This window comes from Ipomoea nil, unplaced genomic scaffold, assembly GCF_001879475.1.
Source record: "Ipomoea nil cultivar Tokyo-kokei standard unplaced genomic scaffold, Asagao_1.1 scaffold2036, whole genome shotgun sequence".
Taxonomy (NCBI): Eukaryota; Viridiplantae; Streptophyta; class Magnoliopsida; order Solanales; family Convolvulaceae; genus Ipomoea; species Ipomoea nil.
Genome location: NW_017618464.1, coordinates 5,107,216 through 5,246,842, shown reverse-complemented (window position 1 = coordinate 5,246,842; position 139,627 = coordinate 5,107,216). Strand labels below are relative to the sequence as shown.

General features: G+C 34.1%; 14 protein-coding genes, 1 long non-coding RNA gene, 45 other non-coding genes and 1 pseudogene across 65 annotated transcripts in view; 51 read left to right on the top strand and 10 right to left on the bottom strand.

Annotated features, from left to right (window-relative positions):
• LOC109148088 (ras-related protein RABE1c-like) overlaps positions 1 to 4,702 on the bottom strand; it is a 4,788-nt gene extending 86 nt beyond the window's left edge. The window contains exons 1-10 of one of the 3 annotated variants that reach the window (XM_019295860.1): positions 4,686 to 4,702; positions 3,401 to 3,537; positions 3,084 to 3,243; positions 2,250 to 2,322; positions 1,756 to 1,856; positions 1,371 to 1,436; positions 1,145 to 1,242; positions 795 to 857; positions 620 to 712; positions 1 to 338 (exon numbers count right to left, since the gene is read on the bottom strand). The exon at positions 1 to 338 is cut by the window's left edge and continues 86 nt beyond it. In XM_019295860.1, the coding sequence (XP_019151405.1) occupies positions 258 to 338; positions 620 to 712; positions 795 to 857; positions 1,145 to 1,242; positions 1,371 to 1,436; positions 1,756 to 1,856; positions 2,250 to 2,322; positions 3,084 to 3,156 (648 nt within the window). In that variant the 5' untranslated portion in view covers positions 3,157 to 3,243; positions 3,401 to 3,537; positions 4,686 to 4,702 and the 3' untranslated portion in view covers positions 1 to 257. Of the gene's footprint in view, positions 339 to 619; positions 713 to 794; positions 858 to 1,144; positions 1,243 to 1,370; positions 1,437 to 1,755; positions 1,857 to 2,249; positions 2,323 to 3,083; positions 3,244 to 3,400; positions 3,671 to 4,685 lie in introns of those variants that run through there. The other 2 variants (XM_019295859.1, XM_019295861.1) reach the window with 2 other exon arrangements.
• Positions 4,703 to 5,951: 1,249 nt separating this feature from the next.
• On the bottom strand, positions 5,952 to 11,101 carry LOC109148085. Its single transcript, XM_019295855.1, has 3 exons — positions 11,008 to 11,101; positions 6,732 to 8,375; positions 5,952 to 6,263 (listed from the first exon to the last, which is right to left on the bottom strand). Exon 2 carries the CDS (start codon positions 8,307 to 8,309, stop codon positions 7,158 to 7,160), a length of 1,152 nt encoding a protein of 383 aa, XP_019151400.1. The 5' UTR covers positions 8,310 to 8,375; positions 11,008 to 11,101; the 3' UTR covers positions 5,952 to 6,263; positions 6,732 to 7,157.
• Positions 11,102 to 22,494: 11,393 nt separating this feature from the next.
• Positions 22,495 to 25,066, top strand: LOC109148086 (WAT1-related protein At2g39510-like). The gene is made up of 7 exons (XM_019295857.1): positions 22,495 to 22,794; positions 23,211 to 23,273; positions 23,365 to 23,481; positions 23,714 to 23,954; positions 24,240 to 24,401; positions 24,518 to 24,669; positions 24,784 to 25,066. The coding sequence occupies exons 1-7, from the start codon at positions 22,595 to 22,597 to the stop codon at positions 24,983 to 24,985; spliced, it is 1,137 nt and encodes a 378-aa protein (XP_019151402.1). The 5' UTR covers positions 22,495 to 22,594; the 3' UTR covers positions 24,986 to 25,066.
• An 18,657-nt stretch (positions 25,067 to 43,723) lies between these two features.
• TRNAC-GCA lies at positions 43,724 to 43,795 on the top strand. Its single transcript has one exon. It is a non-coding gene; the product is annotated as a tRNA-Cys (tRNA).
• Positions 43,796 to 43,916: 121 nt separating this feature from the next.
• Positions 43,917 to 43,988, top strand: TRNAC-GCA. The gene has a single exon. It is a non-coding gene; the product is annotated as a tRNA-Cys (tRNA).
• A 121-nt stretch (positions 43,989 to 44,109) lies between these two features.
• On the top strand, positions 44,110 to 44,181 carry TRNAC-GCA. Its single transcript has one exon. It is a non-coding gene; the product is annotated as a tRNA-Cys (tRNA).
• Positions 44,182 to 45,054: 873 nt separating this feature from the next.
• On the top strand, positions 45,055 to 45,126 carry TRNAC-ACA. The gene has a single exon. It is a non-coding gene; the product is annotated as a tRNA-Cys (tRNA).
• Positions 45,127 to 45,372: 246 nt separating this feature from the next.
• TRNAC-GCA lies at positions 45,373 to 45,444 on the top strand. The gene has a single exon. It is a non-coding gene; the product is annotated as a tRNA-Cys (tRNA).
• A 247-nt stretch (positions 45,445 to 45,691) lies between these two features.
• Positions 45,692 to 45,763, top strand: TRNAC-GCA. Its single transcript has one exon. It is a non-coding gene; the product is annotated as a tRNA-Cys (tRNA).
• A 78-nt stretch (positions 45,764 to 45,841) lies between these two features.
• TRNASTOP-UCA lies at positions 45,842 to 45,913 on the top strand. Its single transcript has one exon. It is a non-coding gene; the product is annotated as a tRNA-Sec (tRNA).
• A 564-nt stretch (positions 45,914 to 46,477) lies between these two features.
• TRNAC-GCA lies at positions 46,478 to 46,549 on the top strand. Its single transcript has one exon. It is a non-coding gene; the product is annotated as a tRNA-Cys (tRNA).
• A 246-nt stretch (positions 46,550 to 46,795) lies between these two features.
• On the top strand, positions 46,796 to 46,867 carry TRNAC-GCA. The gene has a single exon. It is a non-coding gene; the product is annotated as a tRNA-Cys (tRNA).
• Positions 46,868 to 47,430: 563 nt separating this feature from the next.
• TRNAC-GCA lies at positions 47,431 to 47,502 on the top strand. Its single transcript has one exon. It is a non-coding gene; the product is annotated as a tRNA-Cys (tRNA).
• Positions 47,503 to 47,748: 246 nt separating this feature from the next.
• TRNAC-GCA lies at positions 47,749 to 47,820 on the top strand. Its single transcript has one exon. It is a non-coding gene; the product is annotated as a tRNA-Cys (tRNA).
• Positions 47,821 to 48,376: 556 nt separating this feature from the next.
• On the top strand, positions 48,377 to 48,448 carry TRNAC-ACA. The gene has a single exon. It is a non-coding gene; the product is annotated as a tRNA-Cys (tRNA).
• Positions 48,449 to 48,694: 246 nt separating this feature from the next.
• TRNAC-GCA lies at positions 48,695 to 48,766 on the top strand. Its single transcript has one exon. It is a non-coding gene; the product is annotated as a tRNA-Cys (tRNA).
• Positions 48,767 to 49,012: 246 nt separating this feature from the next.
• On the top strand, positions 49,013 to 49,084 carry TRNAC-GCA. Its single transcript has one exon. It is a non-coding gene; the product is annotated as a tRNA-Cys (tRNA).
• A 77-nt stretch (positions 49,085 to 49,161) lies between these two features.
• TRNAC-GCA lies at positions 49,162 to 49,233 on the top strand. Its single transcript has one exon. It is a non-coding gene; the product is annotated as a tRNA-Cys (tRNA).
• An 872-nt stretch (positions 49,234 to 50,105) lies between these two features.
• TRNAC-GCA lies at positions 50,106 to 50,177 on the top strand. The gene has a single exon. It is a non-coding gene; the product is annotated as a tRNA-Cys (tRNA).
• A 246-nt stretch (positions 50,178 to 50,423) lies between these two features.
• On the top strand, positions 50,424 to 50,495 carry TRNAC-GCA. The gene has a single exon. It is a non-coding gene; the product is annotated as a tRNA-Cys (tRNA).
• Positions 50,496 to 50,572: 77 nt separating this feature from the next.
• TRNAC-GCA lies at positions 50,573 to 50,644 on the top strand. Its single transcript has one exon. It is a non-coding gene; the product is annotated as a tRNA-Cys (tRNA).
• An 872-nt stretch (positions 50,645 to 51,516) lies between these two features.
• On the top strand, positions 51,517 to 51,588 carry TRNAC-GCA. Its single transcript has one exon. It is a non-coding gene; the product is annotated as a tRNA-Cys (tRNA).
• Positions 51,589 to 51,984: 396 nt separating this feature from the next.
• Positions 51,985 to 52,056, top strand: TRNAC-GCA. The gene has a single exon. It is a non-coding gene; the product is annotated as a tRNA-Cys (tRNA).
• Positions 52,057 to 52,938: 882 nt separating this feature from the next.
• Positions 52,939 to 53,010, top strand: TRNAC-GCA. Its single transcript has one exon. It is a non-coding gene; the product is annotated as a tRNA-Cys (tRNA).
• A 554-nt stretch (positions 53,011 to 53,564) lies between these two features.
• Positions 53,565 to 53,636, top strand: TRNAC-ACA. Its single transcript has one exon. It is a non-coding gene; the product is annotated as a tRNA-Cys (tRNA).
• A 246-nt stretch (positions 53,637 to 53,882) lies between these two features.
• TRNAC-ACA lies at positions 53,883 to 53,954 on the top strand. Its single transcript has one exon. It is a non-coding gene; the product is annotated as a tRNA-Cys (tRNA).
• Positions 53,955 to 54,201: 247 nt separating this feature from the next.
• Positions 54,202 to 54,273, top strand: TRNAC-GCA. The gene has a single exon. It is a non-coding gene; the product is annotated as a tRNA-Cys (tRNA).
• Positions 54,274 to 54,398: 125 nt separating this feature from the next.
• On the top strand, positions 54,399 to 54,470 carry TRNAC-GCA. Its single transcript has one exon. It is a non-coding gene; the product is annotated as a tRNA-Cys (tRNA).
• Positions 54,471 to 55,034: 564 nt separating this feature from the next.
• TRNAC-GCA lies at positions 55,035 to 55,106 on the top strand. Its single transcript has one exon. It is a non-coding gene; the product is annotated as a tRNA-Cys (tRNA).
• Positions 55,107 to 55,385: 279 nt separating this feature from the next.
• On the top strand, positions 55,386 to 55,457 carry TRNAC-GCA. Its single transcript has one exon. It is a non-coding gene; the product is annotated as a tRNA-Cys (tRNA).
• Positions 55,458 to 55,703: 246 nt separating this feature from the next.
• Positions 55,704 to 55,775, top strand: TRNAC-ACA. The gene has a single exon. It is a non-coding gene; the product is annotated as a tRNA-Cys (tRNA).
• A 125-nt stretch (positions 55,776 to 55,900) lies between these two features.
• Positions 55,901 to 55,972, top strand: TRNAC-GCA. The gene has a single exon. It is a non-coding gene; the product is annotated as a tRNA-Cys (tRNA).
• A 246-nt stretch (positions 55,973 to 56,218) lies between these two features.
• On the top strand, positions 56,219 to 56,290 carry TRNAC-GCA. Its single transcript has one exon. It is a non-coding gene; the product is annotated as a tRNA-Cys (tRNA).
• A 125-nt stretch (positions 56,291 to 56,415) lies between these two features.
• Positions 56,416 to 56,487, top strand: TRNAC-GCA. The gene has a single exon. It is a non-coding gene; the product is annotated as a tRNA-Cys (tRNA).
• Positions 56,488 to 56,733: 246 nt separating this feature from the next.
• TRNAC-GCA lies at positions 56,734 to 56,805 on the top strand. The gene has a single exon. It is a non-coding gene; the product is annotated as a tRNA-Cys (tRNA).
• A 246-nt stretch (positions 56,806 to 57,051) lies between these two features.
• On the top strand, positions 57,052 to 57,123 carry TRNAC-GCA. Its single transcript has one exon. It is a non-coding gene; the product is annotated as a tRNA-Cys (tRNA).
• Positions 57,124 to 57,677: 554 nt separating this feature from the next.
• TRNAC-GCA lies at positions 57,678 to 57,749 on the top strand. The gene has a single exon. It is a non-coding gene; the product is annotated as a tRNA-Cys (tRNA).
• A 1,231-nt stretch (positions 57,750 to 58,980) lies between these two features.
• Positions 58,981 to 59,052, top strand: TRNAC-GCA. The gene has a single exon. It is a non-coding gene; the product is annotated as a tRNA-Cys (tRNA).
• A 246-nt stretch (positions 59,053 to 59,298) lies between these two features.
• On the top strand, positions 59,299 to 59,370 carry TRNAC-GCA. Its single transcript has one exon. It is a non-coding gene; the product is annotated as a tRNA-Cys (tRNA).
• Positions 59,371 to 59,495: 125 nt separating this feature from the next.
• On the top strand, positions 59,496 to 59,567 carry TRNAC-GCA. Its single transcript has one exon. It is a non-coding gene; the product is annotated as a tRNA-Cys (tRNA).
• Positions 59,568 to 59,813: 246 nt separating this feature from the next.
• Positions 59,814 to 59,885, top strand: TRNAC-GCA. Its single transcript has one exon. It is a non-coding gene; the product is annotated as a tRNA-Cys (tRNA).
• Positions 59,886 to 60,131: 246 nt separating this feature from the next.
• TRNAC-GCA lies at positions 60,132 to 60,203 on the top strand. Its single transcript has one exon. It is a non-coding gene; the product is annotated as a tRNA-Cys (tRNA).
• A 1,603-nt stretch (positions 60,204 to 61,806) lies between these two features.
• TRNAC-GCA lies at positions 61,807 to 61,878 on the top strand. Its single transcript has one exon. It is a non-coding gene; the product is annotated as a tRNA-Cys (tRNA).
• Positions 61,879 to 62,157: 279 nt separating this feature from the next.
• TRNAC-GCA lies at positions 62,158 to 62,229 on the top strand. The gene has a single exon. It is a non-coding gene; the product is annotated as a tRNA-Cys (tRNA).
• Positions 62,230 to 62,475: 246 nt separating this feature from the next.
• On the top strand, positions 62,476 to 62,547 carry TRNAC-GCA. Its single transcript has one exon. It is a non-coding gene; the product is annotated as a tRNA-Cys (tRNA).
• Positions 62,548 to 63,133: 586 nt separating this feature from the next.
• LOC109147844 (histone H4-like) lies at positions 63,134 to 64,040 on the bottom strand. Its single transcript, XM_019295500.1, has 3 exons — positions 63,851 to 64,040; positions 63,747 to 63,762; positions 63,134 to 63,302 (listed from the first exon to the last, which is right to left on the bottom strand). Exons 1-3 carry the CDS (start codon positions 64,038 to 64,040, stop codon positions 63,134 to 63,136), a joined length of 375 nt encoding a protein of 124 aa, XP_019151045.1.
• A 690-nt stretch (positions 64,041 to 64,730) lies between these two features.
• Positions 64,731 to 66,285, top strand: LOC109148090. Its single transcript, XR_002048760.1, has 3 exons — positions 64,731 to 64,921; positions 65,025 to 65,067; positions 65,964 to 66,285. It is a non-coding gene; the product is annotated as an uncharacterized LOC109148090 (long non-coding RNA).
• Positions 66,286 to 70,187: 3,902 nt separating this feature from the next.
• Positions 70,188 to 70,744, bottom strand: LOC109148089 (histone H4-like). The gene has a single exon (XM_019295862.1). The coding sequence runs from the start codon at positions 70,645 to 70,647 to the stop codon at positions 70,336 to 70,338; it is 312 nt and encodes a 103-aa protein (XP_019151407.1). The 5' UTR covers positions 70,648 to 70,744; the 3' UTR covers positions 70,188 to 70,335.
• A 4,097-nt stretch (positions 70,745 to 74,841) lies between these two features.
• LOC109147659 (UDP-glucuronic acid decarboxylase 6-like) lies at positions 74,842 to 77,772 on the bottom strand. Of its 3 annotated transcripts, none has more exons than XM_019295273.1 (11): positions 77,672 to 77,772; positions 76,977 to 77,050; positions 76,677 to 76,851; positions 76,479 to 76,570; positions 76,237 to 76,301; positions 76,064 to 76,152; positions 75,888 to 75,965; positions 75,702 to 75,795; positions 75,521 to 75,587; positions 75,302 to 75,406; positions 74,842 to 75,192 (listed from the first exon to the last, which is right to left on the bottom strand). In XM_019295273.1, exons 2-11 carry the CDS (start codon positions 77,040 to 77,042, stop codon positions 75,007 to 75,009), a joined length of 1,017 nt encoding a protein of 338 aa, XP_019150818.1. In that variant the 5' UTR covers positions 77,043 to 77,050; positions 77,672 to 77,772; the 3' UTR covers positions 74,842 to 75,006. The 3 variants fall into 3 exon arrangements, with proteins under 3 accessions (XP_019150818.1, XP_019150819.1, XP_019150816.1); XM_019295274.1 differs by having other exon boundaries at positions 76,977 to 77,055; positions 77,670 to 77,739; XM_019295271.1 differs by lacking the exon at positions 77,672 to 77,772 and adding an exon at positions 77,233 to 77,314.
• Positions 77,773 to 86,694: 8,922 nt separating this feature from the next.
• LOC109147687 (CASP-like protein 4C1) lies at positions 86,695 to 87,959 on the bottom strand. The gene is made up of 3 exons (XM_019295316.1): positions 87,493 to 87,959; positions 87,268 to 87,403; positions 86,695 to 87,170 (listed from the first exon to the last, which is right to left on the bottom strand). Exons 1-3 carry the CDS (start codon positions 87,723 to 87,725, stop codon positions 86,949 to 86,951), a joined length of 591 nt encoding a protein of 196 aa, XP_019150861.1. The 5' UTR covers positions 87,726 to 87,959; the 3' UTR covers positions 86,695 to 86,948.
• Positions 87,960 to 94,719: 6,760 nt separating this feature from the next.
• LOC109147843 lies at positions 94,720 to 95,949 on the top strand. Its single transcript, XM_019295499.1, has one exon. The coding sequence runs from the start codon at positions 94,720 to 94,722 to the stop codon at positions 95,947 to 95,949; it is 1,230 nt and encodes a 409-aa protein (XP_019151044.1).
• A 10,144-nt stretch (positions 95,950 to 106,093) lies between these two features.
• On the bottom strand, positions 106,094 to 108,408 carry LOC109148113 (ubiquitin-conjugating enzyme E2 7-like). The gene is made up of 6 exons (XM_019295892.1): positions 107,993 to 108,408; positions 107,788 to 107,890; positions 107,104 to 107,201; positions 106,906 to 107,006; positions 106,695 to 106,772; positions 106,094 to 106,563 (listed from the first exon to the last, which is right to left on the bottom strand). Exons 1-6 carry the CDS (start codon positions 108,039 to 108,041, stop codon positions 106,486 to 106,488), a joined length of 507 nt encoding a protein of 168 aa, XP_019151437.1. The 5' UTR covers positions 108,042 to 108,408; the 3' UTR covers positions 106,094 to 106,485.
• A 1,716-nt stretch (positions 108,409 to 110,124) lies between these two features.
• On the top strand, positions 110,125 to 110,196 carry TRNAP-AGG. Its single transcript has one exon. It is a non-coding gene; the product is annotated as a tRNA-Pro (tRNA).
• Positions 110,197 to 110,289: 93 nt separating this feature from the next.
• On the top strand, positions 110,290 to 110,360 carry TRNAP-AGG. Its single transcript has one exon. It is a non-coding gene; the product is annotated as a tRNA-Pro (tRNA).
• A 100-nt stretch (positions 110,361 to 110,460) lies between these two features.
• TRNAP-AGG lies at positions 110,461 to 110,532 on the top strand. The gene has a single exon. It is a non-coding gene; the product is annotated as a tRNA-Pro (tRNA).
• Positions 110,533 to 110,754: 222 nt separating this feature from the next.
• LOC109148112 lies at positions 110,755 to 113,137 on the bottom strand (annotated as a pseudogene).
• A 3,124-nt stretch (positions 113,138 to 116,261) lies between these two features.
• LOC109147841 (RING-H2 finger protein ATL51-like) lies at positions 116,262 to 117,108 on the top strand. The gene has a single exon (XM_019295498.1). It carries the CDS (start codon positions 116,557 to 116,559, stop codon positions 117,106 to 117,108), a length of 552 nt encoding a protein of 183 aa, XP_019151043.1. The 5' UTR covers positions 116,262 to 116,556.
• A 2,566-nt stretch (positions 117,109 to 119,674) lies between these two features.
• On the top strand, positions 119,675 to 120,223 carry LOC109147840 (RING-H2 finger protein ATL1-like). Its single transcript, XM_019295497.1, has one exon. The coding sequence runs from the start codon at positions 119,675 to 119,677 to the stop codon at positions 120,221 to 120,223; it is 549 nt and encodes a 182-aa protein (XP_019151042.1).
• Positions 120,224 to 123,122: 2,899 nt separating this feature from the next.
• LOC109147839 (zinc finger BED domain-containing protein RICESLEEPER 2-like) lies at positions 123,123 to 129,781 on the bottom strand. Its single transcript, XM_019295496.1, has 7 exons — positions 129,698 to 129,781; positions 125,396 to 126,013; positions 125,148 to 125,316; positions 124,613 to 125,058; positions 123,828 to 124,506; positions 123,688 to 123,740; positions 123,123 to 123,134 (listed from the first exon to the last, which is right to left on the bottom strand). The coding sequence occupies exons 1-7, from the start codon at positions 129,779 to 129,781 to the stop codon at positions 123,123 to 123,125; spliced, it is 2,061 nt and encodes a 686-aa protein (XP_019151041.1).
• A 117-nt stretch (positions 129,782 to 129,898) lies between these two features.
• Positions 129,899 to 130,735, top strand: LOC109147838. Its single transcript, XM_019295495.1, has one exon. The coding sequence runs from the start codon at positions 129,899 to 129,901 to the stop codon at positions 130,733 to 130,735; it is 837 nt and encodes a 278-aa protein (XP_019151040.1).
• A 980-nt stretch (positions 130,736 to 131,715) lies between these two features.
• LOC109148227 (geranylgeranyl transferase type-1 subunit beta) lies at positions 131,716 to 135,104 on the bottom strand. Of its 2 annotated transcripts, XM_019296099.1 has the most exons (11): positions 134,770 to 135,104; positions 134,561 to 134,636; positions 134,393 to 134,451; positions 134,157 to 134,296; positions 133,988 to 134,043; positions 133,836 to 133,912; positions 133,660 to 133,705; positions 132,663 to 132,787; positions 132,333 to 132,400; positions 132,010 to 132,252; positions 131,716 to 131,978 (listed from the first exon to the last, which is right to left on the bottom strand). In XM_019296099.1, exons 1-10 carry the CDS (start codon positions 134,983 to 134,985, stop codon positions 132,015 to 132,017), a joined length of 1,101 nt encoding a protein of 366 aa, XP_019151644.1. In that variant the 5' UTR covers positions 134,986 to 135,104; the 3' UTR covers positions 131,716 to 131,978; positions 132,010 to 132,014. The 2 variants fall into 2 exon arrangements, with proteins under 2 accessions (XP_019151644.1, XP_019151643.1); XM_019296098.1 differs by having other exon boundaries at positions 131,716 to 132,252.
• Positions 135,105 to 139,627: the final 4,523 nt, after the last annotated feature.

The window sequence follows — 139,627 nt, the reverse complement described above, 5'->3', positions numbered from 1 at the left end:
AAAAACAAGGTTTACATGTGATTAAAGGATAAAAATGAAGCAAATAAGGGTGGTGGTGCTCAGGGACGAGCAAAATGGTCAGAAAACAGTCGATAAATACAAGTAAAAGACACCTTTAGACGTGTCAACTTTCATACCCTACCATGGTGAAAATGATAGGGCACTAAAAACATGGATGTTTAGTTTTCCATCCCAATCAATTTATGCAGCCTTGCCATTAGCAGCAGCAGAATAGTCTCCACGTTAATTCATCCCAATCAACCACAGCAAGCTGACTTTTGTGAAGACAGATCAGTGGCAGCTGCCTGATCTGCTTGGTTAATCCTGATGGACTGGTTCTGCAACCACCAACCAATATTCATGTCATTCAGAGATAGTAAGTAATATTGAAAGATATTTTCTGTAACAGAATGCAAATTGTATTTACTAATACTAACTACAGAAATCCTCCATTTTTTTTGAAGAAAGAAAAATACAAAATGTGTTTACTCGTACATTTTTCTAATTAAAAGACAGCAAAATGAAGAGTGAAAAACTAGAGAAATGAACGATTGAAGTAAATGCAAATTTTCCTAGTTTCATTCAATGAAAGGGAATGTCTAAAACAGTAAGAAAGTACCTCGGCCTTGTTATCAGTTTCTGAGAGTCTTTGCTTGATGTCTCTAGCAATTGAAAAGAAAACCTCCTCCACGTTCATGTTTGTTTTTGCACTCTGGCACAATTTATCATTTTTAAGATACAGAGATAACTTGAATCGATTCTTCATTTTGAAAATTTGATGAAATCTGACTTACTGTTTCAAAGAACTTGATGCCATACTCATCAGCGAGAGCTTGACCCTTGGATGTTGGCACAGTCTGATACAACGAATGAGAACATCCATACAAGTGATCAATGCATACTATGTATTTGCTTGTGCATTAAAATGAAAATGTTAATCAAGTGGACAATTTTATTTCATTTTCACACTTTAAGGTGAATTGTGCATCTTCAATTGGAATTTGAGATTTTTTATACCAATATATCATCAATGATGATTCAAACAATCTACCATTGAATTTAACAAGGTTCTAAAAATAATAGAGTAAAAAGAGAAGCTCTCACACATCTTCATGACGCTGATTCTCAAATTGAAATTACATACCCTTTTGCTTTCATCCATGTCAGCCTTGTTCGCAACCAAAATCTTGTTGACATTATCCGATGCGTGTTGCTCTATGTTGCGAATCCAGTTCCTGATGTCTGAAATCTCAATAGAAGATTTACATAAAAGGTAAAGTCTTCCCTTTGCTTGAGGATAGTGAGAGAGAAAAGGTTGAAATATTAATGGAAATGCTCATATGTGTGAAATGCGTAGTTTAAAAAATTACTGTTGAATGAAGATTCATCAGTGACATCATACACCAGCAGAATACCCATAGCTCCTCGATAGTATGCTGCCAAAAACCAAATCAAATATGAGCTTAGAATCATAAACTGGATTCTAATATCGAAATGGAACCATGTAGCATTACTAGTCAAATTAATGTAACAATGTTTGGCATCACCTTCTACAAGCTTCATACTAATATAGCCACATGGCCCACATTCCTTGAGTAGTTGATAAAAATTCCAATTTCAAAGGAGTAATGTTAAGTGAAATCCAATATTTCCTACTTCCCCACAAAAACTTTCCAAAAGAAGTTTAGATAAGAAAACGTTGAATTAAAACTAAATACAGAGTAATAATGATGACAAGAAGCCCAATCTATGTACCTGTAGTGATAGTCCTGAACCGCTCTTGACCAGCTGTATCCCAAATTTGCAACTTGATCCGCTTTCCATCAAGCTCAATTGTTCTTATCTTAAAGTCAATACTGGAGCAGCATAGAGGAGGAAAGAAAGTAGTGTTAAACAAGCGAAAGAAGCTAGTATCTAACAAAAGATTCAGCAAAGAGTAGAATACAAAGTCGAGCTAGACAGGTAGGAGAAATAGGTGTCCAACCAAAGATACTCCAATTCCAAAATTAGGCATACAAATCTGATCACATGTCACATAAAAGACAATAGTACAAAAAATGTATGTAAGCTAGAGTTTCTCAAGAATATAGCCAACATTAATGTATTATTCAGAAGATGCACTGCCAGTCAGCCATTGGTAGGTAACATTTTTGATAACTAAAGATCCGAGGGTCGATGACTATCAAACATTTTGAGTGTTCAAGTACCAACACATTCCAATCCCTCCCAAGAAAAAGCTTAAGACATACCCAATTGTGGTAATGAAACTTGTTGTGAAGGAACCATCTGAGAACCTCAGAAGCAAGCAACTCTTTCCCACACCTTCAAACACAATTGAATAATATGTAAACATTAGTAGTAGATCAAGAGTAGCAGGAAAGCCCTAACAACAATAAGCTTGGTGAAGAGCACCAAGTGAAAATGATTGACAGGAGCATGTTGAATATTTACAGGCCAAAACAGAAAATAAGATCCAATTTCAAAACTTTTACTGATTGAATCATCATGCTAATTTTGTCAACTAGCAAGATAAATGCAATTAAAAACTGAAGAAAATTACTATTGTAGATAATCCTAGCAATTAAAAATTAAAAGGTCCTAAAACCAGAGCAAGTATTTTACACCGAATAAACAGTAGGAACTTGAAACATAACTCAATTGTGCTATTATACCGGAGAAAAAAAAAAGGTGAATAACATAACATAAATCCAGAAACTGGCATAAAAGTTTAGGGATACCATAACTAATTAACTATGCTATAAATAATGATTATAATGGACAAGGAGTACATAAAACACAAGGGAAAAATAAACTTCAATTCACCATTGTTTTTGCTACATGCATTTGATCCACCATACTAAAATACACTACAGAAAGACATTTCCGATCAGAAGCAAAACAGTAAAAGGAATTACACAACACAAACAGTTGAAACATATAGAATCCATAAAAGAACTCATCACCTCTTAGACATGGAATGATCATCAATTAACCATTGCGGCAAAACAAATGTCATACATTAACAAGCAATTCTCTGAATATCTAAAGGGATAACAAAACGCGAATGGAAGAAGGCAACTAACCGCTGTCGCCAATGAGGAGCAGCTTTATAAGATAATCATAGTCCGCTCGAGCCCTAGCCGGTGGAGCTGCCATCCTTTCTCTTCGTTCCTGTACGTATCTATACGAATGTGAATCCAATCAAGGATGTATAACCCTAAAAATTCGCCCCTGCAATCAAAGCTTCAGAAGCGCATGCACATCAGCTATAATGCAATACAATGTGCAGAACCGGAATCACGATCCCTAAGTAAGATAGATTTACGCGAAATTCAACAAATAATACACAAAAACACAGACGTAAATGCTGCAGAGGTAGAGAAGTTGGAAGGCCGTTCACCTGGCGGGGAGAGGTGGTGGCGCGCAGGTTAGCAAGGCGTCGGCGACATGGGAGAGTGAAAATGGAACAAATATCAGATGGTACACATACAAACAATGATCTGCGCAGGCATCTTTGCTCGCTCTCAATCTCTCTCTCTCTCTCTGCTTTTCTCGCCCGTTCCGCGTTCGATACGTGTCTACGTGTAAGAGCTTCGCGACTGTCATTCTACGCTTATGTCGTGTGACAGTAGACCATTTCTTCCCTACATTTCTTTTTCCTTTTTCTGGTCGAAATTTCTTCCATCTTTAATGGATCATTTCATTTATTCATAAACAAATTGCCATTTTTTAAAATAAATTATTCTATACTATACTTGCTTATTAGTTCAAAGCAATAATGTCAATAAACATATTTTAGTTGAGAACTGCGAACTTGTCATCAATACACAAAATCTTCTACATAAATACACATTTCAATATACCAGACACACCATGCACATAATCTACCATGGAGTAATTTGTGTGCATTCATGTGTTCTCACGTTCTTAGGTAAGGATTAATTCTCATTTGATCATATCTTCTACATAAATACACACTTCGATATACTAGACACACCATGCACATAATCTACCATAAAGTAATTTGTGTGCATTCATGTGTTCTCACGTTCTTAGATAAGGGTTAATTCTCATTTGATCATATATATATATATATATATATATATATATATATATATATATATATATATATATATATATATATATATTATGTTTTTCAATTTACACTAAACTAATCTTAAGTTTCCAAGGTGTTAGAGGAGGTAAATCACGAGTCGTCCTGTCATTCTTAGTTTCCACCCCTGCACAAAGGAGTCTTCAACACTTTGAAACTGTGATTATCAAAAAAGTTTCCAAGCTAACCATAAATTATACTCCGTATTATATACCATTTTTTTAATGTATAACTATTCAATTTTAATAATCATAAATCTTTTTAGTGGTCGATTTATAAGCTTTATTGTAAATATATGTTGAATTCTGATTGAACAATATAATGATCAATTAAATCTCTTTAGTAGTTAATTTATATTTTAAAAGTTTTATTGTAAGTATGTTGAACTCTTAGACCATCCTTATCAATGCATTTTGACTATAGTTTTTTAGGAGTTTCATTGTAGGTGCATACGCCCGGCTGGGCGCGAAATTTGCAAGTTATGCAAGCCAAATGGCTGGCTTTCTTTCTTGGTGGAGCCCATAATCCGAAAAAAAAAAAACCTTTCTCCTTCATATAAGAACTCATTTACTCTCTCTCTCTCTCTCTCTCTCTTCTCCGTACAGATTTTGATTCCTCAAAAAAATCACATTATAATCCACTGATAGTGATGCTCTTATTGAACACAAGATAACGAACAATTATTAATCTCAATTTCTGGAATCTATTATGAGTTTTAAATAGCTGAAGTTGTTATCATCAACCATGTAGTGATGATACTTTGGGATTAAGGGAAAATAAGAGCATCTTAAGTAGATTCCTAGTAGTGATGATTTGGTTTATCCTAATGGGTGCAAAAAGGCATTCCATCCTGGAGTATATGCTAAGAAGATTCCCCTCCCACACCCACTATAAAAGCACAAACATCTCTCACCATTTTCCACCACTCTCTGCTCAAGAACTGAATCATCGATCCCAGGTCTCGCCGGAACCAGAGAGCGCCAGCGATGGAGAATCCGGCGCCGGAAGATGCCTGACGACAAGCTCATGTCATGATATCGTCGTGATGGTAATTTATCATCAGGGCAACCAGGAACCTTTGGCATTGTTCATCACCACTCACCAGCCTGTTCATCAAGATATTTTGCGACAGACATTCCGGATAAGATATTTTCCAGTGTTTTTGAGTTAATATCTATTCCCTGTTGAATGCAATTTTCACTGTACTGGCTTTATCAAAAAAATAAATATCAGAAACCTTCCCCATTATCACAACACTAGTTTACTAAATGCATATATACACACGCACACATACAAGGGCCGGCCCCTGAGGGCGGGCAAGATGGGCACCTGCTCTAGATCCAATATTGGAAGGTGCCTCCTAACTTGATTTTTATTCTTTTGAAGTTAAAAAAATTTGAATCTATAACTTTAAAATTATTTATTAATTTTAAATCTACTTAACAATTACAACCCTTTGATATACTTATTATAATTAATAGATATATACTAGCGAACATTAAATTAATTTATAATTACACATATAAGGGTCCAAAGTTTGAATAGGCACTACTCCAAGACTGTTCTAAAATATTTTTTTAATAAAAAATTTATATACTTACAAAAATTAAAAATTATCATTTAATTATTTCAATTAACTCATACAATCTTTTAACTTTATATATAAAAGGGTTTTTGTTTTTATTTTTACCCGAGCCTATAAAATGATAAGACCGGCCCTGAAAGAGCCGTGGACAATTATACTTTACTTACCCTAGGTATTTTATGTGGTTCCTGTCATATTGCTATACACGTTCATGTAGATAGTGCGTGCCTACATCAACACGCTCACACTATATACATGAATCACTTGGTGTATAGCAATATGACAAGAACACAAAATACATAGGGTAAGCAAAATGAAATTGTCCACTGCTCTTTCAAGACCGGTTCTATTATTTTATAGGCCCGGGGCAAAAGGGGCTCAATGGCACTTAGACAAAACCAAAATTCAAAGCAAACATAAAGAGTACACCAAAACTGGAGGTTTTTCCTAATCAACAAAACAATCCTAGTAAAAGAAACCGAGTACTTTTCCTCCGACGTTCTTCCTTCTGGCCTCCTCATGGTCCATGATGCTAGCTGAAGTGGTCAGCATAATGTACCCAAACTGCAAAATCAACAACTTTGTTTTAAAATGATGATAAATTAATACAAGGTGACACATGTGGAAAATTAACACATGGTTTATTATCGCTTAAAGTCAAAAAATAAGTCAGATCAAGACATGGTAATGAACAACTTTTGTCATAACTATCAGTAAAATAGCATGTGAAATACTACAAATAAAGAATCAAGCTACCACCTAAGTAAAGATGTACTTCCAACAGCTAGTTGACAAGATAAAAGATTACCACTCCCCACATAAAAGATTGGACCAAGGATTTAGACTCTCTAGGCAGAGAACTTAACAACATGCATTACCAATCTTATAATTCCAAATGGAAATATCAGGTCATATAGATATTTCAATGATTTGCAATACTTTGAAAAGCATTTCATTTTAGAACCGTGCATCAGTAATTGTTTTGAGTCAAAAAGGTTAGACATGAAATCAAGATGCTTCAAAATACTACACCTGTCTTGAAGGGAGCAATCTAGCAGTCCACCCTTCAGTATCATTAACACCAAAATCAAAACACGGACTTATCACCCCACATTTATTCAGTCTTCCATTCAGCTTAACAACAATTTTTCAAGCTCTGTGATCATCAACAAACTCAAACTCTCCAATTTTTCTAGCAGAACATAACTTTTTCAATCAATGATTAGCAAGCTTGAGTTGCTTCCTGCCTTAGGATTAGGAGTAATTCGTATCAGCAAAGATCCCAGTTCTTATTTGGATGCTTATGTAATTGAAAAGTGTTTCTTCCAAGCTGTTGCAGAAGGAGTCCAATCATCGCATTGTCATCAGAATTCGGTTTCTTCGAGTATAATGTATGTTTCACATGTTAAGTACCGTTGGGCTATCACTTTATAGCTTAAAAATATAACTGACTACTTATTAAAGTGATTGTGAAGATCTGTTCATGTTTGCAGTATCAGAGTCTAGCTCCCACCATGCTCCGCTATCTTCCTTCTGTAGAGAATTATCATCATTTCCCCCGGAAAGAAAATGTTCAATGTCAGAACCCGAACCCTCACTCTCAATGTCAGAAAGATAGTATTTTTTGTCTCTCCCAGGATCATAAGTCCATTCCAATGTTTTCAACACATCATGGTCTTTCCACCGGCCCACGACTGAAACTGCTTCTTTCTTAGCTTTCTCCATCGTTATTTCCTGCCATGAGAAAGAAGCATCTGCAGTCCTCTTGAGAGCACCATCATTGCTATCACCAATAACCACTGTCCTCAAACACCTCAACTTCGCCTCCTTCAAAACATCCACAAAATCTGAATCATCAGATATAAGAAGCACGCAGTCAACCCTCCTTTTATCCATCATATCCACCAAATGATCCCTTAAAGCAATATCTGCAGCTTCGGGCTTATTTGAAACAGTCCTAACCCAAAATCCTGCCCGTTTCAACTCATCTGCCAAACCATACCCCACTTTTGGTGTCAAAATATCTCTAGCAGCATTCTTATACTTCTGCATCTTCATTGCATACTTTGCAACCAACTTCACCCTCCTACTCCCCTTCGCACTCTCTATCTGATTTAACCGTTTCACCTGTTCACGCTCGTGAATTTGCTTAAAATGATTAATAAACCTTTCATTGGTGTAAAACCTCCTCCCACACACCCTGCAGATATATGGCTCGTCTGGCTTAACCACTCCCTTATTTTCCAATTCATTCAACACTTTCCTTTCTTTCCTCTGCTGCCTAACAACAGGTGGTACATAATTAAACGAATGGTGATTAGCATAAGCTATCATGTACTTCACAAACCCAAATTGCTCTGCCGCCTTCCTTAACTTAGAGGCTGCCTCAAAAGGAGGCAATGTCTTGGGGGGTTTATTATCCAAATCCCAGAAAATTCCAACAATGCTTTGGGCCTTCTTTTGTGCCAAATCCAACGATGAACCTAACCCATCAGAACCCAACTGAAAATGACAATATCTAAAAAATCCAAGCTGTGGGTATACAATTCTTAGTTTCTTAAATGAGCAACTTTCATTCAAAATAGAGCTTGATTTCACAAGATTCCACATCCAGATGTTATTTTTCAGTAATCTCCAAACCCAACCAAAATCATAAACTACCGCAGAAGTTTGAGACTGCAAAAAGAAGACAAAATGGAGAAATATATTAAGATCTAAAATAGAACACAAACTCAAAGCTTAATGCAATTTAAATATTAACACAATACTTTGAAGACTGAGTTTGATTAGTGCAAAGGCTTTTATATAATTTTCGAGAACAAGAGAAAAAGTTATGAATGCTATAGATTGCTCTGAATATAAGTGTCATAAAATATTTTTCATTTCTAATTTTCTGTTTTCTACCATTTTCTAAGTTCTTCATTTTAAACATGACGATCCAGAGATTGGTTTGATAAGGATTTTATATAGTGTTTGAGAACAAGTGAAAAGTATTTGATTGCTATAGATTACTTGGAATATAACCCCCCAAAAATGACCTGCCATCCTACTTCGTACTTCTAGGCACACAACTCCAAGCATATACTTCCAAACATGGAACCATGCTCAGAACATATTAATTTCAAATATGCAGTAATGCAGTATCACCAACCCCAAACACGGTGCCAGGTGGCGGACCCAGGATTTTTCTTTAGTGGGGGGCAAAGAAGCAAAGGGAAAATAAATTCAAAAATGTTCAAATACAAGGTTCAAATACACATAAAATAATTAAAATACAAAATACATTATAAATTACAATACAAGGTTTATGATGAACTACGGGATAATATTCTTCTACGCTATTTCATATTTTGAAATCGTTGTAGAACTGCTTCATTTGAAACTTGATCAAAAATGTCTTTTTCAACATACGGCACTAAGAAATCATTTAATAAATCATCGTGATTGAAGAGAGCAATCATTTTCTTTTAAAGAATTTTTCCATAACTGAACCAAATTTCCAACAAACGAATAACATATTAACATATAATTCATTATTCATTGGTTCATGACAAATTGACAACCAACATAAGCATTAATTTATCAAAGTGCTCAAAGAGAGGAATGTAAGGTTAAGACAATGTGTTAAGTCTTTGAAGTGTAATAGGAAAGTAAAATAACAGAAAGTAGTTATACAAATAACTTTAAAATTTGAATAGGGAGACAATAACAAATATCACTAATTTAACAAATTAGGAATTTAGGATGCCACTGCACTAAGCAACAAATTAGGAATTTAGGATGAAAGCTCCAGTTTTACACTAACAAATATCAAATTGAAAGCTCCAGTTTTACACTCACCATTTGCCAACTGCAATAAACTTAATGAAAGCTCCAGTTTTACACTAACAAATATCAAATTGAAAGCCCACTGCAATAACAAATATCACTAATCTTAATGAAAGCTCCAGTTTTACACTCACCATTTGCCAACAAACTCAGATAAAAATTGAATCTTTACACCATTCAAATTCAAACAACCATTCAGATTAACCTCAACTTCGAGAACCAGCAATCAGTCAAAAGAAATTGAGAACAAATTAGGATGCCAATTAGGATTTAGCAATTCAAAAACTAATTCAATAATTAGAGCAAATTAGGATTTAGGGCAAAATTAGGTGAACATGGACAGTGACTCAGTGAGCAGAGGAGAATTAAACAAACAATATTCAACATTTGAACAAAGGGTATTGAACATTTGAAATTTGGAATTGAACCTGTGAGTTGCGAGGCAGTCAGTCGTGGGCGGTGGCCGGTGGCGCTGGTGGTGGCATCAGACTGGCGGAGAGCAGGCTGAGCAGCGGTGGGCGGTGGCGTGATCGGCCGAGAGCAGCGGTGGCCGGTGGCGTGACTGGCGGAACTCAGACTTCAGCTCTCGCCTCTCTGTCTCGTCGACTTCAGCTCTCGGTGACTCGGTCTCTACAGATTTCATCTAACCAAATGAAATAAATAAATAAATAAATAAATAAATAAATAAATAAAATATATATATATATATATATATATATATATATATATATATATATATATCAGCGACAAAACGACGTCGTTTTGGGCTGAGTAATTTTGGGCAGGTTCGCCACTGACGGTGCCCATTATTTACTATTTAGTAGGGAAAATTGTAATTTATGCCCCTCCATAATAGGTCAATTATCAATGTCATTCTTGAATTATTATTGGTGTAAATGTTGCCCTTCAATTTTCAAAACAGTACATATATTGCCCCTCACGTAGTGTAAATGTTTTCGCTCAAATTTCATCTCGTACGGTACGGAAGGGGCAATATATGTACCATTCTGAAAATTGAGGGACAACATTTACACCACTAATAATTCAAGAATGACATTGATAATTGACATATTATGGAGGGACGTAAATTACAATTTTCCCTATTTTGTATAAAGTGTAAAGGATTATAGGATTATTTCAAATTGTTTGTAGGAACATGCTGAATGTGTAAAGTGTAAAATGTAAAGTGTAAACTTCTCCAAATCCTTTATATCAGTGCAAATCTCTCAGAAGTCCGAACATGCTATGAAATTAATTGTTTTGTTATGAATTGGAACCATGCTCATAGGCAGTGCATATACTTTCAAGTTTCAACTATATACATAAACAAAAGGGGAAACCACTAAAATCTAGGGCACATGAATTTAAATATATACTGATAGGATTATTACTAATCTGCAAAACACTTAAATAATAGGACTATAGGATTATTAATATGTTGTAAAATCAGTAGGATTAATCGATTGAGTGTAAAGTGTACCTCGGTGTCTTGGTGATGAATGAGGATAGCAGTGCAGTTGTGCCGCTGTGAAGACTGAGGAATGCCAGGGATTTGGAGAAGGCTTCTCCAGTCTCCGCGTCAGGTGACTTTCTGTGGCTCTGTGCCTTCATGCGTGACTACCTATCTGCCTGAGTGGGGCTGCGGGCTGGCACTCGGCGACTCAGTGAAGCAGCAGAGAGTGGAGAATAAGGGATTGCTCGCGGCGGGAAGAAAAGAGACAAAACTTGACCACATGAGATGATGAGAGCCTAAAATGGTAAATTTATATGTAAAAGTACAATTTTCTAAGAGCATCAATTTATTAAGGTTATTAAGGGGTTATAGGAAAGAGAATGGGGGGGGGGGGGAGAATAAATAAAATAAATAAAACAAAATTTATTTTAAAATTTTTAAAAAATAAAAAAGTAAACGGTCGCCTGACGTGTCAACGGGTGCGTGCAGTGCACGCACCCGTGTGGCTTCAGCTGTGCGCGAAATGCGCACAGCTCTTCAGGCTTCCTCTGACCAGCAGTGTTCCAAGCACCCGGTCCTTGCAAAAGCATTTCTCTTTTTTTTTTTTTTTTTTTTTTTTTTTCTCCCACCTGATTCTCTCTCCTCCACCAAGGATGCTCCACCTTAATATGCGTGAAAGCTCTCCTCATTATCTGCTGATATGCATGTTCTCGAACTAACAACATATAGAGCTATCAAAGTGGGTCGGTAGGATGGGGACTATCAAAGCCCGCTCTATACAAGGCAGGCTAAAAAACTCGTCAATAAAATGGGTCTAAGGAAAACTAGCCCGCCTTAGGCCCATGGGTTTAGGCGAAGCCCGCCAAAATCATAACATTGTAAATTTATTGATAAATGTAAAAAAAAAAATGTGTAAATACTAAAATTATTTTAGATAATCAAAACTCTAAAATTTAAATAAAGATAGCCTAAAGTTTAAATAAACAATTAAACATGAATAGTTGCATACATTCATGATTTTTTTGAGTACAATTAAATAGGAATAGTTACAAAGTTTAAATGTTAAATCGTTGAATCTAGATGGGCAGATAAGATTTAGCCAAATGTTTTTTTTTATTTTTATAAAGGACCTTGTTCTAATTTGATTATTCTTTTATAAACAAAAATTAAATAAAAATAAATAACAAATTGCATGTATCTCCTTTTAATTTCTTTATACAAACTACAAATAATGATAATAGAGGAGGGGAATGAAGTAAAACAACAACACAACCTGGTGAAGTGGAGACATATCCTCAAGCACCCATAGGAACGTGTAATAAGAAAAAATAATAATTGTACTTTTAGCAAATAAAACCCGTATTAAATGTTTTGGTCCTATCAAAAGAAAAAAAAAATTGTGATTATTTTTTTTATCACGTTAACAAAAAAAAAAAAAAATGAAGCAAAAATTGAAAGTAAGCATGGAATTACTTTATTCAATCAGAATATATCACATTAACCAAAAAAAAAAAAAAAGTGAAAGTAAGTATAGTACATTTTTTTTTTTGATGTAAGTATAGTACATAGTATTACTTGCTTTAAAGCTTAAAATTTAATTCATTCTCAAATCATTTTCGCGAACCAAATTAACATAACTCTTGGTGTACCTTCTCTATCCTATGACAAATTAAAACTCCTCGGACAATCTCCCATGAATCTCTAAATACCCATAAAATTTAAATATAACTTTATTTTCAATTATTTTTTACGAACAAAACCGGACACAACATCTAACGATCAATTTTTCATTTCCATCTTTTCCAAAACAATTATTTTAAAAGGTATAGATGCAATAATTCATTTAACCAGGTTACGTGTTGCATTGGCAATTTGCATCTTCTTTCTCTTCCCAAATCCAGGACGCATAGCTATATATATATATATATATATATATATATATATATATATATATATATATATATATATATATATATATATAGGGACGGAGCCAGAAAATTAATTGAGTGGGGGCGAAGTTTAAATGACGATAGAATTGTAAATTATAAAATATCAAACCGGCATAATAATGTTAAAATACAAAATACTTTATAAATTACAATAGAATATTTTTTATAGATTACACAATAGTTAGAGTCAGAGCTAAAAATATACTTGTGTGGGGTGAAAATGTGAAAATAGTTATGACAAAATATGAAACATAATCCATTAGATAAAAAATTTTGAATAACACTATATTCGATCATAAATACTTTTAAATTTAATTTTTTTTTTTTAGTTAGATCAACTTTAAGTTTTTCTAAATTAATTTGAATACAATGAAGTAGACTAATGAAGTAGATCAACTAGTAAATTAATTCGAATAAATTTATATGAAGTATAAATGTATAATATAAACTTGTGTACTACATTAATTAAATGATTCATAAAAGTAGACTAAAAAAATATTTAATTTAACTTGGAAAGGAATAATGAAAGAGATAAAATATGTTGTTAATGAGTTTTGAACCCATGACCATATACTTTTTATTAAAATTACATTTAGAGTTCAACTAACTAAACTACTCAAACAATTAATACTTTAAACATAAATATTAATTTTATATAACATTTAATGCTATATATGTATATATATACATACATATATATAAAGGGGGTGGGGGGAGTGGGGCAGCTGCCCCCACTGCCCCCAGGCTAGTTCCGTCCATGTATGTATATATATATATATATATATATATATATATATATATATATAGAGAGAGAGAGAGAGAGAGAGAGAGTCCTAGGAAAACTGGAAAAGGTTTTCAATTGCCATGGTACTCTGTTTCTATCACAATCAAAGTGGCTTACACTTCATTGCCAATAAAACCTCAATCATCACATTTTTATGTTTTACTTTACACTTCAACCTGCAATTCATGAGACATTATATTGGTGCATGCCATCAAAATTAGGTGCATATCATTTTATATTTGTTGTGTGCTAGTGAAAACAACTTTACCAGCATGTTACCACCTTAACCATGAAGTTCCTCTATTTTAGTAATAGCCCAAAAGAAAATACAAAGAGGGAAAAGAAATTGAATATGATAGGCCACTCTAATTGGTAGTCGAACTTGTAACTTTATTACCAAAATCAACAGTGTTATCAACTTGGTTAGAGTTGCTCATCTCACTTTACCTATGTTAGTACTTGGTGAACATGTCCAACTTGTGTCGCTAAGTGGCTAGTGAGACATACTGACTATGCGAACATTGTCACTCGTGTTTTAGACATTTATTCTGAGGGCATTTGGTCCTGCCTAATGATAGTTGCGTTACAATTTTTGTAACATTGTTTTTTAGTGTTACAAAAAACTTTTAAAAAGATGAATAAGAAAGATTCTTCTTTTATAAATCACTATATTTATAAAAGTTCAAAATAAGAATTACTCTTTACAAAGGTCATCTCGATTTATACTTTATCATTTAGCTAGCCTTATATAAAGTGAAAGAATAATACTATACTACAAAAGTATAATTAAAAACGGTCGTAATTTTAGATACAAGGAAAAGAAAACATACACTATAAGAAAAAAAAAAAAAAGTTAATACCATTCGAGGTCCTTCGAGTATAGTGATTTTGTCACATTTAGTCTTAAACTTTCAAATTGACCATCTGTAATCCTTCGACTTTCAAATTTAACAATTCGTGGTCCAAGTGAACCATCCATGGTCCTTCAACTATTAAATTTTAACCACCTATGGTCCTTTCAAGAGGAACACGACTGGTTAAATTTTGAAACTTGAAGGACCATGGGTGGTTAACTTGGATCAGAAATGGTTAAATTTGAAAGTCGAAGGGCCACATATGGTCAATTTAAAAATTTAGGACTAAACGTGGCAAAGCCACTATACTCGGAGGATCTCGAATGGTATTAACTCATTTTTATAAGAATATAGATCGGAACACCGTACTCCTACAACATCAATTACAATTTACAAACAAGGGGCAGACACCATTAGGCGATTCATCTCACATGCAACTCGAACTAAAGATGACAACACTTGGAATTGAAGATGCCATCGAATCTATACATCTATTAGCTTCTTGATGAACATCTCTTATCAAATATCAACCTAATTAAAAATTGTGTATAATATAAGTGCGTTAAAAATGCATTAATCTATCTATGATTTATTAAGGTCCTGTTTGGTAAAAAATTGGCCTATAAGTCAATTTTGACTTATTTGACCACTATTAATTGTTTGGTTTAGTTAAAATATCAATATAAATGTTTGGTTAATTAACTTTTTGCAATTCCAAAAGGCTAAAATTCAAAAAGCTGCTCCAAGCCACTTTTTCAATTAGCTTTTTGAGAAAAGAAATTATACCAAACAGCTATCAACTAACAGCTAATTTACCAAACACATTTCTACAATCAGCTAAAGTTATCAACTATTTATACCCTCTAATTAATTAACACAATCAGCTAACAGCTAACAACTATCAACTAATAGCCATTTTACCAAACAGGGCCTAAGTCAAATGCATATGGTTTTCATAGTCTATAATCTTAATTAAATGTGCGTTAAAAATACATTATATATTCAATCTATGATTTATTTTGGATCATATGGAAGGGGTATACCCCAAGGAGGCTAATACAATCTATGATTTATTAATTCAAATGCATATGGATTTAAAAAAAAAAAAAACATTTACCAAACAAATGCATTATCCACCTAGCCTAAGCCTTTTGAAAACTCACAATCACAACCACGAGTAGTATATACTAGATAAACTCTGCTTAACTGTAAATCAATATAGATTGTCAATTGTTCTAGCGTCAAACTCGTAATTTTATGATTAACAAGTCAATAACTCGTAACTTTATAATTATTAAGTCAATAATAATATAACCAATTAATTTAAATGGGTTTTACAGTTGGTTGACATTATTATTATTGGTAGCCGTCATGTTAATATAATGATGGAGTTAATTTTTGTATGGTTGTACTCCGTATTAATTAAGCACTTCTAGGTTTATCTCAGTCCACAAACGTGCTTAAATTTTTTTTTTTTTTTGATCAGACAGAATAACAAAAGGCTTAGGCCACTATAAAATAACAACGTATAGTTTAATTAACTTTGATTTTTATTATAAAGATATAATACCTTTATTTGTCTTCATTTTTTTTGAAAATTTCTACAACTATACCAAATTATGAAGATTTCTTTTAAGGACCAGATATATGAGAAATATTACACCAAAATCGACTATACCAAGTATAACCCAGAAAGTTTGAGTGTTGTACACTTGTACTGGCTACCGATATGATTATTACACCCAGTACAAATCTCAAAACATTTTGCATTCATTCTAGTTCTATCTAGTGTAATAAGCACCATAGGATTTGCCATACATATATAGGGACATGCATGATCCAATGAGAATAGTTATTCCGATAAAAAATGCAAATGTTCACTCTACTGAGCAAATAGTGCATATAATAATATGTGAAATTAGTACTTAAAAATTGTGATTCTGAAAATACATCACATAAAACTATAAAGTGCTCCTTATTATATGACGGTTGCACATTTATATATTATATGGTGCACTTAATTTTAACGTTTTACATCACATAAAATTATAAAGTGCTCCTTATTATATGACGGGAGCACATTTACATATCATATGGTGTATTTAATTTTAAAGTTTAAAAGTTTGTACTATTTATATCAAATTAGCATCCTATGTTGTTTTTCCCCTTGCTTTAAAGTGGTAATTATTGTAAGATTTTTCCTAATAATATATATTATATATTATATATTAGGGTCTTAATTAAGTGGTGCAAGTTGACTAGGCTTACTAAGTAGTTTGGTTGGACTGAATAACTAGAAGTTGTTATTCAACCAGACTATGTGGTGCCTAATATAAACCTGGATTGATGAGATTGATACATGATATTCATTATATAGCAAATTCAGTTACTCATATGCTTAGTAGACACATATACACCATCTGTGGTTCTGAGTCAAGTATGAGACAAATATGGCTAACGGTCTACCGTACCGTTCAATAGGCAACACAACAAGAACATCAATTGTGGTGGGAGATCAATGCTACTTCTGCTTCCGTTTATACGAGGCCAAGTTTCTCGTATACTGTTATTTAGTGTCGTTAGATTATTTAGATATAACATTTAGTATCAGATATCAGAGCCTTTATAATCTCTGCCTGATTGATTGTATTGCCTTAAAAATACAATATTAATTTTCATATACATTAAGTTTTTGGTATATGCTTTGGTTTCAATTAGTTGATTATAATTCTTCGAAATATGCATATAGCTATTTGGTTTTGATATAATAATTTGTGTATGTTTTGAAAGGATTATATTTTGGATTATCAAAAAAAAATTATTGTAAAATAAACTATCATGTTCAACAATGATTGAGGTTTTATAGTAAAATAATATGGGATCACTTTTATAATTATTGTAAACTTTCATATTTACAATAATTATAAAATTGACCCCCTCTATTTGTCATTATTTTTCAACAACTCTCAATTGTTGATTTATCAAATGGACGAATCAAATTAGTCATTACTTTTACTAAGAAGCATGTCTACACACACAGAGACACACAAAGAGTTGAGTTCGATCACATGAAGACAGTAATATATAGAGGACTGTGATGATAAATAATGGGCACACGACAAATTAGTATCATGCACACAATTTAATAAACAATGACACAGTAGGCATACATTTAAACATCAGGTTTCGAACCCAAGCGCTATTAATTAATAAACCTATGCACACGACATATAAACTATGACACACGACTACATTAGACCATGCACATGACATACAGACTCATGCAGGGACGGAGCCAAAGGGGGGGCAGGGGGGTCAGCTGCCCCCCTCACCCCACCCCACCCCATATATAATTTTTGTATGTATATATGTATATATAGTATATGTGTTAGTATTAGTAAAATAAAACTATTAAATGTTAATAAGAGTTGATTTAGATGAGTTGGTTGAGCACATGTTAAGTTATAATAAAGTGATATGGTTCAAATCTTAGCATTGACATATTTTTTTTATAGTTGGCTTCAACAGTTTTTTTTTTACCCATTCCCTATGGTTTCAACACAGTCACGTTTTTAATAGCTGTTTAATATTTAATACACACACATATATATAACATTCTTTTATATTAATAATGAGATGTGTTTATTTCAACAGTTTTTTTACCCATTCCCTATGGTTTCAACACAGTCACGTTTTTAATAGCTGTTTGATATTTAATACACACACATATATATAACATTCTTTTATATTAATAATGAGATGTGTTTATTTTTTTTTTAAATTATCTCTTTTGTTTTAATGTTTCGTCTTTACTGAAAAAAAATTCTGAATCCTTCCCTACTTCTTCGGCCCCGCTCAACCGAATTTCTGGCTCCGTCCCTGGACTCATGACACACGATTACATTTGTTCTCACAGTCCTCTGTAATATAGTTGTCCTCATTTGAACTCAACTATATATATATATATATATATATATATATATATATATATATATATATATATATATATATTATTTTTGAGTAATGCTACACATACCTCCTAAAATCTCTCCTTATTTACCATCCTAACGTGACATTATCTAATTGGTTACTTTAGTGTTTAATTAAAATTAAAGTATATGACGTTGTCAACTACTATGTAGTGTGATGCCACCTCTGTTACCATTCCAAATAGGTGATCACACGAACAAACTCCGGTAGTGATGACATTGATTATTTAGATTGAAAAAGATCGAGAAAGTATAGAATATAACAAATATAGGTGAAGTTATTTAATTTATGATATTTTAATATAATGATCCTAAGTGACATCATAAAAGAAAATATTGGAGGAAAAATTTTAAAGAAAAACAACATTTTCCTTTATTTATTCATCGTACTAGATGTGCAATCGACAGACAAATTAAACTGGGCTTTAGTGAGATGGTGGTTGGTGAGTATTCCATTATGAGAATTAGAATTATGCTACCTTATTATAATATGGAATTAAGGAATTGTCCCAAAAGAATATTCTACACGAGAAATATAATGCTTCCCCATCCCAATTCTCCGTCTTATTATATGATTATTATTATTATATTATTATGAATACTTAATCGGATGCAGTACGTTGAAATACCTCACTAACACGAAAAATTCTCCATAATTTTTATAGAGAAAAAAATGAAATAAAGAATATATATTTACTTATACATTGATTCAAGAGTAAATACCCAAAATGGTCCCTCGACTATAGCTAAATTCACAAATTGGTCATCGACTTTCAATTTCAACCAATTAAGTCCTTAACTTTGCAATTTTAACACAATTTGGTCCTCCGTCTATTTGACAGTTTGTTGACCGTGATCTTTGAGGATATATATGTAATTTCACGATTCTGCATCATCGCCGCGATTCTGCATCATCGACGGCGGTTGCGTCGTCATCGACGATTTCCAGAAGAACCTGCAGCTCTCGTCGGAGCACATGGAGGCCTCCAAGATGACGTTGGACCGTTTCAGAAAGACGTCGTCTTCTTCGCTCTGGTACGAACTCAACTAGAGTGCGGTCTAAAAATGCAACCGGAATCTTAAAAAACCAACGATGGACCATGAAATTACATATATATCCTCAAAAATCACAGTCAACAAACGGTCAAATAGACGGGGATCAAATCGTGTTAAAATTGTAAAGTTAATGACTTAATTGGTTGAAATTGAAAATCGAGGACCAATTTGTGAATTTAGCTATAGTCGAGGGACCATTTGGGTATTTACTCTTGATTCAATTCGTAGACAAAGAGGTGTTTTGTTGGATGGAAAATGTTTTCATTGAATTTGAGGGAAACATTTTTCTTTGTTTGGTTGGATGAAAAACATTTTTAATTGGAAAACGTTTTCCTTGGCCTCCCCTTAGTATTTTAATTTGTTTTCCATGGAAAACGAGAACAATTATGCTTTCACCAACTTTTTTTTAATTACCATTATTATTAATTTTGTTATTATTGTGTAGGGGTATAATTGTCTTTATTATACTCATTATTCCTTACAATTCCAAATCCAACAAAACAATGAAATTTATATTCTCAATAATTTCTTTCCCACCAACCAAACAATGTAATCAATTTTTCTGAAATTTATTTTTCATGGAATTTCAATTCCATTTCCCTTCAAATATTTTCCAACGAACCAAACAGGCTAATACATGAAAAACTATTAAAAAAAAAAAAACTCGATTTTCAAATGCTTTTTAAAAAGCCTATATATAAAGAAAGGACTAGTGCATAAATCTGGCAAGAAAAGCTGTTCAAATTAAACTCATGACCTCAGACTTTAACTCCAAATAGATTCATGCTACTTGCACAAGCTAGGTAGATCTTGTGTTAAAATATAAACCCCATAATTTCTTCCTTACAACATACAAAACCATTTTATTTATATATCACGAAACCCGTTTTCACTTTACTCGTTACATACCAAGTTCATTCACGTAACAAGAAATCATCAAAACCATGATCCAACATTGTACATTGGCGTACGGCGTTACATATGGTGGAGGACTGCGACGTGGAACGGCGTGTACGTGAATAGTGGGTGGGAGGGAAGGAAGGTCTCCAAGCCAAAACAGATTGCCTTTAACGTAAACATGAATAATGTTACAAAGGCAAACACAACTAAAAATCCTTAAAACTCGATCACATAATTCATGCGTCGATCGGATGATGTTTGATATGCAATTTTCTTACGTTTCGGCATAAAAGTGCACGAATTTGGGAAAAGAAAAGAGAAGATGAAATCTATGGACGATTTGGCATTTGGAGAAGCTTGATTGGGGAAAGGAAAAGCTCTAACGCCATGATCTATCTTTGTTTAAAGCTAGGTAGCTAGCTAGCTAGGAAAGTGGGTTACACTTCATTACTTTTTTGGCTAAGGAAGAAGAGTGTAGGAGGCAACTATGTATACATTAATTATATATTTAATTTGTGCCAAAATTAAATTACTTTAATCCCTTGGAACTTGGAGGCAACTTAGTTTGGATTATGAGTAGACATATTAATATGATTAATTAATTAAGGTGATCCACTTAGCAATTGTTTTTAATGAATGTCCACTTGGTGGACATGATACAATGCTAGTTTGGTGCAATAACAACATGTACATAATTGATTCCACGTTTTTTTTTTTTTTTTTTTTTTAAGTGTTAATCCTATGTGGCTATATATATATATATATATATATATATATATATATATATATATATATATATATATATATATATGGTGTGAAGGAGGTCCCGGTAAAACATGCGGTGAGATCTGAGCCGTTGATCAAATCTAGATCAACGACTCAAATCAATGAAACAAAAACATTATAAATAATACATATTGCTCGTATATTACACTAACATATAAATTAAATATGAAATCGAGTATTTAAATATCACCTTGATTATTTAGAAAGATAAATTTATTTTTCTGACTAGTAAATTGACATTTAACTTTGAAAATAAATGTTAATTTTTAGCTACACTCCAATGAAAAAAAAAAGTGTCGGTCAAACTCAATGATTAATTAATTATTTAATACAAAATGATGTAAATAAAAAATGAATAAGGTACCAAAGACCTTGTGTTCAAGCGGCATGAGGTGACTCTCTCAATGGAAGGTCAATAGTACTAAAAAAAAATGAATAAGGTGTCCTTCAATAATGTAAAAATTTAAAATGCATTATTCATATTAACATTGAAAATTTAAAATGCATTATTAATATTAACATAATTTGTTAGTGGTTGATTAAATTAAAATTGCCACTTTGTACATAATTAAAGGAAAAAATTTGTGTACAGTAATTAATAATTCATGAATCGAGTCTATAATATATGCGTAATTAATGGACATAAACTTTCATTATATTTTCCCTTTTCAATTCTAAACTACAATCATCAATTTCATTAAAAATAAGAGGAAGAATTCTCCGGTCGTCTTGGACGGACAATTGGTTTGGTAATAAGAAGGTTTCAAGTTTGATTCCTTTGAGTGACCGATTAGCTATAAGCAAACTAATTAAACTGGTTTACCTCTTTACAATCGGTGTCCAGACTCTTTACCATGTCGCACACATGTAAGAGGATTCAGTTAAGATTGCTCATTCTTTAACATGGGTAATCTTATAGTTGTATTTACATGGGCTACCCGTATTTTAAATATTAAAAAAAAAAAGAAAAAAAAAAACACAAACAAGGGGCTACCAACTAGTTGTATTATTAACTAATAATAACAATGGATATACCAACTGTTTCACGCGGTTAAAAATAATAATAATGATAATTATTGAAGATTAAATTGAAACGTAATTGTGTAACAATCTATGGCCATCACTCATGCATGTCAATCAGGCTTTGCCTATATAAACAAGAGCCAAGAGAGAGAGAGAGAGAGAGAGAGATAATGGAAGTAGTCATCTATCGTTGCTAATTCACAAGCACATTCGTAGTGCAGGGGATTAGCAACATAGAAAACATATACATACAAAAGACCAGACACTACAATAATGGGAAATGAGAGCTTTGTGAGGTGGCTAAAGCATGCAAAACCATATTTTGGTGTTCTGTTCTTGCAACTAAGCTATGCAGCCTCCTCCCTCATCTCTAAATCAGCACTCAACCAAGGAATGAACCATTACATATTTGTTGTCTACCGCAACATCATCGCCGCTGTCTTCTTCGCTCCTTTTGCTATGCTCTTCGAAAGGTACCTTAACTTTCATCTTCGATCAACTCCCTCTTTATAAACACCCCCCCCCCCCCCCCCCCCCCCTACTTGCCCACATCATAATTTGTTTTGTCTTACCTAACATGACCCGACAATAGTGAAGGGTCAACCCACTACTGGAAATTATGACATTTCTGATTACCTGAAAGTGATGTTAAATCAAGTCGAAAGCCTTGTTCCGATCACTTTTGGTATCCGGAAAAACCTTTGTTGACCATTTTTTGCTTTCGACTTGATTTAAGATTATTTTCAGGTGGGTAATTAGGTGGTTGGAAATTCCATAATTTTCAGTAGTGACCTATCCGGCCTCCACTTGTCATGTTAGATAAAATATAGTGCAAATTACAACACGGTTAGTGTATTGAAACTCTTCTATTTGTGGTGGTTTGGAATAGGAAAATAAGGCCAAGAATGACCATCACCATCTTCTTGAAGATAATGTTACTGGCCTTGTTGGAGTAAGTACATTTTTACTAATTAATTTTTTTAAAATCTAATTGGTTACTCCATAAACATATAGTAATTATTAAATTGTTGTAATAAGTGCAGGCCAGTTATCGACCAAAATTTATACTACGCAGGGATGAAATACACAACAGCAACTTTTGCCACAGCAATGTGCAATGTTCTCCCTGCCATCACGTTTTTGCTAGCTTGGATTCTCAGGTACATCTCATATATTCATTACATTAATTTACCTATTTTTAGTCAGTTACAAATCTATTATTTATGATCATAAGTCAAAAGTTTTTTTTTTTTTTTTTTAGTACTACTGACTATATTACAATGTAATAACTGTCAATACATACTTTCTCAACTTACTAAGTACAAAGAGTTAATACCTCCATGTTCGAACCTGTGATTTCCCATTTATGTTTCTTGTTTAATTACATGGTAGGCTTGAAAAGGTAAATATTAGGAGTTTGCACAGTCAAGGGAAGATTGTGGGGACAACATTAACCATCGGAGGTGCGATGATAATGACACTTGTTAGAGGACACATAATTGGATTGCCATGGACGTCCAAACACGTGCCGCAAACCCAGTCCATTGGTCCTGCGACTGAGCACGACCACGTCAAGGGCGCAGTCATGATCGCCGCAGGCTGTTTTTGTTGGTCCTGCTTTTACATTCTTCAGGTAAGTATTATATTAGTTAGAAAAGACTTTAGCCAGCAAAGGACTAGTAAACCAGTTTAGATTGTTAATAATTGATATGCTTAAATCAAGAATGTCAATAGACTATTTCTATAGTAATCAAACTTAGTATTTGTGGTTATATGGTCAACTGTTTGACGAACTTGAAGCGTTATAATTTTCCTCCTAAAATGTAACTGTGCTTGAGAAGAAAACCTAGTTAAACAAGATTAAATCGGCAAACCTTAATGTTAACTAACGTTGTATTTTGTGTGTTTTTGTGGACAGGCAATTACGTTAAAGTCTTATCCGGCGGGTCTGTCGCTCACATGCCTAATATGTATGGCTGGGGCGTTACAGAGCACGGTGTTAACTCTAGTGGTTGAGCGTGGCAATTACGGGATATGGGCCCTACACTGGGACACTACATTCTTGGCCTATGTTTACAATGTAATGTACATTTCTTTTTCTTCTTTAAATTTTAGCAAATTACAACGTTAGAAGTTCTTAAATTGGTTCTTAAGTGTTTCTGATGAATCCGAATCTGATTGGATAATATAATGCAGGGAATAATTCGTTCTGGAGTTGTGTACTATATTTCAGGAGTAATCATGAATGAAAAGGGGCCTTTTTTCGTCACTGCATTTAATCCACTTAGTATGATTATGGTCGCAATTGTTGGTTCATTCATGTTAGCTGAACAATTAGATTTTGGAAAGTACGTAAATCTCTCTTCCTTTCTCTCTTCTTACTTTCTTTCTTTGCTTTAAAAAAAATTGAAATATTCAAACGAGGTTATGATTGATGAGTTTTATTTACCTGATTTATGTAGGATTTTTGGAGCGGTAGTTATTATTGTTGGGTTATACCTAGTGATATGGGGCAAAAGTAAAGATATTTCTTCTTCAAAATCAAGCGAAGATGATGATAACAACGCATTATCTAACAATAAGGAATCAATATTGACAAAGCAATCGGCTGAGCAGAAGATAGATGATACTATTAAAATTAGAACAGTTGACGATACAGTGTAATTTTTAATGCATATTAAATATGTTGTAAAAACAATTTGTTGAAGTGTATTTCCAATTATATATATTTTTATTTTCTCCTAACCAAACGAGCTCTCAAACTCAAAGCCAAAAATTACATATAACTTTGTTCATATTGATGTCATTTTCCATTCAGATTAGGTAAATCAAAACATTAGTTTTCTTTTTTTGTGGTGCATACCGCATTCGGATTCAACCCGGATTCACAGTTCTATTAGCAGTTTACTTATCAATTGTCTAAACTGTTATGTGTTTTTATATTTAATTTAATTTCAATTTTTAAAGGGATTAAATATAGTAAAGTTTAAAATTGTGACAAGATGTAAAAGAAGATTGACTAAATTGTATCAATTCAAAGTAGTGAGAGAAATGACATGGTATCAATTTTGAATTGTTAGTTGAACTTGTGATGCAAAATACAAATTTACCTTTTGTTTAACCACTACAATAAAGCATAGTGCTTCTTAGTTGTCAGGCAGACCATTATTTAATTCTCTGAATATTATATAACAATTGCCATAAATAGTTACATACATATGTAACGTTTTACCAAATGTGGAAAATGTGAAAAGGAAAAAACACAAACGTCTTTCTTCAAAAAAAAAAAAAAAAAAACACAAACGTCTGCATTGGGATGACTTGCCGCATGGCTTTTGGTATTGTGAATTCATGAGATGGATATCCACTTATTTATTTTACTAGTAATTCACCCGCGCGATGCACGGGAAAAAATTATGCTATTATAAATATAAATAAAAAATAGAAAACCAAAAATATTTTAAATTATTTAACATAATAATATTTTTGAGCTTCCATTGGTCAAGTATTTATTATTTTTATAGAATACAAAATTATAATTATAATTATAATTATAATTATAATTTTGTATGGTTAATATAATCTCTAATTATGTGCATATTCAAATAAACTTATAGAGATAATTTACATAATTACATTAATTTATTCTTAATTGTATTTCATCTATATTATAATTTTCACAATACAAATAATAACTAAGATAATTACATTTGGAAAACAAATTTCAAATTTTGTATGTGTAAATTTAAACTCTAATTGAACACATTTTTTATATGATTATATAATATATAGCTATTTTATTTTTCAAAAGTATATTTTTTATATGATTATATAATATATAGATATTTTATTTTTTAAATGATGTGCTTTTTTTTTTTTTTATAATAAAATATGTTGTGGCATTAATTATAACATTAATTATTTCTCAAACCATATAGCTTTATTATATAAAGGATTTTATTTTTTAAGATATCTATTTTCTAAAATTATTATCTCAGAGAAATAATTACATGTATCACAATGACTTCATGAGTAAAAATTAAAAAATAGTTGGGAGCATTATCTACGGGTCCTATATCCAGCTCGACATTAATTAGGAGCTTGTCTAGGCCATTAATAAGGCAATGTCTAAGTCTATAAGGCAAGAGAATATAATAATTTCTAAAGTTGTAGTTTGAGTTTGTTATGTTTAATGAATTATGTGTTGGTGGGCATCAGAAGGGATTGCGCCAGGCATGAGTACGTACAAACCACCCGTGTAATAAACTTATTTGTAATCATTTATACATTATAACTCTAGAATAGCTAAAACAAATATTATTTTTGTAATTGGACAAGGCGATAACTTTAATACACTCTACTTGACTTTGATAGCTCAAACTCCTCAAATCTACTGAAACTCTTCTTCATTGTTATTGTTTTATTATTTTTCTTCTATTACAAACTTGAACGTAACATATAGTAGTTACATGTTACAACCATAGCATTCATATTTACACTAACAAGAACCAAACCTTAAACTATATGACTACTGACTACAAGTAAAAATATTAATTTGTTTTCAATAAATTGATTAATCAATTGAGCTTTATATGCATTACTAGTTCTTTTACGCGCTTTGCGCGAATGGAATAATGCCTAATGATTATTTTAAATAAGTATTTCAAAGTATATCAATGCAATATTATATCAGATATGTTCATGCATAGGTAAATAAATATTAAATTTATTTATTTTAATCGGTAATTTAAAGTATATAAATGTAGGATAATATATGAGAGATTGATTATATTGTCACTAAAATAAATGTTTGCAACTTTGTAATAACGCTAGTCTAAATACTTAGTCTAAAAACAATAGTCTAAATAAATACTACTTTTGGTTTAAATTTCTCTAATTCGTCTTAATTCTCTTTTGGGTAGCATTGTCATTGTCTTCATCTTCAGTACATGTCTTTTTTTTTTTTTTTTTTTAAATTAGTAGTGTGTCATGTGCAATTAGGTTACTGGTGTTTGGTGGTAGCATAGATGGATTCATCGTGCAATGAGATTATGGTGTAAGAGGTTTTAGATTTGTCTTGTTGTGTATATGATCTTAGTTGTACTATTAACTCTTTATCTTACAAGCACCTATTGATATTTGGTAGTGGTAGTTTTCCCCCTACATGTTTCATGCGTTGTGAGATGTATGTCGTAGGTTATCATGTGAAAGTATTGAACAAAATATTAATATTTATTATATTTGTATAAAATACTTGGTAAATAAATATATATAACATATTTTGTATTATAACTTTGATATTTAATTACAAGATAATGTAAAAAGAAGACAATGAACAATGTAGTGAATATAATAAATTAATAAATTTGAAGGTAATGAATCTTTGAATAGTAGAAAATAAAGATAATATAACTAATGTAATTATATCTCTTTTTAAATTTTTTATAATGAATAATTTTTTTTTTTTTTAAAATAAAGACATTATAGACATCTAATTCTAAATTAATTAAATGTATATGTATTATTTTTGGTTGTAGCTATTAATTTATTTAATTCAATAAGAGTAATAAACTGGCGTACATACTTTTCATCAACAATAATGAAATCATTGATTTTTTAAATTTACATTCGTTCTCGAGACAAATTGTTTTGATAGTTTATCAATGAAAATTGTTACAATTCCTGTTAATAGAAGATGATATAAATAATTCAAAATATATAGTTACAATAGATATTGTTATAATAATATAGTGAAAATTAACTTACAAATTTCTTTAGAAGTTTTCATGCATTGATTAAATTCTGATGTGTAAACTTGTTCAATTGGAGCCAGTGGGATGTCAATATTATTGTCAATCTTTGAAAAATGGTCCTACCGTTTTAGAGTCCAGGTGTAACTGTATTTATGATCAACAACTTTGTAGTTAGTTCGTGTAGATCTGACAATGATGTAAGAACAATTTTGTCCGATAAAAATAATAATAGTATAATATTTTTAAAGTAATGTACAATTGTATCATTATAAAAATACATACAAAAAATAATAATACCATAACGACCTAAATCATACCAATAATGAAAAAGTATAATTGAAATATTAAGTTTTGTTTTGATCTAAATAATCAAAAGAAGATTAATTAAACGGAAAAAAAAAAAACTTAACCTAAATTTGTTTTTTTTAATGCATAAAAATCAAATGATTTTTAATGTTCTTGATTTATAATTTTTTATGCTTAACTTTGAATGTTATGTATTTAGTCGAACTAATTATTTGACCAAAGTTTATGTTAAATTTTATATTAGATATATTTTTAATACATTTTAACATATTTGTCGTATATGTTTAACAATTATACCAACTCTAATTGGGATGGGGATCGAACCTAAGACCTTTATTATAGAAATTAATGAGTAAGTTAAAAATAATAAATAGTTAACGAAATTTTTCGTTACTAAATTTTATACTAACGGAATTTAGGTTATTTAAGAAAGAAAATAATATAATAGAGAGTAAATAAGGAAAATCATTAAAAAAATACTAAAATCAAAATAATATGAACCATTCCTTTTATGAAACAATACTACCGACATTTTTTTTGCTCCAATGAAGGGCCTAACATTATTGGCTCGCTCTTATTAAAATTGTAGATGTAGATAGATATCACTCATTTGCAAACTATTTTTAAGGGTGGCGAAGCCATCAAAGAGTACATACACATGAATGATTTTATATATTGTTGAATCTTATAACATGGGGGTTTATAACGTAGTGGTAAAGCACTTGATCTTAAATTAAGAAGTCACTAGTTCAAACTTGGTTAAGTCCTAATTTTAACGTTTTTCCATTTTTAAATATTTTTCGTGTAAACACAATCTATTGTTTTCATTTTTAGGTTCTTTTCAGTTTCTAGTGTAAACGCAATCTATTGTATCAATTTTTCATGGTCTAACCTAATTAAAGACATGCCAACTTCATTTTGATGATTCTATTGAATTGATGTCTCAAAGAAACGTTATTTTCATGATTCTACGGAATTAATGTATAAAAGAAAATAAAAATTGGTAAAAATGGGGGTCCATAGCTCAGTGGTAGAGCATTTGATTGCAGATCAAGAGATCACCAGTGATCAATCGTTATGCCATGGAACCGTGTTCACCATGGATGGTGAACACGGTTCCATACGACACCGTTTTGTGTGAGTGGGACTAACGGTGCCCGTAAGTGGCACCGTTAACTCCCACCACTCACAATTTTTTTTTTTAAATTAAACGCGCCATATAGCGTTTCAATTCCCACTACACCACTTTCACTTCCTCTCCACGCAACCTCCATCCCTCTGCTCCCTGAACTCTACTCTCGAACTCTCTGCTCTCACTTCGTCTTCCCCAAGCTCCATTTCCTTTGATCGTTCTCAAGCTCTCTGTTCCACAGCCGTTCCTTCGATCGTTCTCGTGTTCCATTTTCCCGTTCTCGCATTTCTCGAACAAAACTTCGCGTCCTCCCGTAGCTATCAAAGGAGACAGCCTCTCCATCGCTCATTCTCAACGTTGCTTCACTTGTCTTACAGGTATTTTGTACATGATGTGTTTATAATTTAGGGTTTTTGTATTCTGTGTACATATTTTGTAATTTTAAAATGGGGTTTTGAATGTAATGTTATAAACTTATGAATGTATATCTGTAACATTATACATGTGTAGATTAACCATTATGAATTGATTCGTATATTGTTTTTACTGCTGTTTATTCACTATCTATGCAAGCTTTGAATGTCCATAATGTTTATTCACTTATGTATTTTATGTCATGCAAATATGTATTTTCTGTGTGAGATTATGAATTTTCTCATATGAGATTATGAATTTTCTATTGTGACTATGAAATTACGGTTTTGATGTTATGAACTTTCTGATATGAGGTTATGTATTTTCTGTGAGAGATTATGAATTTTCTCATATGAGATTATGAATTCTGCATTGTGAGTTGTGAATTTTCTGTTATGTAGTTATGAATTTTCTGTTCTGCAGTTATGAATTTTATGTTCTGATGTTATGAATTTTCTGTTCTGAGGTTATGAATTTTCTTTGTGATATTATGAATTTTATGTTACTATATTATGAATTATGTGTGACTGTTATTGATGGACAATATATTCTTTTCGGTAGAGCATGACTGGAATTATTCGGCACTCCCCGTCCCCCCTCTACTGAAATAAAGAATATATTTCCATCAAGCTATATTATATGTTGTATATGAGTTACTTGCTTTCTAACGTTTTTAATAAAAGCAATGGACACTGCTCAACAAAAGAGAACACGCTCACAAACAAAGGCAGTCTTAAGCTCTCAAGCTGCACAACCATCACAACCCTCTCAAACTACAGATGAACAAAACAATGCAGTCAAAACTAAGACAAAAAACAAAAGACAACGAACAACAAAGGCTGTACTTGACTCACAAGCTGCTCAACCATCCCAGCAGCAGTCTGATGACCTGCTCGAGCAAGAAGTGATTAGAGAAAAGAGATCAAAACAGATAAATGATAGACATAGGGGCAAAGCAGCCATTGTGCAAAATACTGAAACAGATGGAGGTGATCGTGTAGAAGGGAGTTCTACTTCCTACTTCAGCACACGAATGGGGCCGAAGACCATGTTCAGGCTTGTACAACAGCTAACGCCAGAACAAAAACAATCTGTCCGTGATATTGGTTTCGGAGCCCTGTTGGACCTTCAATTGTGTGCAAATGAGTCACAATTAGTACAGTATTTGCTAAACAACTTTGAGCTTTTCCAAACACATTTCAAACTGGAAAACGACAAGCTCACTGTTGAAGAAGAAGACATTGAGTACACTCTTGGCATTCCAAGAGGAGAAAAGAATGTTGTTGAGGCCCCAAAATATGATGAACAGGGGACACCGGAGTACAGGGCTCTCTTGCAAAGCTGGAGGCAAAGGTGGAATATTAAACTTGGTTCCAAACAATCACTACCAAGATGGGGGATGTCATAGTTCAAAGGGGAGATTATTGAGATGAATTTAAGAGGGACTTCATGGTCATATCTGTTTCATGCATGATGCGGGGATTTCAGACACACTACTGTAACAATAGAATCCTCAACTCCTTGATTAATGTTGATGAGATAAAGGAATACAACTGGTGTAGCTACACCTACAACTCTCTGATCAAATCCATTGAGAAGTACAAGAAGAAAAGTAGTAGCTTCTTTACTGGACCAATGACATTCATATTGGTAAGTTCTAGTTCCACTTATGAATCTTATGATATTCAGATTGTGAATTAGAGAAAATTACACTTTTGGTCCTATGACTATAGAGGAGGTGGTAATTTCAGTTCGTGACTTTTAAAACTAACAGATTTAGTCCTTTTAGTACGCTTTTTTTTACACATTAAGTCCTTCCGGCCAAATCACCGGTGGATTTTGGCCGGAAAAAACACAATTCCTTAATTTATTAAATATTTGGGGGGTAAAATGGTCAATTCAGATTCTACTTTCTTCTTCCTTCTTCTTCCTTCTTCTTCCTACTTCTTCGTTCTTCTTCTTCCTTCTTGTAGAGAGTTGCAGCGGCAACAATAATATAATCCCCAGTCTGGTTTGGCTTCCCCGTCCCCCCCCCTCTCGTTTTATCTACAATGCCATGGATGGATCCTCAATGACATGGCATCCATAATCCTCTTGTTCTGTTGAAGAACATCTACGGAAAAAACAGCATGACAGCTCCCCTGGGAGGGCTTGCAGACCTGGAACCCCCATTGATTCTAAGAATCTGAAAACGTGGACCCCTTTAGCTCTATTTGCACCATAACAACCCCTTGATCTAACTACCCTACTTACACTAGTCCACATAACAGAACCAACAAACAGATTTCTTCCCTCAAAACATTCTACAAAAAAGAATGAAGTAAAGAGCAACTATGCAAAGAAGTCAGCTTTTCACCAAAAACAAATAAACCAAAACTATTCAATTTAATAGATGATTATCAATTTAATAGATGATTAGATGGAGTAAAATTGAGCATTAAATAAACATAAAGACCAAAATTTTGAACATTTTACATTGAAAGGGATGCAAGTGAGGACAGTAGCAATCGGTGGACGAAGAACGAAGAAGTAGGAAGGAGAAGGAAGAAGAAGGAAGAAGAAAGTAGAATCTGAATTGACCATTTTACCCCCCAAATATTTAATAAATTAAGGAATTGTGTTTTTCCGGCCAAAATCTACCGGTGATTTGGCCGGAAGGACTTAATGTGTAAAAAAAAGCGTACTAAAAGGACTAAATCTGTTAGTTTTAAAAGTCACGAACTGAAATTACCACCTCCCCTATAGTCATAGGACCAAAAGTGTAATTTTCTCTTGTGAATTATATGTGTCAGATTATGAATTTTCCTCTATGTGATTATGAATTTTCCTCTATGTGATTAAGAATTTTCCTCTATATGATTATGAATTTTCCTTTATGTGATTATGAATTTTCCTCTATGTGATTATGAATTTAAAGTATGTACTTATGAATTTTATGCTATTTAGATTTTATGAGAATTATGTGTCAGATTATGAATTTTCCTTTATCAGTATATGAATTTTCCTTTATGTGATTATGAATTTTCCTCTATGTGATTATGAATTTACAGTATGTACTTATAAATTTTATGCTATTTAGATTTTATGAGAATTATATGTGTCAGATTATGAATTTTCCTTTATTTGATTATGAATGTTCCTTTATGTGATTATGAATTTTCCTTGTTGTCATTATGAATGTTCTTTTAATGTTATGTAATAATGAATCTCATAATAGAAAGTTCATAATTGCATAACATAAAATCCATAATATGGTAGTTGAATATAGGGTTCATATTATGAATATAGTGTTCATATGGATTATGAACTTTCTATTATGGTATTATGAATTTTCTGTAATCTAATTATGAATTTTGTGTTAGGATATTATGAATTTATAGTTATAGAATTATGATTATAACTTTTTTGTTTTACCTTTTTCTTGAACATTGTAGCTATTCTACTTTGATCGGGTCCAATTCAAAGGGATGAGGGTTTAAAGAACATATCCAAGCATTACTGCATGGACAAAAAAACTTGCAAGACAGAGAGTTTCTGCTGAAAAAAGGTCAGGCGGATATGGTAAAGGGAAAGTTATCCCACGTATTGCAAAGCCTGCTGCTGACTGTGCCACTCATGGTATTGCTTCTACTTCAGACCAACCTGCTGCTCCTGATGCTCATCATACGGTCCCAACCATCTCTGTGCCGCCATCCAGTGTTGACAGGGTCACACAAGTTCTACAGCACCTTGCTGCTGATGTCTTGGAATTTGGTGAGGCAATGGCTGAAGTTGGCAAACAAAATGCCCCTGTGGATTTTATGAAGGCCGCATTTTCTGGAATTTCTACCATGATTGGCGTGGCAAGTACAATAGACAGACCACCAACTCCAACCTCCTCTCAACTTGATGACATCTTCTTCGGCCAGGAGTCTTTCACAAAGGTTGTTGATGCCTTGGTTGAAGCCTTCCAAAAGACCACTAGGCAAATGGAGTTTGACCCTCCCTCATTTGATTTAGGAATTGCTTATACCCCAGTGCCATTGGTTGAAGAACCACAGGAGCAGGGCGCATTGGATGAAGATCAATTGGATGCCCTTGTTCAAAACATTGTGAAAGATGCTCCTGGTGCTGCTGATGCTGCTACTCCTGCCGCTACCCCTGCTGCAACCCCTGCTGCTACACATGTTGCTACGCGTGTTGCTTCCCCTGCTGCCACACATGATTCTACTACTGCTGCTACCACTGCTCCTTCATCTTCTGAAACACGAGAATTAACTCCATTGATTACGGTGCCATTCGCCAAAGATGTCCCTGGTGCTGTTGATACTACTACACCTGCTGCTACACTTGCTGCTACCCTCGATGATATTGATAGGTAAACTAATGAGGTTATGAAATTGTGAATTATATTATGTCATTATGAACTTTCTGATATTATATTATGACTTTTCTTCTGAAAGATTATGAATTTTCACATATGAGATTATGAATCTTCTATTGTGAGTATGAAATTACAGTTTTGATATTATGAATTTTCTGATATGCAATTATGTATTTTCAGTTATGCCATTATGACTTTACAGTTATCCAAATATGAATTTTCTGAAATGAGATTGTGCAATTATGATAATATTAACTAGCTTCATGTGTTTACAGTGTGTTAGGAATATATTGTATAAGTTTTGATGAGCCAAATGTATTTTGTAGACCCCAATTCTATTTTATTTGAGTCAGTTCTGGTTCACAAAGTATAGTGCACCACTGCCATGAAGCCTACATGAAGTCTACGTGAAAGCAGTTTGAAGGAAGAATAAATGAAAGCGGGATCATAGCTTAACAAATTTATGAAGCATCAAGTCATTAAAGGTTGAGATGGACGAGATGGTAGAAGATTTGTTGAAGCATGCCTAATGCAAGATAATCTACAGTTTGATTTTTATTGGAAGCAATTTTGGTGTAAAGATGAATTGCTATCGTGAAGTAGCAATATCAGGAGATGATGTCACAAAGAGAACAATTTTATATCATGATAGTTAAAATTATCGGATGATGATGTCACTACTATCGGGTGATGACATCACAATGTGGTATGGCCAGTGGAGAACACGTGGAAGAGACAAGACAAAAGAATTTAAGTCTTGGATTATATCAATTGGTTATTTGGCTGAGATGGAAGAAGCCTTGCCAAGCAAAGCAAATGGTCTATAGTTTGATTCCCACTTGAAGTAATTTTATGAAAACATGATATTGGTCCATAATATACAATGGAACGTGATATCTGGTCCATGATACAAGGTGGAACATGATAGCTAGCTCATGATATGAAATGGAACATGATATATATAGTCCATGATACAAGGTGGAACATGATACACTATTGGGACATGACATCATCAAAAGGAGCTATGACATCATGATAGAATTAGACAGAAACATTCTTTTGAAGCACTGTTTCTGCAGAAGAAGTCGAAGGAGAAAAAGTCGAAGGAGAAGATGAAGCTGATATACGAAGGAAATCTTTTTAATACTCAAGCAAGAATCAGCATATAAATTAGTTGATCAACTTGGCACATCAGATCAATAATTCAACAAAAGTCATGCCAGAGAAATTCAAATTTGGAGGCTACCCATTCCAAAGAAAAGCTTTGTCAGATTAAAGGAGAGCAACGGCGAGATTTCTCAAAATCTTCTGACAGACGGCGAAATGATTTTTGCAGACCAAGTTGGCAAAATTATTTGATCAACTACAATTCAAATTGGACGATCAAGATCGAAAGTTGATCAACGGGCAAATAGCTTTCATCTGCTATAAAATGCCCAAGCAGACTTGAAGACAACAATGACTTGAATACGGCTGAAAAACAAAGAGAAAAACAAGCAATATTCAAATCAGCCAAGAAGCAATATATTGAGCTATACACGATTAAATTCAAGTCTGAGTGAGAGAAAAATTTTATCTCTATTGTAAATCTTCTACTAAGTGTAGAAAAGGGGTAGAGTAACTAGGGAGAGTGAAAAACCCAGTTGGAGTGTAGCTTTGTGCGTAGCACTCGGTTGTAACGGGCAGAGTAACAAGGGGAGCTTGTGAAAACCCGGTGAGAGCGTAGCTTTGTGCGTAGTTCTCGTGGTGTAGGAGTACAGCTTGGTGCGAAGTACTCGGGAAGGCGGAGTAACAAGAGGAGCTTGCGAAAAACCTTGGTGGAGTGTAGCTTTGTGCGAAGCACTCGGAGAAGTGTCGTTGGGCACTTATTCACTATTGTATCTGGGTGATCGAAGAATTGTGAATTTCCTCCTTGAAGTGAAAGGAGAAGAGTGGACTAGGAGGATTACACCACCTCTGAACCACTATAAATCTCTCTCTCTATTTACTTACTGCTCATTTAATTTCGTGCATGCTTATATTATCTGTGAACTAACCCGTTACGGTTTATTACGTATCTTTATCTGTCTGGGTTTGATAGTTCCCTCGTTTGCATGCAAGTGAAATTTTATATACATCATCCTACATCTATATCAAGTGTTTCTAACGTAATGCATGTATAAAATCTCTCTTGAGCACGACACAATTTAAAGCATAACACTTTGCCGTTACAATTCCGCTGTGCACACTCTAAGTTGTTATACTTGTTTATGCTTGTTACTTAGAGTTGAAGTTACCAAAGTGTTGTTTGCAGAAGAAGTTGAAAAGGTTAGAGAAGTCTATTCACCCCCCCCCCTCTAGACTTCTCGCCACCCCTTCGGGACCAACACAGTGCATTTTTGGATAGTGAATCTGATGTCGAGGATGTCACCGTCCGAAAGAGACCAATCCGAAAATACAAAAACATCCCGCTAAATTTGAGGCCACCTTTCTGGACAAAGAATGCACCGATTGTACATAATGCTAGTGTCACCGAGAGGGCCGTATCAAACTACGCCTTCATGGATGCTTCTACAAATCATCCAATAGAGTATGTTTGAATCTGACTATTTAATAAACTTTTTATTTTCATAAATATTTCACATTTATAACCATGTATTAATTTATTTACTTATTTATCAAACTTTTTTGTTGATGTAGTGAGACTCTGTTTAGCTTTGATGATTTCTCAATGACAAGGGCAGATTTCCACACCCTAAGCAGCGGTGAAATTTTTAGCACCTTCATCGATGTATGGGCATTGAGGCTTACGCTCCTCAACACAAAACGGGCGTTGGGGAAGCCAAAATGCATCTATTTTAGCACGTTGGTACATGTAAGTTCAGACCAAAAATTTTTACTCTGTTCATTTATGAATTTTCTGTTAAACAATTATGTATTTTATGTCATGTAAATATGTATTTTCTGTGTGAGATTATGAATTTTCTCATATGAGATTATGAATTTTCTATTGTGAGTTTATGAAATTACAGTTTTGATATTATGAACTTTCTGATGTGATATTATGTATTTTCTGTGTGAGATTATGAATTTTCTCATATGAGATTATGAATTTTCTATTGTGAGTTATGAAATTACAATTTTGATATTATGAATTTTCTGTTCTGCAGTTATGTATTTTCTTTGTGATATTATGGATTTTATGTTATGATATTATGAATTATGTATGACTGCCATTACATATTGACCCGACTTTTTCCCCTTAGCTTCAACTTGACTCGACTGAACAGTGGATGAAGGATCTTCCGCTTCAAAAGCGGAAGGAGAATTTCAAAGAACGGTTACAGTATGAAATTTCCAAATTTGGAAATCTTGATGTCAATGATGCTGATCTGGTAATTTATAATTACCCACGTTCAACTTTTATTCATTAATGACATATTTCTTCTCTATTCTAACTTCTTCTCTTGACGTTAGATATTTTTCCCTGTGCTTCGACACGAACACTTCTTTATTGTCTGCATCAACACCATCTCAAAAAGTGTTGAAATCATAGACAACAAGAAGCTGCCTATAGATGTTACCGAAGCTGACAAATATGAAGATTGCCCCAGTCTACTGGTAACTTAACCTTAAACTTGAGCTTCCAATCATTTATTATACATTTCCTATGAATCATTATCACACTAGTTTCATTTTTTGTCCAGATGACTGCTTTGAAAGAGTACTTGACCGCAGAAAAATCACCCCTACTCCGTAAGATACAAAAGCTTCCTGTATCATACTTGGACATTCACTGGAAGGAGCTTGACAATGTCATTGACTGTGACATATATTTCATGCGACACATGGAGTCATACAAGGGGAATGTTCAAGATTGGGAAAGTGGATTCAAGAGAAACACCCGTGTAAATGTAAGAGTATAACATATATTAATTTCAACTTATATTTAGATATATAAAATTTTAACATCCCATTAAATGTTTTTTTTTCCTTTCTTTTTTTTGAAGGCTGACTTCATTTGTGAACTTAGAGCTCAATATGCGTCAAACATTATCACATGGGATAGGAACACTGAAAGATCGCGAGTTATGAAGGCAGCAAAGGATCTCTCAAAGAAGAAATGAAACTATACCGTTTTTGGTGTTTGAAAATGTTGTGAACATGAAGCATTAATTTTGTCAATACTTCATTTTGAAATCCTGACTGTTGGTACCCTAGATTGAGAATCTCTCATTTTGTAATGTGTACAGATATTTTGCACCTGTGAATATACAATCTACTACTCTTAATTCAGATTACATATGGATCTGTTGATTTATGAATTTTCAACTACCATATTATGAATTTTCTATTATGCAATTATGAACTTTTTATTATGAGATTATGAATGTATACTTGTCAATTATAACTATAAATTCATAACATTAAAAGAACATTCATAATGACAACAAAGAAAATTCATAATCACATAAAGGAAAATTCATAAACTGATAAAGGAAAATTCATAATCTGACACATAATTCTCATAAAATCTAAAAAGCATAAAATTCATAAGTACATGCTGTTAATTCATAATCACATATAGGAAAATTCATAATCACATAAAGGAAAATTCATAAACTGATAAAAGAAAATTCATAAAATCTAAATAGCATAAAATTCATAAGTACATACTATAAGTTCATAATGACATAAAGGAAAATTCATAATGACATAAAGGAAAATGCATAATCACATAAATGAAAATTCATAATCTGACACATATAGTGCAAAACTGCAGATGTACACATCAAACATATTGCAACTATATTGTTCAAATCTAAATATTTTGCATAGTATTCATCACATCACTGCTAAACATATGAAGTTCTATTAACACAATCTCAATCTATAGCTACATTGTGGTCTACATTCTTATTAAAATGAATAAATTGTGAACCCCCAGTGCTTGGATGTACAAGATATCCATCACGAGCAATCTCTGAAATATTTTCCAATACCAATGATTGGACAGAGCCCTTTGTAATTGAAGCAAGCTTGTTTGCAGCACTCTTTCTCCCCCTTGCTGCATTGTACTTCTTCTCAATAACACTACTACTCCTTTTATTTCTCACACCTTTACTCCTCCGGCTTGAAGGATCTTGGACAATACCACTTGACGAAGACACAGCACCCTCCTCAGTATTCACATCCCCAATCTCAGCTTCAATGTTTTTCCTTGCATTCTCAACAGCTTCATCACAGAATTGTCTAGCAACACTGTTATCTTGGCTAGAAACAATAAGCCTTTGAAATTTCCTACTAATCTCAACAGCCCAAATTGAAGAAGGGACACCACCATTATAAAACACGGATGCAATGTCCAAATTTTTACCCTCAACAACCTTTTTAGTCCATCTTTTTAGAATGTATTTATCAGGAATACTGGAAACACAGTGCACATGAAGTATACGTAAGCAATGGCAGCAAAGTATTCCCAATTCTGAAAACAGCTTGCAACTACAGCATATATCCAAATTGATTGGCTTAAAAGTTACTTCATGCCTTATGATATCTATGTCTGGTCGCCACACGTGATACTTGCACTTACAACCATCGTTCAACACCATTCTTGATAATAAGAGCTACCTTTCATCAACTGTTCCTCGAACAAAAAAATATATCTCAATCGTATAAACCTCTCTAGCATGTGAAAGGAGTTTCACATGATCCATCATCATGGCGGGTACTCCTTGAGAACACCGGAAATCCTCACCGTTTTCCTTACTTCTCCGTTCAGAAATAACACTCGCAAAGGATGAATAAAAATCACATAAACCAGCAGTCTTGGACAACCTCCTGGAAATTGAATGATTTGTGGTTTCACTCCTTTGCGAAAATAAAATACCCCGGAGAAATAATCCTTGTTGAACGCTGGACACCACTTCTCCCTACAGTCATAAAGCTTCTCTAGCCATGTATTCTTATGATAATTATATTTTGTAACCATCCTGAAAAAGTTAAAACGCATGTTTACTAATCATATTCTGAAAATTCATAATCTCATATTACAAAGTTCATAATCATATAACAGAAAATACATAATGACATAACAGAAAATCCATAATTGTATAACTGTGAATTCATAATCTCATATTAGAAAGTTCATAATCATATAACAGAAAATACATAATGACATAACAGAAAATACATAATTATGTAATGTAAATTCATAATTTTTTTGCCCTGTTGAATACACAGAGTAAATGACTAAACATACCAAAATATGATACTGTACCCAATGAACAAGGTAAATAATAACATACCTTGTCCAATAAACTTCAAACTCCGCTTCAGTCTCGGTGTATTTCAACACACAATTGAACATATCCAGAAAATCCTTATGATTCCTTAATGCCTTGATATGCTTCTTCGAGTTCTCACCAATATGCCATATGCAAAGACGGTGGCGTGATGTAGAAAACACCATGGAAATGCCAGCAGCCATAGCTGAACATTGATCCGTCATGATAGTCTGTGGACACTTGCCATCCATGGATCTTAAAAACGCTTTAAACAACCACGCAAATGACTCTATCCTCTCATTCATCAAAAACCCACATCTAAACATTACATAATGCAATGATGGTTCATCCCTACAAAAGGACCACAAATCATATCATATTTGTTAGTGCGATATGTTGTATCGTGCACTAACAGATCACCAAACACCTCATAATCCCTTCTCATTTGACCATCCCTCCAAAAAAAACTACACAATCTTCCATCCAAATCAACTTCGAAATCAAAAAAGAAATCAGCCTCATTAGATTGCCTCCTCCTGAATATTTCAATCAAAGAATTGGAATCAGTTCCATCCAAACACTTCAAACTCACAGAAGCCATCGAATTGTAAGCATCGCGGTTGGTAAAGCCAATCAATGGAGAACCCCCTGACTGATGTTTCAAAAACCTCATACCATCCGCCAATGCAACACCACTATTCTTCATGTCTTTTAAATATTCAAGATGATTGTTTCCCACTCTTCTATGCGACCGGAGCAGATGACTCTTGCCAAATGAACATAACTCATGATTGTGCTCTTCCACATGTTTTGTAACTGTCCACATCCCATCACCCCCCACATCAAACTGAAAAAGTGCACCACAGCCAGTCCTCATATCTATCTTTGAATAAAGCTTAACACCACTATTTGGTTTCTCCTTATACCCAGCCTTAGCACAGAAGAACCTCTTCATCTGAATTGACTTAGTAGATGCCTTATAACGTTGTTAGCCTTTCCTCACACTAAAACCAACTCTGTATGCATATCCATTATATAACTCAAAAGCTTCGTCACCATTGCTTACTACAACACCAACCAAGTCTTCATCAACTGCAATTGCAACAAAAATATAACCACACCTATACCAACTACCAAAATATGAATGTGCAGTTCACCTATAATGAATGTAATATGCTACAATAGAAAATTCATAATCTCATGTGAGAACATTCATAATCATAAAGAAGAAAATTCATAATATCATATCAGAAAGTTCATAACAGAGACAAAGTATCAATAACATTTGTGATATTATGGACATTCAAAGCTGCATAGATAGTGAATAATATCATAACAAAAATAAGTTTGATGGAAATGCCGAGGGGGGGCGGGGAATGCCGAATAAATCCAGCCATGCTCTACATAAGAAGAACATATTTTCCATCAATAACAGATACACATAAATCATATACTCATGACATAAAATTCATAATCTCATAACATAAAATTCATAATCTCATATAGAAAATTCATAATAACACAACAGAAAATTCATAACATCAAAACTGTAAATTCATAACATGAACAGAGTATTAATATCAATCACAACATAACTAACATTCAAATTGCATATAATCACCATTAATCATTACCTACAACTACCAGAAACCACATTCATGATACACAAACTAATAAAAAGAACCTGGACTTGAAGACGAGCTAGCAGTGTCAATGTTTAACTCTGCTTGATCAGTGCTTATTGAATCACCAACAAATTCTTCATTCACTGAGTATATGCAAACAGGGTAACATACCAGCAATGTCAATGTTTATAGTACTGTTACATTATGAACATTCATACCACATGCATGAACAGAGTATCAAAATTCATAATTGCGTAACAGAAAATACATAATCTTATATTGTAAAATTCATAACAGAAACATGGTACTAATACACAATTACGACATTATGAACATTCAAACTGCATACATACTGAACAAATACCAATAAAAATAAACTAAATCTTCAACATGCTAAATCTCATAAATCAAAAGAAATCAAATACATAGAATCGAACGAACCTGGAATCGCAGAAATCGGATCGGTGGAATCTTCTCCTCGAACCGTCGTCTCCTCCATCGCGAATAGGAAATAGTCACAAATGTCGGATCGAATCAATCGCAAAGAATTGGCTATCGCAAATCAGAACTGCCTTCAAAATCGGGTGCTAACGCCGTTAATAGAACAGTGTTCACCAAGCATGGTGAACACGTTTCCACGGCATAATTTGCCAACAGTTCAAACCTGGTTAGGCCCTAATCTCAACATTTTCCCATTTTTAAACGTTTTTTTCCCTTTTTAAATGTTTTTCGTTGAAACGCAATCTATTGTTTCCATTTTTAGGTTCTTTTCAGTTTCTAGTGTAAACGCAATCTATTGTTTCAATTTTTTACGGTCTATTCTAATTAAATACATGCCAACTTCATTTTGATTATTCTATTGAATTGATTTCTCAAGGAAATTTTATTTTAATGTATCAAAGAAACTAAAAATTGGTAAAAAAGGGGGTCCATAGCTCAGTGGTAAAGCAATTGACTGCCGATCAAGAAGTCACCAATTCGAACCTAGTTGGGCCCTAATGTTAACATTTCCCCCTTTTAAACGTTTTTTTCCCTTTTAAAGGTTTTTCCGTGTAAACGCAATCTATTGTTTCCATTTTTTGGTTCTTTTCAGTTTCTAGTGTAAACGCAATCTATTGTTTCCATTTTTCACGGTCTATTCTAATTAAAGACATGCCAAATTAATTTTGATGATTCTATTGAATTGATGTCTTAAGGAAACTTTATTTTCATGATTAAACTGAATTAATGTATCAAAGAAAATAAAAATTAGAGCATTTGACTGCAGATCAAGAGGTCACCAGTTCGAACCTGGTTGGGCCCTAATCTCAATATTTTACTATTTTTAAACGTTTTTTCGTGTAAATGCAATGTATTGTTTCCATTTTTCACGGTCTATTCTAATTAAAGACATGCCAAATTAATTTTGATGATTCTATTGAATTGATGTCTTAAGGAAACTTTATTTTCATGATTGAACTGAATTAATGTATCAAAGAAAATAAAAATTGGTATAAATAGGGGTAATTAATGTATCAAAGAAAATAAAAATTGGTATAAATAGGGGTCTATTGCTCAGTGGTAGAGCATTTGACTGCAGATCAAGAGGTCACCAGTTCAAACCTGGTTGGGCCCTAATCCCAACAATTTCCTATTTTTAAACGTTTTTGAACTTAATTAATGTATCAAAGAAAATAAAAATTGGTATAAATAGGGGTAATTAATGTATCAAAGAAAATAAAAATTGGTATAAATAGGGGTCTATTGCTCAGTGGTAGAGCATTTGACTGCAGATCAAGAGGTCACCAGTTCAAACCTGGTTGGGCCCTAATCCCAACAATTTCCTATTTTTAAACGTTTTTGAACTTAATTAATGTATCAAAGAAAATAAAAATTGGTATAAATAGGGGTAATTAATGTATCAAAGAAAATAAAAATTGGTATAAATAGGGGTCTATTGCTCAGTGGTAGAGCATTTGACTGCAGATCAAGAGGTCACCAGTTCGAACCTGGTTGGGCCCCTAATATCAACATTTTCCTATTTTTAAACGTTTTTTCGTGTAAATGCAATATATTGTTTCCATTTTTTTGGTTATTTTCTGTTTCTAGTGTAAACGCAATCTATTGTTTCCATTTTTCACGGTCTATTCTAATTAAAGACATGCCAACTTCATTTTGATGATTCTATTGAATTGATGTCTTAAGGAAACTTTATTTTCATGATAGAACTGAATTAATGTATCAAAGAAAATAAAAATTGGTAAAAATAGGGGTCAATAGCTCAGTGGTAGAGCATTTTTCTGTAGATCAAGAGGTCACCAGTTCGAACTTGGTTGGGCCCTAATCTCAGCATTTTCCTATATTTAAACGTTTTTTCGTGTAAATGTAATCTATTGTTTCCATTTTTGGTTATTTTCAGTTTCTAGTGTAAACGCAATCTATTGTTTCCATTTTTCACGGTCTATTCTAATTAACGACATGCCAACTTCATTTTGATGATTCTATTGAATTGATGTCTTAAGGAAACTTTATTTTCATGATTGAACTGAATAAATGTATCAAAGAAAATAAAAATTGGTAAAAATGGGGGTCCATAGAAGCATTTGACTACAAATCAAGAGATCACCAGTTCGAACCTGGTTGGGCCCTAATCTCAACATTTTCCTATTTCTAAACGTTTTTTCGTGTGAATGTAATCTATTGTTTCCATTTTTTGGTTATTTTCAGTTTCTAGTGTAAACGCAATCTATTGTTTCCATTTTTCACGGTCTATTCTAATTAAAGACATGCCAACTTCATTTTGTTGATTCTATTGAATTGATGTCTTAAGGAAACTTTATTTTCATGATTGAACTGAATTAATGTATCAAAGAAAATAAAAATTGGTAAAATTGGGGGTCCATAGCTCAGTGGTAGAGCATTTGATTACAGATCAAGAGGTCACCAGTTCGAACTAGGATGGGCTCTAATCTCAACATTTTCCTATTTTTAAACCTTTTTTCGTGTAAATTCAATCTATTGTCTCCATTTTTTGGTTCTTTTTGGTTTTTAATGTAAACGCAATCTATTGTTTCCATTTTTCACGTTCTATTCTAATTAAAGGCTTGCCAACTTAATTTTGATGATTCTATTGAATTGATGTCTTAAGGAAACTTTATTTTCATGATTGAACTGAATTAATGTATCAAAGAAAATAAAAATTGGTAAAAATGGGGGTCCATAGCTCAGTGGTAGAGCATTTGACTGCAGATTAAGAGGTCACCAGTTCGAACCTGGTTGGGCCCTAATCTCAACATTTTCCTATTTTTAAACATTTTTTCGTGTAAATATAAACTATTGTTTCCATTTTTTGGTTATTTTCAGTTTCTATGGTAAACGCAATCTATTTTTTCCATTTTCCACGTTCTATTCTAATTTAAGACATGCCAACTTCATTTTGATGATTTTATTGAATTGATGTCTTAAGGAAACATTATTTTCACAATTGAACTAAATTAATGTATCAAAGAAAATAAAATTTGGTAAAAATGGGGGGTCCATAGCTCAGTGGTAGAGCATTTGACTGCAGATCAAGAGGTCACCAGTTTGAACCTGGTTGGGCCCTAATCTCAACAATTTCCTATTTTTAAACGTTTTTGAACTTAATTAATGTATCAAAGAAAATAAAAATTGGTAAAAATAGGGGTCCATTGCTCAGTGGTAGAGCATTTGACTTCAGATCAAGAGGTCACCAGTTCGAACCTGGTTGGGCCCTAATATCAACATTTTCCTATTTTTAAACGTTTTTTCGTGTAAATGCAATATATTGTTTCCATTTTTTTGGTTATTTTCTGTTTCTAGTGTAAACGCAATCTATTGTTTCCATTTTTCACGGTCTATTCTAATTAAAGACATGCCAACTTCATTTTGATGATTCTATTGAATTGATGTCTTAAGGAAACTTTATTTTCATGATTGAACTGAATTAATGTATCAAAGAAAATAAAAATTGGTAAAAATAGGGGTCAATAGCTCAGTGGTAGAGCATTTTTCTGTAGATCAAGAGGTCACCAGTTCGAACTTGGTTGGGCCCTAATCTCAGCATTTTCCTATATTTAAACGTTTTTTCGTGTAAATGTAACCTATTGTTTCCATTTTTGGTTATTTTCAGTTTCTAGTGTAAACGCAATCTATTGTTTCCATTTTTCACGGTCTATTCTAATTAAAGGCATGCCAAGTTCATTTTGATGATTCTATTGAATTGATGTCTTAAGGAAACTTTATTTTCATGATTGAACTGAATAAATGTATCAAAGAAAATAAAACTTGGTAAAATTGGGGGTCCATAGCTCAGTGGTAGAGCATTTGATTGCAGATCAAGAGGTCACCAGTTCGAACCAGGTTGGGCGCTAATCTCAACATTTTCCAATTTTTAAACCTTTTCTCGTGTAAATTCAATCTATTGTCTCCATTTCTTGATTCTTTTTGGTTTTTAATGTAAACGCAATCTATTGTTTCCATTTTTCACGTTCTATTCTAATTAAAGACTTGCCAATTTAATTTTGATGATTCTATTGAATTGATGTCTTAAGGAAACTTTATTTTCATGATTGAACTGAATTAATGTATCAAAGAAAATAAAAATTGGTAAAAATGGGGGTCCATAGCTCAGTGGTAGAGCATTTGACTGCAGATCAAGAGGTCACCAGTTCGAACCTGGTTGGGCCCTAATCTTAACATTTTCCTATTTTTAAACATTTTTTCGTGTAAATATAAAGTATTGTTTCCATTTTTTGGTTATTTTCAGTTTCTATGGTAAACGCAATCTATTGTTTCCATTTTTCACGGTCTATTCTAATTAAAGACATGCCAACTTCATTTTGATGATTCTATTGAATTGATGTCTTAAGGAAACTTTATTTTCATGATTGAACTGAATTAATGTATCAAAGAAAATAAAAATTGGTAAAATTGGGGTCCGTAGCTCAGTGGTAGAGCATTTGATTACAGATCAAGAGGTTACCAGTTCGAATTAGGATGGGCTCTAATCTCAACATTTTCCTATTTTTAAACCTTTTTTCGTGTAAATTCAATCTATTGTCTCCATTTTTTGGTTCTTTTTGGTTTTTAATGTAAACGCAATCTATTGTTTCCATTTTTCACGTTCTATTCTAATTAAAGACTTGCCAACTTAATTTTGATGATTCTATTGAATTGATGTCTTAAGGAAACTTTATTTTCATGATTGAACTGAATTAATGTATCAAAGAAAATAAAAATTGGTAAAAATGGGGGTCCATAGCTCAGTGGTAGAGCATTTGACTGCAGATCAAGAGGTCACCAGTTCGAACCTGGTTGGGCCCTAATCTCAACATTTTCCTATTTTTAAACATTTTTTCGTGTAAATATAAACTATTGTTTCCATTTTTGGGTTATTTTCAGTTTCTATGGTAAACGCAATCTATTGTTTCCATTTTTCACGTTCTATTCTAATTTAAGACATGCCAACTTCATTTTGATGATTCTATTGAATTGATGTCTTAAGGAAACATTATTTTCACAATTGAACTAAATTAATGTATCAAAGAAAATAAAAATTGGTAAAAATGGGGGTCCATAGCTCAGTGGTAGAGCATTTGACTGCAGATCAAGAGGTCACCAGTTCGAACCTGGTTGGGCCCCTAATATCAACATTTTCCTATTTTTAAACGTTTTTTCGTGTAAATGCAATATATTGTTTCCATTTTTTTGGTTATTTTCTGTTTCTAGTGTAAACGCAATCTATTGTTTCCATTTTTCACGGTCTATTCTAATTAAAGACATGCCAACTTCATTTTGATGATTCTATTGAATTGATGTCTTAAGGAAACATTATTTTCATAATTGAACTGAATTAATGTATCAAAGAAAATAAAAATTGGTAAAAATGGGGGTCCATAGAAGCATTTGACTGCAAATCAAGAGGTCACCAGTTCGAACCTGGTTGGGCCCTAATCTCAACATTTTCCTATTTTTAAACGTTTTTTCGTGTAAATGTAATCTATTGTTTCCATTTTTTGGTTATTTTCAGTTTCTAGTGTAAACGCAATCTATTGTTTCCATTTTTCACGGTCTATTCTAATTAAAGACATGCCAACTTCATTTTGATGATTCTATTGAATTGATGTCTTAAGGAAACTTTATTTTCATGATTGAACTGAATTAATGTATAAAAGAAAATAAAAATTGGTAAAATTGGGGGTCCATAGCTCAGTGGTAGAGCATTTGATTACAGATCAAGAGGTCACCAGTTCGAACTAGGATGGGCTCTAATCTCAACATTTTCCTATTTTTAAACCTTTTTTCGTGTAAATTCAATCTATTGTCTCCATTTTTTGGTTCTTTTTGGTTTTTAATGTAAACGCAATCTATTGTTTCCATTTTTCACGTTCTATTCTAATTAAAGACTTGCCAACTTAATTTTGATGATTCTATTGAATTGATGTCTTAAGGAAACTTTATTTTCGTGATTGAACTGAATTAATGTATCAAAGAAAATAAAAATTGGTAAAAATGGGGGTCCATAGCTCAGTGGTAGAGCATTTGACTGCAGATCAAGAGGTCACTAGTTCGAACCTGGTTGGGCCCTAATCTCAACATTTTCCTATTATTAAACATTTTTTCGTGTAAATATAAACTATTGTTTCCATTTTTGGGTTATTTTCAGTTTCTATGGTAAACGCAATCTATTGTTTCCATTTTTCACGTTCTATTCTAATTTAAGACATACCAACTTCATTTTGATGATTCTATTGAATTGATGTCTTAAGGAAACATTATTTTCACAATTGAACTAAATTAATGTATCAAAGAAAATAAAATTTGGTAAAAATGGGGGTCCATAGCTCAGTGGTAGAGCATTTGACTGCAGATCAAGAGGTCACCAGTTCGAACCTGGTTGGGCCCTCATCTCAACAGTTTCCTATTTTTAAACATTTTTGAACTGAATTAATGTATCAAAGAAAATAAAATTTGTAAAAATGGGGGTCCATAGCTCAGTGGTAGAGCATTTGACTGCAGATCAAGAGGTCACTAGTTCGAACCTGGTTGGGCCCTAATCTCAACATTTTCCTATTTTTAAACATTTTTTCGTGTAAATGTAATCTACTGTTTCCGTTTTTTGGTTATTTTCAGTTTCTATGGTAAACGCAATCTATTGTTTCCATTTTTCACGTTCTATTCTAATTTAAGAAATGCCAACTTCATTTTGATGATTCTATTGAATTGATGTCTTAAGGAAACATTATTTTCATAATTGAACTGAATTAATGTATCAAAGAAAATAAAAATTTGTAAAAATGGGGGTCCATAGAAGCATTTGACTGCAAATCAAGAGGTCACCAGTTCGAACCTGGTTGGGCCCTAATCTCAACATTTTCCTATTTTTAAACGTTTTTTCGTGTAAATGTAATCTATTGTTTCCATTTTTTGGTTATTTTCAGTTTCTAGTGTAAACGCAATCTATTGTTTCCATTTTTCACGGTCTATTCTAATTAAAGACATGCCAACTTCATTTTGATGATTCTATTGAATTGATGTCTTAAGGAAACTTTATTTTCATGATTGAACTGAATTAATGTATCAAAGAAAATAAAAATTGGTAAAATTGGGGGTCCATAGCTCAGTGGTAGAGCATTTGATTACAGATCAAGAGGTCACCAGTTTGAACTAGGATGGGCTCTAATCTCAACATTTTCCTATTTTTAAACCTTTTTTCGTGTAAATTCAATCTATTGTCTCCATTTTTTGGTTCTTTTTGGTTTTTAAAGTAAACGCAATCTATTGTTTCCATTTTTTACGTTCTATTCTAATTAAAGACTTGCCAACTTAATTTTGATGATTCTATTGAATTGATGTCTTAAGGAAACTTTATTTTCATGATTGAACTGAATTAATGTATCAAAGCAAATAAAAATTGGTAAAAATGGGGGTCCATAGCTTAGTGGTAGAGCATTTGACTGCAGATTAAGAGGTTACCAGTTCGAACCTGGTTGGGCCCTAATCTCGCCATTTTCCTATTTTTAAACGTTTTTTCATGAAAATGTAATCTATTGTTTCCATTTTTTGGTTATTTTCAGTTTCTATGGTAAACGCAATCTATTGTTTCCATTTTTCACGTTCTATTCTAATTTAAGACAAGCCAACTTCATTTTGATGGTTCTATTGAATTGATGTCTTAAGGAAACATTATTTTCATAATTGAACCGAATTAATGTATCAAAGAAAATAAAAATTGGTAAAAATGGGGGTCCATAGCTCAGTGGTAGAGCATTTGACTGCAGATCAAGAGGTCACCAGTTCGAACCTGGTTGGGCCCTCATCTCAACAGTTTCCTATTTTTAAACATTTTTGAACTGAATTAATGTATCAAAGAAAATAAAATTTGTAAAAATGGGGGTCCATAGCTCAGTGGTAGAGCATTTGACTGCAGATCAAGAGGTCACTAGTTCGAACCTGGTTGGGCCCTAATCTCAACATTTTCCTATTTTTAAACATTTTTTCGTGTAAATGTAATCTACTGTTTCCGTTTTTTGGTTATTTTCAGTTTCTATGGTAAACGCAATCTATTGTTTCCATTTTTCACGTTCTATTCTAATTTAAGAAATGCCAACTTCATTTTGATGATTCTATTGAATTGATGTCTTAAGGAAACATTATTTTCATAATTGAACTGAATTAATGTATCAAAGAAAATAAAAATTTGTAAAAATGGGGGTCCATAGAAGCATTTGACTGCAAATCAAGAGGTCACCAGTTCGAACCTGGTTGGGCCCTAATCTCAACATTTTCCTATTTTTAAACGTTTTTTCGTGTAAATGTAATCTATTGTTTCCATTTTTTGGTTATTTTCAGTTTCTAGTGTAAACGCAATCTATTGTTTCCATTTTTCACGGTCTATTCTAATTAAAGACATGCCAACTTCATTTTGATGATTCTATTGAATTGATGTCTTAAGGAAACTTTATTTTCATGATTGAACTGAATTAATGTATCAAAGAAAATAAAAATTGGTACAATTGGGGGTCCATAGCTCAATGGTAGAGCATTTGATTACAGATCAAGAGGTAACCAGTTCGAACTAGGATGGGCTCTAATCTCAACATTTTCCTATTTTTAAACCTTTTTTCGTGTAAATTCAATCTATTGTCTCCATTTTTTGGTTCTTTTTGGTTTTTAATGTAAACGCAATCTATTGTTTCCATTTTTCACGTTCTATTCTAATTAAAGACTTGCCAACTTAATTTTGATGATTCTATTGAATTGATGTCTTAAGGAAACTTTATTTTCATGATTGAACTGAATTAATGTATCAAAGAAAATAAAAATTGGTAAAAAATGGGGTCCATAGCTCAGTGGTAGAGCATTTGACTGCAAATCAAGAGGTCACCAGTTCGAACCTGGTTGGGCCCTAATCTCAACATTTTCCTATTTTTAAACATTTTTTCGTGTAAATATAAACTATTGTTTCCATTTTTGGGTTATTTTCAGTTTCTATGGTAAACGCAATCTATTGTTTCCATTTTTCACGTTCTATTATAATTTAAGACATGCCAACTTCATTTTGATGATTCTATTGAATTGATGTCTTAAGGAAACATTATTTTCAAAATTGAACTAAATTAATGTATCAAAGAAAATAAAATTTGGTAAAAATGGGGGTCCATAGCTCAGTGGTAGAGCATTTGACTGTAGATCAAGAGGTCACCAGTTTGAACCTGGTTGTGCCCTAATCTCAATAATTTCCTATTTTTAAACGTTTTTGAACTTAATTAATGTATCAAAGAAAATAAAAATTGGTAAAAATAGGGGTCCATTGCTCAGTGGTAGAGCATTTGACTGCAGATCAAGAGGTCACCAGTTCAAACCTGGTTGGGCCCTAATCTCAACATTTTCCTATTTTTAAACGTTTTTTCGTGTAAATGCAATATATTGTTTCCATTTTTTTGTTTATTTTCTGTTTCTAGTGTAAACGCAATCCATTGTTTCCATTTTTCACGGTCTATTCTAATTAAAGACATGCCAACTTCATTTTGATGATTCTATTGATTTGATATCTTAAGGAAACTTTATTTTCATGATTAAACTGAATTAATGTATCAAAGAAAATAAAAATTGGAAAAAATAGGGGTCAATAGCTCAGTGGTAGAGCATTTTTCTGTAGATCAAGAGGTCACCAGTTCGAACTTGGTTGGGCCCTAATCTCAGCATTTTCCTATATTTAAACGTTTTTTCGTGTAAATGTAATCTATTGTTTCCATTTTTGGTTATTTTCAGTTTCTGGTGTAAACGCAATCTATTGTTTCCATTTTTCACGGTCTATTCTAATTAAAGACATGCCAACTTCATTTTAATGATTCTATTGAATTGATGTCTTAAGGAATCTATATTTTCATGATTGAACTGAATAAATATATCAAAGAAAATAAAACTTGGTAAAATTGGGGGTCCATAGCTCAGTGGTAGAGCATTTGATTGCAGATCAAGAGGTCACCAGTTCGAATCAGGTTATGCACTAATCTCAACTTTTTCCAATTTTTAAACCTTTTCTCGTGTAAATTCAATCTATTGTCTCCATTTCTTGGTTCTTTTTGGTTTTTAATGTAAACGCAATCTATTGTTTCCATTTTTCACGTTCTATTCTAATTAAAGACTTGCCAATTTAATTTTGATGATTCTATTGAATTGATGTCTTAAGGAAACTTTATTTTCATGATTGAACTGAATTAATGTATCAAAGAAAATAAAAATTGGTAAAAATGGGGGTCCATAGCTCAGTGGTAGAGCATTTGACTGCAGATCAAGAGGTCACCAGTTCGAACCTGGTTGGGCTCTAATATCAACATTTTCCTATTTTTAAACATTTTTTCGTGTAAATATAAACTATTGTTTCCATTTTTTGGTTATTTTCAGTTTCTATGTTAAACGCAATCTATTGTTTCCATTTTTCACGTTCTATTCTAATTTAAGACATGCCAACTTCATTTTGATGATTCTATTGAATTGATGTCTTAAGGAAACATTATTTTCATAATTGAACTGAATTAATGTATCAAAGAAAATAAAAATTGGTAAAAATGGGGGTCCATAGAAGCATTTGACTGCAAATCAAGAGGTCACCAGTTCGAACCTGGTTGGGCCCTAATCTTAACATTTTCCTATTTTTAAACGTTTTTTCGTGTAAATGTAATCTATTGTTTCCATTTTTTGGTTATTTTCAGTTTCTAGTGTAAACGCAATCTATTGTTTCCATCTTTCACGGTCTATTCTAATTAAAGACATGCCAACTTCATTTTGATGATTCTATTGAATTGATGTCTTAAGGAAACTTTATTTTCATGATTGAACTGAATTAATGTATCAAAGAAAATAAAAATTGGTAAAATTGGGGGTCCATAGCTCAGTGGTAGAGCATTTGATTACAGATCAAGAGGTCACCAGTTCGAACCTGGTTGGGCCCTAACATCAACATTTTCCTATTTTTAAACGTTTTTTCGTGTAAATTCAATCTATTGTCTCCATTTTTTGGTTCTTTTTAGTTGTTAGTGTAAACTCAATCTATTGTTTTCATTTTTCACGTTCTATTCTAATTAAAGACATGCCAACTTAATTTTGATGATTCTATTGAATTGATGTCTTAAGGAAACTTTATTTTCATGATTGAACTGAATTAATGTATCAAAGAAAATAAAAATTTATAAAAATGGGGGTCCATAGCTCACTGGTAGAGCATTTGACTACAGATCAAGAGGTCACCTGTTCGAACTTGGTTGGGCCCTGATCTCAACATTTTCCTATTTTTAAACGTTTTTTTGGTGTAAATGCAATATATTGTTTCCATTTTTTGGTTATTTTCAGTTTCTAGCGTAAACGCAATCTATTGTGTCCATTTTTCACGGTCTATTCTAATTAAAGACATGCCAACTTCATTTTGATGATTCTATTGAATTGATGTCTTAAGGAAACTTTATTTTCGTGATTGAACTGAATAAATGTATCAAAGAAAATAAAAATTGGTGAAAATGGGGGTCCATAGCTCAGTGGTAGAGCATTTGACTGCAGATCAAGAGGTCACCTGTTCGAACTTGGTTGGGCCCTGATCTCAACATTTTCCTATTTTTAAACGTTTTTTGGTGTAAATGCAATATATTGTTTCCATTTTTTGGTTATTTTCAGTTTCTAGTGTAAACGCAATCTAAGAAAATAAAAATTGGTAAAAATGGGGGTCCATAGCTCAGTGGTAGAGCATTTGACTGCAGATCAAGAGGTCACCAGTTTGAACCTGGTTGAGCCCTAAACTCAACATTTTCATATTTTTAAACATTTTTTCGTGTAAATGCAATCAATTGTCTCCATTTTTTGGTTCTTTTTAGTTTCTAGTGTAAACGCAATCTATTGTTTCCATTTTTCTCGTTCTATTCTAATTAAAGACATGCCAACTTAATTTTGATGATTCTATTGAATTGATGTCTTAAGGAAACTTTATTTTCATGATTGAACTAAATTAATGTATCAAAGAATATAAAAATTGGTAAAAATGGGGGTCCATAGCTCAGTGGTAGAGCATTTGACCGCAGATCAAGAGGTCACCAGTTTGAACTTGGTTAGGCCCTAATCTCAACATTTTCCTATTTTTAAACATTTTTTCGTGTAAATGGAATCTATTGTTTCCATTTTTTGGTTATTTTCAGTTTCTAGTGTAAACGCAATCTATTGTTTCAATTTTTCACGGTCTATTCTAATTAAAGACATGCCAACTTCATTTTGATGATTCTATTGAATTGATGACTTTGGGAAACTTTATTTTCATGATTGAATTGAATTAATGTATCAAAGAAAATAAAAATTGGTCAAAATGGGGGTCCATAGCTCAGTGGTAGAGCATTTGACTGCAGATCAAGAGGTCACCAGTTTGAACCTGGTTGAGCCCTAAACTCAACATTTTCATATTTTTAAACGTTTTTCCGTGTAAATGCAATCTATTGTCTCCATTTTTTGGTTATTTTCAGTTTCTTGTGTAAACGCAATCTATTGTTTCCATTTTTCACGGTCTATTCTAATTAAAGACATGCCAACTTTTTTTTTTTTTGCATGCAAAGACATGCCAACTTAATTTTGATGATTCTATTGAATTGATGTCTTAAGGAAACTTTATTTTCATGATTGAACTGAATTAATGTATCAAAGAAAATAAAAATTGGTAAAAATGGGGGTCCATAGCTCAATGGTAGAGCGTTTGACTGCAAATCAAGAGGTCACCAGTTCGAACCTGGTTGTGCCCTAATCTCAACATTTTCCTATTTTTAAACGGTTTTTCGTGTAAATATAATCTATTGTTTCCATTTTTTGGTTATTTTCAGTTTCTAGTGTAAACGCAATCTATTGTTTTCATTTTTCACGGTCTATTCTAATTAAAGATATGCCAACTTCATTTTGATGATTCTATTGAATTGCTGTCTTAAGGAAACTTTATTTTCGTGATTGAACTAAATTAATGTATCAAAGAAAATAAAAATTTGTAAAAATGGGGGTCCATAGCTCACTGGTAGAGCATTTGACTACAGATCAAGAGGTCACCTGTTCGAACTTGGTTGGGCCCTGATCTCAACATTTTCCTATTTTTAAACGTTTTTTGGTGTAAATGCAATATATTGTTTCCATTTTTTGGTTATTTTCAGTTTCTAGTGTAAACGCAATCTAAGAAAATAAAAATTGGTAAAAATGGGGGTCCATAGCTCAGTGGTAGAGCATTTGACTGCAGATCAAGAGGTCACCAGTTTGAACCTGGTTGAGCCCTAAACTCAACATTTTCATATTTTTAAACATTTTTTCGTGTAAATGCAATCTATTGTCTCCATTTTTTGGTTATTTTCAGTTTCTAGTGTAAACGCAATCAATTGTTTCCATTTTTCACGGTCTATTCTAATTAAAGACATGCCAACTTAATTTTGATGATTCTATTGAATTGATGTCTTAAGGAAACTTTATTTTCATGATTGAACTGAATTAATGTATGAAAGAAAATAAAAATTGGTAAAAATGGGGGTCCATAGCTCAGTGGTAGAGCATTTGACTGCAGATCAAGAGGTCACTAGTTCGAACTTGGTTGGGCCCTAATCTCAACATTTTCCTATGTTTAAACATTTTTTCGTGTAAATGGAATCTATTGTTTCCATTTTTTGGTTATTTTCAGTTTCTAGTGTAAACGCAATCTAAGAAAATAAAAATTGGTAAAAATGGGGGTCCATAGCTCAGTGGTAGAGCATTTGACTGCAGATCAAGAGGTCACCAGTTTGAACCTGGTTGAGCCCTAAACTCAACATTTTCATATTTTTAAACATTTTTTCGTGTAAATGCAATCTATTGTCTCCATTTTTTGGTTATTTTCAGTTTCTAGTGTAAACGCAATCTATTGTTTCCATTTTTCACGGTCTATTCTAATTAAAGACATGCCAACTTAATTTTGATGATTCTATTGAATTGATGTCTTAAGGAAACTTTATTTTCATGATTGAACTGAATTAATGTATAAAAGAAAATAAAAATTGGTAAAAATGGGGGTCCATAGCTCAGTGGTAGAGCATTTGACTGCAGATCAAGAGGTCACCAGTTTGAACCTGGTTGTGCCCTAATCTCAACATTTTCCTATTTTTAAACGGTTTTTCGTGTAAATATAATCTATTGTTTCCATTTTTTGGTTATTTTCAGTTTCTAGTGTAAACGCAATCTATTGTTTTCATTTTTCACGGTCTATTCTAATTAAAGACAAGCCAACTTCATTTTGATGATTCTATTGAATTGATGTCTTAAGGAAACTTTATTTTCATGATTGAACCTAATTAATGTATCAAAGAAAATAAAAATTGTTTAAAATGGGGGTCCATAGCTCAGTGGTAGAGCATTTGACTGCAGATCAAGAGGTCACCAGTTCGAACCTGGTTGGGCCTTAATCTCAACATTTTCCTTTTTTGAAACGTTTTTTTTGTGTAAATGCAATCTATTGTGTCCATTTTTGGTTCTTTTCAGTTTCTAGTGTAAACGCAATCTATTGTTTCCATTTTTCACGGTTTATTCTAATTAGAGACATTCCAACTTAATTTTGATTATTCTATTGAATTGATGTCTTAAGGAAACATTATTTTCGTGATTTAACTGAATAAATGTATAAAAGAAAATAAAAATTGGTAGAAATGGGGGTCCATAGCTCAATGGTAGAGCATTTGATTGCAGATCAAGAGGTCACCAGGTTGGGCCCTAATCTCAACATTTTCCGTTTTTTAAACGTTTTTTCGTGTAAATTCAATCTATTTTCTCCATTTTTTGGTTCTTTTTAGTTTTTAGTGTAAATGCAATCTATTGTTTCCATTTTTCACGTTCTATTCTAATTAAAGACATGCACACTTAATTTTGATGATTCTATTGAATTGATGTCTTAAAGAAACTTTATTTTCAAGATTGAACTGAATTAATGTATCAAAGAAAATAAAAATTTGTAAAAATGGGGGTCCATAGCTCAGTGGTAGAGAATTCGACTGCAGATCAAGAGGTCACCAGTTCGAACCTGGTTGGGCCCTAATCTCAACATTTTCCTATTTTTAAACGTTTTTTCGTGTAAATGCAATATATTGTTTCCATTTTTTGGTTATTTTCAGTTTCTAGTGTAAACGCAATCTATTGTTTCCAATTTTCACGGTCTATTCTAATTAAAGACATGCCAACTTCATTTTGATGATTCTATTGAATTGATGTCTTAAGGAAACTTTATTTTCATGATTGAACTGAATTAATTTATCAAAGAAAATAAAGATTTGTAAAAATGGGGGTCCAAAGCTCAGTGCTAGAGCATTTGACTGCATATCAAGAGGTCACCAGTTCGAACCTGGTTGGGCCCTAATCTCAACATTTTCTTTTTTTGAAACGTTTTTTCGTGTAAATGCAATATATTGTCTCCATTTTTTGGTTCTTTTTAGTTTCTAGTGTAAACGCAATCTATTGTTTCCATTTTTCTCGTTCTATTCTAATTAAAGACATGCCAACTTAATTTTGATGATTCTATTGAATTGATGTCTTAAGGAAACTTTATTTTCATGATTGAACTAAATTAATGTATCAAAGAATATAAAAATTGGTAAAAATGGGGGTCCATAGCTCAGTGGTAGAGCATTTGACCGCAGATCAAGAGGTCACCAGTTTGAACTTGGTTGGGCCCTAATCTCAACATTTTCCTATTTTTAAACATTTTTTCGTGTATATGGAATCTATTGTTTCCATTTTTTGGTTATTTTCAGTTTCTAGTGTAAACGCAATCTATTGTTTCCAATTTTCACGGTCTATTCTAATTAAAGACATGACAACTTCATTTTGATGATTCTATTGAATTGATGTCTTAAGGAAACTTTATTTTCATGATTGAACTGAATTAATTTATCAAAGAAAATAAAAATTTGTAAAAATGGTGGTCCAAAGCTCAGTGCTAGAGCATTTGACTGCAGATCAAGAGGTCACCAGTTTGAACCTGGTTGAGCCCTAAACTCAACATTTTCATATTTTTAAACGTTTTTCCGTGTAAATGCAATCTATTGTCTCCATTTTTTGGTTATTTTCAGTTTCTTGTGTAAACGCAATCTATTGTTTCCATTTTTCACGGTCTATTCTAATTAAAGACATGCCAACTTTTTTTTTTTGCATGCAAACACATGCCAACTTAATTTTTATGATTCTATTGAATTGATGTCTTAAGGAAACTTTATTTTCATGATTGAACTGAATTAATGTATCAAAGAAAATAAAAATTGGTAAAAATGGGGGTCCATAGCTCAATGGTAGAGCGTTTGACTGCAGATCAAGAGGTCACCAGTTTGAACCTGGTTGTGCCCTAATCTCAACATTTTCCTATTTTTAAACGGTTTTTCGTGTAAATATAATCTATTGTTTCCATTTTTTGGTTATTTTCAGTTTCTTGTGTAAATGCAATCTATTGTTTTCATTTTTCACGGTCTATTCTAATTAAAGACATGCCAACTTCATTTTGATGATTCTATTGAATTGCTGTCTTAAGGAAACTTTATTTTCATGATTGAACTGAATTAATGTATCAAAGAAAATAAAAATTGGTAAAAATGGGGGTCCATAGCTCAGTGGTAGAGCATTTGACTGCAGATCAAGAGGTCACCAGTTTGAACTTGGTTGGGCCTTAATCTCAACATTCTCCTATTTTTAAACATTTTTTCGTGTAAATGGAATCTATTGTTTCCATTTTTTGGTTATTTTCAGTTTCTAGTGTAAACGCAATCTAAGAAAATAAAAATTGGTAAAAATGGGGGTCCATAGCTCAGTGGTAGAGCATTTGATTGCAGATCAAGAGGTCACCAGTTTGAACCTGGTTGAGCCCTAAACTCAACATTTTCATATTTTTAAACGTTTTTTCGTGTAAATGCAATCTATTGTCTCCATTTTTTGGTTATTTTCAGTTTCTAGTGTAAACGCAATCTATTGTTTCCATTTTTCACGGTCTATTCTAATTAAAGACATGCCAACTTAATTTTGATGATTCTATTGAATTGATGTCTTAAGGAAACTTTATTTTCATGATTGAACTGAATTAATGTATCAAAGAAAAAAAAAATTGGTAAAAATGGGGATCCATAGCTCAGTGGTAGAGCATTTGACTGCAGATCAAGAGGTCACCAGTTCGAACCTGGTTGTGCCCTAATCTCAACATTTTCCTATTTTTAAACGGTTTTTCGTGTAAATATAATCTATTGTTTCCATTTTTTGGTTATTTTCAGTTTCTAGTGTAAACGCAATCTATTGTTTTCATTTTTCACGGTCTATTCTAATTAAAGACAAGCCAACTTCATTTTGATGATTCTATTGAATTGATGTCTTAAGGAAACTTTATTTTCATGATTGAACCTAATTAATGTATCAAAGAAAATAAAAATTGTTTAAAATGGGGGTCCATAGCTCAGTGGTAAAGCATTTGATTGCAAATCAAGAGGTCACCAGTTCGAACCTGGTTGGGCCTTAATCTCAACATTTTCCTTTTTTGAAACGTTTTTTTGTGTAAATGCAATCTATTGTGTCCATTTTTGGTTCTTTTCAGTTTCTAGTGTAAACGCAATCTATTGTTTCCATTTTTCACGGTTTATTCTAATTAGAGACATTCCAACTTAATTTTGATTATTCTATTGAATTGATGTCTTAAGGAAACATTATTTTCGTGATTTAACTGAATAAATGTATAAAAGAAAATGAAAATTGGAAGAAATGGGGGTCCATAGCTCAATGGTAGAGCATTTGATTGCAGATCAAGAGGTCACCAGGTTGGGCCCTAATCTCAACATTTTCCGTTTTTTAAACGTTTTTTCGTGTAAATTCAATCTATTTTCTCCATTTTTTGGTTCTTTTTAGTTTTTAGTGTAAACGCAATCTATTGTTTCCATTTTTCACGTTCTATTCTAATTAAAGACATGCACACTTAATTTTGATGATTCTATTGAATTGATGTCTTAAAGAAACTTTATTTTCATGATTGAACTGAATTAATGTATCAAAGAAAATAAAAATTTGTAAAAATGGGGGTCCATAGCTCAGTGGTAGAGAATTCGATTGCAGATCAAGAGGTCACCAGTTCGAACCTGGTTGGGCACTAATCTCAACATTTTCCTATTTTTAAACGTTTTTTCGTGTAAATGCAATATATTGTTTCCATTTTTTGGTTATTTTCAGTTTCTAGTGTAAACGCAATCTATTGTTTCCAATTTTCACGGTCTATTCTAATTAAAGACATGCCATATATTGTTTCCATTTTTTGGTTATTTTCAGTTTCTAGTGTAAACGCAATCTATTGTTTCCAATTTTCACGGTCTATTCTAATTAAAGACATGACAACTTCATTTTGATGATTCTATTGAATTGATGTCTTAAGGAAACTTTATTTTCATGATTGAACTGAATTAATTTATCAAAGAAAATAAAAATTTGTAAAAATGGGGGTCCAAAGCTCAGTGCTAGAGCATTTGACTGCATATCAAGAGGTCACCAGTTCGAACCTGGTTGGGCCCTAATCTCAACATTTTCTTTTTTTGAAACGTTTTTTCGTGTAAATGCAATCAATTGTCTCCATTTTTTGGTTCTTTTTAGTTTCTAGTGTAAACGCAATCTATTGTTTCCATTTTTCTCGTTCTATTCTAATTAAAGACATGCCAACTTAATTTTGATGATTCTATTGAATTGATGTCTTAAGGAAACTTTATTTTCATGATTGAACTAAATTAATGTATCAAAGAATATAAAAATTGGTAAAAATGGGGGTCCATAGCTCAGTGGTAGAGCATTTGACCGCAGATCAAGAGGTCACCAGTTTGAACTTGGTTAGGCCCTAATCTCAACATTTTCCTATTTTTAAACATTTTTTCGTGTAAATGGAATCTATTGTTTCCATTTTTTGGTTATTTTCAGTTTCTAGTGTAAACGCAATCTATTGTTTCAATTTTTCACGGTCTATTCTAATTAAAGACATGCCAACTTCATTTTGATGATTCTATTGAATTGATGACTTTGGGAAACTTTATTTTCATGATTGAATTGAATTAATGTATCAAAGAAAATAAAAATTGGTCAAAATGGGGGTCCATAGCTCAGTGGTAGAGCATTTGACTGCAGATCAAGAGGTCACCAGTTTGAACCTGGTTGAGCCCTAAACTCAACATTTTCATATTTTTAAACGTTTTTCCGTGTAAATGCAATCTATTGTCTCCATTTTTTGGTTATTTTCAGTTTCTTGTGTAAACGCAATCTATTGTTTCCATTTTTCACGGTCTATTCTAATTAAAGACATGCCAACTTTTTTTTTTTTTGCATGCAAAGACATGCCAACTTAATTTTGATGATTCTATTGAATTGATGTCTTAAGGAAACTTTATTTTCATGATTGAACTGAATTAATGTATCAAAGAAAATAAAAATTGGTAAAAATGGGGGTCCATAGCTCAATGGTAGAGCGTTTGACTGCAGATCAAGAGGTCACCAGTTCGAACCTGGTTGTGCCCTAATCTCAACATTTTCCTATTTTTAAACGGTTTTTCGTGTAAATATAATCTATTGTTTCCATTTTTTGGTTATTTTCAGTTTCTAGTGTAAACGCAATCTATTGTTTTCATTTTTCACGGTCTATTCTAATTAAAGATATGCCAACTTCATTTTGATGATTCTATTGAATTGCTGTCTTAAGGAAACTTTATTTTCATGATTGAACTGAATTAATGTATCAAAGAAAATAAAAATTGGTAAAAATGGGGGTCCATAGCTCAGTGGTAGAGCATTTGACTGCAGATCAAGAGGTCACCAGTTTGAACTTGGTTGGGCCCTAATCTCAACATTTTCCTATTTTTAAACATTTTTTCGTGTAAATGAAATCTATTGTTTCCATTTTTTGGTTATTTTCAGTTTCTAGTGTAAACGCAATCTATTGTTTCCATTTTTCACGGTATATTCTAATTAAACACATGCCAACTTCATTTTGATGATTCTATTGAATTGATGACTTTAGGAAACTTTATTTTCATGATTGAATTGAATTAATGTATCAAAGAAAATAAAAATTTGTAAAAATGGGGGTCCAAAGCTCAGTGGTAGAGCATTTGACTTGCAGATCAAGAGAGAAGATGAATTGAGAGAAGATGAAGAAAGCTTCATTGTTATTCACGTCAGAATGAAGAAAGGAGTTAAAAAAAAAAAAAAAAAGGTTACACTGGGAAAGGGAAACTGCCACTTTAATATCATAGTGACAGTTGTAACAAACAGAATAATGAAAATACAAATCTACCCTTCTATACTTTCCTTTCTTCCTCCAATATATATACAGTATGGACCGCATTAATATTCTATTGTTGAAGTCCAAATAGTTATAATAAGATGGCTAAATCCAAACCGTAAACCCAAATTCATACACAAATCAACCACCAAAATTGTAGAGAGTCCTACCTTTCCTTTTCATAGCATAAACCACATTCATGGCGCTAACCGTCTTCCTTCGTGCATGCTCGATGTAAGTCACGGCATCACAAATCACATTTTTCAGGAATATCTTGAGCACTACACGGGTTTCCTCGTAGATGAGGCCACTAATCATGGTATAACAAGTGGCAAATAATCACTAGTTAATCATTAACATCGATCTCGGTTGGGCCCTAATCTTAACATTTTTCCTTTTCAAACGTTTTTTGGCATTAGGTTCTTTCCAGTTTCCAATGTAAACACAATCTAAGGTTATTTCAATTTTCCACGGTCAACCTAATTAAAGACGTGCTAACTTCATTTTGATGATTCTGATGTTGAACTAGTGTCTCAAAGAAAATAAAAATTTATAAAAATAGGAGGCAACAAATATGACAATTGGATACCAGCCTAATTAAAGACATGCCAGCTTCATTTCAATGATACAGATGTTGAATAATGTCTCAAAGAAAATAAAATTTGGTAAAAATGGGAGGCAACAAATATGACAATGGGAGATAAATGCATTAAGAATTCAGAAAGTAAAACATATATGGTATGAACCGCATTACTATTCTATTGTTGAAGCTGAAATAGATATAACAAGACGGCTAAATTTAAACCCTAAACCCAGATTCATACACAAATCAACCACTAAAATCGTAGAGAGTCCTACCTTGCCTCTTCATAGCATAAATCACATCCATGGTGGTAACCGTCTTCCTCTGTGCATGTTCTGTGTATGTCACGGCATCACGAATCACATTTTCTATAAATATCTTGAGCAATCCACAGGTTTCCTCGTAGATGAGGCCGCTAATCCTCTTCACGCTGCCTCTTCCCGCTAGCCTCCAAATCACCGGCATGGTGATGCCTTGAATGTTGTCCTGAAGCACCTTCTAGTGACGCTTAACGCCGCCTATTCCCAAACCCTTGCCCCCTTTCCACAATCATACATGATTGAACACAGGAGAATTTAGTGAATTAAATTCCTTGATTTGGAGCTTTATCCCTAGCTTGAATGGAAGAAACAGGCAAGGATTTGCTGATTATATATTGGTTTGAATTGGTGGGCGGGTTGAAAATTGGCGGTCGAATTTGAACTTTGATAAAACTTTGGGAATTGCGTTTTCGGGAGATTCTTTTAATGAAATTTAGTGTCGGCATTGACCGTTGATAAGGTTCAGATTGACGGCTTAAATGTGACTATCACGCGGATTGATGACATGGCATGGACATAGTAAATAGATTATGGGCTTCATCCCAAAATTAAGATCTCTATTTTGGGTTATATAGAAATTAGAACAATGTACGAACATCCCAATAGGATGGAATGACCCGGTTGCTAGAAAATGGAAAATTATAGTATAAGCCATATACACACACATTAATTTTGCACACGTATTGCACGATTGATTTAATGCTCAATATTTATATTTAAATACATAATATGTTAATTATAACTTATATATAATTTATTAATTGAATGTATATAATATATTAAGTACATTTAATCTGAATGTGGTTTTAAATCATGGTATAACAAATGGTAAATAGTCACCGGTTAATCATTCAACAGTTATTTCGACAAATCTTAGACTCAGGCCACCTAAGAAATTACGAAAAATTAGGAAATTCGACGCCTGGCCGGTGTTTCTCCGTCGGGAGTGGAGCCGTAACTGGCCGTTCCTTGTCGGTTTCGCCATCACTGGCACCGTCATCACCAAAATGTCACTCGGCCTCACTGGTCCGTACCATTTCCTTTACGCAGACTTTTATCTATCTATACAACATTGCTTGATCTTTTTCTTTTTTTTTTTCTGATTGTTTTTCTGCTTGATGGTTCTCAGAGGAGGACGCAAAGAACTCTAAATTCGCTCAGAGGCACAAACAGTGAGTATTTTTACAGATTTTTCTGTATTTGTTTTTGTGTGCTAAACCGAATACCCTACCTTAATGAAATTGAAATCTGGAACTCTAGATCTCCCTGTTATGTTTTCTGCAATTGATTCGATTTGTCTTTCCATAGTGATTGGTTTTCTAATGTGATAATGATTTCTCTTGCTGGCCGTTTTAACCTCGTATGCCTGTCACTCTGTTCTAGGTACTGTCCTAGGGCACTCTAGTTCATGAAAAAGGTTGTAGCTTTGCTATCAATTTTCTCAGCTAAACAAAATAGTACTCCGTAGTTTACAATGTAAATGTTATAACAGATAGTAAGTTCTGTTTTGTATGTCTCATATGTACTGGAAGATGATAGATGTTGCATATAAATAGAACAGCTTCATTACTGTGGATGTGGGCACATTGTCAAACCACGTAAAATCTTGTATTCTTTACTTTCTGCCATTGTTTTCGATTTCTGTTCTTGTTTATCTCAACAAGTTCTAATATGGAGTAGTTTGAGTGCTGCTTGCTTAGAATTTCCAGAATTTGATGCACCCTTTAGCTTATAAGATGATTGAAGACTTGTCATTGATAATGTAATCACAGTTGTAACACCTGTATCGCCAATTCTTCATCCTCTACAGAAGTAACACACTTTGCTTGGAAAACTTTTTAACTGTTTTTGTTTCAAAGCTGATGAATCTTACCAAATTAGTCCTTTAATTTAAGAATGATTTCTGAAAATCTTATCATGGTTGGACCTGCTTGTGATTTTCATCTTATGCTTGAGGTTGAAACTTGGGATGGTGTCATAAATTTTCGTCTTTTTAGTGATTGACCATAATCCAACTTCTTTATCAGGTCCCGCAAATTTTGGCTCAATATCCTTTCTTTTCTTGCAGTTGAGTTGAGGCTATGCACAAGTGCTGGATGAAGGCTTCTGTTCCAATAGCACTTCCATTTCCTACTGTTCCGGTTTTCTTTTGTTTCTACAAGTCTCAGATAGCTTATAGATTGCATAAAGTGGCCATTTAATCTTTTTGGTGGCCAAACTTATAATTTCTCTGCTGATTTGACTGTGAGAGGTTTGAAAACTCTCAACTATTTTGATTGAAATGGAGTAAGATTGTTTAGCACATATAATGAGCCTCGGTTGTTCAAATATCTCTTCAGATGACAACGGTTTTATTGTCCACACATTATACATATGTTTCAACTTCCCTCAAAGGAATGCTGCAGAAATGCAGTTGGTTTGTTGGAAATGTTCTTATGTTCAAAGCATGTCCTTCAAAGGTAATAAGGTATAATGTTGTTCTCCATTTTAATTTAGGGCACAGAGCCAACTGTTTTGACAAGTTTTTAGAACACAAAATGAAATAATGGAAGAGAAGTTGTGTAATTCAGTCTGATTGTGTTGAAATCATTTTCTCCTTTTTAGTGCTTCAATTGGGGTGTGGTGAAGACATCATTTTGAAATGTAATTCTCAACCATGTTGGTATAATAACCCGCAAACAATAAAAGAGAAGTTTTGACTCTGTGGCAGGATCAATTGAGAGGATATTGACAAGATTTAAACTCGGCCACCTATTTTACGATAGCTTATAACATATTTCTTAAACATGCCATCACTATCCAATGGTGTATAATAGTTTGCAAATTACACAGAACAAAGTGTATAAATCTCACTTATGCATAATATCCTGCAAATCACAAAGAAAATGTTTGATCTTATGTAACTGGCTCAACTGAGAATCAAACTTGTAACCTAATATAAGAATCATGTTCCACACACTAGGCCACCCATTTTGGGAACTGGAGGCTTTGACCTCAATGTCTTGATGATTTTGAACTAAAACTGCAGACATCATGGGACTGTTTAGTTGATGAGTTGGGACAAGATAATTCAATTCAAACTGAAACCTGTTACAGAGATACAATAAGAATAGGTTCCTAAACTATAGGTTATAGAATAATACAACACATAATAAATATAAAATACAAGAGAGAGAGGATGACTCTGGCTAAACTAATACCAGATGAGTTGGGAAAAGATAATTCAATTCAAACTCAAACCTATTACAGAGATATAAAATATAAAATACAAGCTTATACTAATATAGTTAACACATGCAGGAACATCATTATGAATGGAAAATATTTGTGTATATATTAATATGAGTTAATACCCAATATAGTCATTGATTATAGTGGTTTTAATCAATTTAGTTCTAAATTAAATGATTTTTTGTGCTTAATTTAGTCATCGACTTTGATGGTGTTACACAATTTAATCTTATGTTAAAATTTTTATTAGTTGGCTGTTAGAAATAGGGTCCTAATAGTAATTTAACATCCTTATTCTATTTGGGATGATTAATTATTCTTCCCCTTACTAAGCTCCCCACGGAATGGAGATCTTCATCCCCAAATCAACTTCAACTCTAAATATATAAATATCTGCCTACCATTGCTCGGTCACTCTATCGTCGTCTACTCCTTGCGTCACTTCCGGCCAACAAGTTACTTCAAACTTTCAATGACTTCCATAATTCAATAATTTTATATCTATGAATATATTTGTACGAACCTTAATTAAGGAAGGGCTTAAGGAAGGAAGGCTAGGCAAATATTTATTTACTTCGTATTTATTTATTTAGGGTTGAAGTTAATTTGGGTATGAAGATTTGTATTTTTGTGTGGATCTTAATAAGGGGAAGAAGAATGAATCATCTCAAATGGGATAAAGGATGAGAAATTATCATTATGACTTTATTTCTAACCGTCAATTAATAGATTTTTAACGAAGTACTAAATTGTGTAAAATCATCAAAGTCAATGATTAAATTAAGCACAAAAAGTCATTTAAGACTAAATTGAGTAAAATCACTATAATTGAGTACTATGATTATGGTCGCAATTGTTGATTCATTTATGATAGCTAAGCAATTAGATTTTGGAAAGTACGTAAATCTCCCGCAACTCCCTTTCTCTCTTCTTTCTTTCTAGCTTTCTTTGCTTTAAAAATTTTGAAATATTCAAACGAGGTTATGATATGATTGATGAGTTGTACTTACTTGATTTATGTAGGATTTTTGGAGCAGTGGTTATTATTGTTGGGTTATACCTAATGATATGGGGCAAAAATAAAGACATGTCTTCTTCAAAATCAAGCAAGGATAATAACATCGCGTTATCTAACAAGAAGAAATTAATATTGACAAAATCTTCAACTGGGGAGAAGATAGATGATACTATTAAAATTAGAACAGTTAACGATAAAGTCTAATATTTAATCCATATTAAATGTGTTAAAAACAATTTGTCTAGTGTATTTCCAATTATATATATTCTTATTTTCTCCTAACCAAACAAGCTCTCAAACTCAAGCCAAAAATTATATATAACTTTGTTCAAGTTGATGTTGTTTTCCATTCAAATTAGGTGTGAATCAAAAGATTAGTTTTTTTTTTTTTTTTTTGGGTGCATACCGCATTCGGATTCAACCAACATCGCGCTCATTATGATTGAATCACAGTTGTATTAACAGTCTACTTACCAATTGTCCAAATTGTTATGTGTTTTTTTTAGAGTTAATTGGTAAGTAGACTTTTAAAAAAAAATAAAAATTTGTGGTGCATACCGCATTCGGATTCAACCAATATCGCGCTCATTAAGATTGATTCACAATTGTATTAATAGTCTACTTATCAATTGTCCAAATTGTTATGTGTTTTTTTATTTAATTTATTTAAAATTTTAAAGGGATTAAATATAGTAGTGTTTAAAATTGTGACAAGATGTAAAAGAAGATTGAATAATTTGTATCAATTGAAAGTAGTGAGAGAAATGACATGGTACCAATTTTGAATTGTTAGTTGAACTTGATGCAAAATACAAATTTACCTTTTCTTTAACCATCCACTACAATAAAGCTCAGTGCTTCTTAGTTGTCAGGTTGATAAATACATAGAACTACCCAGGCCATTATTTAATTCTCTGAATATTATTATATAACAATTGCCATAAATAGTTACATATATATGTAACGTTTTACCAAATGTGGAAAGTATGAAAAGAAAAAAACACAAACGTCTACATTGGGATGACTTGCCGCATGGCTTTTGGTATTGTGAATTCATGAGATGGATATCCATAATCCACTTATTTATTTTATTTTATTTTTTAAGATACTTATTTTCTAAAATTATTATTTTTGAAAAATAATTACATGCATCACAATGACTTTGTTGGTAAAATTGTTGAGAGCATTACCCGGGTCCTACACCCATCTCGGCACAATTTAAGAGTTCGGCTAAGCCATTAGTAAAGCGATGTTCAAGTCTGATCTCTAAGGCAAGAGAAGATAATAAGCTAAGGTTGTAACTCGAGTTAGTTATCTTCAATGGATTATGTACGTGTTGGTGGCTGGTGGGCATGAATAGGGATTGCGACAGGCATGAGTACAAACCACCCGTGTAATAAACTTATTTGTAATCATTTATACATTGTTATTGTTTTATTATTTTTCTACCATTACAAACTTGAACCTAACATATAGTTACATGTTACAACCATAACGTTCATATTTACAATAACAAGAATCAAACCTTAAACTATGACTACAAGTAAAAGTATTAATTTGTTTTTAAATTGATTAAACAATTGAGCTTTATATGCATTATTATGGCAGTCATTTAAAAATTATTACTAAGGGTGATGCCATTAAAGAGTACATACACATGAATCATTTTAAACATTGTTGAATCTCATGGGAACATGGGTCCATAGCTCAGTGGTAGAGTATTTGACTGCAGATCAAGAGGTTATTGGTCAAACTTTATTGGGCCCTAGTCTCATCATTTTTTCCTTTTCAAACATTTTCTGGAATTTTAGGTTCTTTTTATAGTAAACGCAATCTATTGTTTTCATTTGCCAAGGTCCAACCTAATTAAATACATTTTTTCCTTTTCAAACATTTTTTGGCATTTTAGGTTCTTTCCACTTTCCAGCGTAAACACAATCTATTGTTTCCATTTTACACAAAAGACATGCCAGCTTCATTTTGATTATTCGGATGTTGAATTAATGTCTCAAAGAAAATAAAAATTGATAAAAATGGGAGGCAACAAATATGACAATTGGAAGTAATTGTATTAAGAATTTAGAAAGTGAAACATACACGGTATGAACCGCATTAATATTCTATTGTTGAAGCCCAAACAGTTATAACAAGACGGCTAAATACAAATCTTAAACCAAGATTCATACACAAATCAACCACCAAAATCGTAGAGAGTCCTACCTTGCCTCTTCAGAGCATAAACCACATCCATGGTGGTAACCGTCTTCCTCCGTGCATGTTCCGTGTAAGTCACGGCATCACGAATCACATTTTCCAGGAATATCACGAGCACTCCACGGGTTTCCTCGTAGATTCGGCCGCTAATCCTCTTCACGCCGCCTCTTCTCGCCAACCTCCGAATCGCCGGCTTGGTGATGCCTTGAATGTTGTCCTGAAACACCTTCTGGTGACGTTTGGCGCCACCCAATCCCAAACCCATGCCCCCCTTTCCACGACCAGACATGATTGATCAAAGAAGAATTGAGTGAATTAAATTCCTTGATTTGGAGCTTTATCCCTAGCTTGAATGGAAGAAACGGGCAGGGATTTGCTGGTTATATATTGGTTTGAATCGGTGGGCGGGTTTAAAAATTGGCGGTCGATTTTGAATTTTGATGAAATTTTGGAAATTGCGTTTTTGGGAAATGTTGTGTCAGCATAAATCGCTGATAAGGTTCAAATTGACGGCTTAAATGTGACTATCACGCAGATTGATGACGTGGCATGGATCTAGTAAATAGAATATGGGCTTCAGCCCAAAATTAAGATATCTATTTTAGGTCATATATATAAATTAGACCAACGTACGGACATCCTAATAGGATGGCATGGCGGCTGCTAGAAAATGGCAAATTATAGTATGAGCCACAATCCACCTTGTGAGCATATAGTCATTAACGTGCACTCCAACTAACAGCTTAGGCTTTTAGTTGAGATGGAGTATATGCTTCAATTTGGTATTAGAGCCAGATTAAAGGTCATGGGTTTGAATCTCACCGTCACTCATAAGCGACTACGATTTATTGGTCCACGTGTTGCTTGGAACCCTCACCTTACATTATGGTTCAAAACGATATTTAGATTATCTTCCTATAGTTAATATATATATATATATATATATCAAAATAATAATATGTTAATTATGGTCCAAAATGATATTTAGATTATATACCTATAGTTAATATATTATATATCTTCAGTTAAATTATGTACATATATAAATAAATTAAAAGTAAATAATCTGTTAATTAACTATACGTACATACGTTAACATATATATTGAACGTACATAATATATACTGTCATTCATATATATATACACACACACCCAAATAGCCAATTGAGTTTTTAGCAAAACACCTTTAGCGATTTCGATCCCGATACACAACTTGACGAGTAGTTATGCTGTGAATCCGTATGTACCATGCATGGTACATACGGATGCAAAAACGACGTCGTTTTATTAAAAACGCGCGTCTCCCGTTAAAAAAAAAAAAAATCAGGTTCAATTTTCAGCAATAGCATTATGTTGTTCATTCATTATGGAATTTTAGTTCATAGATTATGGAATTTTAGTTCATAGATTATGGAATTATAGTTCATCGATTCTGGAATTGTAGTTCATCGATTCTGAAATTTTAGTTCATAGATTCTGAAATTTTTAGTTCATAGATTAAATTCTGAAATTTTAGTTCATAGATTCTGAAATTTTTAGTTCATAGATTAGATTCTGAAATTTTAGTTCATAGATTCTGGAATTATAGTTCATCGATTCTGGAATTATAGTTTATCGATTTTGGAATTTTAGTTCATATGTTGTTGCTGTGAATCGAACCTGAATTTTTTTTTTTTTAAGGGGAGACGCACATTTTTAATAAAACGACGTCGTTTTTGCATCCGTATGCACCATGCATGGTGCATACGGATGCACAGCATAATTTGCCACAACTTGACATACTAGTTCGAAAAATATGCCTTCCTGCAATCATGGGCTTCGTGCAAATGTGGTGACCATCGACATCTTTGGGGGATTAGAGCTAAACAATATCATTGATATTGATTTCTATAATACTTCTAATTACTCCTATGAAAATTACCGCAATTAAAAAACAAAACAAAAACCATAAAACTATACCCACTCTCATCTTCTAAATGGAGAGTTAATTTGTCTATAATTTTTATGTGGGAGGGTGTTTTTATATGAACATGAATGTGTGTGTGTAAAATCTAACTAAATAAGAAGTTAATTCGATTAATAGTCAGTTACTTTTGCTATGTGGACAATTAATTGACTTTTTTTTTTAATATTAAATTATGTGTCTTTTTTATCTAATCTAAAAACATAATAAGTCTCAATGTTGGTTATATCCCTTGTTTATGTCTATTTTTCTGTTAAGTTTTTTATTATAAATTATGCTATAAGATTTGTACTCTACAACTTTTTTGACAAAATTATGTCCACCGTTATAATTTTAGTTTTCTTTTTCCATTATTATTACCATGCACATGCATAGACAATATCATTTCTTATATTCTTTAATGGTGATAATGTTTTGATTTTTTTTCTCCCTCTCTCTATTCTCTGTGGCAAAAAAAAAATGTCAAATTTCAATAATTGTTGTGCTTGCTTTTATCCAGGTCAGCACAAATTTAAAAAAATAATAATAACATTTTCAATTTTAGATGTCATGCTAACAATTTTACATAAACAATCGGCTATTTGATTGGATTGCATGATTTTAGATTGTTTATGAAGTCAAATGTTTTTTAAAATTTAATTTGAATAGTCCAATTGTATTTTTATGTATAACTCATTGGTGCCCGCATGGACAGTTCAGTTGGTCATAGGGGTGAAGTTTAGGAAGAATGACCAGTGATTGAGTCTCACCAGCGGCAATGTGAGAGCAACCTTTGTGGTTCAACTCAGCTGAATTACCTTGATTTACATCCTCCCAGATACTTTGTCGGGCCTTGGGGGTTGGGGATTCATCCTTTTGAGAAGAATGTATAACTCATTGGCTTATTTTTATCTTTTTCCTTATTTTTAGAAAAATGTTAATCTTGATTTTGGAAGAAGAAGAAAAAGAAAAAAATCATGCACTAAATATGACAAAAACAATAAATGAGGAACAAATGTACATTATTATGGAACTAAAAACAAATATCTTTTTACTTTTTTTAGTAGTATATTGAGTATTTGAATTTCACTTAGCAGGTTACTTTGCTTGTGTGGGTAAATTATGTTGTCCAATGGTGCACACGGTTGCAAAACGTTTTACTATGATGGAGTAACGGTGTCATTAGTGGCACCGTTTAACTCCACCAATCAAATAATTTTTTTTATTTTTTATTTACAAAAACTCCAATCGACGTGTAATTATGAATATATAGTTATGCAAGTCTGAATATATAGTTATGAAGTTATGGATATATATTTATGAAGTTATGGATATATAGTTTTGAAATTATGAATGTGTAGTTATGCAATTATGGATATAGTTCTCTGTGAACAAGCACTTTAAGAATTCTGAATATGGAATTATGTAATTATGAATGTCTAGTTGTAAAATTATGAATATATGGATATGAAATTATGAATGTGTAGTTATTATTTCTGAATATACTATTGTCAAATTATAAATATATAGTTATGTAATTCTGGATATATAGTTATGAAATTCTGGATATATCCGGTCTACTGTTTGAATATGAAAAGAAACCGCCTAACGCCGTTAACGACAATCCGAACGGAATTTTTTTTTTAAAAAAAAAATGAAACAACGTCGTTTTGCATGGTGCACACGGGTTGCACAGCATAACGATTGCGTATGGACATCCCAATAGGATGGCATGGCCCGGTTGCAAGAAAATGGCAAATTATACTATGAGCTTCAATCCACCTTACATTATGATCCAAAATGATGTTTAGATTATATACCTATAGTTAATATATTATATATCTTCAGTTAAATTATGTATATATAAATAAATTGAAAGTAAATAATATGTTAATTAACAACACGCACATAATACGTTAAATATAAATACATAATATGTTAATTATATATAATTTATTAACTGAATTTATTAAGTGTATTTAATCTAAATGTGGTTTTAAATCATGGTATAACAAATGGTAAAAAATCACCAGTTAATCATTCAACAGTTATTTCGACAAATCTTAGACAAATGGTATAATAATGTTGTTCTCCATTTTAGCCTTTTAGGGCACAAAGCCAACTGTTTTGAGAAATTTTTACAACACAAAAAGAAATGGAAGAGAAGTTGTGTAATTCAGTCTGGTATGTATGTTGAAATCTTTTTCTCCTTTTTAGTGCTTCAATTGGGGTGTAGTGAAGACATAATTTTGAAATGTAATTCTCAACCCTCAACTAATTTGACTCTGGTATAATAAACCACAAACAATAAAAGAGAAGTTTGACTCTGTGACAAGATCAACCGAGAAAATATTGACAAGAATTAAACTCAACCACCCATTTTACTATAGCTTATAACATATTTCTTAATCATGCTATTAATCTCACATCTGTGAGTTCGACTGAGATAGTGTTGACAAGAATTAAACTCGTAACCTAGTATGAACTAAAACTGCAGACAACCTGGGAATGTCTAGTTAACACATGCAGGAACATCATTATGAATGGAAAATATTTCGTGTATATATTAATATAAAGTGGCAAAATCCCCAATCACACAACTTATTCCCCATAAAGGGTAAATTAAAAAGAAGAAAAAAAGAAAAAATTTGAAGTAAAAAACACAGGAGGGTCTCTCATCTCAAATCCAATCACTGCGGCTTAGCTTAACTCTTTCTTCCAATCCCAAGCCTGGTGCGGAAATCGTCCTCCATAAGAGGAATCCCATCGCGCAACTTCACCTTCGGTTCCCAGCCAAGCAACTCCTTCGCCTTCGTGATGTCTGGCTTTCTCTGTCGAGGATCATCCGGCGTGTTCTCCACCGTCACAATTTTCACGTCCGAATTAATCATCTACGCCCAGAAAAAGGGTAAAAAACGTTGCAGGGTAAGTAATCTAGCAAAATGGCGTTCGTTTTGAAGAGAGGAAAGCGTGTGGGGTCAAACAAGTTCGGATCGTTACCTCTTTCACAGTATCAGCCAGTTCGAGCATTGTGAATTCACCGGGATTCCCAATGTTAATAGGTCCCGTGTTGTCTCCCTCCATGAGCCGAATAAGACCATCAACCTTCACCAACGAGACAAGTCCAAAAATTAAAAATAAAATAAAAAAAAAAAAAATGAATGTTTTGATCTATATAACTTGTTTAAGCGAGTAAAGAATTGTGATTTACAGCATTACCATGTCAGAAACATAGCAAAAGCTACGGGTTTGTGTTCCGGGCAGTTGGACAGTTAAGGGCTCATCACTAACCAGAGTTCAAAAGTAAACCAGTGTTAGAGCGAGTCGAAAGAAAAATAATAATTATAATTATAATAATAAGTTTCAATAAGAGCCAATATATGGACTCTGCAAATATTACCGAATTGCCTGAGCAATGAAATTGCTGACAACACGGCCATCATCAATGTTCATCCGAGGTCCATAAGTATTGAAGATTCTAGCAATTCGGATTTCTGGCAATGCGAAAAGAAAAAAAAAAATCGGTTGAAAAAATAAACAATAAATCCAAGTGATTCTCGGTGGAATAAAATGACAAAAGTGTTACCAATTCCGTGCTGCCTATGATAATCAAACATCAATGTTTCCGCGACTCGTTTTCCCTCATCGTAACAGCTCCTTACTCCTGAAACGCAAACATAGGATGTTTTGCCTCATGAAAATTCACAAGCCAAGAGTTGTGATTAAATAATTCCGGAACCCAAACGGGAACTAGTTTATTACCAATCGGGTTAACATTGCCCCAATAGCTCTCGTCCTGAGGGTGCACGAGAGGATCTCCATAAACCTCAGAAGTCGAAGTGAGCAGAATCCTATTGCATAGTATAAAATGTTTTAGAAAAAAAATAAATAAATCATATAATAGGAAAAATATATTTAGTGATAAAAATTTTAACCTTGCACCGACTCTCTTGGCAAGTCCCAACATGTTCAATGTCCCAATAACATTTGTCTTAATTGTCTGCAAGTGATACATCAAACAATCCAAATAAGCAAGTCACGTTAACATGTCACAAATATTTCCAAAGAGGCATAAAACTAAATTCCCCTTTCATCGATCCTCCAATATGCAAGAGCAATATGCAAGAGCAACTCACGGGATTTTATTCGTAGAAACAAAAACATAAAGATTTCTAACCTTCACGGGATTGTACTTGTAAAAAATTGGGGAAGCAGGACAAGCAAGATGATAAATTTGGTCGACTTCAATCAACAATGGCTCCGTGACATCTGAACGAGAATAGAGAACATAACATAGGACAAGATTTCTAACACTCCAAAAGTGCAAACCATATTTAGACGATCAAACAGAGAGGTAAAGAGCGTGATACCATACCATGACGTATGAGCTCAAATCTCGGGTGTCCAATCCACTGCTTGAGGTTATCCTTCGACCCCGTAAAATAGTTATCCACAACAATCACCTCATTCTTCTCGTTTTCCATGAGCTTGTCTACAAGGTGAGAACCGATGAAACCAGCACCACCAGTAACCAAAATTCTCATGTTTGCCTGTCAATTCAAATCCCGAGAAATAAAGTTATTCATTCAGAGCAAACGAAACCAGAAACCAAAACAAATATCTCCCACTAGAGTACACTTTAAACTCATCGCCATAGCTTAAAGCACTATTATACCTGGAAAAATTTCGCCTTTCTCAAAGGTGATGGTTCTGGAGGTGGCTTTACTCCATTTGAGGCCATTCTATTACCTAACCAACACAACCACAATACCATAAATCCCAAAAAAAACCTTTGCAAATCTAGTAAAACAACATAGGAATAAGCAAAAAAATCATCAGAAATTAACCCACATTGCAGACAAAAAACAAGAAAAGTGAGAGCTAATCACAATGTCTAATCAATTCAATGAAAATCTAGAAAATTCAAGAACCTGAAATTTATAGATATTCTAATGCTAATTCGAATGGAATGAGGGCTTAGACAGACTTAATTGCAGAAGAATGGAGACCAATGCAGGTATATATATATGCGATCAGAAACATCAAAATCAACTAAACTAAAGAAACATGTAAAGAATTAAAACATGATTGCTGTCACACCAACCGTTAACACCCACCAACGACAAGGACAAGGAAACAGATATTTTTCATTAAAAAAAAAATCAAATCTTCAAAACTACGTAAAGGGGGAAAAGGTGGACGACAGCGATTGAAAGTGAAGTGCGATCAAAGCTTCTGAACAACCGAACAGGGAAACAGACCCACCCACATCAAGCACTTGCAGATCTGAATCTAATTCGCCCCAAAAGATTAAACATTTATCATCATCGTAACAAACAAAGACTAATCAACAATTAAGCAAGTCATTACCGAGCGAAGCGAATAGATTTTTTCCCGCAACTGACGAACAAGAGCTCTACTGCTCCGTCTCTTTTGCAGTTTGCTCCTAAAAGACAGAATTCCGATGTATATATACACACGTGTATAGGGTATACGAGGTTGTGTTATTGATGGAATAAGGGATTGTAACCGTAGATTTGTTGATTTTTAGTAAAATATTAACTCTATATTTGGATTTTTTATAATAATAGTAACAATAATTTGGACCATATTAGGATGATGTAATGTTGATTTTGGAATCTTGGATTATCCCAGATGATAGGATTACTTCTAGAAAGGTAATGTTATATTTTGGAATAATATTATCTTATGTGTTTGGTTTGGATTGTCGAATATAATATTACCTTGTTTGGTTAGAGTCCGTTTGGAAAGTATGAAAATGACTTCTCGAAAATATTTTATGGAAAATAATCAAAAAATATTTTACTTTTCGGTGTTTAGCTGCACAACACTAAACTGTCTTTGTATGTTTGGTTCATTTTCCAGAAAGTGAGCAAAATTGTATACTTCACTATTTTGATTGTTATAATGCTAAGAGAGATTAAGCTTGTTTAGGACGGTATAATCTCTAAATCTTTAACATACAATAGATATGACTTCATATATAAATCTCAAACAATAAATTTATCATAAAAAATAATAAAATAACATTGGACTGATTTTCCAAACCGAAACACCAGACGAGAGCATCGATTTGGTTTACGGCAAGGAAACCAATCGCTGGAAACCAATCTGGTTTCCGGCTTGGAAAACCAGATTCTAGTTATCTGGTTTTCCAAGTCGAAAACCAATACGTTTTCAGCTGTAGATTTTCGTACCCACGGCCAAAAACCATTTCCAGTGGTCGAGAAATTGGCGTTGGTGAATGTCACGAAGAAGCGAAGAAGAAGGTCTTAGTGGTCTATGTGCGAAGAAGAAGCGACGTTGGTGAATGTCACGAAGAAGAAGGTCTATGTGGTCTCTGTGCGAAGAAGAAACGACGTTGGTGAATGTCGCGAACAAGTGAAGAAGGTCTCTGTATACATACAAAATAACTTCTAAACCAACTAGGTTTATATTACATACATCAATTTTAACCAAACACGGGAATTTAACATAAGATTTAATTAGAAGTTGAATTTGATTAGGATGTTATGCTTGATTTTAGAAATGTATTTATGGTAGAATTGGATTCTTCATGGTAGAATATTCTATTTATTATGCTTGTATTATTTATTTATTTTTCGGAACTTTTTTATACGTTATTTCAACAATTGACTTTGATTTGTTCCATATGTCATTGCGTCAACAGTAGTTTGGTGTGTGCACTTTTATGCAATATCGTGTGATTTTGGTATGCTTTGATGATAGTGTGGTGTGTGCATTTTTATGCTTTATCGTGTGCACATTGGTTTGCTTCGGACTAATGCACCCTATTACCCGTGTGTGTACTTGTGTTGTGCATATATAAGTTGTTTGCAATTGTGTGAATCACGTGGCCATTTAGTGCATTCTACATTGGATGATGTGCATGTATTCGTACATTTTACAATCTTTTGAACATATGCTTCGTTTTTGTTATGTTGTTTCATTTATGTGCAATTGTGTGTTGTGTTGTCGCATCCACTTAAAAAACGCCCAAATTATTGTAATATATTAATCCAATAACTCACAGTGGTCTAAAGTGACATACAACAGTACAAAGTCAATACACACACATGACACTCAAGATCACACGACAACCAAACGAGTGCACACACTTAGCACTCAAGATCACATGGCAACCAGACGAGTGCACACACACCACCAAATCAGTACACACACATGGCGCTCAAGATCACACTACAACCAGACCAGTGCACACACACCACCAAATCAGTACACACACCTGACACTCTAGACCACATGGCACCCAGACAAGTGCACACAACTCAACAAAGACATGCACATGGCCCCGCCCCCACACAAACACACAACTGCCCCAGATTCGCCACCCCTCGGGTTCTCCTCAGAGAATGCTCAATATGGGAGCCACACTACTGGAAAACACCTTGCGAAGCATACCGCTAAGTTACAAGAAGGATCTGGAACTTGAAAATATGAATATTGTAGAAAAGAATAAGAAAAAAAAAAAAGGCTCTGATGATCCTCATTTTATCCTGTTGCTATGTGGTTCCCGATTTTGGGAACCCTTAACCATCAAATTTTGGGCGGAGGAATACGGTTCGATACAGAGCTGCCATCAATCATCGGATGCGGTCGTTGTTGCCATGTAGAGCTACGGTGGCGACAGTTGGTGCTACGCCATCGTCGACGATAAAAGGTCGTTGGCCGGTTACGGATGAGGAGGAATAGTGTAACCGTTGCGATGACCGGACACCATGTTTCTACTCCGGTGCGACATCGCTACTGTTGTTGTGTGGAAGGAGATTTCCATCATCGCTATTGCGGTGGGCTTGCTCCAACGTGATATTGATCATAGGGATGGGCACTTCAGTTCGGCTTATCCGATCCGAACCGAACCGATCCAAATCGAACCGAACTAGTAATAGAAAACCGAACGGTTCAAGATTTTGTAACCCGAACGGTTTAGTACCGAACCGAACCAAAACCGAACGGTCTGGCAAAAACCGAACTGAATCAAATGATATATAATTTTTAATAAATAATAATAATAATAATAATAATAATAATAATAATAATAATAATAATAATAAAAATAATAAATTAATAGTAATAATAATAATAATAATAATAATAATAATAATAATAATAATAATAAAGAAGTAAATTCAAGTTCCTTGATATCTGCTCTGCCGTTCAGTTCTCATTCTTACTAGTACCAAATCTTAAATTTTTTATTTGATTTCTTTATAGCTTGTTTTCTACATTGCACTTTTGTTGTTTGTCGCAATTGTTCTTTACCTCACAATTATATCTAATTAGAGTTACATTTACAATATTCAGTATTTTCCTTAGTTTCATGTTTTTCTATAAATTTAATGTGCTTTACAGTCATTCTAATTTTGATTTCCAGTACACTATAATTATTTTCTAGTACTGGAATATATTTCGAGTGCACTAGCAATGACAGATTGTGTCTAAAAATTAACTATATACTAATTGACACTAGTTCTTTTAATATCAACTATACAGATAGATGGTTATTCATCTTATCAATAAAAATATTCCAACCGAACCAACTGAAGGGTTGGTTGTGTTTGAACTTTGGATTGCTATTTTGTTATATAATGTTTAGAGTTTGAATTTGGTTTATGTGAATATGTATTGTTTGGTAGTATGTTCGAAAAATTAGGAAATGTTGAAATTTGGGGATCTTAAACCGAACCGAACACCGAACCAAATTAAATCTGAACCGAAACCAAACTATTTCAAACCGAACCGAAACCGAACCAAACCCTAATAATAAACCGAATGGTTTAACTTTTTTAAAAACCGAAACCGAAACCAAAACCGAAAAACCGAACCGAAACCCAAAACGCCCACCCCTAATTGATCTAATGACAAATAAGAAAAGAATTCAAAGCTACTTTAAATTAATCCCTAAAATACGCATAACTTAAAGAAAATATAATATTTACAATTAAAAATTCATATAGATTCCCGAAATACCTTTATTAAATAAAAGAGAGAATAAGAAAATTAAAAAAAAAAAAGTCATTGGATCTAAGAAAATAAATGATCTAGATTAGTTATCACGTCTTTATAGGAAATAGTGTCCTTATTTAAAAACACACACACACACACACACACACACACACACACACACACACACACACACACACACACACACACACACACACACACACACACACACACACACACACACACACACACACACACATATATATATATATATATATATATATAGTGAAAGGTTCTCGTGCGGTTGAATGCTTCCTGTGCGGTTGTGCGATTATTAATGTGCGTGAGATTTGTACTCAATGTGCGTGAGTGTTGTGTCTAATGTGCCTGAGATTTGTACTTAATGTGCGAAATGCAGCAGAAAATATGGATATCAGCTTCTTCCCCATCCCCAATACCTGCACTCTGTGAGTTGCTTCAGAATAACTTCGATTATTGGGTTGCTCATAATGTGGTATGGAATATGCTGGCCTGTGCTTATTCGACATCTGAGATGGTTGCTGATGCTCTTTTTGTTCTATCCAAGATGAAAGATTTGAATCTTCAAGTTTCAATAACGACATATAATAGTGTGTTGCTCTGCTTTACTGATGTTTACAATGAAATAAAAGCTTCCCAAAGTGAATACACAAATTCTATCCTTATCAATGGTCTATGCAGACCGATCTTGGTGCGAGAATCTGGAACTTCTGTTGTTTGCTTCAATTCCAGATTGTTGAAAATTCTCTTATTACTCACGCACATTAAGCACAAATCTCACGCATATTAAGCACAATACTCTGGCACATTGAGTACAAAACTCACGCATATTAACATGACGCACATTAAGTACAAATCTCAAGCATATTGAGCATAACACTCACGCACATTAAGTATAAACCTCACACATTAATCCACCGCACAACCGCACGGGAAGCAACAAATGCACCTGATCCCTTCCCTATATATATATATATATATATATATATATATATATATATATATATATATATATATATATATTCTTGCAATTAAATATGTAATGATAGATATTTATAATGTTTTATGGATTTGTATTATGGAGTACAATTTAATCATTTCATTTCCTAGTTAATAAGAAATAGAAATTCATTTTTCAAAAAAAAAAAAAAAAACAGGAATTCAGAGTTGGCTGAACTTACCCTTGCAAGTGTACGTATTTGCAATCTTATTTGGCATGCCACATGGAATTATTTTTTATTTTTATTTTTTTTGTTACATGATGTGTAATGCAAACTTGCATCTGTTGCAAGTTTGCAAAGTACAAAGAAAGCTGCCGAATGGCAGCCTTCTTTGTACTTTAGTATTGCAAGGCAGCATGGCTGCCTACAAATCTGTACTTTTCTTTAGTTTTTATTTTATTTTATTTTTATATATATAATATAAAATAAAAGTGAAACCCATTTTTTAGAGTGAGAGAGATTTGTAGGGATGTAATGTGAATAGGAGATAATTTGCAAATAAGATGATGTGAAAGTGGGACGCATTTTCGAGAGTGTGAGATGTTTGGATAAGGACAGCCTAAAACTTTGTCGAAAAAATCTGCCACGTCAACAGCACGTAGATTTGGCGTATAGGTTGGTTAATCGTAAGTATATACTCCGTATGTTTATATGTTACAATGAGGGGTAATTTTGTAATAACGCCCCTTCTAAACTGAGCTGGTGTTCGTCGAGATTTGACAAGTACACTGTACTTGTTCTGGATCTACGACTTTGTCTTTAAACAAAAGGTAGGCAGCAATTAATTATTTTTTATAATCTCGACTTCATAATCTAATTTAATACCAGTAACTTATAATAAATATAATAGTCTTTAATATTTGTCACATTCTATATTATATTATTTAAAATAAGAGAAAAGTTACAACGCTGATCAACAGTTCGACATCAATATTTTTTTTTATACCATTATGTAGAGTCAAGTTCAGGTGTGGTGATCCTTTCCCGTGTGACCGTGCGACAGTTTTCGGAATACACCAATAGTTAAACAAGATATACATCATCAGCGTTATGAAATGTTAGACAAATTAGGTACGCATCACCAACACACCATTGGGTATGACTAAAAACACCACACAGTGTTCAGAAATACACCATTAGTGGAATGGATCTATATGGTGTAATTTTTTAGGCGAGTTGTGTATTTTTTGGTGTATTTTTACATCTCATTGTGGTGTGTTTCCCTTACACTGTTTGTGTATATTGTTAACATTGTTGGTATATTCTGAAAACCGTCGCACCGCCACATGGGAGGGCCTTGCTTACTTGTTTCAAGCTTGAGGTTTTGTATTCACTATAAATGAGGAAAACAAAAATTGGACCAGTGACCATTTCTCTCTATCCAAAGAAATTGCCCGCGGCTCCAAATATCTACAAAAATCAAGACTATTAGCTTCAGAAACTACAAAACATTAAAATATAATGAGTCAGATCCTATTTTGTACCTAATAGAAAGAGTTAACTTGTCCAAAGATTCCAAATAGATAATTAATGTGTGGAAATTATGTCTTTTGTTAATAAACCAATCCTCTAAGTATTAAACTATACATTTATTATGTGTTTTATTATGTAATTTGTTATGTACAGTTTGTAGCCTAGTTAATGATCTAGTCTTAAACCTATTAGATAGCTCTCTCTCCTCAGAGTATAAATATAACATGAATTCAGTTATTAAATGAATCGATCACTTCCACTCTCATCTGGTATCAGTTAGCCAATAGGAATCCTGCAATTCAATTTTTTTTTCTCCCTCTTTCGACAATGTCACAGAGCTCCGAACGTATCCTTACCACCACCACAGTCTCCTCCCCAAACACCAACCCCTATTCCCTTCCCAGTGCACACCATTTTGTGTCACTAAAACTTACCCACTGAAATTACCTGTACTGGCGTACCCAAATTATACCATTCCTCCGTGGTCAACGACTGCTCGGCTTCATCGATGGATCGCGCCCATGCCCATCGCCGGTGCTGGAACTCCCCGCCAACGAGACTTCTGATGAGGCTGCTTCCACGACGATCAATTGGGCACACGAAGCATGGATAAAACAGGATGCCTCCATTCTTTCGTTACTGATCTCCTCGATCTCTGAGGAGGTCATGTATCTCACGCTTGGTCAGACCACGTCTCATGGTGTGTGGATCGCGGCGGAGACAGGGCTTGGTTCATCGTCGCAAGTTCGATGCCTCAATTTGATGGGGTAGTTCCAATCCTTGAGGCAAGGAGACAGCTCCACGCAAGAGTATCTAGGCCGTGTGCAGCATTTGGTTGAGGACCTTGCCCTCGCCGGCGGGACCATGACGCTGTCGGAGCAAAACTTGTACGTTTTTCGTGGGTTGCGGACGGAGTTTCGGTCTATGGCAGCCTCCCTGGCGGTCGCTAATACGCCGGTGACGATCTCGCAGCTGGCCGACTACCTGCAGGCCCAGCAGTTCATCCATGAGGATGATTTTTCGGTGCATCACCGGTGACGGCGGGTGGCGTCCCCTCGGCGTTGTACGCTGGCCGTGGCAGAAGGCAGTCTGGTGATGGCAATCAGTGCGGAGGTTAGTCTCGCGGTGGAGGAGGAGGTGGTGGAAACCAGCGCGGCGGCCGCGACAGGCGTGGACGAGGTGGTGTTCGCTGTCAGATCTGCCGATCTCAGGGGCATTCCGCCGCTTACTGTTACAGGCGGTATTCCGAACCTCCACCATCCCAGGCGCATGTGGCGGTCACAGGTGACGGAGGAGCATCACCGGCGGTGACGTCGTGGCTGCCGGACACGGGTGCCTCTACGCACGCCGGGGCTTGTACTCGTTGTCAATTCCGAGATCTCATTATGCGTTCATCTCGGCTCGTGCCTCTTCCGTGGTCTGGCACCAGCGTCTCGGTCACCCACATAGTCAAGCCCTGCAGCGTGTCTTGCGGGATTGCCCGGTTGAGTTAAATAAAAGTGTAATGCCAAAATTATGTACCTTGGAAAATCGTCACGTTTTCCTTTAGATAGGGTCCTTAAGTCAAGTAATAATGTACTAGATCTCATTTACACTGATATTTGGGGCCCTGCGCCAGTTCTTTCGGCGGATGGCTCCCGTTACTTTGTACTCTTCGTAGACGATAATATCCACTTTTGTTGGTTTTATCCTCTGCGACTCAAAACCGATATCTATAAAATATTCGATCTTTTTCGGGCGATGGTAGAACGTACTTTTTCACGTTCTATCAAGTCCATTCAGTCTGATTTGGGGGGGAATACCAAAAATTACACAAACTGTTCACATATTTAGGGATCGTTCACAGGCAATCGTGTGCCTATACACACGAACAAAACGGCCGTGTTGAGCGTCGGCATTGGCATATTGTCGAGACCGGCTTAGCTTTGATGGCTCAAGCGTCTATCCCGCAGCCAAAGATCAGCTTGCAGATATCTTCATCAAACCTCTTCCAACAGCTCGGTTTGGGGCTCTTCGACACAAGCTCAATGTGGTTTCGCATCCACCTCGTGCTTGAGGGGGAGTATTAGACTATACATTTATTATGTGTTTTATTATGTAAGTTGTTATGTACAGTTTGTAGCTTAGTTAATGATCTAGTCTTAAGCCTATTGGATAGCTCTCTCTCTTCAGAGTATAATTGTAACCTGAATTTAGTTATTAAATGAATCGATCACTTTCACTCTCATCCCAAGAGCAGCAAGAGCCTTTCTCAGTTTGTAAGGTTTCATACGTCTAAGAGTCTAAGATTTAGGAAAATTAGAAAAATTAGGGCAAAAAATAATTAGCCAAATTACAAACATGAGTTTGTGAGATTCAGAGAGTGTGAGAACGAGATTAGGAACCAACGAGGACTTCTGCTAACCGATTGTCGGTGCTCCGTGTTTGGTGGCGACTGGCGAGGTGTGATGGTGCCGTCCATGCAAGGACAGAGGCACAGAGGTTACAGGGCGAGTCCCGAGAGGAGACGAAAGAAGCATTAGCATGCGTTTGCTGAACGATGAGAGAGGCAGAGAGCCCGCAGAGCAACGAAAGAGGCGGAGAGCGATGAGAGAGGCTGAGAGCGGAGTAGTCATGATGAAATAAGAAAAAAAAATTATATACATAATACAACCCTAGAACGACATCGTTTTGAATGTATAATTTTTTATAATGGGAGCACCCCCAAACCAGCTTCGTCCCTGTGGGGGTGTATCTCAACCTAGAGAGAAAAAAATAATAAACAAACACTCAAACTCTACATCATTAAAATAATCTCGCAATTTATCTCCTCTCATAATTCTCAAGGCAAGAGAGTGAGAGACCCTCAGGTTTAGAGTATAAACCTATAATAGTGCATTGGTGCTCGATGTAAAAGACATCAATTTTGATCCACAAATTATAATTTTCCCATTTAAACTTCCAGTTTTGACCCTGAAAAATATAATTTTACAAAAGCTTCTATCCACTATATAGTTTGAATTCAATGCAAAATTACACTCTATAATCAATTTCAAGGTCCAGATATGTTCAGGCCCAGTCTCGTTGATAGCATCAAACATGGGTCGAGCCCAAATTAACCCATAATCTAACCAACACCCTATAACAAAAATCAGGCCCAAAACGGCATCTCAAAGATGAAAACGAGACCCGTGAATTACGAAACAGACGACCCGATAACCCGAAACCAATGAAGACAGGCCCAGGAACACGAATCCGGCGAATCCAAGTGCGATCGAGATATAGGATTGGACGCAGAACGCATTGTCATCCGTACACGTGTCCATACCGTGCAACGTCCGGGCGAACGCCGTCCCGACTGCTGCCGCCGACAGTGACATGTACGCAAACACCTACACAGCAAGCAGAAGACGACGGCGCACTTTGTTCACACTGCTTCAAACTGGAAACGAAAAAACAGCGTGTGAAATAGAGTCAAAGAAGGAGAACCTGATCGTGGCCGAAATCGAACCAGACCTGTATGACTTCAGGGAACACGGTTGCGCCTCTGGAAATCTCCCAAACCGAAGCTCCGACTTCGAAGAACGAATACACAGCGACAATCGCATTCGCAACCGCTACGAACCTGACAAAATTCCTTCTCAATTAAACCGATCGGAACTAAAACCTACACTCTCTCTACTGAATCCACGGTCGCGGAGGCGCGAATTGTACCTGAACGCGTCGAATTGGTGCCAATTGGGAGAATCCGCGTCGTGCGAATTGGAGAGCATGAAAACGGCGGCGGCGAGGGAGAAGCAGAACGCGGCGAAGCGGAATATGAGGATAAGAATGTTGACGCGCCGGAGCTTGTGCACGGAGACGGTGGAGTGAAACGGAGGCTGGATTCTGTGCCCCGGCGAGGGGGTGTGAACGCCGCCGTTCCGGAGCTGCTGAGGTGATGCCATTATCTGTGTCTACGGAGAGCTGATCGGGAGACAGAGATGGGGAGAGAAAGTGAGAGAGCACATGATAGAGAAAGGTTTTTATGAGTGAGTAGAGGTGGAGGTGAGTTAACTCGGTGGGCTGGCTAGGGTCACGAGAGAAGGCATGAATCCCATGGAAGGTGGGAAAGGAAGAAACAGGAAAGCATACTGCGATTCGTACTGGTAGGGGCTTCAGTTGTAAAGCAAACTAAAAAGTGATGCCCGCACACGACACATCATTTACGCTTATCTTTCCTAAGCGAAAGGCTTAATTGAGATTACTGCAATCCTCTCTTTTTCTTTTTCTTTTTATTTTTAAATATACAACCAACAGTATGTTTGACAAATCTAGCTGAAAGTTAAAAAGAGAATCAAAGAAATCACTAAATTATACACAAAAATGCAAGCGGGTTACTCAATTTGTTGCAATTAACGTTCCAAACAAGTCAAATTCGTGAAGTCCAACCAAATAATACGTTAACTCCGTTAACAGTCGGTTATTTTGGCTATATAGACAATTATGCGATTATATATATATATATATATATATATATATATATATATATATATATATAGAGAGAGAGAGAGAGAGAGGGGGGGGGGGGTTGCATTCAAATACAAACCCCCTTAAAATACAAATCTCCTTAAAATATAAATTTGAGACCGTGCACACATTAACATACTTATATGCACATAGCGCGTAGGAGGAAAAATCACAATCATCCATCAAAACTCGTGCACACATTAACATACTTACATGTACACAGCGCATAAGAGAAAAAAATCACAATCATCCATCAAAGCTCGTGCACACATTAACATACTTATATGCACACAGTTTATATTTTAAGGGGGATTTGTATTTGAAAATATATATATATATATATATATATATATATATATATATATATATATATATATATATATATATATATATATATATAAAAGTAAAATCCTCCTTCCTAAATTCCCCCCCCCCCCCCCAACTTAGGGGCATTTCTATAATATCCTAATTGAATTCATTATATAAATTAGATATTATTCCGTGTGTAAGAAAATTCTTTGTAACATCACAATTATGGTAATTAATTAACATCACAATTTGCTCAGTAAATTCAATATACAAGATTAAGTAAATTCCATGTGCATATACAAAATTAAGTAAATTCAATAGAGTAATAACATCACAATTTGCTATTTAAATTAATTATATAAATTAGATATTATTCCGTGTGCAAGAAAATTTAATGTAACATCACAATTATGGTAATTAATTAACATCACAATTTGCTCAGTAAATTCAATATACAAGATTAAGTAAATTCCGTGTGCATATACAAAATTAAGTAAATTCAATATGGTAATAACATCACAATTTGCTATTTAAACTCATCATTCTGCTAAACCCAAAGTTGTCAGCTTCTAACGTATTTCTGCCTTTCTAAAATCTAAATATTTTGTATTTCTAACGTATGGATCAACTAAAATTTTAGAAATACTCTCCTCTTGAAATCGATTCTCAATGGCGCCTGAACTTTACGGCAAGATTGTTGGTAATCAACTTCGTATAAGACTGTGGTGGAATTCCATCAGGTTTAGAGTGTTTCGTGTCGTTCATCTTCCATAAGCAATAGGTTCTCAAACAATAAACTCTATAGAGTGTGTAGTACATGATGTAGATGTATTTTTTTAACTGTAATCTTAATCTAAATATTTTGCATTTCTAAAATTTTAGTTGATCCATACGTTTTTTTTTTAATAATTTCAAGGAACTTTTATACATATGCATATGTCATTTCTTTTTGCAATGTTCTGATTCTATTTTTTTCCCACAGATTTGATTGGTCGTGTAATTTCAATTTATGAGCCTAAAGTTATTCAGGTTCATCAAAAACCTCAAAGGTTGATTGATTTCGTCATTGAGGATTGTAGGTATGTATCCAACCAGGGGATTGAACCACTGCAAGCTATATCATTGACTAATCCAGAAGTGATCTCCCTTGATGAAAGCACTTCTGACCAACAATCTTTGAAGAGAACAAATATGGATTGTTCATCATCTTCAAAGACTTTTAAAAAGCCTAAGAATGAACCAAATCCATGATACTCTATGAACATTTGCTTCTGCTTAATCATAAACAATATCAATTTTAGTTGGTGATTTGTTTTTTTTTTTTAATATACTAAATGCTAAACACATGGTTTATTCTGTTAGCTTTTAATTGGTGATGTTGGTTTTTAAAGACAATTGTGCCTGTATGGCAAATTAGTTTTTATTTCAAATTGCATTATGATTCTTAATTTTTACACTTTGTACTTCTAATACTATTCGTGAAAATATTATTCAACGCTATATTACCATGGAACAAAGATAATAGATCTATTATCTTTGTTCCATGGTAATATAGAAGAAGAATTGTAAAAGAAAAAAAAAATTATATGCTCTATTTACAGTGATTCAAAAACAACTTACCTTCTAATTATGAGTTGTGTTTCATGATCCAGATTGCAAGTTCATATCCATTACAGGGTGGTTCATTGAATGATTATGGACTTTCATCAACCATATCTGCATAAACATTTCAATGAAAGGGTACACCATTCATGAGTTGGGACTATTGATAAAAGGTATTTATTAGTGCACTATTAAAGTAATGCTCTTAGTTAGCAAACAAATCTGCATATGAGAAACACAATTAAAGGAAAATATGCATGTCAGATCAAGATAGTTTGAGTATATGTTGGGAAATTTTTATAAATATTTAGTTTATGATAACTAAAGAAGCACTTATTACCAATGAGAGCTTGCCTTGATGGTAGCATATATAAGCAAGGGAACAAAATTTTCAGCTTCATGCAGTCTATCATGTGTTGCTGACACATTAAGGAGCAGGTTGTCGATTACTTTGCAACACTTTAAAACGCAAAGAAGTTTCTCTCGGGGAGCTTTGTAATCATCAATTTTTTTTTTCAATTCATTTACTGCAAGCTGTAAGTAGCAATTAAGTATCAACAACATAACTAAGATCCAGATAATAATAATAATAATTTTCACTACTTCAAAAGTAAGATTATAAAGATTGATTTAGGCAACTTTGCCACCCCCAAACACATTATATCAAGTCTACAAGATGTTCATCTTTTATCAAGGCATATGATCTAGATACAAAGTTCAATATGGTGGAAAAGTCCAGGAATGTGGATACATCTAAATGAATTTGATTGCGTATTTAAAATTCCATTTACATTTAAAATTCTTAAACATACCATGCATAAACCGTCATCACGTACAACAGCAGGAATGTCCATATGCTTGGGCTGCATCAAATGTTTCAACATGCATTTTTTCTCTATTATTTCCTCCTCAAATTTGCTTCTGAGAATGTCCTAGCCTTTGCTTCTGAGAGTTTCCCCTTCCAAACTTTATTAATCCCTTTGTATTCAGACCTTCTGTCTCGAAAGCTTTTGACAAAAATCAAGAATTTGCATGAGAACATTTGCAAATTCTAAGTAACAGAAATGTGTGTCCTTAACTATCAAAGCCTTTATTCTAGAAGCAAAATCAGGTTTGTAGATCACATAAAAGGATCTTACTTGCGCACTGTATCAACATAGAAGAGTTTTCACGCATGACATAATATTTCTGCGGAGACATCACCAGAAATCATTGATTGCCCAAGACCTGTTCTTGCTCTAAGCTTCAATAAAACAAAAAGTTAGACTAAAAGAGACTAATGATAATCTACATGCATAATGTATCCTAAAAAGTTTCACTAAATATCTATTCTTTTTTATGCATGTCAGACACTATTTTATAAGTCTCGATGCTTTATTGACTAAAATAAAACAAAGAAAATGGAATAACTTCAAATTTGCAATCCAAATTATTGAAAGCAATCTATATTTTTGAAGACTATATTTTTCAATACCAACCAAAAGAGCATCATTTGTTTATTTCATGTTGAGATGTTGTCATGACTGTGATCATTATAAATAAAATGATTGTAAATATTGATCAAGGCATACCATGATCTTAAAGGTCCAGGAAAAGGAAAAATGGCACTTTAAAACAAGTTGAAGCCCAAACGATCATGCTCCATTGGGACTGCTGTGCTAGCCATTCGATTAAGCATATATAAACATAATATTTTCACCCGTGAGCCATCAGCATAAGTCAATGATTGCCCAACAGATGTTCTTGCTCTAAGCTGCAATAAGACAAAAAAGTTAAGTAAAAAAAGACACTAATGATATTCTACATGTAGTTTAGTTTCAGTCTATTTGTAACTCACCTTTGCATCCAAGCGGGGATCATTGACCATGTTCTTCAGTTGGGAAAGAACTCCTAAATTTTGTAGTTTCACAACCCGATGAAATGCTACAGGACTGCTTGGAAAAGTTAGATTTACTAAAGCCCAAACAACAGCAGTGTGTCCTATAAAATGAATAAATAAATATTACCTAACTAACTACTTAAAAAATTAATTTATATATCTATATCTATATTTATGTCAAAGCAAATGAATATTAAGCTGCCATATTTGTTTTTTTAGTAGTACTACATATACAGATGTATAAAAGGAAAAATGTACTAAATGGAATACATTACAAAATAGACTATTCAAAATAATTTAATCAAGGAAATAAATCAAAGCTACAATAATGTTCAAAATTCCCTATTATAAGTAATTGATTTGTAAAATTTTCTAGATACTTTATTACTGTTTCCATATGAAATATTATAAATATGCCCTCTAAATTTAACTATTCTTCTGTTTACAATTTTTATATCTCCAGTCAGTTTATTACAACTCACATAACCCGCAATATGAAGAAACTAACAGGATAGACAATACTAAGAGGCAGGAAGAAGCAAAAAATCACAGACAAATGTCAGATTTAATTTAAATTTTTTATTCAATCTCGAATATGTATTGTTTGTCTATTTCAATAAGTGTTTTTACTTATTATTCTCAATATATGTATGTATGTATATATAATATATATATATATATATATATATATATATATATATATAAGGGTTCAGGTGCGGGTATAGCTTCCCGTGCGGTTAGATCTGAGCTGTTGATCAAATTTAGATCAACGATTCAAATCAATAAAAATTAAAAAAAAAAAAAAACGCATGTCGGGAAGAAGATAGCGCCTACATAGCGTCTACACAAATGATAGCGTTTACACAAATGTTAGCGTCTACACAAATGAGTAGCGTCTACACAAATGATAGCGTCTGCACAACCTCACGCACATTAAATACAAACCCCATACACATTAAGCACAGCCTCACCCACATTAACCACAAACCCCACGCACTTTAAATATTAACTCACAGATTTAAAGTTTCAACAACTATTGACATTAAGCACAACCTCACGCACATTAAGTACAAACCCCACACACATTAAGCACAACCTCACGCACATTAAGCACAAACCCCACGCACTTTAATATATTAACTCACAGATTTTAAGTTTCAACAACTATTGACATTAAGCACAACTTCACGCACATTAAGTACAAACCCCACACACATTAAGCACAACCTCACGCACATTAAGCACAAACCCCACGCACATTAATCACAGATCCGCTCACCTTAATTTTGACCTACATGCAAAAATTACAAAATTGCCACCGCGTTTTTTTTTTAAATTTTGACAATTCTGGACGTTGATTTAAGCGAGATGAATGGTCCAGATTAAACCGCACAACCGCACCTGGGCACTCTAACCACACCAAAACCTAATTATATATATATATATATATATATATATATATATATATATATAATTGGAATTGTTATATTTGTCAAATCAGATTAGGGTTTCAATTAGAGAAAAAAAAATAACTACAAAAAAAATCATAGTAAGGTTTAAAATTTCAGGTTTAAACATGTTTAAAAAATAACGACGATATTTCTTACTAAAATCTCCAGATCTACTTCCAAATCAAACATGCATGAATTAGAAAACTCAGCTCTAATAAATAATTACAGATATTAGATAAAATACAGATATATATATATATATATATATATATATATATATATATATATGCTTTAGGAAAACCCGTAAAAAAAAACAATGAATAAAAGTCTTAACCTGGATCCCAAATAATGGTTTCTTGGGAGAAATCCAGATCTCAAAATCTCATCTGGATAGATCTCAACAGAAAGAGAGATGATTGAATCCCATCTGTGTGAGATGTCGTCGACGGAGCTTCCATACCCGTTGCACCGCTTCAAGGAAGAGAAGGTACACTTGAGTGTGAAGGCGATCGGTAGAAAGATCACCGGAACCGGCCGTCTGGTATCTCCGATACGTTCTCCACTGTTTCAACAACAACTGCAGATTTCTAATTAAAAAAATATCATGGGAAATGTTAAGTTTTGGGGCTATCGAAGAACGACCTAGGGTTTGTGATATTCTTATAATTGCGATCCAAAAAACCAAGAAGGCTGAGATTGATGATGTTGTTAGATTGAAGATAGTGAGAGAAGTAAGACTGAACTTTATAGATTGAAAATACAGAGAGGAGAGTGCATCTGGAAAGAACCGATAAGAAAGGGAAGAAGGGGAGTGCATCTGGAAAGTGAAAACAGCCGACAAGAAAGAGAAGAAGTGGGGTGCATCCGTATATATTAAAATTAAATTATTAAAATGTTATAAACATAAATAAAGATATAGATTGATAAATAAAAAATGAATTAATAAATTCTAATTTATATATATTATAATTAAAATGTTATAAATATAGATATAGATTACTAAATACAAAAATTAATTAAGTTGGGGGTACTAGGTTTCGCTTCTACGAGAAAATTCTGGTTTATGTTGATTTTGTAGGCCCTGGGGGTTGTTCATTGCTCATTGTTCCCTGCTTCTCCTCCTCTACATTCTTTAGCACCGTTTGCTGTATTCTTTGGGAGCCTTTGTCCTTTTCCCGTCGCCTTAGTCTGATGGCGTCCACCAGCAAAGGAAAAGAACCGCTCGAAGCTCAGTACGCTGGCCTCCATATCAACGAAGGCGATGATGTGGAAATCCAAGTGGGAGAAGAGGTGGTCAATCCCGTAACTACTGGCGATGTCTTCTCTTTAGTCGGCACTCTTCTTACAGAAAGATCCATTAAGTTCAACTATATGAAGGAGACGCTATCTACAATCTGGAGACCTGTTAGAGGTATGGTGGCCAAGGAGATCTCTACAAACCTGTTTGTCTTCTACTTTTTCCATGCCAAGGATATGCAACGTGTTCTGGACGACGGACCCTGGTCATATGATCAGAATCTTCTTATCCTTCACAAACTTGGCAACAATGAATCTCCTTACGCTGTCAATCTGGACAGAGCTGGCTTTTGGGTTCAAATCCACAAGATCCCTCAGCCCCTCACCAACGCTAGAATGGCGGAAGTGATCGGTTCAAGCCTGGGTACATTTATTAAGGCCGATATATCCAACTTTGATGGGACGCACAATGCGTTCATTCGTATCAGAGTGAGCATTGACGTGAACAAACCGCTAAGAAGGATAGTGCGAATCAAGCAGGCTAATGGTGAAAGTCTAATCCTTGAATGCAAGTATGAAAGGTTGCCTACATTCTGCTTTACGTGTGGTAAGATAGGGCATGCCGAGAAATATTGTCCCCAACAGCTTGATATCAACGATGAAGGTTTCATCAGACCCTTTGGTCCTGAGCTCAGAGCGTCTGGTCGGCGCTCTAATCCCCTGAACAGTCGCTGGCTGCTTCCTGAGTTCCCAACCTTCCCATTCAGGCCACCGGCGACTTTAGCCGGCAACGACGATGACCAAGCGATACTGGAAACCAGAGTGGAGAGTACGAGGTACGAGGAGGGGCTCAGACAAACAACATTTCAGCCCTCGCTTGATCCAGCAGTTAATACTCAGAATGTTGAAGAAGGTCAGACTTTCAACCAATCATCATTTAATGCGAGTTCAGATGGCATTAATGTCCATGCAGACGCTCCTATGGCCTTTCCAGCTCATACTTCGGTTTTGGATATCTTGATGGGAGAACAAAATCGCAAAAGACAAGCCCATGAAATTGGTGGGCCTGTTACTGATGCTTTGGCCCATGCTGACATTATGTGTGTTGATCAAAGTTTCTCTATTTTTTGTCCAAAAAACATGCCAGAGGCGGGTCCTGGAGCCCAGGCCCGCCTAGATCAATGAACATCTTAGTTTGGAACTGTCGTGGGCTAGGCAATCCCGCTACAGTTCAAGTATTGGTGGATCTTATCCACACTAAGAAGCCAAGCATTGTCTTTTTGATTGAGACTCTTGTTGCAAGTAATAAATTGGAGCCCATAAGGTGTAAAGTGGGCTTTGAAGGACTCTTTGTGGTCAGCAATAGAGGACACAGTGGAGGTTTAGCCTGTTTATGGAAGTTGGGCCCTATGGTGACTATTTCAAGTTATTCTGATCGGCATATTGATATGATAATATCAGAGAGCAATGGTGGTGAAGACTGGCGATTTACTGGATTCTACGGGGAACCCGACCGTAGTAATCGTCGAATTGGTTGGAATTTACTGAAGACGCTATCGGATCGGAGCAATCTACCTTGGGTCGTGGCTGGTGACTTCAATGATATACTCTATCAGAACGAAAAAAGAAGAGGTAATGCTCAGCCGAACTGGTTAATCGAGGGTTTTCGCGATGCGGTTTCGAGCAGTGGCCTTTCCGATTTTCCTTTAAGTGGCTATCAATTCACTTGGGAGAAGTCGCGTGGTACGCCGGATTGGATTGAGGCCAAGTTGGATAGAGTTCTGGTGTCTGACCTGTGGAAAGATAAGTTTAGAGATGCGGAAGCTTCCACTATTATTTCCTCTAAAAGTGATCACCTCCCGATTCTCCTTAAGGTGGCTGCGCGTACAACACACTGGTACCCCAGGAGGTTCAGATTTGAAAACTTATGGCTCCAAGAAGCTCACTGCCGAGAGGTTGTCATTGGTAGCTGGGAAGCTACGCATGGGATGGATATCTTGAATCGGGTTCTGCATTGCAATGATGCAGTTTGGAAATGGGGAAAGGTTTTTACAAGGAATTTCAGGAAAAGAATTGATTATTGGAGCAAACGTATGCAGAGCTTGAAGAAAAGGAAGGATCAGCGTGGTTGTCTTCTCTTCAAGGAGGCTCAATTCTTCCACTTAAAAGCTCTAGAACAGCAAAATGTTTATTGGAGACAACGGGCTAAAGAGTTCTGGCTCAAAGGTGGGGACCAAAACACATCTTTTTTCCATAATGCGGTTCGCAGAAGGAGGCAGAACAATCAAATTGACAGGCTCAAGGATGACAGAGGGGAATGGTGTGAGAAAGGTACTGCTCTCAATACTCTGATGCTCAATTATTTTCATGGCCTTTTCCAGGGTAACCAACAGGTTCAGACTTCGATCCTTGATTCTCTTGAGCCTGTTATTTCTCAGTCCCAGAATATTCACTTAACCAGCAGGTTCACACCTGAAGAGATAAAGGCTGCATTATTTGATATGAAACCGGATAAGTCTCCAGGCCCGGATGGTCTCCCCCCGGGGTTTTTTCAGCACTACTGGGATATTGTAGGCAAAGATGTCGTTGACTTCTGTGAGAACTTCAGATTATCTAAATCCCTCCCTCCTGGAATTAATAACACCCACATCTGCCTTATTCCTAAGGTTGCAAAACCAGAATCTATGGTTGATTTAAGACCCATAGCTTTGTGTAATGTCCTGTATAAGATCCTATCCAAAGCTTTAGCAAATAGAATCAAATCCCTGCTGAATGGTATTATTTCGGAAGCACAGTGTGCCTTTGTCCCGGGTAGATTAATTTCTGATAATTTACTCCTAGCTTATGAGTCTCACCATTACTTGAAGAGGAAAAGGCAGGGTAATTATGGTATGATGGCGCTGAAATTGGACATGAGTAAGGCGTATGACAGGGTCAATTGGAGCTTGGTTGAAGGGGTGCTAATCAAATTGGGTTTCTCTGCTGATTTTGTTGAAATGATATCTGTTTGTATTAGGTCTGTCCAGTACTCTTTATTGCAGGAGGGTCATGTGCTTGGCTCTTTCATTCCCCAGAGAGGTCTCAGGCAAGGGGACCCACTTTCCCCTTACATGTTCATCCTGATGATGGAGTGTCTCAGCAAACTTATTTCCAAAGAGGTCCAACAAGGATCTTTGCATGGGATTTCTATTTCTAGAGGGGCTCCGGTCATTTCACACTTGATTTTTGCAGACGATTGCCTACTTTTTTGTCGTGCAAATTCTCTTGAGGCAAGTATTATGAAAGATATCCTCAATGAGTACTCAACAGCCTCGGGTCAGTCCATTAACTTGAGCAAATCTTCCCTTCTTTTTAGCAAAAATGTTGACAATCTTTCTAGAGAGGTGGTGGCTGAAATTCTGGGCATTTCTGAAGGAAGTGTCCAAGGGAAATATCTTGGTCTTCCCTCCTTGGTGGGGAGAAGGAAAACAGAGATTCTTGGATTTATCAAAGATAAGGTTCTCGGTAGGATTAAGAGCTGGAACAATAGATTTCTCTCTCGGGCAGGGAGGGAGATTATGATTAAGAATGTCCTCCAAGCCATTCCGACATATGCTATGAGCATCTTCTTACTTCCGCAAGATATCTGTCACAAGATTGAGTTGGCTCTTAATAAATTTTGGTGGATTGGTCAAGCTGAAAATGCAAAGGGTATTAGATGGAGAAGGTGGGACGAGCTGTACAAACCAAAGGCAGTGGGAGGCATGGGGTTTCGAAAATTAAGGGCCTTTAACCTTGCTTTACTTGGTAAGCAGGCTTGGAGGTTCATCCACTATCCTGAGTCTTTGGTTTCTAGAGTTTTCAAAGCCAAGTACTTCAAAAATACTTCATTCATGGAGGCTAAATTGGGCAGTAACCCATCCTTTGTTTGGAGGAGTATCTTTGAGTCACAATCTCTTATCAAGGACAATTGTAGTTGGAGGGTCGGGGATGGGAGAACTATCAGTGTTTGGAAGGACCCTTGGCTACCTAACCGTTCCTCTCCTTTTATTACAACACCAATGCCGGAGTACTTGGCTGAAGCAAGGGTCCAGTCTCTGCTAGATACTAACGGTAGAAACTGGGATATCGAGCTGCTTGAGGACATCTTTGAACCTGCTGATAGAGCCCAAATTATGAGTATTCCTGTTCCTCTTGGGTGTCACACTGACAAAATTATCTGGAGGCAAGAGGATAAGGGATTGTATTCGGTCAAGAGTGCATACAGAGTATTACGTGGTGAATTCCCTTACCCACAATCTGTCAGTTGGCCTGATATTTGGAGACTGCCTATTCTACCGAAAATCAAGTCCTTTGTGTGGCAACTTTGTCATAATATTCTTCCCACTGCTGATAACCTTATCATGAAGAAAGTTGCTGCTAATCCCCTGTGTGTGTTGTGTTCCAGCCATGTCGAGACAGCTACTCATTTATTCATGCATTGTATTTTTGCCAAAGCTTGCTGGAGTGAGCTCAAAGTGGTTCCGTTTCCGGACAATCTTCTCCCACGGGATTGGCTTCAACAGACTGTGCAGAATCTTGAACCTTGCCTTTCCAGTATCATTCAGACGGTAGCGTGGCAGATATGGACTGAACGGAATAATAGGATTTGGAATGGTCTCAAAGCTTCTCATTTCACTGTTATTGTAGAGGCCAGGTCCTTCTTACTGGCGTGGCAGCAGGTCCACTATACGTCCCCATCTGTTACTAGATCTAATCTCACTCAGAAATGGGAGAAGCCTGCACATGGTTGGTTGAAGATAAATTCTGACGCAGCAGTGGACTCCAACTCTATGACTACTGGTTTTGGTTTCGTTGTAAGAGACTCGCAAGGTGCGTTCGTGGCAGCAGCAAGCTCATCATGGTCAGGAATTCTCGAACCCAGAATTGCAGAATCTATTGCCATCAGAGAAGCGCTAAGCTGGTCAAAACAGAAAGGCTTGGACACTTTTTGCGTTGAATCTGATGCTCAGCTGGTCATTCAAGGAATTAAATCTCATGGCTGCAACTCTTATTTTGATCTTGTTCTTAATGACATTTGTGATTTAGCTAGTGTTTTTTCTAACATTAGCTTTTCGTTTGTTAAGCGATCCGCGAATTCGGTTGCCCACTTGTTAGCTCGGGATGCCGTTTCTAATGCTGGTCGCAAGGAGTGGAATGTTTATCCCCCTTCCTTTGTATCTGTTGTTCTTTCGGCTGAAGCCGTTTAATGAATGATCTCTCGTTTCCTCAAAAAAAAATACAAAAATTAATTAATAAATTCTAAGATATATATATATTAAAATGTTATAAACACAAATATAGATATAGATTAATAATTAAAGAAATGAATTCAAACAATCCAAAAAATATATATATGTATGTATGACGAAAATGTTGTAATTTTGTTGTTGTATAATTTTTTACAATGATATTTATGGATGTGTAAATTTTAGTTGTAGTTTGGTTAAGCGCTAGAACCAAAACATCTAGGTAAAATGTTATTAAATCAAAAAACTTTAATTTCATTAATTGTTAAAGTTTTTTTTCAAATTTACGATGAACGATTTTTGCAGTTAGAAAATATATGTTAATCGAATTAACTAAACAATTAACTCAAATTGACGTAATATATTATAAGCAATTCAATTTCCTGCATCGATGTTTGAACTTTATAATTTATACTTTTATATTTCTAATTATATTTCTAATGGGGGAGCGTTATGTTGTGGAAAACATAATCAGATGGTGATAATCTCTCACAAGTACATACTCCTGAATTTTTAAATAGCTTGAGATTGTCTGGACTTCCTAATCATTCATTGACAATAAAGGTTGGTGCACCTGTTATGTTACTGCGGAACATACACTACTGGAAATTATAGAATTTCCGACCACCTGAAAGTGATCTTAAATCAATTCTAAAGCAAAAAGTGGTCGGAAATAGCAACAAAGGTTTTTCCGGAAACCAAAAGTGATCGGAACAAGACTTTCGACTTGATTTAAGATCACTTTCAGGTGGTCGGAAATTCCATAATTTCCAGCCGTGATAGACCATTCTCTTGGTCTTTACAACGGTACACGCCTCATTGTTACAAGATTGGCAGATCATATTGTCGAAGCAATAATAGTTAATGGAACGCAGCAAGGAACCAAAGTACTTATACCACGAATGTCTCTCACCCCTTCTGATACGAGATTGTCGTTCAAGTTCCAGCGTAAACAATTCCTGTTGATGCTAGCATATGCAATGACTATCAACAAAAGACAAGGTCAAACACTAACTCACGTTGGATTATTGTTGAAAAAAAACAGTCTTTAATCACGGCCAATTGTACGTGGCTTTTTCCCGAGTGACTCATCGTGATGACCTTAAGGTTTTAACTCTAGACGATGATAGACAAACTTCTGTTATTACTACTAATGTCGTCTACAAAGAGGTTTTCAACAATGTGTAATTCAAAACAGTTATATTATGTATTCTTCTTGCACCAATATAACAAAATTGTTACATATGTACATATTACATATATATTCCGTTACACAAATTTCTATAGCTAAATTACTACACATAAAGATAATGAGAGCAATTAATTCAATTCTGAAACATTCATACAAACATTAATTCAACGTTCAAATTTACACTATCGAATATGAAGCAAATTATAATTCACATATTATAACGAATACATTCCGTACATCGCACAGGTGCAAATACTAGTTAGTGTAATAATCTAACGTGTATTTTTGAAATAAAATTTATTTTAGTCTTTATTTCCTTTTTGTCAAATGTATTAAAATAATTTTCACTGCGTAATGACCAATCAATTATATTCTACCGATTTCAAATGCATCTTTCATCAACAAAATGTAACACCATTGGTAAATAGAAATGTGAACGATGTGTTGTAATTGCAGTCTTTTTTCTTTCGTCAACAAAATATAACTATCAGCCAAATATTGCCTCTCCTAAACTAGCAAGGGTGGATAAGAAGGAACACCAAAACCTATACGTACGATGCTATGTTAGTGTCTAATTGCATTGTATCCTTTGACTAAGCTATATCAAGAGTCAAGTTAAGTTGGTTCAATATGATGTTGACTTCTCGTAAATTTACTAAAGTTTAATTTGAATTAAATTCAATTAAGTAATACTTATGGATGTGATTAAGATGGCACATGTTTTTTCCACTTTAATTAAGAAATTTTTGGTTCGGGCAAGAAAAATTCAGCTATCTCTGATTAATAGGAAAATTCGCAGTCGCAATAAGAAGATGCACATCACTATGTGAAACTCATCTTATAGACGTAATCAGTAAATGATCATAAAAAGATAAATTAGTATTAATTTTCTTTATGGAAGAAAAAAAAAGGTATAAATTTCTCATAACTGAATAATAATTGAATGATTCAGATCAAGAAAATATTTTTATTTGCAAACGTTTTTGTTTGGGAGATGGATGTTTCCTTCAAGCGCCATGTCGTCTCGTGGTTTTCAGTTCAATCGTGTGCGTTCTCACCTGCCATCGACGATTCGACGTCGGCGCACGCTCCGGCAATGTGAATGAGATTCGGGTTTCTTTGGACGTTTTGGTTGTTTATTTTTAATTATTTGGTTCCTTCTTGCTATTATTACTCCTTCAAGATTAGAATTTATTTTCCATTTGATGCTCATTGCATCCCCACAACAAAAGTCAAAACACGAATCCCATTTATTTTAGGAAAATGATACATTAAATTCCCAAAGAGTTAAAGTATCATCATATATTATAATTTTATTAATAAAAGAGAAAGAGTGTAATACAAACTATGACTCATCATTTGTTCGGAATGAATAAAAATGTCATGTAAGTAGAAAGTAAAAAGTGAATTATAAATTATAAATAAATAAATAAATAAATATATATATATATATATATATATATATATATATATATATAAATAAGAGCCTAAGAGAGTTAGGTCTATAATGGGTAGAAAAAATGGCGGTTAAATTTTTTAATCAAATGAATAGCTCAGATTGATCAGATTTTAATTTTTTCTTAAGATTTCCTAATTTATCATTAATGAATGTGATTTTCCATTAACTTTTTCGTTAAATATTATATTTTTCGTTAATTTCTGTTAGTTCACCGTTAACTTACTCATTGATTTTAATAAGAATTTAAAGGTCTTAGGTTCGAACTTCATCCCAATCAAAGTTGGCATAATTAATATTTTATTTTACTCTTATTAAATTAATTAAAAATTATAATTTAGTAGCTACAACAAAAAATAATACATATCATTTTTAATTTAGAATTATGTGTCTAAAATGCCTTTATTCAAAAAAAAAAAAAATATATTCATTATCAATAAATTAAATAAGAGAAATAATTTCATTAGTTATATTGTATTTATTTTTCTCCAATATAAAAATTCTTTATATTCAAATTCATCAATTGATTATATTTGCTACATTGTCCCACCAATGTCTTTATTAAAAAAATAATTCATTATTAATAAATTAATTAAGAGAAATAATTTTATTAGTTACATTGTCTTTATATTTCTCCAATGTAAAAATTCTTTACATTCAAATTCATCAATTGATTATATTCACACATTGTCTATTACCTTTTTTTGTGCACTATTTTTTTTAATTAAATATCAAAGTTATAATACAAAATAATGCTATATATTTATTTACCAAGTATTTTATTAATACCATGAAAAAAATAAAAAAAAATATAATTAATAAAGCTAATCATATTAATTACTTGAAGGATTTGTTGACAAAGAGACTATTCAAATCACACAACAAATTGAAGTGAGAACAAGATATTTGACCAGCGAATTATATCAATGGTTGGTAAAAAGATATTTGAAAAAATTAGTTGTTTAGATTAACATGTAAAATGACCTAAGGGTATGATATAATAATAATAATAATAATAATAATAATAATAATAATAATTGTTTTAAAAAAATAAAAAAATAAAAAATATAATTAAGTCAATCATATTAACTACTTGGGAGATTTATTGACAAAAAGAGTATTCAAATCACACAACAAATTGAAGTGGGAAACTATCTCGCAATGTCCTTGTTTGGCAATCGATCAGTAGTTAGCTCTTCAATATTAGTATATACGGAGTATTTAATAATTTATGCCCTAATTTTTATTTTCTCTCCCTTATGTCCTGTATTTGGTTTCAACCATACCTATACAATTATTTTATTGACAACTATAATCAATTTTGACTATATTATCTTGCATTTGTAAACTTAAAATTGCCTATTTAAATACACAAATTTAACATTCAATTATCTATGCATTAACAATTCCAATATAATCTTGTATTGATATACTTTAAAATACTTATTTAAAAAAATATTGGGCATTATCTCAATCGCGCAATGCGCGTAAAAAACTAGTATATATATAAAAGTTCAAATGCGATTGGTGCGCTCAGGTGCAATTGTGTGGTTAAATTTGAGTCATTGATCTTGTTTAAATCAATGTTCAGGATTACTAAAATTATAAAAAAATAAAAAATAATAATAAAAAAAATACGGTGACAATTTAGTAATTTTTGCATCTAGGTCAAATTTAATGTGTGTGAGTTTTGTGCTTAAGGTGTGTGGATTTTGTGCTTAAGGTGCATGGGGTTTATGCTTAAAGGTGTCTGAGTTTTGTGCTTAAGGTGCGTGAGTTTTGTGCTTAATGTGAATAGTTGTTGAAACTTAAGGTGCGTGATTTTCCTTCTTAAGGTGCGCGGTTTTCCTTCTTAAGGTGCGCTGTTTGTATGATTAAGGCGCGTCAGTTGTGTGAAACTTAAGGTGAGTCATTGTAAAATCTTAGGTGCGTGGTTTGTGTTCTTAAGGTGCTTTGTTGTGTGTTTAAGATGCGTGGTTTGTGTACTTAAAGGTGAGTGGTTCTTAAGGTGTTTTGTTTGTGTGCTTAAGGTATGTGGTTTGTGTACTTAAGATGCGCCATATTAATGCTTAAAGTGCGTCAACCGCACGAGAAGCCATTATCGCACCACTTCCATATATATATATATATATATATATATATATATATATATATATATATCAACAGACTACCAGAGTTGCTTGCTGATGTAGATTGATAGTGAAGAGATGAGAGGCAGAGCGGTCCAATCAGGCGTGTCAAAATCTGTAAACACAAAAAATATCAAAATTGTATATACTCACAAAATATGTTTACAATGTGTAGTTCAAGATGCGGTTACAAAATCTCTATGTAGTCTTACCTTCAAGCCAATCAACTCTGCAAAGCTTCAAAGTACCTACCATGGCTTCAAAATTTTCAAAGCTGCTTCAAATCTTTAAATGCCTTCAAGGAGCTCTCAATTTTTCAAGTCTTCAAGTTGTTTTCAATGTTTTTAAGGTGTGATTTAAAGATTGAAATTGAGACTCTATTTATAGTGAAGCTTGTAACTAAAATCCCTCAACAAACTCCACTAATATTTATTAAATTAAATTAATTAATTATCTACTAAAATGAACCTGGCGAAAATCAAGTATAGGTTCATTATTCTATCATCTAATTCAAATTCAAATTAAATTATAATTATCTAATTCAAATATAATAAAATCATATTATATTTAAATTATAATTACAATTATAATTATAATTCAATTATGAAACGGGATTGGACCAATTAATTAATTAATTCAATAGTCCAAATCAAATTTACTTGGACTAATTAAATTAATTTAATTATCATAGCCCAATTAATTAAATTGGACTAATAATCAACCCCAAAATTGAGTTCAATAATGATTTAATTGGTCCATTTGTCGGCTTCAAATTTTTCGTGTCTACACTAACAGAAACAATAAAATAGATAAGAGAGCTTTGAGAAAACATACTTGATTGAGGTTGACCTACTGATTGACGTTTTGTGTTGAGATAAAAGAAGAAGATGCGCTATGATCGAAATTGAGAAGTCAGACATCAATTTTTGGTTAAATAAAAAAAAAGGGTAATTTTGTCTCAATGTTTGTTTTTTCTTCCTAAAATTCATGGAATTGAAATAGGGAGAGGGGACATAGGATTCTACTTTCATGAAAACGAGGGAATTGCAATTCCGCGAAATTGTAATTTTCTCCAACCAAACAAAAGAATTTTGTTGCATTCAAAATTATATAAGAAATGCTTAAGTTGAGTGCACATTTACATATAATCAATACACTTTGTCCTATTGCTCATTATATGTTCCTAGTTCTCACATAAAGCATAATTCGCATAAGAATCACTCCATATATATGTACAGTAATTTTTACGGCGCCTAGGCTATATATTTGGTGCATTAATACTATGTTGAAAAACAAACATAAATTCCGGTGGCATTGTTTAATGAACAGTTCCTTGAACAATATAACAAAAGTACAAAATCCAGCAACCAACAATGTTGCATACACACTACCAAACCTAGACTTTTGAGAAGTACATACAGAGAAGGTAACCAACCAATCAACACCTGAAGTGAATGAAACTAACCAAGTTTCCAGACAAAAATCCTGTCGGAATTTCACCTTAAAAACTACCTTTCAGAAGCAGTTAATAGAATGCATGATCTTGATGCAACGAAACACGGGGTACCGATTTGCAGCCAATAGAAAGAACCCGGTTACTAGCTAGCTAGGGCATCGTTCCTCGCCATATCAACGCGTTCGGATTGGAGCATGAACTTGCATTCACGGGCTGCACGTTTACAGCATTTCTTGTGACCGCCTTACACAGCGGCTCACCTTTTTCTTGAATCCCTCCCTGTTCTCCCGCCATTCCTTCTGCAAATAGCGACCATCAAAACATAGGAGAAGCTAGGTATTATGTATGGCAAAGGTTAAATTATGCATCCTAGACAGATGCTAAACAACATGATAGATTACGAAGGATGTAAGCTTTCAAGAATACTTACAGCAGCTTCAACATTTGCCGGGGACTCATCATTAGGGCTTGAAAGCATTGATATGATGCTCAAAACTATACTTTCAACCTGCAAGTTAGAGTCGTAACATGAGATGAAAAACCAAACATAAAAGACAGATTTATTCTGAAATTAATGAATATGAGAAAAACCAAACATAAAAGACCACTTTTTATGTACAGCTAAACGGATGAGGTCATACCGTATGGACAGGTGACCAGCGCTCACTAGCAAGTTCATATCCATTTGGATCGTCACCGGGAGGATGAAGAATTGAGATGCAAACCTTGCCATCGGTGTATACTGAACACAATACCAATATTTCAAACATTACCAAGAACATCGTGATTATAATGACAATAAAAAACGATAATCACATCTTCAAAACTAGCTTACAGACCATTAGGATGCCAGATCTCTGTGGTAAATCTCACCGAGGGGGGACTATTCGGGTAATTTTGAGGAAAACTCATAATCGCATTAAAAAAACCTCCTTCACTGCATTCACAATTCATATATGTTCAACCGTTAACATTCCCCATAACCAAGCAGAATTATATAGTAAACCGAAAGAGAATGATCACCAAAGCATTCATGTTGGTAACCAGCAAAAAGAACAATGATACACCTTGAACAAACATCATAGAATAGGATCTCAAAATCCTAAACAAGATGATCCTAGTCCTTGAGCATTGCAAAACCACAAAATTCCTAAAACAAGTGGTTTAGCCAATCTAAAAAACACAGATCAAAACCTACCACAAGCGAAATCATACACCACACATAAAGCTTACATAATAATAACTAAAATAAAGCCTAAATGCCCAATTCATTGAATAAGAAATATTTGAATCCAGCCTGCACGGGTAGCTCAGTTAGTTCCTGAATGGCACATTTCGGGCAAGAAATATCTGAATCCCACAAATCTTAAGAAATTAAAGCTAACCCAATCAGCAGGAAAGAAAGGATGCAACACCCAAAAGTTAGATAATTGAACTACAAACAGCCCATCAAGGGAAAATAAACTGATAATCTGGTAAAGGTTGAATCTTTGACTAAATTTGAAAAAGAAGAAGAAACTCACTATAATGTATCAGGAGGTCCAATAACTGTAACGCTCCATTCGAAAAGATTGCTCTCATCAACCAAACCAGCTGAAAATCCATCAACAGGCTTTTTGCAAAGATCTGGAAAGAGAAAGAGAGGGAGAAGAAGAAATTATCATCTTTTAAGGAATTTAAGGTATAAAGACAGTTCAAGAAAACTTCAAAAACCCATAAAAATCCCACCTTTGAGTTGTTTCTGGAGCAAAAGACTGGCCTGAGAAGCTGAAGCCATACCAAACTTCAGAGGGGGAAAGGAGGGAGTATATACTAAGCAGTTGTGGGTTGATTTGGGAGAGAGAAATCAGAGGATAGATGGAAGTAGTTTGTGCGTTGAGTCGCAATCTTCGGGTGTGATTCGAGTCTTATATAAACCAACCAAATTGGTGGGGGTGTAAATTGTAAAAGACAGGATTGAGAGCGTGATTGGATATGGAGATTATATGCTCCGCAGTAATGTCATATGAAGGAAATGGCATTAGCCCATTTTCTTTAGATTCTTCTGGGTACGGTTCTCCATCTTCTTCCCCATTCTTGAAAAAGATGACAGACACCTCCCAATCAGACCATATTCCCTTTCTTTAAGGATAATTATGGCGATGATCCCATGTTTTATTTGACGTTATTTGTTCTTTTCTTGAAAAAGATGGACCCCACGGAGTATGTAAATCACCGTGACGCACAATGAATCTGTTCACTTTGAACATAATGTTCACATTGCCACCGTTAAAGTTCGAACCTTGGTCTTTTCTCTTAAATACTCCCTACTAAATTATTGAGCTAAGCCCTTACAGGTTTATTTGTTCTTTTCAGTTTTTCTTTTTGAGTGAGTCATGAGAGAAATAAACAATTACTCCTTATTACTTTTTTCTCTCAGAAGGTTGAATCTCAATTTCAAAGGTCTCCCACAATACGGATAGAGTATTTGAAATGATGTAAATTACGGTGATTCAATAATTCAGCAGAAAGGGTTAAATGTCAGTATTCACAAGGGATCTGTCCACTTTAATCTTGGTCTAATAAACAGTTATTACTTGATTTTGTTTATGTGATAAATTTTACTCGATAAAATGCACATGGTAAATTTCAGGGCAAATTAATATAGATGATTGTTTTTGGGTAAATTTTACTTTGTGCTGCAATAAGATAAACTAGCATAGGTTGTTTCTAACTCAATGACTCGAATTAAGAAGGCTAAATATCGATTGAACTATAACTGTTTAATTATCAAATTAACTTGACAAACTTGATTAGAGTTATCCTAATTAATATTTTCTGAAAAAGTATGAGAATGTTGTTGATATTGACAAGAAAAGATTAGGGTAGGGAGTATAGGTGGGCAAATTGAATTATTGAGGTTAAGGATGTGTGGATATGTGGTTTTACCTGTTGATGGATTGAAGGAGAAAGACATAATCACAAGTGGCATTGATTAACCTTAGCTGTATCATATCACGTGGATTTGGCATTACAGCATTACTGTCACCACCTCCAACCAGACAATAATGGACATTTCTGTTCACAGATTGTTGTTCTCCTCTTCTTTTTCTTGTGCCATTAGATGCTGTTTTGATTGCAACACTAAACAAACAGTATCTGTATATTCCTAGATTTTGCTTGTTGGATCCATTTAAAAAGTTAATAACTTTACTTTGCTAACAATTGCAGAGGTATGTTTTGAGCAGAATATAAATTATAAATAACTTTACTTTGCTAACAACTGCAGAGGTATGTTTTGAGCAGAATATAAATTTTAACATTGCTTGACTAATAGATGCGAGATATAGAATTGACTTTGTGTGAGATGTTTAATTGAGCTTCTTGGTTTGAGTCATCAGGAGAATCTAGATTGATTTACTTCATTATATTGTGGTTGTTTATCGGTTATGGTCACATGATAGGTTAGCACACATTTAGATAGTGGTTGTGGCCTTTCTCGTAAATTTTAAAATATATATGAAATTGACGCTCTTATGGATAATTGGGTACAAATTTTGAGATACATTTTGTGATTTACCTCTTGTATCAGGCTAACACACATCCGGATAATGACCGCAAACTTTCTGGCAAATCAAATATATGAAATTAACCCACTTTATAGATAATGGCTACTAACTTTGAAATTAGATACATTCAAATAGGGGAGGTGTGATTTCTTGCAAATGAAATATATGAAATTGATGCCCTTTATGAATAAGTGGGTACTAACTTAGAGATTAATTTTGTGATTTTCCTTTTTCACCGTGACTATTGACTTCACAACAAGGCAAGAGATACTTGCAATTTGTATAGCTGTTTTTGCAAGGTCCCACCAACAAGGGCATTTGGTCTAGTGGTATGATTCTCGCTTAGGGTGTGAGAGGTCCTGAGTTCAATTCTCGGAATGCCCCAAACAGTCTATTTTTTTTCAAGAAGAAAAGCATAGAATGTTGAAGCTTCAAGCACCCACCTAGAATGTTGAAGTTTCAAGGTCTCACCAACAAGGGCATTTGGTCTAGTGGTATGATTCTCGCTTAGGGTGCGAGAGGTCCCGAGTTCAATTTCGGAATGCCCCAAAACTGTCTGTTTTTTTTTTTTTCAAGAAGAAAAGCATAGAATGTTGAAGCTTCAAGCACCCAGACTAGAATGTTGAAGTTTCAAGGTCCCACCAACAAGGGCATTTGGTCTAGTGGTATGATTCTCGCTTAGGGTGCGAGAGGTCCCGAGTTCAATTCTCGGAATGCCCCAAAATTGTCTTTTTTTTCCAAGAAGAAAAGCATAGAATGTTGAAGCTTCAAGCACACAGACTAGAAAGGGCTAAAGGGTATAAACTCTGTTATGTTTTGGGATAATGGTATGAATTTGGATATACTTTGGGTTGCAGTAAAAAGTTCATGTTTATTAATAGTTCATACATTTTCAATCTGTTTGGTAATACAAGTACTGATATTCATGTGAACTGATGAATATTACCACAGTAACTCTGTAAGAAATCATGCATTAGATGGAAAGACAGGTGGAGAAAGAGTGAAAAAGCAATATAGTTTACTGCAGAACAAAATATTTATAGATATAATCTTAATTGAGATCCTAATAAACCAATATAATCATTTTTCAAATCAGTTAGAAACAATGTTATCGCCTACTAAACCAGCTTCTTATCCATGTCTCAGACTATCGCTTCTGCCAGGCCAACGCATTGTTCCCTCCAAGGGGAGGGGCGAAGGCACACACGAACTTCGTGCTCCTCTGGTCCCACGCGATGTTTAGGCACGAGAATCTCGAGCATTGTACCAGTCTCGTCTCCGAAAGCCTCTAGCTTAGCGTCCTCTGGGATGCGAGTGCGTAGGGGAATTTCCCGGACAAATTCTCCCGGAGGGCAGTGCTCGGGAGATGGATCTGCTAGCTGGAATGTCCGGTTTTGTCTCTTGATCGTTGGAGCACACCCGGTGCTTGTGCAAGATATCTTCACGGTCCCGTGTGAGACGGTGTTTCTCCAAGTGACTTTCACCCTCTTCAGATCGACGAAAGGCATGCTGACGATAATCAAGAATCCCTCGTCGTCTTCGTATATAGTTTTTGCAGCTGTGACCGGACCATATGCGTGCCTCATAACCCCCGAACTCTTGGTTAACCAGGGTGGCTCGATTCTCTCGGAATGTGAAGTGTCAGATAAAAAGCAATCATCATCAACAGGTTGAGGAAAGAAACACATTTTCTTTCGCTTGTTGGCATCTATCCCTGCTCCATTTACATTGTTTGGTTGTGGAGTCGATAAATTCAGACTAGAACCATTGAGCGATCTTTTTGGATACTTTAGAGGAGGTAGCCTCTCGAGCACAAATTCTGTGGTCGGGACACTCCTCCAAGAACAAAAATCGCTGGCTTCGGGAGGGATGGAGAAGTTCAAATCTCGCCCCGTGAGTTCCATCCATTTCTTCCGTTCCTCCTCGTTGATACCTGCAAGATTCGGAGACCTAACAATTTCAATGCCATGAACACACTGTGGGTTAGACAACCCCCGGTAATGTTTCCTCTGCATCCTGTGCGAGCGCACAAAGCCTTTCTCCACGCTAAACGGGAACGGGCACTCCCCTTGGCGTGAATGCCCGTTCATGTAACTCCTCAGCTGCATCTTCCCGAGAGCATTCTCGGGCCTCTCCTTGAAAACCCACATGTAAATGTTTTCCATATCGTGCTGAACAAGGAAAACATCCAACTTATCATCGCACTCACTCCCACGACCAACGACCTTCCCCTTCGACCTCCCATTCATCGCGGGCTTAAAATAGAAATTGAAGAAAAACCAAGCGCCCCACACGCTATCAAGCCGCTTAGCACACTTCTTCCCAACCTTTGTGCCACCACAACTCATCTCGACAACACCATGATGATGCTGGGCAGCAAGACCAACATCTAGCACAAATTCATCTGAACAAGGCAGGAGGGGGCTAGGGGAAACTATGAGTGGAAGATTAATATCAGGTGGAGCAAAACCCAGTTTTCGATTAAACTCCCTCCCCGATTTGTCATGAGACAAAGAACTTGAATCCATGGACAAAAGGGTGGAAAAATGATTGCTTTCCATAGATAAGGCTGTAACCACTCTTTCTTTTGCAGGCATTTTCCCCAGTAATCCTTAAATTGGAACCCAAAATGGGCAAAATCCCACCACAACAACCACTTAAAAACATGACCTCTTCATGTGCATAGAGCCAACAACAGGGACTGATTGAACAACTCGCGATTTACCTAGGGTTTTCAAGACTTAAAAGATTAGTCTAGCGTAAGCAAGCAGAAAGAAAAAAGACATCTTCATAAACAACATCACTCCAATCAACCCTTACCCACCACAAACAAAGCTTCATATATCAGTCAATTAATCGTGATTCTTGAAACATACCATCCACACAAGTACACAACCATATAGAACTGTGTTTGTGTTATGCTTTTTCCCAATCCCAAAATCAGAAAGACCACAACTTTAGCAAAAGATTCAGTAATATCATTAGTAATTTGACATTTCCTAGATATAAAAGCAGCAAGAAATAAATAACTTCTAACATTCCATTGAATCTAGTAAAGCTGTAAAACTGAACTCTCTCAACCCAGGAAAGTATACACACATATAAAAGTTTAGAGCGATTAAAAATGAGAGGAAGAAAGATGAATCGAAGGGTACCTGAGGAGAACCAAAAGAGGTCTCTGAATCTGCATGTGCGTTGGGAATGGAGGTGGGGCGGTGACGTAACCGGAGAATGTATAAATCTACCAAATTTGGGGTTGAAACGTGATAGTGCCTGTCATGTGGAGAACAAACGCCGTTAAGAAACGGTGACGGAGTATCAGTCATACTCCGTCAATAGTCAAAACAGGCGTCTATGCCTCTATGGTGGCTAGATGACCTACCCCAATACCTTTAAAAAGTTATTTAAAAAAAAAAAAAAAAAAAAAAAAAAACTTCACACCTCAACCTAAGTTACCCAATAGAACATTTTGGAGGATATAAATCCCTGTAGCCATACCCACACGATATGATTCAGCAGACAGGACCACCCACCATACCCCACACTATCGCCATCGAAGATCAAATCTTTGTCTCTTCTCCAAACACTACCTACTGAATCGTTGAACTAAACTCATGCGGACATGATTTAATTTTTTTATAACAAGTCAGTGATTGAATTCATGCCCTATACAATTTCACTGTCCTAGTATAATATCTACGTGAAATAATCATGTTTGTATTGTGTAAGAACTCAACATTAATGTGACAAAACATTTTCTCTTCTATTTTAAAATGATTGCATTTATTGAGTTGGAATTTGAGATATCTGAGCTTCTACTCATCTTCATATAATAGGTACATATATAGTACAATTATTTTTAGGGATAATGCAATGCACCTTTCATGGTTTTTAGTTTTAATTATTTTTATTTAATACCAACTTGGATTTAAGCTAGAGACTTTTCTTCCCAAGGTCATCATCTACTCAATAACTATTTATAATTGAAAGATGATTGGATTTTTGAACAGCTCAGCTCCTTCACATGGGATAAGTTCTTATCATGTTGAAGGATAAGTTATCCCCATTTTACCTCCACAACATAAGTCTGCGTATATATTAAAATATTACAATAATATTTTAAAATTGTTGCATCCGCTTATCTTTTTGGTCCGGGATAGGGCCTGCCCCATAACAGTACAAAACAAGTAGATTATTAGTTCAGAATAACCAAGTCAAGTTTATAATTGACTTAGTTTAGACACATTGAATTAGGTTAAACAAATTGTGAATCCCTATGTGTTAGTTTGAGAATTGATTTCAATATTTGTTCGATTGAAATGGATGTCCTTTCCCTTTTAATTGTAATGTTTTATACTATTGTATTCATAAAATGATATCTCATTTTACTCTTTTTTTTTTATTTTTTTTTATTAGATGCATTGCAAAAGTAGATACTCGTGTCATGAAGAATTTGTAAATTAGTGTTTAATATGTTTTTTTTTTTTCAATGAAGAAAGCAAAAACAAACTCACAATATAAAAAAAATGTGTGAGATTGTTTCAAATGATATGTATAATACTTTTTAATAAAAATATATTTTTACTGAAAGTATTATGAATTTCTTGGAGCCTCACAGGAATTAAACATAGTTAACTATCTTACAAGCTAAACAAACAAGCTCAGTGACTACCCATTTGAAATGATAACAGAAGTGTTATCACATTACATAGTACTCGTTGGCATTTGAAGTTATTTAAGGGCAATGCCATCAATAGTTCTTTTAGGGCCTAAGTGAGGTGAAAGAGAGAGAAAGGAGAAAGAGAAGAAGAAGTTATTAGAGCATCCACATTAGTTGGGAAGAATGTGGGGATAATGTAAGAGTGATTAGGAAAGAGAATAGGGGAGGGGGGAGAGGGAAAAAAAAAACAAAGAGAAAATTGATTTTTTAAAAAAAATAAAAATAAAAAAATTTAATGCTGTCGGCGCGCCTGACGCACCACAGTGCACGCGCCCGGCTGTGCGCGAAACACGCACAGCCTTACTTCTTCTTTTATTTATTTATTATTATTATTTTTTAATATTTTTGACATTATGCCTTCATTTGCAGGATAATTATTTTTGAATTATCCCCACTCCACATTAGTTATTAACTCTAGTTGGAAAGAATTCAAACTGAAATAACTCCATATTATCCACTAGTGTGGATGCTCTTAAGGGCAATGCCATCAATAATTTTTTAGGGCCAAAGATGGTTTTTTTTTTTTTTTTTTTTTTTTTTTTTTTTTTTTTTCTATGCAAAATGGGTCATACAAAAAAAAACAAAAACAAACAATAAATGTATATTGCATTCATGATCCACACAGCTAGGTAACAATAGTTATGCTGTGGAAACATATTCACCATGCGCATGGTAAACACAGGGATAGATCCATAATTTCTATAATGTAGATTCATAATTTATTTTTTTTTTTGAAAACGTAGATTCATAATTTTGTTTTTCATTTGTTGTTAACGGGATAAATATATAATTTGTAGATTCATAATTTCTATATTGTAGATTCATAATTTATATACTGTAGATTCATAATTTATATACTGTAGATTCATAATTTCTATACTGTAGATTCATAATATCTGTAACAACAAATGAAAAACAAAATTATGAATTTACGTTTTCAAAAAATAAAAATAAAAAATTATGAATCTACTGGATGGAAATTATGGATCTACCCCTATGTCTACCATGCGCATGGTGAACACGTTTTCACAGCATAATTTACGACAATTTATATCGTGTACCAGGGTGCGCATTGCATTGTGCGCCCTGATGCAAAACGACGTCGTTTCAGTTTTTTTTTTTTTTTTTTTTTTTTTTTTTTTTTTTTTTTTTAAATTTTGCTACCTTGTGTTGCCGGTTAATTTTCTTTAAAAAAATCTCATGTTCAAAAATGCACATAATTTTATACTAAAATACACATAATTGTATACATGAATGTACATAATCGTATAACAAAATATAGATACTTTTTTTAAAAAAGATAATATACATAATCTAACATAATACATAATAAACATAAACTTTTAACATAATACACATAAACTCTTAACATAATATACAAAAATTTCTTGTTTCGAATGTACATAATTGTATAAAAAATGTACATAATTATATAAACAAATACACATAATCACGTCAACTCTCTACATAACTTACCTAAATGACGTCGTTTTGGGAGACGCGGAACACACAGTGCTATGTGTGCCGTGGTGCAGGGTATAACGATTGATAATTTTTTTGAAATGCCACTGACTCTATTACATTGTAGTATCTGTTCATATACTTTCTCAACCTACTAAAACACAAAGAACCAGTCCAACCCGGATACCATTAGACCACATAGTCCTGGTTAACAATTGATAATTTACAACTATGTAAACTATAATCCACACAATACTTTGCCTTAGGCGGCAAAGCGGGCGAATTGACGGGCTAAACCCATTTTACAGTTCCACTTGTTTGTTTATTTATAGCAAGAAAGGCCGCAGTACTTAATAGCCCATTTATACAAAACAAATGTATTGGGCCAAAACTGAAAGGGACACAAATGTTATTTAAAGGCCCAACAAGAAGTGATTCACATCGTACGGCATTCTCGATTCTCCTTGGCATTGTCCGCCCTGTCTCAGTGTCTCCGCTATTTTTATAATTCCCAATTTCGAATCCAAAAATGGCTTTTAGATACTCCCACAAATTATCCCATCATGTCCGCCGAATCCGACGACAACTCCGACATCCTTCCGAAGCTCATGATCTGCTTCATCGGCGCCGCGTCCGCCGCCGTGGTCATCACAGTCTACCACTGCATAGCCACGCGCAACGTGCGTGGCCTCCTACGCCGCGGCATTACTAGGCGGCAAGCGCCGCCGCCGTCTTCGGCGGCGGCGCAGCCGCAGCAGGATTACCAGAGCAGCGTGGAGAACTCGGTGGCGGAGCTAATCCCGGCCCACAAGTACCAGAAGGGGGTCGGGATGACCCGGGAGGGCGACGGCGTCTGCGCCGTTTGCCTGTCGGAATTCGAGGACGGCGAAGAGCTGCGCACTTTGCCGGAATGCATGCACTCGTTCCACGTGGCGTGCATTGATATGTGGTTCTACTCGCACTCCAACTGCCCGGTTTGCCGGACGGAAGCGACGCCGTCGCCCCACGTGCTTATACGCTTGCTGGATTCCAGTGTTCGAAGGTCGCCGCCGGCGCCGGCCCGGCCGCAGTCGCAGACAAATTCAATGATGTTGATAAGTTCTGTAATACAATAATAACAGGATGCTAGAATCTATGAATTTTGTTTAAATTTATTTTTATTATTATATTTTCAATGATGAGGAATATAAAAACCACAGATATTACTTGATTATGTGCAGTGGATAAATCTCACATTATAAATCTAGCGGACAATTGATCACAAGAAGGTAAATCAATTTAGTTGTTCATAATTGACTAGCTCAAATTATCCCTTCTACAGTTTTACTTAAGTTGAACTTAAAATCTTGAGATTATTAAGTCAGGTTGCACCCATTTTTTTATTTAATATTTTGAATTCTATATATGGTAGTTAGAATATTAGTTTGTAAGATATCATAAAAACATATTTAAAATATTAATATATGATTAACATTAAACATATCATTGTTGGCGAATATATATTAATAATTAATTTTGTTAATACTTATTTGGATCATAGTGGGAAATTAAATAATTCAAAATACTGTTAGTCTTTCTTTACAAGGTTCTTATCACCAACACATTTGTCGTGTTACATTTGTTGGACTAGCTAGATTATTTCATGATTGATTAAGACTTATCATATAATTAGTCAGACAGCCATAATTATTAGCCAAATTGTGGTTATATATCATTAAATTACATCATATCCATGCATATTTTTATTATCTTTAAAAATCCAAATATGTAAAGGTTGTTTTGGTAAATCTAATGGAGAATAGGGATTATGGGAGTTTAATTGTTGTTAAAAAAAATAAATTGGTAGGAGTAATGAAACAAGGACTAAGGAACAATGAAACAAACAATATGAAGTCGTTGTAGTTGTTTTATTTTGGTGATGAAAATGTCTGAAGAATACATATAATACGGAATATTCATTTATACATTGAGGGAAAACCTTATCTTGTTTTCTTTGCCAATTAGATACTAGGAAAGGTTAGGTGTTGGGTTTCGGCCGGGTTGGCCAAGTTTAGTCCTTACTCGATTCGTGACGTGGTGATGTGGTTTATCGTGAAAAGATTTGGTTAAATGATTAATGTCCACTTACTTATCACCAATTAATTTTAAGTAAGATATGACAACCAAATAACTAACGAACTCTATAGTTAAGCATGCTTAACTTACAATGGTGGATGACACAATGAAAAGTAAGCATAGTGCATTGCTGCCACTACCTCTGTCCATCCTTCGAGACATGTGCCCCTGCTTGGGCCGGGGCACACATATTGACATATACAAGAGTTGTGGGAAGGGAATTGCCTATTACTTAGAAATTATTATTGTTGAATTGATAGATTAATTATATATAGTAATCTACCTATTGTACGAAATACCCATTTTAATTCAAAAAATGTTATTTTCCTTCCTAAATTTATCTTATTTCATTACTCGTGGCAACAAATTTTTTATATTTATTCCCTACTCATGAATTGTAAATCCACCACTAAGTAGTTAAAATATGAATCTCAAATTAATACTCCCTTTGTCTTATTTTGTGTCTACTTTGGTTAATAGAACTATATTCAATATATTTACAATTCAAACTTTTATAATATTGAATTTAGTATTAATATATATATATATATATATATATATATATATATATAAATATATATATATATTAAAGCTATATTAAAAAATACTATTAAATAAAAAACTAAATACAATATTGCAGTGTGTACTCCAGAAGAAGTTGAGGCTTGAGCATGCTTTAGAGTTCGTTTGGAAAGCAGGAAAATTATTTTTGAAAAATATTTTCTTGAAAATGAGTCATTTTTTAAAAAAAACATTCTCATTTCCGGTGTTTGGTTGTATTCTGGAAAACTATCTTGATGTATTTGGTTCATTTTCTGGAAAATCAGTATAATTGTATAATTAAATATTTTAATTATTTTATTTAGAACATAACATGTATAATAATATAATAACAATTTTAAATATAATATAAAATAACTAATAAGATATATCAAAATAACTAACCAAAGTCTTGTAATTCAAAACAACAACAACAACAATAATAATAAGTGGTATACTAGTGGTGGTGGTGGTAGTAGTGTCGCGGTGGTGGTGGTAGTGGTGTTATTTGTTATATAATAATAATAATAATAATAATAATAATAATAATAATAATAATAATAATTGGTGGTGGAATGGCGATGGTGGTGCGGTGTGGTGGCAGTGGTGGTGGTTGCGGTAGTAGTTAGGTGTTGCTGGTAGGATGGTGATGGTGTTGTGGTGGTGTGGTGTTAGTGTAAAAGTTGAAAAATGACTTCCCTATAAAAAAAAAGTGAGAAAGTCATTTTCCTCTAAAACAAGCATGTTTTCCAAAGTCAACGGAAATGATTTATGTTGACTTAATTTTCCAGACATAGAAAACCAGAAAAATGATTTCCAAACACACCCTCAATTAAGGTTTCTCTAATTGATGTGAAAAAAAAAAAAGGATATATTATATTTGTGTAGAATTTGAAGGTGATTAGAGCGATTAAAATCTGATTATCCTTGGCATTGTCCGCCCTGTCTCAGTGTCTCCGCTATTTTTATAATTCCCAATTTCAAATCCAACAATGGCTTTTAGACACTCCCAGAAATTATCCAATCATGTCCGCCGAATCCGACTACGACATCCTTCCGAAGTTCATGATCTGCTGCATCGGCGCCGCCGGCGCCTCTGTGGTCATCATACTCTACCACTGCATAGCCACGAGCGACGTGTGTGGCCTCCTACGCCGCGGCATTTCAAGGCGGCAAGCGCCGCCGTCGTCTTCGGCGGCGCCGCCGCAGCACGAGTACCAAAGATGCGTCGAGATCTCGGTGTCGGAGCTAATCCCAGCCCACAAGTACCAGAAGGGGGTCGGGGTGACCCGGGAGGGCGACGGCGTCTGCGCCGTTTGCCTGTCGGAATTCGAGGACGGCGAAGAGCTGCGCACTTTGCCGGAATGCATGCACTCGTTCCACGTGGCGTGCATTGATATGTGGTTCTACTCGCACACCAACTGCCCGGTTTGCCGGACGGAAGCGACGCCGTCGCTCCACGTGCTTATACACTCGCTGGATTCGAGTGTTCGAAGGTCGCCGCCGGCGCCGGGCCGGCCGCAGTCGCAGACAAATGCAATGATGCCGATGTTGATAAGTGCTGTAATACATTAATAACAGGATAATGCTAGAATCTATGAATTTTATTTTACTTTATTATTATTATATTTTGAATGACAGGAAAATAGAAAACTACAGTTTTAACCTGATCGTGTGCATAGGGTAAATCCAGCAACAAAGGTTTCTAAAAAGATAAACCAATTTAGTTTTTTATAATTGACCAGTTTAAATTAAGAACGTCAGGTGATTTTTATTTGTGTTAAATTTGAAATCTTAGGATTACTAAGGGTGTGTTTGGTTCATGCGTTTACACAATAGGAATAGAATCAAAATCATAGTTAGTGTTTGGGTGACAACTTTTTAAAACACAACTATGTGATTTGATGAATACTCTGCATGATTTTTAAGTTTGGATTAGTGATTTTAGATTTTTATTATGATTTTTTATTCATATTGGGGCTATGGATTTCATTATATTAGGATTAAGTGTCTTGATTTTTTGCTTTTGTATTTTTAAAACATTTATTCTATTATAGGGTCATACAACATCAATATTGTGGTAATCATTCCAATTCCACCATACTATCAAATATGAAAAATATTTTCACAAAAAAATCATACCATTACCAAGTATTTGATTTCCATTTTCCGATTTCCATGTGCGAACCAAACACACCCTAGGTTAGGTTGCACCCATTTTTTATTTAATATTTTGGATTATATTGTAGCTAGAATATTATTTTGCAACGTTGATATCATAAAAACATATTTATAATATGATCAACATTTAACATATCATTGTTGGCGATCAAATTAATTGTTACGGAGTATTTTACAAAAAGTTTAGCAAATATATATTATTAATTAATTTTGTTAATACTTATTTGAATCATAGTGGGAAATTAAATACTTCAAAATACGCTTTCAAAAAAAAATACTTCAAAATACTATTAGTCTTTCTTTACAAGGTTTTTATCACCAACATATTTGTCGCATTACATTTGTTGGATTAGATTATTTCATGATTGATTAAGACTTATATCATATAATAATAATAAGTAAGACAGCCATAATTTTCAAAAAAAAAAAAAAAGTAAGACAGCCATAATTATTAGCCAAATTGTGTTTATATATCATTAAATTACATCATATCCACGCATATTTTTATTATTTTTTAAAAATCCAAATATGTAAATTAAAGGTTGTTTTGGTAAATTAAATCTAATGGAGAATAGGGATTATGGGAGTTTATTGTTGTTATTAAAAAATTGGTAGGAGTAATGAAACGACTAAGGAACAATGAAACAAACAATATTGAAGTCCTTGTAGACTTGTAGTTGTTTTATTTTGGTGATGAAAATGTCTGAAAAATACATATAATACGGAATATTTATTTATACATTGAGGGAGAACCTACCTTATCTTGTTTTCTTGTTCTCAAAATATTGAATTCCCAATTCCAAGAGCCCCTCACTTCTCGGCCCGACATAGTATCTGGGAATATGTAAATTATGATAATTCAGATGAACACAAAGGCTAAATAGTTGCTTACTGTGCACAAAGAGTCCCCCTCACTTTGAGAGATTAGTTGCTCACGTACTACCGATGGTGAGACTTAATCTCGAGTCATTGTTCCCAAATTTCATCTCTGTGACCAAGTGCTATCCATGCGGGCTTATCTTGTTTTCTTTGCCAATTAGGGTGTAGCAATTCAACAAAACTTAATTTTATATTTATTCGCTACTCATGAATTGTAAATTCACCACAAGTAGATAAAATATGAATCTCAAATTAATACTTCCTTTGTCTTATTTTGTGTCTACTTTGGTTAATAGAACTATACTCAATATATTTACAATTCAAACTTTTATAATATTGAATTTAGTATTACTATATATAATTTATATATTTTAAAGCTGTATTAAAAAAATACTATTAAATAAGAGACTAAATACAATATTGCAATGTGTAGTCCGGAAGAAGTTGAGGCTTGAGCCTGGTTTAATTAAGGTTCTTTAATTGATGTGGAAAAAAGGGATATACTCCGTATTTGTGTAGAGTTTGACAGTGATTCTAGCTTCTAAAGGTATGGCTCTGATACCAAATTGAAGCATGTGCTCCATCTCAACTAAAAGCCTAAGCTGATAGTTTGATTACACATTAATGATTATATGCTCAACAGTTACAAGTAATTTATCCAAGGGACTAATGATGAACTTACTAGAGATATGTAGAAAAATGGCGCAACTATATATAAGAGACAAAACTTATCTAAATTGTTGTTAATTGTGAGCAAAATAGAGTCGTTGATAAGCTAGTCAAATTATCAATTATATGTTATCGGGGTTTTTGGGTGTTTGCACACACCCTAGTTCACTTGTGCAAATACTTTTTTGATGATACATACACTTGGTGTCATGAGAGTAGCCCTGTGCAACGGACGGATCGGATCGGATCGGATGGTTTTTCCGTTCATCCGATCGGATTGCGGATTGAAATTTTGAAGTCCTATCCGACTTTTTTGAAACTAAAACCCTATCGGATATGCTATGTCGGATTTCGGATTATTCGGATCGGATGTCGGACCACATTCGGATTTGGAAAAGTTCATTGATAATTGAAAATTAAAAACTGAAAAAACATAATATGATTAATTTAATATGATAATATCTAATTACCAAGTTTCTATTAACAAAATAAGTAATTACTAATAAGTTAACAAACTAAAACATGCAACAACTTTTTAATGGACAGTTTGCAGAGCTAAATAATTTAAGTTTACAAACAAAATTGCAAAAAGTAAACCAATACAAAATGAATATAAGTTTAAGTGTTTAACTTCCAAAACATCAAAAATTTGAAGTTAATCACTTAAACAGTTAAACTTCAGCAAGACAGCAATCATTCCAGTAATTCAGTCTAGGCCTTTTCATCAAATCATCAATCACCATTTTTACACTTCTTCCTGTTAATATGAAAACTTAACACAATATTAGATTATTAGACAACCTATGTACTAAACAGCTAACTAAGTAACAATATTATGCTGTAGGGGCATTAGGCTAATAGCCTTATAGGCTCAGATTGCAATTTTCCATTTCAAGCAAGGATAGTGGCAAATTGCTCAAATGTGTTATTATAGCACATGAGCAACATAGCAACACTATACCATTTGTTTAGACAGTGGTGGAAGCATCATCATTGCCAAAAAAAGAAGTAAGAATAAATAATAATGCATTAAAACTGAACAGAGATCAATTAAGAGGATGAGAGTAATACCAGAGATCCAGAATGGATGTAATGGGAGTATGGGACATCAGTACTGAATAGTGAATACTGTTCAACTCTAAGTGGGGCAACATTTCTATAATATAATTATAGAAAGTTGCCAAACCACTTAGACTGTTAAGACTCTTAGAGTTTCATCTTGTGAAGGCCATCAGCAAACAACAGTACAACACCATAACATATAAAGATAAATAATTAGTTAAACAAATAATAATTACTGAAAACATTACAGGAATGGATGGCAGCATTGATGGTAGAGTAGTTCCAGCTCCAGTGGGTAACTCTGCAAAACAGTTAAGTATAAGTAGTTAGTTCTAGACTTACAAGTTACAAAAGTAAAAAAGAAATGATTTAAGAATTATATATTTACCTTTCTCCAATCTTTCAACCTCATCTAAATTTTCCTCAAGTGTGATTGGCTGATTATGTAACCTCAACCAATCTTGGGTACACAGTAAAGCTTCCACAATTTTAGGAGTCAAGGAACTCCTAAATGCATCAAGCACCCTCCCACTTGTACTAAATGCACTCTCAGATGCAACTGTGGAAATAGGAACTGCAAGTACATCCCTAGCCATTTTGGAGAGAATTGGAAATCTCTCACTATGATTCTTCCACCACTTTAGAACATCAAAACTCACAGATTCATCATCCTCAACCAGATTTTCACTCAAGTATATTTGTAGCTCTGTCTGCTTACTGCTTCCACCACCACTCTCCAATCTCTTTTTTTTTTTAAGTTCACTATTCATCCTTGAGACAGGCCTACCAACTGTACAAGTAGTAAGCTGAGACTGGACATGTTGGTTAGAGGATGAACTGTCAGAGTATGTAGCTGCATAGTCATTGTACAATGCAACCATTGAATTTTGGACCTTGGCAAAACATTCTTTGTCTTTGGCCTCTCCATACAACTGGATAAACTGGTGAGGCATGTACTCCTCTTTATCTCTAGGGTCCAGAATATTGGCAAAGAAAATGATATGGTTCATTTTTTCTGGATCTCCCCAGTACTTATCAAACTTCTCTTTCATTTTTGTCCCCATTGCCTAATAAATGCAGAAACTCAGAAAGCATAAGCATTTAAAAACACAAACAAGTAAACAACTTACAAGATATACATAATTACACAAATAAATTGCACAAGTTTTTTACCTTTTCAGTTCTCTCAGCTTTAGTCATCTCTTCCAGCATGCAACTGAGATCAGAGATCTCAGAGAAGAATGTGTTAGAAGTGACATAAAGAGAACCAGATATTCTCACAGTCATTTCATAAAAAGTTTTCAAAAGCTTCATTAAGCTTTCAACAGTCCCCCAATCAAGGAAAGAAGGTGTAGAACCCAAGTCAACAGAAAAAGAAGGATCATTTTGATGATATGAGTCAAAGACACTTTGATATTGAATTGCAGTGTTGAGCATAAGGTAGGTGCTGTTCCACCTTGTAGGGACATCAAGCTGCAAAGCTGATTTGGCTTCCTCCCCAATGAGTTCAGCAAGTTCTCTGAACTTATTCAACCTAGCAGGTGAGTTCCTAACCCATCTCACTGCATCCCTCACCCTTTTAACTGACTCATCTGCAAACCTCAAGCCATCTTGAACAACTAAGTTTAAAATATGGGCTATAAACCTCATGTGCATATACTGCACCCTAACAGAAGAACCCCCCCCCCCCCCCAAGACAACAACTTGCTTTTAAAAAATTCCATAGATGTATCATTAGAAGAAGCATTGTCCACTGTCACAGTGAACACATTTTTAATCCCCCACTCCAACAGACAACTCTCTAAGGCTTTGGCAATATACTCCCCCCTAGGAGAAGAAACAGGGACAAAGGAAATGATTTTTTTCTGAAGCCTCCACTGGTCATCAATAAAATGTGCAGTAATGCACATATAATATCCTTTGGACAGAAGTCCAAGTATCAGTGGTTAAACTGACCCTTTGGGTGCCCACCCTAAACAACTTCTTAAGACTCAACCTCTCATCTAGGAAGATTTGGTAGATATCCCTAGAAATAGTCCACCTAGAAGGAATCTGAAACCTAGGACAAGCTACAAGAATAAACTTCTTGAACCCCTGACCCTCAACAAACCTAAAAGGGAGTTCATCTATTATGATCATCTCACATAATGCCCTTCTAATGGCTTCTTGATTAAAGACCCAAGTCCCCAAAACCCCCACAGGAGCCTCTGTTGCAGAAGTTGAAACAGTATTGAATGTGAGAAGGGACTGCCTCATATCCTTTGAGACAGGATTTTTAAGGCATGCCATCATATGATTTTTCAAAGATGATGTGCCATGTTTCTTAGACTCACAGAAAAACACTTTCAGGCAGTAAATGCACTTTCCTTGAACCACTATATTTTCAGAGTTTTTGATCTTTTCAAAGTGATGCCAGACTAGAGATCTAGACTCAACCACCATCCTCTTTTTTGCAGGAACAGCAGAAGCAACCTGAGGCTGCTGAGCAGGATTCTCAGTGCCTTGGGCTTGTCCTCCATGTCCCTCTTGAGTTGAGGGTTGAGGTCCAGAGTCAGGAACATTGATGCTTTCCATCTAAAATGATGGGCATCAATTACTCAGCAAAGGCAACAAGCCAACAATCACATATTCACATTCACATAAACATACAAATAAATCTGGATTCAGACACTTTTTGTGTCATCATGTATCAAGATTTCACATTTTCATATTTACATATTTACATATTTACATTCAAATATTCAATTAAGGGTAATACATCCATAAACATACTCAAATAATGAAAGAAATCCAGATTCAGGAATTGTATCCAATTCATCATTATCTGGATTTCAGTTAATGGCTTCCACCAATAAATGGAAATTTCAAGTTTGAAACTTGATAATTTCACATTCAAGCCTTTAACTTTTATTTTAACATTTAATGGCTTCCACCAATAAATGCAATCTGTAACTTCTCAAGTATCAACAGATTACAATATCACAGTCCACACAAATCACAAGTACAAAATTAGAAACAAGTGAGATGCAATCTGGAACTTCTCAACAGATTACAATATCACAGTCCACACAAATCACAAGTACAAAATTAGAGACAAGTGAGATGCAATCTGGAACTTCTCAACAGATTATAATATCACAGTCCACACAAATCACAAGTACAAAATTAGAGACAAGTGAGATGCAATCTGGAACTTCTCAACAGATTACAATATCACAGTCCACACAAATCACAGGTACAAAACTAGGGTTTCTGCTTCCACCTTTATAGATCAGAGAATACAACACAACATAGCATAATCTAACAATAATATACGAGCATATGAACATACAGAGAGAAACGAATCAACAGATCACATTATCACAAAAACAAAAACTAGGGTTTCTGCTTCCACCATAATAGATCAGAGAATAGAACACAACATAGCATAATCTAACAATAATATACGAGCATATATGAACATACAGAGAGAAAAGAATCAACATATCACAAAAACAAAAACTAGGGTTTCTGCTTCCACCATAATAGATAAGAGAATAGAACACAACATAGCATAATATAACACAAATATACGAGCATATGAACATACAGTGAGGAAAGAATCAATAGATCACAAAAACAAAAACTAGGGTTTCTGATTTACTTGGTTTCCCCTTAATATTCCCCGGAGAACAAGGGCCTCTAATCACCAGTCCACGTTCCACCACCAACTCGAGAAGGGCTTCTACCAGTCGACCACCGCCCACCGGACAATCGGACAATCGGACAATCGGACAGTCGAAGACTCCACAGTCCACAGAGACTCAGAGTCTCATACAGTCACACTCTTAGTCTCAGAGAGTACAGACTAGAGAGAGGTGAGACTGTGAGAGACTCAAAGGAATGAGAGGGTGAGATTGAGAGGAGTAGAGAGCAGAGAACGAGAGAAGAGATCTGAGAGTGAGAGAGTCTCAGAGAAGAATCAGAAGAGTAGGGCTGCGCATCTGGCTTCACAAGGGCTTCAACATGCATATATACTCACCTCATACGACGTCGTTTAGCATACACATAAAACCTAACCCTAGGTTAGATCGGATTGTCGGACGGGTCGGATGGGAAAAAACCAAACCCTATCCGACCTCCTTTATCCGACGTCGTTTATGCCTTCGGTTCGGATATGGCTAGTCGGACCACAGGCAGGTCGGATGAGGTGGTTTCGGATTCGGATCGGACGGGTTGGTCGGGTTGGATCGGGTTTGCACAGCCCTACATGAGAGCCACCAGAACTATTGCTACTTAGTTTGCTTTGTTAGGTTCCCCTCCTACTCATAAAAATTTTTTATTAAAAATTTATAATAAAACATTAAAAATAAGTAAATTAAAGAAGAGAACGTTGGTTTAACTAATTAATAAGAAATAGGACAAGTAAAATAGAATAAAAATCAATAAAAAAAATTATCAAATAATGCCTAAGTAAATTTTTTTTGGGCAACGTGGGAAACCTACTATTATTATTTAAGACTATTACTAAATAAATCTCACACTTCTGTGTAATGGGCGGCCCATAAGAGAAAATGTTGTAGCATATATTACTCAATAATCAATAATAAAGTACTATGTATTTCTTTCACCATTTTCCACTTTCTCTCTCTCTCTCTCTCTGTCTTTCTCTCACAATCAGTTGGAATTTTTTGACAATTTTTTAGATGCCAATTAATGCAACCAGAATAGAGGTGATGGGAAAAAGGAGGGGGAAAATGCAAAAAAAAAAAAAAAAAAAAAAAAAAAAAAACAAAGAAAATAATAAAAGTAAAAAATAATAATAATAAGGTTCAAATTGGTCACTAACCTGAAAATACAATTAGGCCATTAAACGAAAAGAAAGTGCAATTAGGTCACTAAAAACTCCAAAAACGTGCAATTAGGTCACTGAACACTCCAAATGTATGCAATTTCACCGGATAGCAGGTGCATTGGCATTTTTAATAATTTTTAATATATTTTAATAAAGAACCAAAAAATCAAACAATAAAATTATTCAAAACACACCTTCTCGAGTCGAGTTCGTTGCACAATATTTTTGTAATGCTATTTATCTATTTATGAGTTATTACACATAAGTAATATTTACTTCAAACACATCATCTAGTAACAATTACATGTGGTTTTCTTTGTTATTTAAAAAAAAAAAAAAAAAAAAAGTTCTTCCTAGGGAGTAGGGAGTGAACCAAAGATTTTCAATGATATAGACATCTCATAACATACATCGCATTCATCCAACTCAAGAATGCTGTGATTCCCTGTGAACTACAGAGAAGGATTTTTATTTTTATTTTTATTTTTATTTTTTCACACAGAATTTCTTCATCGCTGCCATCCAATTAACTGCCAATAGAAGGAAGCAAAGAAAAACAACGTAGAAGACATAAAAAAGAAAAACCCTAAAAATGGATGAGATTGACGATGAATGACAAGTACTTTTGTAAGTGATCCCATGTGAATGTAAGCATCTCGATCTCGGGAGATGCAACCTTCCAACAATAAACCAGACATGTATTTATCATTTACCCACTTTTTGCCACGCCTTCCACTACTGCCTTCCCAGACCTTCGTGTTTAGTGCATTCTAACAATGACATCAATCTCCTCTCATCTCTCATCTCTCATCTTCACATCAACCCTAATTTTAACTTTAATAATTACCCACCAGAGAATCAGAGATAACTACACGTGCTTCTTTAATTTTAATTTGATCACCTCTAATTACTCTTTTTTAATTAGGCACAAAATATCCAAAACATGTTAAAACTAAACACTAATCAATTATTTTTGTATCTAGTTTTGAACGTGTTAACAGATCATGTACATAATTATCAAGTCTAGATCAGATAAATCCAACCTTAACCCTAGTTGTCAAAAGATGAATGAAGTAATTAATTAACTCAGGATATTTATAGACAATTGATTCAAATCAAGAAAGTCAATAAACTTCAACTAAGAGTTAAATTTAAAATTTTGTGATCAGATCACCAAATCAAGTATAGTTAGTTGTCCCTAATTATCTTTTTCTGGGCATTTAGATTCCTTGGTTTCTTGAAATAATGCTGATCTGATATTCTTTTTGTCTCGTATATAATCAGTGAAGACTAATAAGGGGGTGATTAACAGATTATCCTCAGAAAAGAGACAAAACAAAAGATAATCTTGATTTTCAAACGTTGGGCACTTTTCTAGGTTGTTGGTTTTGGTGGTCACTTTTGCTGTATACTCACGAACTTACCAACAGCCTTTGATAAAGAAAAGCTCGGGTCTTCTGGGTCGTCGTCTTCTGTTCATTTTCTGCCAAAATTTTCAGCTCAGCCATTCTTCTGGGGCGAATATGTGGGTTGAATCGCCAGTAAAAGTTCGTTAAGAGCTGACGTTGTGACTGGGCTTTCAAATGGCGTAATTTGACAGGATTTTTCTGCAGATTTAAGGAAAAATGAAATCTTTGAGCGGTGTTGGATTGGCTATGAGTGTGGTTTTTGGGTTCCTTTTAATGGCGCTTCTCGCAGAGCTTTACTATCTGCTATGGTGGAAGAGGAGGATCGCAAACGCCAGAATTGAAGACGGCGCCGCCAAAGAATTCTTCTTCATGTTCTGCGGGAAAAACCCGCCGCCGCCGCCGCCGTCTTCTTTAACCATGAAGCCGCCGCCGCTAGAAGTTTCCAGACCACCAGACAACCTAGTACGCCACGAACCGCAACCTCGTACCGACGACACCGAAGAAGAAGAAGAAGAAGAAGAAGAAAGGAGCATGGAGGCCGAGCTTATGATGCTTTCCGGCCCGGCCCGGTTTCTCTGCACAATCAAGGAAGAAACAATGGAGGATTTGGAATCAGACGACGGCAAGGGGAGAATAATGGAGACTCCGTTCTTAACCCCCATTGCTTCGCCGCCGTACTTCACGCCGCCATTAACGCCGGTCAACCATTTCTTGCCCGCAAAAGAAGAAATCTCTGTCCCTGTGGACCCTCACACTCCGGCCCGACAAGAAGAAGGGGATTCCCCGCGGCCATCTTTTAAGTTCTTGAGAGATGCAGAAGAGAAAGCGCAGAATCATCAGAGCAGAAAGGAGAACGAAGAAGCTTCTTCTTGTTGTTCGGAAGAGGAGCTTCCTTATAAAGATGATTCGTTTATTACGCTGGTGTTTCCGAGGAGCCGAGAAGGGGAATTTGTTTCGGAGTTTTCTTCTTCTTCTTCTTCAGTCTCAAGCTCTTCTCAGGTACTTCCACTTTCTTCTTCCCCTTCAAGCTTCGTATCACCGCCCACCAAATAGAAATGGCGGCGCTGCTCCGACGACTAATCCACTGTTCATGCTACATTAATATTCTTCAACATATGATGAACTAATTAATATATATGTTATATATGTAATGTAGTGCTTTCATTTATTATTTTATTCCTTTCTAGATGTGTTAAAACTGAATTAACTATTCAACTACCTTTTGCCCATAAGTCTTCTTTAGTATAATTTGATTCTTCTTCAAAATTATTGAGCTAAGTCTATGCTGATCATTCTTCCACCCAAAAGTATGCACACATTTCAATAATAATGGACAGATCATATAAAAAAGGTAAAAAAGAATATTTCAATTTGTGCCTATGATTACTTTTTTGAGACCTATTGTTTATATATTGTGGAGAGCCGGAGAGATAAAAATTGAACTCATGCCCATGATCATTCCTTCCGGGGCCTATTGTTCATATGTTTACATGGGAGCAATATGCCAACACCAGCAAATTATACTTTGGACTATAAATGTTAGTTCATTTTTAATATGCTGAAGATTCATTTTTCATGGTCAATGCTATAATAATTAGGACAACATTCAAATCACATAGTGACAGTGAACTTTGCTCGCACGGGCTTAGTTCACTGGTTCAGGTATTTGGTATTTAGAAGAAAAAAACTTTGCCCACATAGACTTAGCTCACTAGTTTAGCGGCTCAAACCTCGACAGTGACAGTGAGGATATTATTTACATACTCTCAAATGCCATCGGACCGAGATGGGGAGACCATTATGAGTTATAATTGAAAATTCAACATTTTAAGAGAAGCACTTATCATTGTACTTTTATGTTGATCAAAGGCGTATTGTTTATATTTATTAGCTAGGTAACAAGGTACTTTTAAGTCTTTAACATAAACTATTTAATTGGCTAGAAAAAACCATTATTTAAATATGCATGTCATTATTTTCTTGACATGCACCAATCTCTAACGAGAGCACCAATTATAGATACTCAAGGAAAGAATAAGATTAGCCCAATAAATGGGAGAATAACCCAAGTTTAAATAACGTTTCACAATCTCTTACAGAACTAACATGAAATCGTATAAATAATGAGACAAATAAAAAAGAATCATGAAGTGTTTAGTCTACTATAATTCCACCAGTATAATACTAGATAGCATTGGTAAAATCTTGAAAAATGTTGAAATACATTTCCTGATAGAAACTATATGTTGAAAACCTGATGAATTCTCTGAAAACCCATTCTGATCATGACATGAATGATACAGAGGAGACATAATGAGACCGTTACGTTAGATCAAAATCCACAAACCGCGCTATCAGTTATTCCCAGTTCAATGCAGATTGAAGCGAGGCCGGGCTCCTCTAGCAGACTAAAGGCGCAGAATCCATAGTAGGAATGATACAGATCCGGTAGCGCTCCCGGGACTTTACCAAAACCACCATACTGAGATTGACAGGTATAAAGGAAGTCACGTAAACCTTTCTTATCAATTAGCTTATTGGCTCCTAAGATCTTTAGGACTCCTCCGACCCTATCAAAGACGATCAATCTTGTCAGGCCATAAAGAAATACAAAGACGGTTCATTAAAGATAAGCCGAACGTTAACTAACCAGAACGCATAACAGGTGTCACTGGGTTTGTTCAGTCTTCCTTGGAATCCACCGTCCGCTCCCTGTCTCTGCAACCAAACCGGGATTTGGTGTCAAACCAAATCGAGGAAAGTTGAAATAAAACCGAGATATTTCCATTAAAGGATCGGAAAATAGCATTTTGCACTTTTTTGAGTACTACTGACTCTGTTACAATGTAGTAAACTACTTAAAACTCAATTTGCGGACAAAATACCAAACAGGCATCGTTTGTTATGAATACGGCCATCGGGATAGCCCCATTAGCAAGGAAAGGATAGTCACTCTCTAAAATTCGATACGGGAGTGTACCTGCAAGGTCCAGTCGAGAAGCAAGGGAACATTAATACAGCAAGATGTTCCAGTCTTTGAGAACAAATCATCTTCAATTAATCCCATAAGCCGGAGAGATGCAATAGCACAATAAGTGGCACCACCTGTGATACTAAATAATTACCATCCATGAGTACCTTAAATAATCGGACGCAAAAGAGACATGTTTCTCAAATAATAAACAGACATGTTGAGATTAACGAGAACAATGACAGAAAGTAGGGAAGATTTATATGGGTCCACGGGAGTGAAGCTATTCTTTTATTAATTATGATGGTGATGATCAAACATCCAGGGTTACAAGCATTATATAAATGCAACCCTAAACATATACATGTACAAAAATACCCTTGTACTATACCACGGGGACCCGACCCACTCCGTACATATGAGACATACACGACAAGACACATAGATTCTTAATGTATATAAACCATAGCAAACGAGCACATTGCGGACTCAAGTTCAAATTAGATCAGCAACCGCACTTGTTAATTTGACACTTGGAGAAGAGTAAATTTTTGCGGGTGACCTATACTTCACCACTCTTAATACCTAACCACTTAGATTTTGATTATTAACAAAAAGAGCAACCCGCACTTACTTTAGTAGAAATGTATAACAAATGCTATACTTGTTTTCTTGCAAAGAGATCGGTCAACTTCACCAAAACAAAAATGTGGCCCACTCCACTTCACTATACTTTTTTTCTTTATTCACTTTTCCTTTAATTAAAGAAAGAAGTCTTGGAGATAACATAAATTCAAAAGAGGCAAATGGTTCTAGAGACACCCGAAAAAAAAAAAGCATCTTGTTTGGCTTCAGTTAGATAAAACTACGCGAAGAAATCAAATGTACATACAAAACATATATCGAAGATTAGTGATTGCAAATGCAATAAAAAATCGGTCTAATCTACATTAAATAATAAATGGCACGGGGGCACAATTCAGACAATACGGGAAGCATCACTCACCATGAGATTCGGAACCAGGAGTTAAACCAAAGCCACCATCATACGACTACAAGAAAAGTAAAAGGAACGCGATGTGAGAGCATACTAAGAAAAATATGAAACTCACTCCATAAGAAATGAAAGCCGAAGGTATAACACACAACACAAAAATATAAATATGCTTACGCATTACATACATGGCAATTCAATATGTATTCCTTGGCTTTCTCCCGGTCCATTCCATTCCAATTCTCCAACATGGAACAAATTGCCGCTGGTAGAATAATCATCGACAATTATTTTTGCATTTAAATAAGTTCATTAAGCTAAATTAAGAGCATCGCTTTACCAGCACAATATACAAATCTGAGATCCGTCTCTGCCCCAATATGGATAGGCATAAAACTGAAACATAGTATAAACAATTTTTGATAAGCTTAATGAAAAATTAACGGAAATACAAATTTCTATAAGACGGAGTAATATCACAAATATAAACAATACAATTAGCGTAATACCTCCCGTCAGGCTGCTGAAGTGATCTCATAGATTGCAAGATCGACGTGGAATCAACGAATGATAAGTCATAGCCAACTGTCTTCAATATAGCAAGTGCACAATATGTGCTCGCCAAATGACTGCCGTTAGGTATCGGACCCTGCATACAACAATGGCGTATCCCTTAACCCTCAATCATTCAAATCATCCTAACCATACACACAAATCAACATAACCTGTTTTAAATTTTTAATACCTCATTATCACTGGATTCAAACTGGGAACTTCTAGAACCATGAAATCCATAAAACTGTCCTGCAATAAATTGAAAATTTTCATAAAAATTTCACCTTTTCAATCAAATTCCAGCATTCAATGAGTAAAGATTGCATTTTTTTTTTTTTTCTCATAAAAAGCATAGTACCATTTTCCAGTTCAGCCTCATTCTTCGGATGAGCTTGTAATGATAAAACCCAATTAATCACCCCAGCTTTGTCAACCTAATTTCGAAAAGAAAAATTAATAATAAATTTTAACAATTTTCAAGAATGCAAAAACTTTATGCTGCTGCATTAATTATAAATCACTGAGAATAACTTGAAATTAAAATTGAATGGACAAAATTGGGAGTACACGATCGAGACCGCCGAGGATATCGAGGCCGGAGACGGCGAAGTAGGCGAGAGTTAAGCGGTTGATCTCTTGCCCCTGGTACGCCGACGGCAATAGCTCCAGCATCATCTGTAAGTAGCAGAGGTGGCGATCTCTGTCGAAGAAGTCCAGAGCAGATGTCGGATCCGGATCCGGGTCGGCAGGATCCCAGTAGGCGGCGTCGTCGTCCTCCGCCATGGGGTTTCTTAGGAATCGTGGAGATGGAGCAAAGTGAAGAGTCTGAGACGGAGGTCGTTGGTTGACTTTTTAGTCAGATAGTCATTTAATTGGTCCAATGAAAAACAAAACAGCGTATCTTATAAAATCGACCGTATAAAAATGTGTGTTTGTTTGTTAACCACATCTAAACCTAAAGAGTTAATTTCAATACTGCTACATTACTTTTGTGACAATTCTAAATTTAATTATATATTATTATTTTTATTATTTAACATTTTAGACTATTAAATTTTGGATAATTTTTATTCTTTTGATGCAATTCTATTTTAAACAATGGCATTTCATCTCATCATTTTTTTTTCAAATTTTTGCAATGATTTGCTTATATTTTTCACCTTATCGTTCGAGCGGTGTTTTGTTGGTGAGCTCATTTGACATTTGTTAGAATTGATGAAAAATTAATTTGTCTTTGTCCCCTATTTCTCTTATCATCTAAACCATCTTGATTTTCTCAATATTGTTGCTCATACTAAAGATGATCTCTTTGTATGTGATACAAGAAGACCAATTATTCCTCATGTTAACCGTCGTGTCGAGACCCTCTTGTTTGTTGAAGAAAAGAGTCGATGAGCTCCTTTATCAACTAGACTTGATGGTATTAATACTCCCTTTCTATTCCCTACCCGATCTCAAACGCATCTACATAACTGAAATAAAGAAACGATAATGAAATTGCCTAAAATAGAGTTTTATCAGAAAAAAGTCACCAGAAGGATAAAGTATTATTCAAAATATGATAGTATGTGGTATTAAATGACAAAATTGATAATATGTGATTAAATTTGAAATTGTTACAAAAGACAATATCCGCTGGAACTAAGTTAAGCCTAAATATAAAACTTTATGATTCTCACAACGTTTTTTTATTCCAATTTGTTTCTTTCAAATAATTTATGGACTATTAGATAAAAACATAATTTGCCTAGCTCATGCGGGCATACCATTAAGTAATATATGGACTATTCATAAATATTATGAGTAAAAATAATGTACATTTGTTAGAATAATATAATTTATGTGTTAGAATAATGTACATTATATGTTAAAATAATGAAACTTCTCTGGGTAATATAATGTTCATTATGAGTTATAAAAATGTATGTTGTAGCGAGTCGCGTGAAAAAAGGAAAAAATTAGACAAAATGACGTTATTTTTGGACCAGCTATGTGACCATGGTCCACGCAATAACTATTGCAATTATATGTATAGAATAGTTTTAAAATATAAATTAGGAATAAGGTTCAAATTAGCCACTAAACGAAACCTGAAAATGCAATTAGACCACTGAACGAAAAAAAAAAAAAAAAAAAAAAGATAAGTGCAATTAGGCCACTAAACACACCAAAAACGTGCAATTAGGCCACTGAACACTCCAAATGTATGCAATTTTACCGAATAGCAGTTACCATCAATTTTAGCAGGTTACCTGATTACGTGGTAGCTGAGTTGGCATTTTTAATAATTTTTAATAAATTTTAAAGTAAATTTAATAATAGATTTTAATTTTTTTACTAATAAATTTTAAATTTTACTTACTTACCATCGTTTTTTTTAATTTCTTAAAAAATTTATTATTAAAATTTATTAAAAATTATTTTAAAATGCCAACTCAGCTGCCACGTAAGCAGGTAATCTGCTAAAATTGATGGTAACCTGCTATCAGGTGAAATTGCATACATTTAGAGTATTCAGTGACCTAATTACACTTTTTTTCCGTTCAGTGACCTGATTGCATTTTCAGGTTATGTTCAGTTGTCAATTTGAACCTTATTCCTATAAATTAATTCGTAATTTATTTTGGGCTTTTGAACTAAATGTATTCGGCCCATAAATGTCTCATGTCCAATTCTCTTATATGGTACAAACGCCACAAGTGGGAATTTCTTCCCACTAAAATTCTAAAGCCCACACCATTATGATTTATGAATGTGAAATTAAAGAGACGAATTGTGTTGTGAACCGTTGACAAATATTATTTTTAGTATATTAAAAATTTATTTTAATGTATTGAAGGGTTATTTTTAAAATATTATCTAAAAACGAACTTTTAAAAAAATAAATATTTAGTATATATACTAAAAATGCTTTTTTTTTTTATCAATGGTTCACATTACCATATGAATCATGGTTACGTTCACAGTATAATGAATTAATGATTAAATTAAAGTTGAGAAGATAAGTAACTTTCCATCAATTGATATATATTATAAAGTGAGATAACATTTCTAATTTGAATTTTATACATAAAAAAGTTTAGAATGTAATCTAAAAGTAAATTATTTTTGAATCATAGGGAAGGCTAAGCCTGGTGCCATCTAAAAGTAAACTATATATTTTTTTTTAATGTTACTGGCCTTATTACATTGTAGTATCTGTTCATATACTTTCTCAACCTACTGAAACACAAAGAACCAATAACGCCTCCATTGAGGCTCAAACTCGTAACCTTCCAAATGGAAGTCCAACCCGAGTACCATTAGACCACATAGTCTTGGTACTAAAAGTAAACTATATAGTTAAAGAGTTTTATATTAAAATTTTCTCTGAGTAAGAGACTGGCGTTGCGGTCATGACTCATATTAAACCTTGTTTAGTTTCACATTGGCATATGCAAAAAGTTATATATATATATATATATATATATATATATATATATATATATATATATCTAAAAACATAATAAGTCTCAATCAAAGTTATACCCCTCATTTATGTCCATGTTTTTTATGCTAATCATTTTGTACATTGTGCTTTTAGAGTTGTACTATACAATTTTTTGGACAAAAATACCCTTACCCCGTTATAACTTCCGTTATCTTTTCCATTACTTTTACCATGCACATGCATCTACCATATCTTTTCTTATATTCTTTAATTATAATAATATTTGTAAAACATTATATATTCATTATATATTAGATTAATATAATAAATAAATTTTATTTCACTTAAATTTTAATTAGTAAAAATTTGTTAGCTATTTTTAAAAATATAAATATTGGGCATATATTTTTGCGCATCGCGCATAGAAAAGACTAGTATATATATATATATATATATATATATATATATATATATATATATATATATATATATATATATATATTGCATTCCAAGTATTGATTAGTCGGTGAGCAAGTAAATTGTTTGGGGGTCATCATCAAGACAATAAACTGCAAAAGAATATTTATATATCTTCATGCATTAATCACGTGACCCCGATTAAGAGCTTCGTTATTTCCTAATTTACTTTCCAACTATATGTACTAAGCAAACAATAATGTGTATAAAACAAATTAAATTTAAAGTAGAAGGGTGTCACTTTTTTTATTTTTTTAAAAAATTAGTTTTTCTTTTCTTTTAAAATATTTGCATGAAAATAAGCTAAAGGCATATTCCTCCATTAAAGGAGAGATTGATTAGATTGCAGGGAATTAGATTCTTCCCCCACCCAGCCCCACATTACTACATTTTCTTTTACACACTACAGCACATGTGCACATCATGCATACATTATTTTCTGTGAGATTTGATCCCATCTCTAATGTCTGTTTTTTTTTTTTTTTTTTCTTAATTCTATTTATTCATTCATACTTTACCCCATCAGATTTGTTGGTGGCTCGGAGTCTTGGAGGGTCGAGATACCATCGAAATGTGGCATTGACAGTTATACAAGTATGATGAATTAAAGTTGAGCATTCGCTACAAGTTATAAGTTTAGTGTAGTGGTAAATATTTGATCTTGACAAAATTCAATTGAATATGAACCAAAAGAGCTTTAAATTGTGTTAGGTGTTTATCACTTTATCAAAAGCTATAACCAAAAACGAAGATGTAACTTTATTTCTTTACACTTGCGTAATAGCCAAAATCACATTTCGATGGTAATGGAGAATATGCACGAACTAATTATAAACCGCTCAAGAAGATACGTGCACTTTCCGGTCACCAGGTAGGACGTGACATTAGGCTGTCCGAAGCAAGGCACACCTAGTATAGGCCGGTGTAGACCTCAACCAAGAAGTTATCGGTCATGGTAATGCTAATTCCTTATCTCGACCACAACCGGTCGACTAGAGAACTAGCTTCATGGCAATCACAGTTCGTATAGAACTAATGTAGACCGTCTTATGAAATGATTTGACCTTGGTGGAACAAGTGGCATTCCTATACTTGCCGTTGAGTCTGGCGATGACACGTGGAAGACAAGTCGAGATACCGGCATGTGTCCCCGGAAATCCTCCTATATAAAGTGCATTAGTTGCACCATGAAAAGTGGGAGAGATCAGACACCTCTAAAAATCGTGACTCATTTCCCGTCTAGTTTATCTGAAAGTGATGACCGTACTATCTAACACGGTATTCACACAATACTTAGCTTACACTATTAGATGGTAAAATGATGAATTTGGCCATCCAGACCTCCGCCCAACACATTGTCATACTAAAAATGAAATAATTTAAGACTGGAAATTTCATTTTTTTTAATACGGTGTTATACTAGACTAGATAGAAAAATTTTTACTCCGTATAAAATTAAGGAAAATTAAACAAAACATTTTGTCCTTCACAGTTATACTTGTTGCTACTTGTTGTCAC

Coding starts and splice junctions, on each gene's coding strand:
- LOC109147839 (XM_019295496.1), bottom strand. CDS start 129,781: ATGGCTGAGCTGAAAATTTTGGCAGAAAATGAACAGAAGACGACGACC. Junction 126,014..129,697: donor TTCTTTATCAAAGGCTGTTG/GTAAGTTCGTGA, acceptor CCATCATTTTAG/ATGGAAAGCATCAATGTTCC. Junction 125,059..125,147: donor ATCTATGGAATTTTTTAAAA/GCAAGTTGTTGT, acceptor TTTTAAACTTAG/TTGTTCAAGATGGCTTGAGG.
- LOC109147840 (XM_019295497.1), top strand. CDS start 119,675: ATGTCCGCCGAATCCGACTACGACATCCTTCCGAAGTTCATGATCTGC.
- LOC109148227 (XM_019296098.1), bottom strand. CDS start 134,985: ATGGCGGAGGACGACGACGCCGCCTACTGGGATCCTGCCGACCCGGAT. Junction 133,913..133,987: donor CAGATTTGTATATTGTGCTG/GTAAAGCGATGC, acceptor TTATTCTACCAG/CGGCAATTTGTTCCATGTTG. Junction 132,253..132,332: donor GACACCTGTTATGCGTTCTG/GTTAGTTAACGT, acceptor CGTCTTTGATAG/GGTCGGAGGAGTCCTAAAGA.
- LOC109148113 (XM_019295892.1), bottom strand. CDS start 108,041: ATGGCTTCAGCTTCTCAGGCCAGTCTTTTGCTCCAGAAACAACTCAAA. Junction 107,891..107,992: donor GCTCCAGAAACAACTCAAAG/GTGGGATTTTTA, acceptor TTCTCTTTCCAG/ATCTTTGCAAAAAGCCTGTT. Junction 106,564..106,694: donor CGGCAAATGTTGAAGCTGCT/GTAAGTATTCTT, acceptor CGCTATTTGCAG/AAGGAATGGCGGGAGAACAG.
- LOC109148089 (XM_019295862.1), bottom strand. CDS start 70,647: ATGTCTGGTCGTGGAAAGGGGGGCATGGGTTTGGGATTGGGTGGCGCC.
- LOC109147659 (XM_019295273.1), bottom strand. CDS start 77,042: ATGGCCTCAAATGGAGTAAAGCCACCTCCAGAACCATCACCTTTGAGA. Junction 76,153..76,236: donor GCCAAGAGAGTCGGTGCAAG/GTTAAAATTTTT, acceptor ACTATGCAATAG/GATTCTGCTCACTTCGACTT. Junction 75,407..75,520: donor TTTGCTATGTTTCTGACATG/GTAATGCTGTAA, acceptor TCGTTGGTGAAG/GTTGATGGTCTTATTCGGCT.
- LOC109148085 (XM_019295855.1), bottom strand. CDS start 8,309: ATGTGGAATCTTGTGAAATCAAGCTCTATTTTGAATGAAAGTTGCTCA.
- LOC109147843 (XM_019295499.1), top strand. CDS start 94,720: ATGGCGTCCACCAGCAAAGGAAAAGAACCGCTCGAAGCTCAGTACGCT.
- LOC109147687 (XM_019295316.1), bottom strand. CDS start 87,725: ATGGCATCACCTCAGCAGCTCCGGAACGGCGGCGTTCACACCCCCTCG. Junction 87,404..87,492: donor CACCAATTCGACGCGTTCAG/GTACAATTCGCG, acceptor GAATTTTGTCAG/GTTCGTAGCGGTTGCGAATG. Junction 87,171..87,267: donor TCGATTTCGGCCACGATCAG/GTTCTCCTTCTT, acceptor CTTGCTGTGTAG/GTGTTTGCGTACATGTCACT.
- LOC109147838 (XM_019295495.1), top strand. CDS start 129,899: ATGAAATCTTTGAGCGGTGTTGGATTGGCTATGAGTGTGGTTTTTGGG.
- LOC109147844 (XM_019295500.1), bottom strand. CDS start 64,040: ATGCCGGTGATTTGGAGGCTAGCGGGAAGAGGCAGCGTGAAGAGGATT.
- LOC109148086 (XM_019295857.1), top strand. CDS start 22,595: ATGGGAAATGAGAGCTTTGTGAGGTGGCTAAAGCATGCAAAACCATAT. Junction 23,274..23,364: donor ATGTTACTGGCCTTGTTGGA/GTAAGTACATTT, acceptor TAATAAGTGCAG/GCCAGTTATCGACCAAAATT. Junction 24,402..24,517: donor TCTTGGCCTATGTTTACAAT/GTAATGTACATT, acceptor AATATAATGCAG/GGAATAATTCGTTCTGGAGT.
- LOC109147841 (XM_019295498.1), top strand. CDS start 116,557: ATGTCCGCCGAATCCGACGACAACTCCGACATCCTTCCGAAGCTCATG.